Source organism: Vigna umbellata, chromosome 5 (genome assembly GCF_029865625.1).
Source record: "Vigna umbellata cultivar VRB3 chromosome 5, Vumbellata_1.0, whole genome shotgun sequence".
NCBI classification, from domain to species: domain Eukaryota; kingdom Viridiplantae; phylum Streptophyta; class Magnoliopsida; order Fabales; family Fabaceae; genus Vigna; species Vigna umbellata.
This window is the reverse complement of record NC_142169.1, coordinates 31,342,153-31,460,865: the sequence shown is the minus strand read 5'-3', so window position 1 is coordinate 31,460,865 and position 118,713 is coordinate 31,342,153. Positions and strand designations below refer to the sequence as shown.

Sequence of the window (118,713 nt, the reverse complement as noted above, 5' to 3'; positions counted from 1 at the left end):
TTCAGCATCTGCACAAGACAGAACCTAGCTAGGCCGTTTACAGGACAATCTTGTCTCTTAAAAATGAAATGAGAAGTGATAAAAAAAATCATTTTCGACTAACAAATTTACACTTAGTTCGACAGTTTTGGAATAGAAGTTACCATGAATAAGCCCTAACATGAATGAATAAAGAAGATTTGACCTAATGCTCAATGGTTTGTATATTGGACAAAGCAATCAGAAGTGTGTTTGCAAATATGTGGGGCACTATATCTCTACACAATTACTATTGAAGAGAGATACAATAAATTTTGAAATAAAAGAATAAAGAATGGTCTAACTGTGCCACCAACAATGTGCCCTCTCTAACACTGTCCCATCTGAAGAACAAAGAATGGTTATGTCTTCTTCATCTTAAGCTAATTAAGCTACATGCTCCCACCAGTAACAACCTTGCAGGAAACAGGAGCACCACAAACAATTGCATGTGTTGGGATGCAACCAGACTTCCGAACCTTTTCAATGATTCTCGCCCAGTCTCAATCATGCCAAAGAGAGAAGGTTGGTCGTTAATCATATTCACCGATATCATGGACCCCCCAACTGCCGCACTCTCACTCCCACGTGGGACCATCAGAGGCCACCACACCTTACGCCGCCTTTGCTCTCTCCTTGCCTTCCGAATCTGGTGAAGTTCTTGGCGAACCACGGTTCTCACACATCTCAAGTACGAATTCATGTCGTGATCTCTCTGAATGGTTCCTCCAGATCCATACGCAGATCGGTCACTTAATATCTCAAGTGGGTGCGGTGAGTTCAAGAACACCATCTTTGCTGCCCGGATCTGTTTTAACGCGTCACTGGATTCTGACAAGTGACCACTCAAAAGATATAGGCCACTGCCTGAGGGCAAAAGATCATGACTTGGCGAAAATTTCTCGTCTGGCTGTAGGATCAAGAGCTCACCCATTGGTGCATACAATAGCTTCTGCAGTAAAAGATTCACCAGCAGTTTAATGAGGCTAAAAATGCGAGAGAAATTGTAAAGAAGTGCTTGATTATGTTGATCAGTGATTACCCAAATGGTGAAAAAAGTGGAAGTTTACCTGGTTATTAAGGCACGGATGATTGCGGAAGTTACCATTGAGAGCCTTTAGCAGTTCTGCAATATGGTTAGGGTACTTGCAAGAAAATGCTCGTGGAACTATGTCTCTGTGCATTGTGATTGCTTGAACATGACTCCGTGGCAATCCTAGCTTGTCAAGAAGATTATCACCTCCACACATGATGGATGGGGCGCCAAACGTTATGACAGGAAGCAGAGAGGACAATGGTGCTTCCTTTCTTATTAGCAGCATAAGGTTTACGAGTAATGCCAAGCTCCCCCCAAGAGAATGTCCAGTGAAACGGAAAGTTGCACGGGAATCATGAGATTTTAGGTGAGCACGAATTTCTGGTAACATCTGTTGATATGTCCCTTTTGCAGCCTCATATATACCTCTATGCACATAGACATCCAAACCCTGACAAAAGTAAATCCTCATTTCAGTAAGGTGGAACATTCAAAACAAAAACCAAACTAACTTAGCATGCAATAATAATACTTACTTCGAATTTAACTGGCTCAAATAGTAGGTTCGCTTTCCAGGAAGCAAATGACTCGGAACCCTGCATATTACAACAATGATTAATTGGACAGATCAGAGTAAATATAAATCCAAATTTGACATAAAAATGTTCCCTGCTAAATCCGTTATAATAGTGATGTTTTTGTCATGTTCAAGTGTTCGTGCATATTACCATTTTTATAAGAATACTGCAATTGAATGTGCTCTATGACAAAATAAAATGACGTCCATGATTAATATACAAACCTGGATCACAAAATATCTTGTAGCAGTCTCGTCATCGTCGCATACGAACCATTCACAGGGTGAAGAGCTTGTCGAGCTCAAATCATCTGCAAAAGCCTGTTTTACATCCTCATTTGCAGCAACAACGGCTGTTACCGAATCAGTAGTTGCCTTCAGAGCTGCTTCCTCCGTGTTTGTCATCTTGTTTCCTTTAAAGCTTTCTTTGCTTGCTTCATGTGAACCTTCACTTTCCTCGGCATTGGAAGATGGGAATGAAAGTATGCTCTTTGTTTGAGCATGGAGATAAGAGGCTGCAGAAACAGCAGTCTCGTATGCAGTGCATGCACCTATGACGTATCCACCGTTCTTTTTGTCTTTTGTTTCTCCCACATCATCCTCGTCGTTAGTTTCCTCTTTCTGAATTGCAGTCGATGTCTGGTTTTTTTCTGCAGCCACAGTCAATTTCTTTTTCTCTACGGATGAAGTTACAAAACGCAGACCATGGTTTTTGAAGAGGATCCCTGGCTAAATTAAAAAAGACATGATGTAAATTAGTATCATAAATTGATGATTCTTGAATAACCCAATTCCTAGTTTTGATTACTAAAATGCTCATTAGTGCCTCATCCACATTAAACCTGGAGGGGTTTTGGAAAAGCATATACGTAAATTATACATTTACAATACATTGAATAAATCTTCTGAGAATGATATTCAAAAGGCATCGTGAAAAATTTCAGTTAAACCAGTATCTGAAAATTTATTAATCTGATTCATTTAAGGTAAAATGCAAATGGTTGGCTAAAAAAGAATACCAAAGAAAGAAATAGAGGATTTAAAGTACTTTTATTTTTGGGATAGAGTATGCCAAATTGCCCAAGTGGGATATGCGTGCATATAATTTAGCTTCGGGCAATGACACCCTCCGAAGCATCCTCGAAAATGAGTCTCTATCGAACAAAACCTCTTCATTTTCCACTTCTTTGTCTTCGTTGTCGTCGTCGTCGTCATAATCAACCCTACAGCCATCACACTCTTCCTCCTCCTTTTCTTGATCCGTTAGAACATTTACAACAACCTTGTCTTCATCGTTCCTCTGTTCCCCGCTCCGAACAGACCTTGCATGAAACAACTTGATAACCCAATTCCCGTTTTGTCCCTCTCCTTCTTCAGTTTCATTATCCGCCAAAACGGCGTCGTCGACGGCGAGACCATTGTAGCCGGAAGCATTCCCCGTGTGTTGTTGTGGCCATAAAGACGTCAAAGGGTATCTAAAAGAGAATCTGGAAAACAAGGAGGAGCGTCCCACCGCGCTCACCTGAGACTGCGACGCGTAATCATCATTTGGGCGTGCAGTTGCAGTAATCGAAGCTATCTTACAGATGCTACTGTGTAAACACAGAGCATCCATTATATGTTATGTTACGTTACGATCACACAATATTATGATGTGTCTGCGTTGGTTTGATTTGCTGATAAAGAAGAAAAGGGAAGGAGAAGGTGGAACCCAAAGTTTCTTCAGGTTCCTTCGGTCCGTGTTGAACAAAATGAGATGAAAGAAGAGAAAGTGAACGTTGGAACCAACCGGATAGCCAAAAATAGGAAATCGTATTTGCTAATCTGAGGGGTCTTTCCAATTTCGAACTTTGCAAGGCAAGAAGAACCTTATGATTGGCTTTTATTCCCACGAGGCTGGCTGTCATTGCAGCTGTATCGTTTATTCTGAAAAGTGCGTGTCAAAGCGCGTGGCTTTAGGAAAGTACCACGTCGTATAAAGTGTAGATCAACAACAAGGCTACAATCACTGACGTGTCCTTGTTTGGCTGTTTTCCTTCAATTTGCTTCTGAAACCTGTTCCTATCTTTTTGGAAAGATTGTCACCCTCACGCACCTCGGTTAGCGTATCTTCTCTACTCGCTCGCTGCAACACACGTCACACCACATTCCTCATTAGTTGCATTTACCAAATCTCGTCTCTTCTCAATCTATACTATTTCTAGATGGAGAAACGATAAGTTAACATAATTTATTTTTGACAAATATATTATCATTTTTTTATTGTAAGGTTCATTAATATAGTAATAAATAAATAATAAGCTAATTGAAAAATGATACGTATATTATATTAAAATATTATAAAAATTATGTGTTAAAATATATTTTTTATTTTCGTTGTGTCGTTTATTACATGCAAATCCTTTTCTAAAAATTAATTTTTAAGTTAGAACACTTCTTCTTTTAATTTTATCCTTTTCTTATTTAATTTCTATATAAACGTTTAGATATATGATTTATGTTATAATTGGAAGTCATAATAAATATAAATATATATATATATATATATATATATAAATTTTATTTTGAATTTTATATATAATTTCTTAGCTATTGATATTTTATGAAATATAATTTCAAGATAGGGATAATAAAAAATAAAATATTGAAAATATTAAATATACGAATAGATAAAGATGAAATATATAGTTTCAAATAGTCGAGAGAAGATATTCCACCCATTGAAGATATAGTACGCGAAATAGAAGGAAAGAAGTTAAAAATATTAATATTGTATAAATAAAAATTAATAACGAGGGAGTATCACTCGTCTTTAATTTTGACTATGTTAGATATTGAAAATAAAAAGATACCTTACGTAAAAAAAAATAATGTTTCGACAAACATTGAACATTGTTAGTATGGTCAAACTTTTCAACTAAAATGGCGTGATAAATATGTTCTTTGTATTCTAATTTTTATTATACGAACAATTTTTTAAGAACTATTTTAAAAACAATTGAAACTTCATTTTCTTAAACTCGTTTGATTTAATCCGGAAAATTTAGTAATAAAAGACAATATCGTAAGGAAATAAGACTAATTATCTATCTTATCTTAAAGATAAAACAAAATCTAAAATGATTGAGATATCTGATTATAATCGTTACAGTACATAATTATACAATCTCGCTTATTAAAAAAATATATAATTAAAAAATGGTATCGTGGTTTAATTACAATAGTTTTAATATAATTTAAATATTTTTAGAAAATACATTAATAATTAAAAATAACTATATGCTTACAACTTTTGTTTGTTATAGACTTTATTAAAATATGTTTAGAAATACATTTACTGTAAGTCCTATTTGTATAAATGTGTTTATTTAAAATCCTGGCACAATAAATAAAGAGATTCAGATTTAGCCATCTGATAGTAATTAAATTTCTTAATTCACGCTAATGAGTTATATATATGGTGTGCGATAGTCACGGCGGTGAAATTAAAAAAAAATTAGAGGGTTTCTTAATTTTGTAATACATGACAGAGGTAGTTTTCCATATAACACATTAATTTGTATTTCATTTTTAGTATTATTCTGATAAAAGTAAGGTTTGAAGATTTAAAGACAATAAACGTAAATTGTAAACAAATAATAAATGTCACAAGTGAAAATTCCAATAAATTAAAACAAATCAATACATATATTTAAACAATTTAAAAATCATATTTTTCTAAATATTATATCTAAATTTGAACAGTTAATTCATTCAATTAATAAGTAAATTGATTTATATGAATTAAATCTAAACATTAATCAATTCAATTCTTAATCAATCATTAAATTAAGATTCAATAAATTCTAAATTTTAGTTTTCATTTCAAAAATGTAAATTATTATCACAAAAACAAAATTCAAGTTAAAGAAGAAAAGGACAGACTCAAATAGACAAACGAATCACTTAAAACTTAGGTCATATTATTTGACATTAAATCGATCCTTAAATATTTAATTCTCCGTTAAATAATGAAAATGCAACAAAAGAATAATAAACTAATATAAAAAGACAAAAAAAAATTGAAATGAAAAAAAAAACCCTACAGAAATTAATTAATCTAGACTTTAATTTATTATGCAAAAATTACTCTTACCAATCCTATTTCTAAATGATGTTTTTTTTTTGTTTTTATATAAAACTTAATCGATAACATTCTTTGCATTAACTATTTTTAGATTAAAATATACTTGATTAAAAGGTAAAGGACTTGTACTTAAAAATAATCAGAAAAAATATAAATCAAAATAATAATTTTGAAGATAATATAAATTTAAGGCAAATGTTTTGTTATTAAATAAGTTGACAAGTTTCAAAATTAGATAATTGAGTTTTATAAATGGAATATATATATATATATATATATATATATATATATATATATATATATATATATATATATATATAGAGAGAGAGAGAGAGAGAGAGAGAGAGAGAGAGAGGTATGTATGTATATAATTTGTTCATATATTTTTTTAACAGTTTTTTTGTTCATTATTAAGAAAATTTGCTAACAAATAAATAAATACAAGTATTTTATTAAGGAAATGTTGATAACATGAATATCATAAATTAGAAAAAAAAAAGTATTTTTAAATTATCGCAAATAATTAATGTAATCGTAATTTTGAAACACGAAGAAAATACATAAAATAAATACTTCTTTCAATTCTGTAAGCAAGACTCAGATGAAAAAAATAGGTTTGATTCCATATATAATAATCAATTCAAAGAATTTTTGTACTAATATATTTCTGACAAAAATATTTTAAACCTTAAATTTTTTTACTAAAATATTATTTATTAAAAAAATTAGTTTAATGAATAATAAGTGAAAGTATATTAATGTATAAGATTTTTTTTTTTACACTCTCTTATGTGAAAAACATTTTGAGAGCATTACTTTTGACTTACATGCATATAGAATAAATGTTAAAATTAAAAACATTAATGATTAAACAAATCAAAACAATTTTATATAAAAAATAAGTGTGCCATAGGGTAATATTAAAGTTATAAAATGTTAATTATAAAGAAGCATTTTGTAGAATATATTAAGTTTTTACACTTTAAGATAAACAAATTTCGTGTAATATATATATATATATATATATATATATATATATATATATATATATATATATATATATATATATATATATATATATATATATATGGGTTTGTTAAGTTATCCCAACTCAAAAAATCAGAAACTATTCGTCTAACTTTAATCAATTTTCCTCACTTATCCAATTTGTTTTTTTACTCATCTCCATACTCTCTCCCACTCATACACAGTAACCCGCGACACCGCAATTTATTGCTTTTGTTTTGTTTATTCATTTGTTTTCCACTATAATAACAAAATAATTGATGATGTTGATTTTTGATTTAAGGGTTGTGTTATGTTTTTTCCCATTGTTATTAACTTTCGTTTTTAAATTTTAAAATTCTTCAGAGGGATTTGATATTTTGACTATTAAGTTGTCCGGAAATATTTTCCAGAAGAGAAAAACCATTACGTGAAAAGAGGATTCCCCAAGGGATAAGTTATTGTCCAGAAAATGAATTTCTAAAGTCAACTCTGAAAAATAATTCTAAAAACATATTTTCTATTGAAAATAATATTTCGAAATATACTTTTCGTCTTCCTGCATGCAGGCAACTTCAAAACACAACATAAAAAATGAAGCTCATGTACATTGTACTAAATGATTTAACATGAACAAATTATCGAAGAGAGTTATGAACAGAGAAAATTGTTGTTGTTAACTTTGTCTCCCCTTATTCAGAACAGAGACCACTGCTTGTTCCCATGTTGATAAGCATATTTTCATTTAGTATTCTAACAAATTACACATCTTCTAGATTTGAGCAGATGACAAAATATTGAGTAAACTAGTCATAATGAATATGTTAGCTCTAAGTTGGACCAGTCTAAAGTAAATCACATCATGTAAGTTTATTTTAAACAATTCACATCTCCAACTTGTTTAGTCAATATAAACATGATGTTGTGATTTATCATTTGTCGCATAAGTGAAATTAAGAAAAACAAAAGGCACTAAATTTCAAATTGGAATTTAAACTTAATAAATTTGTTACCATCACGCTCATAGTTTAGCTTCTACTCTTTCATTCTATGATTTTATCAAAATTTGGTATTAAGAAACTAAATGCTTTACAACTATTATGGGTTGATGCTAACGTCTTTTCGCGGGGAGTTTCTTTATTTTGTAGTTTTGAAATTATTATAAGCATCAACATCATCAATTATTTTGCTATTAAAGTGAAAAACAAATGAAGAAACAGAGCAAGAACAACAAATTGCGGTGTCGCGGGTTACTATGTGTGGATGAGAAAGAGGATGAAGAGAAGAGAGAAACAAATTGGATAAGTTAGGAAGATAGATTAGGGTTAGGTGGGTGTTTCGATTTTTTGAGTTGGAGCTACTTACGCAAGTTAGCAAACTATATATATTAAAACATTCGTTCAATAAATTTTAAAAGGAAAAAATAGATTTTTATATAGCAAAGTGTTTTTTTTATAAAGAGCTTAGTTTTAAGAAAATTGTGGGAGGGTAATATCTAAATATACAAGCATTTCTCATAGATTCTTCTGGAAAGAATTTATAATCAGTTAAATTTCTAAAATTTTCTTTTATTGTGAGTTACTCATATAATCTTATTAAGTTGTGTATCGTTTACTTTATATAATTATGCTCCCTATTTTTTCTTTTTATGCCTGATATATCCAGTTATCTAAATTTAAAACATAAAATTAATGTAGTTATCGTTTTCGTTTTTGGAAAATATGTAGATTCTTTCAAAAAACATCAGGCAAGTCTTCATAGTTTGATGTATTTATTTTTATACTTTCTAACTTCATTAATAAATCTACATTGACAAAATTTTATCTAATATTAAAGGATGCAACTGAAAAAATTATTATAAATTAATGACAAGCTTAAAGAAAAAGCACATTGTTGTTTAATGCTTGTGGAGTCAGAGTTCTTCTAGGATACAACTAGGAAAGATATGTGTACTAGACCTAACTATAAAGAAAAGAAAGAAAATGCGGAGTCAGAGTTTAAATATTCTACAGATGGTTATGAAAACTTTGGAGAACAGATTTAACATTTGTCAACTGTTAAGATTGAAATGATTGAATTTGAACCTAGAGATGTTGGAAACAAGAGCTCAATCAACGTGGTTCATGTCATTAATCCAATGAGAAACACAAAAAGTTAGTTAACTGTATGAGTTGAACTACTCTTGCACATGTTCCACAATACTTGGCGTTAATTATTCATTCATGGAATTAACAGTATGAGTAGTTACAGGTTTCACACAAACAAATATTTTAGAATTAAAATATTTGTTTGTGTGAAATGTTGATGAGAAAACAAAACAATCAGAATGAGTAATGCACTAAGACATACACACGAGTCACGTGACCATCTCCAGTAAAAGGTTGCATCAACAAATAAATGAGATTACCAACCTTGTTGAAATGAAAGTTTAATAACCGTTGAGAATTAAGCACAAGTACAAACGTATCACACAATGGTTATTGTTCATCATCTGCATTCTAATCTAGTTCCGCAGCTACAGATGTATCAATTTCAGTAAGCCGACAGTTCTATAGCAATCTAATCTAGTTCACAATATGAACGATTTCAGCAGGGTACAAAACAATGGAAGCATATTTTTTTCACCTAGTGTAACGCCTTGTATCAAAATAGCACCGCCAAGAAAGCAATTGAATTTACCGGGCGGCAAGGGTTACAGAATGCGCATCATTACGAAGGGGAAAAGGTTCTATTTGACAACTAACAAAAAAAGGCCATGGAAGGAAAGCCCTAGTATGCGTTTACTATAACCACCTAACCATGTCACATTCAGGACATGATGGACGAAGTTATACGTATCTTGTTTGTACTCTAACCAAGAATTGTTTTTATCTTTGTTTTCTGATCCTCCGTTAGTGACGTGGGGAATAGAACCTCAAAAGTGACGTAAAGATCTCCCTTTTTGTTGTTCATATGCAATGGCATACCCTCCCCTTTGAACTTCCTCACCTGCTTTGGTTTTGTGATTTCCTGAGGAGTCAAAATAATTCTGTCAATTGTTTTCCTCACACGCACACACACACACCAAAACCAATTAGGAGCTGACGCAAGCATATTTCTTCCTCACCTTTGTGCCTATGTTCACCAGATGCTCATCTAGGTGTGTAATGGTCTTCTCAAAACCAACAAGGGCTTGAACCTGAAGAAGATTCATTTACAATGTAAATATTTAAGGATGCCAATATCCGAGAGAGCAGTTACCGGTTCGCAAAATCAACAAATGTCTTTATTTCAAATAAGCCGTGCTAACCAGTAGTAACCACTTTCAACTCAAGGAATTGATATGCATATCACCAAGGGCAATACTTACCAGAGTTATAGTGACAGTAGTGTGCAAGTCATTGCCTTCTCTTCTAAAGAGATCATGTGGTGCAGTACGGATACGAAACTGTTCAATCATATGAATTGTTAACACCCTGCATACCCAATAAAATGGATACCGAAAGTGACAAGTTACTAACCCTTAAATCTCCAGATTCTCCATCAATTATTGGCTCACCATCCTCATAAAACAGCACCTCCTGTGAAAGGACAATAACTTGTAAATCTACTGTCTTCATTTGTCAAAGTATTAAATTTGAAAAAAAAAACAAAAAAAAAAAACGGGAAGCTTCCCCTGATCACAATCCAAATACATCATTTAATTGCAACATAACACTCGTAGAGCACAGAGGAAAATAGAGAAATGGGAAGTTTATTGTTAGCATTCCTTTTTATTGTACAGTCAGCATAAGTGGAAAATAGAGAAGGGGTACAGACAGCGAACATATTTTGACTCCTTGGTGATTGGTAAGCAGAAAATCCTTAAAATTGAAACTCGACCTTCTCACATTTCAAATTTCACCGTTTTTTATTTTCACGTTATTACTACAGTTTCCCTCATGCATAACAATGTCAGTTGGTTCAAGTAGCTAAATCCACGTAGTGGACAAAGGTTGTGGCTGTTGAAGTTGTATATCTTAACATTCACTTAGACTTTAATTGTAGAAGAGTTCCCGAAATATAACCAAAAAATTAGAAAAAAAGAATGTATCCACGATAATTTAGAAGCATTGATGATATTGTCCATGAGGATTATATGTACTAGGTGACCGAAAAAGCTGATTTTATGGATTTAGAATTTTAAGCTTATGATTATTTTTCAACAGATTCTTTTTCTCTAAAACATGTTAACTCCAAATTACCCTCATTTCCTGACATCTTTTTCTCGTGCAACTTCATACATACCCCCTTTGGTAGTTTACTATAAAAACTGACTTTTTTTTTGTATCCGAACAAAATTAATTATCTCAAACTAATTTTTCAGCAAGCTTACACGAGCAAAAATTAATTCTGATTATAATCAATTATAGAAATAACTATTCATTAAAATAATTTAATTTTCAAAATGATCTCAAACACTACAAATGTACAAATAGGTATAGTGATTATCTTCAGTTCAAGTGAAACAAAAACAGAGAATTTAAATACTACTGTGTGTAATTCACGCTAAAATGTTCCATTCTAAGTAGGTTCTAATTTAAAACGAAAATTGGAATTATAATGCCCTTAGTCTTCACAATTTAGATATAGTACTCATGACTGGATACTCTATAGTTCATGGTAGACAGATTTTACGAAAATGTAATATGACATTGTATGCATACTTAAGTTTGTGTATACACTTTAAAATATTACCTGTCCATCTTGCATGCCTTTCTCAATATCAACTGTGACGAAATACCCCTCCCTTACGTATTTGACATTAGGACATTGCTCACAAACCTGGACAGGCAAATGCAGAAATATGAGTTAAAATTTTCCACATATGGCAACAGGATTAAGAGAAACCTGCACAATCCCTCCCCAAACACATGAACAACAGGTAGACATTTCACAATCACACCAGTAAATCTCATGAAACACAAAATCAGTGTGTTAGCAATATATAGGCATCTCTAAAAAATGACAGGGGTAAAGAAAAATGTCTTCCTGTAAACATTCTCAGATGCGCTCTTTACCTGCTCTGTCATTTGTTGAAACATCCCAGGCCCAATTTGCTTGTGATAAACCTCATTTCTACAGTTACATCGTCTTTTCCCAGGTGCTGACTTTAGTACATTCTTTTCCCTCCAAACCTGAATTGAAATGCAATGGCCATATCAAGAGAAATAACAACCAAATAACTTTAAAATTCAATATGTCACTGATGCATGATTAAGTCATTAAGTAACTGATCAAATTTCTCCAATGAATAATATCTATTGTGACAGTTTAAACTATGCCTGATAAGAGATAAAAGTGCTTCTTCGATGAATATATTTAACTGCATAAGACAGAATATAAGTATCTAAGATGAATTGGAGAAGCAAATTAAGAAAAATCTACAAGAATGTCAGTAGCCATGTGTATGTGGAATATGTCGCATGGCATGACCATTAGATGCACGAGGCTGAGCTTGATGTAAGTTTCAGCTCTCAACTATTAGTTGCAGCTCACTTTATTCCTAATTTTCTAATGGCAGGTGTAGCAAAATAAAAGTGTACTTTGGCGATACCATGTTTCACATGAAAATTAACTACAAAATCTTGGACCTCTTCCATGTCCATTTATATTCTTAGAATAAAAAATGTAGCTGAAATTCAACAAGGGCAAGTGGCACACAAACACATCAGATATATAGAATTAATGTGTATTCAGAGTCAGAACAGTAACTAGACGTGGCCTCACCTTCAAGGTACCCCCCATGTACAAATCTTCAAGTGTTGCATCCAATTCAACAACCACGTCATCTCCTTTTACAATTTTCTCTTCTTCCTCCATCGATCCTCCACCAAAGAAACTAAAACCAACAATTAAGTTTCAGTGTCACTCACAAAACAAAGCTCAGGGCCCATGCTATAACACTAAACACACAATTATGGCAGAATAAATACACATCCATGGTTCAGAATTGTTGTCAGCAACGGTGCTTTGCCCAATCACAACAGCCAGTAGGTGCAGTTTAATTTTTGTTGACATAAATGGCCGCAACATAGACACAATTGAAGTCTAGAAAATCCTTAGCATTGTTCAATTTCACTTGTTTATCAAAATAGTAACAAAGATTTAGATTTTAATCTCCTACTTTAATTCCTAAGAGTCAATAATAAATGCATGGGTGAGAGGTCATGTGGAATGTTGACGGAATTTAGAAGGCACCTCATGGTAGTACACGGAAAAGACGTGTGATATATTATTGCATAATTGTAAAATAATACACCAGTAATTAGAGTAATTGTGAAATTCTTATTTTTACTTTTTGATGCAAATATATAATAATCTCACACCGCAACTGCCACAGAACCTACAACCAGGCACGCAATTTAGACCATGCACGCATCCATAACACAGCAATCTGCCTATTTACCACAATGTAATCCCAGGCCAAAAATCAACGGCTAGATTGAGATTTATAACATAGATCAATATAACCATATAAATGCTCTGATTAGATTATTACATCGAGTTAGAAAGAATATTATAGAAATCCTGCATATCCTTCCTTAGTTACCTCTGTTGGCCCATTCATGTACTCTTTGTATTTTTTATGTATATATACTAATTCGAGTACAATGATGTCAAACGAAGAAATAGTGACTAATAGCAAAAGAAAACCATGTCGACAGGGATAGATTAAGTACTAATCCAACAAAAGCTATAGATAATGACTTACGTGCTAAAAATATCCTGGAAATTCATTCCACCACCTCCACCTCCACCAGCAGCATGCTGCTTCAAACCCTCCTCACCGTACCTGTCATAAATACCCCTCTTCTCCCTATCCGACAACACTTCATACGCTGCCATTAATAACAAACAAAGGAAGCAACAGAAAACCATTAAAAAACCAACACAGATAGCAATAGCACACCAGATCATGAAAACCAAATCAATATACCATTGTTAATCTCAGCAAATTTCCTGTTCGCTTCTTCATTGCCCGGGTTCTTATCAGGATGATACTTCAAGGCTAGCTTCCGATACGCCCTCTTTATCTGATCGTCCGATGCACCCTTCGACACTTGAAGTATATCGTAATAGCTCTTCCTGCAACAGGTTGAAACAAAAATACACATATATATAAGCAAAGTGCAATGCAGAACAAATTAAGTGTACGTTGGAGTTTAAAGGAGAGAAAGAGAGTACCCAGCAATGGCACTAAGACAATAGCAGAGAGCGCACAGAAGGAACAAGAGATTGACTCTTCGATGCGCCATGAAGAGATTTGGATCTCTCCGAAAGGGAATTTTAATTTTAGGGCTCTGCAATGGTCCCTCGGATCTCGTTGGAATCGGAATAAAAATTGAGGGTTAGGGTCTGGGAATTCGTGTTTAAGGATTATTGCGCTTGTAATGCGTTGCGTATGTATCGTGTATGTGGGTGGTGTTTCTATCTTGCAGTGGCGGACCTGAAAGTGATTCCGCCAAGACTTGACTACGGAGTATGGAGTCGACAATACGCTTTGCTTTGCAACGTGTTCGTTTCAAAACTGGCCAATCACCGTGAGCCTTTAGTTGTTCCTACCAATCATAGCTCTCCACGTAGATTTCCCCATTCACGCGTTTCATTCCCTTCCTAACGTCCAGGAAACTCCCGTAAATTGGAAATTCACAAAATTGCCATTCAGCTTTTTGGGCTATTTTATTGTTGTGCTATTAGCCCAATTAAAGGCTACTGAACGGGCTCAAATATTCACACTACAGTTTCCTCTTTACACCACCCTTATTTTATCTAATGGAAGGTAGACCTTTACAGACATATTTGAATGAGTTTATTTAAACCCACAAACTGAATCAAAATTGTAAAAGTGGATTTGAATTACATTTTTAGTGACTTGAATTTATTTAATATTTTCTTAAACTAAAATTGAAATAAGGTAAAAATAGACAATGGATATTACCTTGAAGTTGATAATTTTTATATTAATATCATATTCACATATTTTTATAAAATCGTACTTAAAAATTAGAGTAACAAATCCATCATGCACCACTCTCAGATTCAAATTAAATTAAATTATCTCAAATGTTTCATTTTTACAAAATCAGAAGGAAGGTCCATTAGTTGTTCGCAGATATTTAATTTTTTATAACTTTAAATACATATAGGGAGAAAGATACTTGGACACTTTATTTTTAAAATTAAAATAACCATTTTTGAAATAGTAAGTAATCACTTTTTTGAAAAGTGATGGTAAAAAAATGATTATTTTGAAAATAAACGTATTAGGCAAACACATAAGAAAACAAAAATCCACGTAGTTTATTAGGCAAGCAAATATCTAAAAAAAAATAAACACAGCAGAAAATGGTTAAAAGTCATGTCTTTTAAAAAAAACAACTTAAGATTATCAATACAGTTACACATACAAAAATAATTACTTTACAAACATCGTTATAGTCATTATATGAGTTTAGTATGTGAAATGTTTGTGAAAAATACCGTGTTAGTATGTGAAAATAATTCTCGTTATAATAGTTGTGAATAGATAAGTTTAGTATCACTTATAATCAAGCCATAAAATTCACTTAATCACCACAACGAAAGGCATCCATACGGAACTAAAAGATATAAAATAGTTATAAATAAGTATAGTAAAGATTAACTGTTCTAAAATATTGAAAAATAAATTAATGATCAAGAAGTATAAAAGTTAGTCTAATATATCATACAATACGTTCCTTAAGTCGAGCTACTATAGTTAAATGCTTTATACAAACATGTATTTGTAAAATATTATAAAACATAACAAATTTATATTAGTTCATACATTATATATAGTAATCATGTTCACGAATATATTGCCTTTCTTTTGTCTTTATCTTATTTTCAACCTTATCTTCATATACTTAAAAGATTTTGTTTCAACATCACAAATCAAGTTCTACTAGTAATCATTCATAGTTGAATTGGAGAATCATATTAGGTTTATTGAGGAGAAAATTCATCGAAGATACGTAACATTAATGAGATATAAATTCAAGCACGTAAGAAATTAACGTTACTTTATCCCCAAAATTCAAGACAGTGAGTTAATGGGTTTTCACTGTTATATAGTACTCCACTCTCTCAGTTTTACTCAATGTGGAACTTAGACTCACACTTGAACACCCTGTGAGTCTAAGTCCCACCGTGGATGACATAAACACCTTAGATGTGTGCATGTTGTTTGATCAGGAGATGAGATTCGCAAATATTTTGGAGGCTCCTTTCATTAGTTTTTATGCACTCACAATGTTAAAGTAAGAATAAAGACTAATAGAGCAAATAACTAAAAAGGTTAGAGTGCAACTCTATGATGAAGTCATTGAGCAAGTGATTGAAAGGGTTATGCGTCAACTTCAGTAGCAGTTCGAAAGTTATAGTATTCGTCCGTAAATATCTCTGGTGGATAAAACTCACAATCATTTTATGTTAAGTTATGAATTGAAAAATTGTTCTTTAATAAAAAAACATTTACATTTGCTCTGATAGGTTGAAACATAGATAAGACTTGTTCAACCATTCCTACTAAGGGATGACACGAACGACCCTCATCCATGTCAGCTATATGTTTTTGATGATACAATAAGGACAGTGTCAGCTATAATAAAATATTCAAAGAGAGTATTCAGAACAAAGTATGAAAGCACAATGTCAACTAAATTTAAAAAATTAAGATTAAATAATATAATTTGTCTCATTTTCTAAAAAAAATCTCAAATCGGTATCGTTTTTTGATATATCTATGTTTAGTCTTTATTTTAAAAATTGTGATACAATGAGATCTTTCTTTTGCCAATTTATTAACGTAACATATCATTCATGTTTTATTTTTTACTTTTTAAAATTGTTTTTACTTTTATTTTTTATTTTTAAAAAGAAAAGTAAATATCTGTTGCGTGTCAAGTTGACAGCGTGTCACGTGATAGTAGATGTGCAGTGGCAGTGTCACATATCGTTATTACTTTAATCTTAATTTAGTCTATGTATTATTATTTGTTTCAATTTAGTCTAATTTTTTTAAATGAAGTAATTTTGTCATTTTTCAAATCAAAATGAAATTTATATTTTTTATAAATGTTATACAGATATTTTTATTAAAATTAATTCTTTTATTAAATATCTTTAACAAGATTAAATTTATTTATAGTTATATTTTATATCAAATTTTATTTTAATTTATTTTCAAATTTTGAATTTTTGTATAAATGTTAAACAAATTGAGACATATAAAAAAAGTGTATCAATTTAAGATTCTTACAAAAAAAAAATGAAGTAGAAAGCATAAATAGTATATTTTTACTCAGACGGAGACAATAAGTTGGAGAAAAAAAAGAATGAATAAATGATTTAAGGAAAGAAAGTGAAATATGATGCAAAGAAAGTAGTCACACGTGACCACCGTAACAACGTTGGAAAATAGGATAGGATCATTTGTGGCTCAACATGTAGATAAGAGAAAAAAAAACAAAGAGAATCACTTTGCAACTTGTTTTATGATACATTTTCTTGGCTGGATTTACTCGTTGAGAGACACAAATTTACGGTGTTGATTGATGTTCTTTTTCAGCAATTTAAGGGTCAGGAGAAAAGGAATTTGTGAGATGCACTATTTTTCCAATCTCACTTGAAATGAGGTTTTATCATATTGCTCTCGTTAAAATCACGTTGATTATGGGTGCATTGTTAAGCTTTTCAGTGGTGGGAATCAGTTCTGGTTAAAATGAGACTGATTTTGTGATTATTTGATTTAACAAAGGGAAAGAAAAATCGATTCTGAGTGGAGTGAAATTGATTCCTATGATTTGAGTGGTGAGAAGGAATCGGTTTTTATTATAGAATAATTGATTCCCGTTAATATATATATATATATATATATATATATATATATATATATATATATATAGGAGTGAAAAAATAAATTAAAAATTTTCAATGATTGAGATATATACTTTTTGCTAAACTAGAAACATGATACCCATCTTAGTTTCCACGACCTTGATACAAACATTATCAACACTAATAAAAATATGTGTTGTATATGTTCATGAAACCAAAACAAAGACAAAAACAATTTTCATATTAAAAAAGTTAATAAAATCCCGTGAATGTAAAAAATTTTGCAAAGAAAAAGTATATAATATTTATATAATGAGTAATAATAATAATAATAATATCATATTATTATTAAATAATACTGTTAAGAATAAACAATAACAATAATATATTAATTTTAACATAAAGCTAAAATCATAATTTTACATTTTAATTTATTAAAATTTTAATTTTTTATATATCAGATAAGACCTTTAACAAAATTTATCTTAAAATTATTTATTTTCACTTTCAAATCTTTTAAAAAAATTACAAAAATATAATTTTTAAATCCATTTAAATTTATTTATTTATTCTCGTATTCTTATTCGTAAGTGAACATATTTAGGATAGCATAACTATAATAAAATACTATTATTTTTAACACTTAATAAAAAAAAATCATTTTTTATAAATATTAAAACATATTTAAATGTAGATTGTGAACTAATATATGTAATATGAAAGAACATTTTTCTAAACATAATACGAGGACATATGTTTTTTCGCATTCATCACGTGAATTCAAAGGATTCAATCATTTAACTTTTGACAATTATTTTGTTTTGGAATAAATCATTTAACTTTTGACAATTATTTTGTTTTGGAATAAAATAATGATACATTGATTACATATTTTTGTTACAACATTGTATGTGTCATTTTATGATTGATTCATGTTAGTATTTATAAATTATTATTATTGATTGTGAAATAATTTTGGACGAATCACAAATAACACGTAAATAATATTAAAATATCGTAAAAAAAATGTTTTCAGAAGTGTCCTTATTTTTTTTTAATAACACTGTCAAACAATGATTTGAAGTAATGAATAGCAGTGAAATATTGCGTAAAAGGACACCTAAAGTAATATAAAAAAGAAGTGAATAGAAAAAACGTAATGAAAAACCAATAATAGCATAAGATTAGAAATTGATGGAGACAATTCTTACCGCATTAAATTTGAAATAGTGGCGTTGTAAATGAAGGGCTATACATTAATGAGGAAGATGGAATGCTCCGTCAGTCGAGGCTCATGTCCCTCGACGGTGGGGAAGCCACGACTGTCGAGGCTGATGTCCCTCAAACTTTAAAATATATATTGGGACAGTCAACGTGGTTCCTCTTCCACCGCTAATATAAATCTCTTTCTAAAGCCCCACTTCCGCCCAACAAATATATACTACATATAATAAATATTAAATATATTTTAATATTTTAAATTTAACGCTAAATTAAATTTTTAATTTTAATAATACGAACATAAATTTTATTACTTTTAAATTTTTTTATATATTTTAACCTCAAACTTTAAAATATATATAATTATTTTAATTTTATAATATTAAACTATTTTAACATATCAAAAATATTTTTTAATGAATATTATAACATGAATGTGTCAAAAATATACATAACTTAAAATTAATATAAAAAGTGTTTGATATGTCAATACAATTTATTATAAATATAATTACATTAAAATAATTATATTTATTTATTTTTAAAATTTGATAACAATGTTTTAAGAAAAATTCAAATTCACATTAAAATTCAAAAAATATATTTAACGTTAAATAAATTATTAAACTATGAAAGAAAATAAAAATAAAAATACTGAAAATGTTTAACAGATTTTACAATGTTATTATTTTACGATTAAATTTATAAATTAAAAACTTAAAATATATATGTTTAGAAGTCTCAGATAAATTATAAATACAGTAAATTTAGAGTATATATATATAATTATAAAGTTTATCTCATAAATCAATTTTATAAAATTTAGTTAGATTTAAAAATTATTTATTAATATAATATTAAAATTATAAATTAAAATTTATTTTAACGATTTTTGTATTTGTTAAACATATAATTTTATCTATTATCAAATTATTATTGAATCATTTATTAACATCTAATTTTATCTTTAAAAATTAATTTAAAAAGAAAAGTAATTTATATTCTAACATTAAAAAATATATTAAAAATGTTATATAACTAAAACTAAAATTAATTTAAAAAATATATAAATATTAAATTAATTTAAAATTCTTTAATTCGTAACATAAGCAGACAAAGACTTTATATGAGCTAATATATTTTTAATCTTTCTATTTTTGTCTGGGGTCACCTTTCTCCTGCCTAGAGTCTGCTGCCCCTACCCTACCCTTTTTAAATAAGTTGTGCTGCTGACTGCAGCATTTGCTATTATCACACAGCAGCATTTGCTATTATCACAGAACCGCCACAAAAAGGTGATACATTAAAACTGAAACATGCATACAAGCACACCCACTAGTGCCAGCACAATTAAAATCAAGTGAAAGAGGTAGCTTCTGCAGAACTCAGATATGGGAAGGGCTCCTTGTTGTGAGAAGGTGGGAATGAAGAAGGGGAGGTGGACGGCGGAGGAAGATGAGATTTTGACCAAGTACATTCAGGCCAATGGAGAAGGTTCTTGGAGGACGTTGCCAAAAAATGCAGGTAAAAAGCTAATTAATGCCACAACTATTATACATATATACTTTGCTTTTCTGGGTACCTTTTTGTTGACTGTGACCTTCAGCTATATAATTATTCTACAAGCCTCTAATTTTCAGCCATGGATCGAATCACTTTTTCTCTGACTGCCATTTACACTTTTGGGTTGTGCAGGATTGTTAAGATGTGGGAAGAGTTGCAGGTTAAGGTGGATTAACTATTTGAGAGCTGATCTAAAGAGAGGAGACATTTCTCTCGAGGAAGAAAACACCATTGTCAAGTTGCATGCTTCGTTAGGCAACAGGTTAGTTTCCAGATCATTCTCATGCTCGTTTCTCAGATTAAAGCCACTTATTTTCCGTCAAATTTAAACTTCATAAAACTCCTACTTTTAAACGTTATAAATGTTTCAAAATTAACATAACCATTTCTTCTCCATACTTCTCACTCATTCAATAGACAAAATGTATTTCTAAGCACAAAAGCACCTCAAACTAATGCAGCATGTCAGTCTTACTAATCAAAATTTTATGAATATTGCTCTTTGTTTTCTTTTTCTTTTCATTTGCGTGATTACACAAACTTTATTTTAAACAAATTTACTAAATCAACCAAATAGCGGCTTGGTTGAAAAGAGAACTGTGAGAAAGAGACTTCGACAACAATTCCTGCAGAGATTTTTTCATTAAGCCTAAGTTAGACAAACTTTATTAAAAAACAAATTGACTATATCAACCTATTACTGTCTTTTTTAGTTTTTTTTTTTTTTTATGAAAATTAATGTCTTGTTTATATGAAATGGAAAAAGAGAGAAAGAGACCGTGATAGCAATTATTGTAAAAGTTGTTTTCATTTATTTAATTTAGGCAAACTTTATTTAAAACAATTTACATAATCGGCCCATTAATTCTTCGTTTAACTGCAAAGAGACGGGAGGAAGAAAAAAAAAGACATGGATAACAATATTTGTAAAATTATGTTAAAAGAAAAAAAAACTATGGTATGTTTGGATAATATAAGAGAAAATAGAGACATGAAAATATAGATAATAGTATTATTGTTTGATTAATAAATAAAGGAAAATATTTTACTTTTGTGTACTAAAGAACTATACAATTTTTTTCAGCTTTTCTTATTAGAAGTTCTCTTCTTTTTTCTTTTTCCTTTCCAACCCTAAAGTAAAAGTAATTTTTGTTCCTAAATAAACTTATTTTTAAAAAAATACACAAATAAACTCTTCATAATTATGTTGATATAATTGTAGAATTGTTTATTATTCATAAATTAGACATTGAATGTTATGAAATCGAATTCTGACGTCTGAGCAACATTTATACGTAAAAAATCTGAATATAAGAAAATTATCTATTTAATAAAATTTAGAAAAGTTTATTTGTGTAATTTAAAAAAAATGTTTGGAAAAAATAATCTTGCATCTCTTGCACTAAATATTATATATAGATAAATAACATAGTCCATGTACTTTATACTTCAAAATTTTTCACTTTCCAATAACAATTTATTAACTATTGTCTCAGCCTTGACTACAGTTTTAGTTATTTTTAATCAAAATTAATTGATGTTCTCATTTTTTAAAAATAGTATTATTTATTTTATTTCTAATTTATCCCCAGATAACTTTTATTTGTAATACATTAATTGTTTTTATTGTGTATTTAAAAAATTTAAATCGTTCTTATTATGGACAGAGGTATTATTATAAAAATAATAGTAAAGAAATAAAAAGTTTTTTTTTCTTAAAAATACCAATTCTATAATATCAATGTATCACCATATTTTTTAATCAATGAGATTCACTCTTTTTTTTGGTACTAATTGACAACACCAAATATTTTGACAAATTTAAACCAACATATTAATTTTAATATTTTTTCTTTAATTACTAAAATTACTTAATTCAACTAACATTTTAAGTTATATATTTTAATTTAAGTTTAATTAGGTGTTAAATTACTCATAAATTTATGTATTTTTACTTTATTTTCTTTTAATTTTTTTACTCTGTTGAGTAATTAAAATATTCATTTATTTTTCATTTAAGTTTTTAGTGTTTTTTGTTAACCGTGGAAGATGATTGTTCTCTCTCTTGTCTTCTTATCTATCTTAATGGTCTCCTTAAGAAATATGAAATTATGATTAAATATATGAAAAAAAATATATATGAGAAACATGGTTACCCAAAAAAATTTCATATTCAAATTATTTTAATTGTCTCCTTAAGAAATATGAAATTGTGATTAAATATAAAAAACAAATATCAGAAACATGTTATCCAAAAAAAAATCATTTTTCTTATGTAAATAAATGAGATAATATAACAACCATATCATGAATTTTTAGATACTTAATACAGTAACAAAATTTAACAGAAACTTAATTAAAAAATATCTAAAAATTTATATTTTTTCATAAATTTGAAACTTAATCCATCCTTTATTTTGTCTGAGAGAAATATTAGAAGATGTTTCTTGATAATTTATGACATTCTCTAGTATTAGCCACTTAAAGTTCATTGAAACATACAAATTTAGAAACAATTAATAGAGATATATAAATCTTATCAGTTTAATTATTTATTTAGTCCACTTCGTTGCACAAAATTACGAAGAGATGTGTTAACATTTCACATTCTGGAAACTTCATCTATCAACGTGTATATATATATATTCTTATTAATTTTATCATATTTTCCATGTGAATTTCACTTCACATAATTCAAAGAGATCATTAGTAATAGCTGTATGAGTTGGTGAACTTCAGGTGGTCCTTGATAGCAAGCCACTTGCCAGGAAGAACCGACAACGAGATTAAAAATTACTGGAACTCTAACTTAAGCAGAAAAATTTACACTTTCCGAGGCACAACTAATACCAAACCAGACATCATCACTCTCACTCTACCTCCCAAGAGGAAACGTGGTAGGACAAGTCGCTGGGCCATGAAGAAGAACAAGACATATTGCGCCCCGAAAACAAAAGCAACAGCTCTTACCAGCAGTTCCTCTTCCACCAACACCTCCACTTGAGACCGAGAAACATTCAGTTCACCCATGAGAATACTACTACTCAAGAAGAAGAAAACCTAGTCACTAATGCCACATGGGTTGAGGGTGAGAAAGAAATAATGAACATCTGGGGACCCTATGACGAGGAATTTATTAATGGGGGAGACGGGGGATCAAGTGTTGAGTTTTGAATCTTTCAACGACATCATGAACAGCTACTGTTCCCAAGCAAGTGGGTGTTGGACCATTTCTGATGAAGGTTACAGTGAGAGCAGTGAAGTGGTTGGGAATAAAACTTGTGACCACACCGTTTTGTCGAGTGGTCGGGAGAAGCAGTGCTTTTGTTCAACCAAGTTTTCTTCTGATTCTGACTTATGCCAAAGCGCGGCACAGCTGGATCATAAGGATGAGTCTCTGCTGGATCATAAGGATGAGCCTCTGCTGGATCATAAGGATGAGTCTGTGTCGTGGGAGCAGCATCAGAGCCTCCTCTCTTGGCTTTGCGAAGATGAAGATTGGGAGAAGGATTTGCAGAGCGTTGGTGAGATTGATCCTCAGAAACAAAAGGACATGGTTGATTGGTTTCTCTCTTGAGAACACCCTCTTCTGCTTCTCATCATCACTTTAGTTTTGGACCTTAAGGACCAATTTCCCTTTCCTTTTGGAATGTAAAAACTGTAAACATTGAAGGGAATAATATTTTATTTTAGCTTAAATGCGAATACATAGTACTCCTAGTGCATAAAAATTATCTAAGAATGTAGATTCTTGCACGATTACTTGTGGTTATTAATCAAATATAAAACACGTTACAGATAAATAACTAAGAAATAAGAGCACGCCTTAGTATTTATAGTTTTTTTTTAATTAAAAGAAAGACAATTTTTTGTATTAAAATAGTGCTTGCTATATTTCAAGCATTCATGTAATATCTATTTTTATTAATAAAGTTTTTGTTTTATATATTTATCCTCCTCTTTCAAGGTTAGCACATAGTACAAAGTGAGTAATTGTTTTTTCTTAAGAAACATTACCAATCTCTAATATTTTCACCAATTAATGAATAGATATTTCATTTACCCACATTCTTTCCATCCATAAAGTAATTTCAAATTGTATATTTCTTACTTATCAACCTTAAACTTAAACTCCGAATTAATGATATGTAAATTTTACTTAAATCTGAGTCCAATTTTACTCTAGCAATAATTAGTTTAATAATATATCATCAAATAATTACTTTTTTTTGTCAACAAATTATTTGCAAATAATTATTTTCTTAGCAGACCTAGTCATTAGTATTCTATCTCTTAAACCAATTCTATTGAGATTTGAAGCTCAATGAAATCAGTTCAGAGGACTATATTATAGAAGTTCACCTAAACTTGAATCCTTAAATACATAATATGTATTGATTTTATTGTGACGAGGGTAAAAAGTTTTAAAACATTACTGGTTAGAATGAAATTGAAATTCCTGGCTGGTCAAGAGAACGAAAATCTACATGGAAAAGACTCTTTAACATTCAAATAAAAAAAAAATTTAAAATATTTATGAATACAATGAATCACTACAAAAAAAAAAGGACATTACCGACGGCCAAAATCCCTCAGAAACAGCCAAAAGCCGTCGAAAAAAGACAATTACAGACGGCAGGGTAAGAAGTTATAATATTTCTTAAGTTATAAGCCTTCGGTAATTACCTCTATACCGACGGCCTCAAGGCCTTCGGTAAAATACCGTCTGTAAATCCCAATTTTCCAGTAGTGAATATAAATTTTTATAACTTAAGAAATATTAATTATATTCATAAGATCAACACATAAATATATTTTTTTCATTGGACTAATATTTACATCAAAAATATAATAAAAATATAATTAATAATAACACAATGACATCTTATCATAAACAATAATCATTATACAAATTAACGAAATTAATTATGCTATGAAGATTGTCTCAATAAACATAAATTTAGACTCATAAAAAAATAAGGATTACGCTCTATTACATAAAAACAAATATAAATTCACTTTATGTTATAAAAGAAAATATTATAATATTTTAAATTTTTTTTATTTACCAATAATATTAATTACTTATAGACTGATTTCCTCTGATCAATCATATGCTTAGATTGATTACTTACCAACAATATAGTAAGTATAATCACAATAGATTTTCAGCATATAAACAAAAAGTGTAAACTAAAATAAAGAAATAATATAATCAATTTCACTAATTAGAAACATTCAAACAATAATTTGTAAATTCAGTTACACACGTGTATATTTTCACCATAATAAAAATATATATATTTATTGACAAATAAAATTCTTTGTTAATAAAAAAATTGCATCAGTAAAGAAACTTCTAAAAAAAATATGACGATAAAAAATTCACCAATGAAATGTTTGTTTGTAAATTTATTTTACAAATGACAAGAAGAATTTGGTCGATAATTATCGATAACTATATATTTTTTCGTAATTATTTGTTGATAATTATAAAAAAGAATTATTTATACGTATATATGATCCATACACATTCTCATAATTTTTTTAATTAAATCCATATAAAAACCCAAATATACTATATACTCTATAAAAAAGTTACTACATAAAGATATTAAGCCCAAAATTATAAATAGATAGTTCATCATATAATGTAAAGTCTTCTAAAGTAAAAGATTTTTAAAACGTATTTCAAAATTTAAGTGATTGATCATACTAATAAAAGACATTTTTATCTACATTTATGCTATAATTGTGTAACTACTACTAGATATTTATGCTATAATTATGTAACTATTATATATCTTGTGATAATTTGAGTAGTGCTCTTTTTTAACTCATGCGTTATTTTGTGCTCATGTAAAATATATGACCATAGCAACCGGATACCAACTTCATAATAAAGCACGTGAGAATAAGTTAGAGTAATTTAAAATCATACTAATACTTTTAAGCATTAAGTAAAACTAAAACTAAAAGATCATATATATATATATATATATATATATATATATATATATATATATATATATATATATATATATATATATATATATATATATATATATATATAGTTACAAATCATTCATTACCTTTTATACAACATCATATATCTAACACGACCTCTAGAGGATTTGTTATATTAAGTATAATATGAGACCATGCACTTGTCATACTTATTTTGTCTTTTAAGAATTATAATTATATTATGATTAGGTTACATCTTCTACAAAGGACTATGACCGGGTAAATCTCATATTTGTAAGATTTGATCCTATTACCACGAGGATCCTTTTCGATTCTCAAACTAAATACTTTTCTCTATATGAATCCAATACTTACATAGTCTCACTTTAATTACGACATCAATACATTCCACACTTAACAAAACATAGTAGTATTCAAATCTTAAGAATCACTACTCTCTCCTTCCATATCATTCATACCAAGCTAATGTAAAAGAACATTATTTCAAATTATACAACATTAACATGGTCCACACCTCTTCCTTTTCACATATAATTCATCCATTTATAGTTAAGAATGACAAAAAAACTATAAAATTAAGTTTTATCAATTAAACAGGACAATGCTCAACGAACACTTCTTGGTGTCTAACACCATAAGTCCTTTGAATCCTTAAAAGTAAAAACTCTTGCGACATTTATGGTTAGGTTCCCACACCTAATGTCAAGTTCCTCTAATTTGAGTGTCAAGTGAGTGTCCAATTTATATTATGAACTCAATTGAAAGTTTTTAAATTTATCTATGACTCAAAATTTAATCAAGCCATTAAAAATTATAAAACTATATTTAACAAAAACTAAATGAAACAAAAATAATCTTCACATCACCTAATTAACCTTCACATCACCAAGTTACCAGAAAAATCTAACAATAGAATTCAATTTAAAAATTTTAAACTTTTGAACCATTGACAATAAAATTTATTAAAAATTCAATTGAAATTCAAATTTATCACGAACCCCAAACTTAATTAAATTAAGATATATATGTATTTTTTCACCTTAAGAGTTACTCGATACCTACTTCACCTAGGTGAACAAGCATAACATAATTATAAAATTTATTTATAATATTCAAGTATTATTTTCAAAAGCCGTTTTTTTAAAGTAAGACCATTAATTATCTTTAAATTAATCTTAGTGATATGATAAGCATTTCTCAAAAAAAAAATTGTAAATGATAAGAATCAAAATGAATTTATCTGCTCACATGTGTAACTATCAAGTTAATCTATATATATATTTAATAAATATATGTGAGTGCACAAACAGTAAAATAAATTACAATATAATAAAATGATAAATTAAATACTGAACCGGTAAAACAAAGTAGATTTAACTAATGGTAACAATAATAACAATAAAAAAAGTTTATTTTGATCAACTAACTTTCAAAATCATGCACACCATACAATTTACAAACCCTTGACATATAAACAAAATTGCTCTAAAAATATTACTCGACAACGGAGAGCTTACACCAATATACCACACTATTCCGCTGGTCGTCCTTTTCCGTTTTTATCTTTCTCGCACATAAACTTCATCGTCACAACATTTTTCCTCAGTGCTTTTGTTACTGTTCAAATATCTCCTCAAATGTGAGAATATCGTCGACAACTCCTTCCTCAACCTCCTCGATCATCCTCGTTACATCAATTTATGGAAAAACAAAGTCATGAATGTACCATCATCGACATCCCCGACATAGAAATAGACCGTCTTCAGAGTGACGAACCAAAACCCCTCAAGGACGAGAAGATGAGCGGTGGCATGCGGTTTCTCAGGGTGGCGCTCCTCGTCATGCGAGGACGTTCCCAAAAGCCAAAGGCGATTCAACAGGTTGGTCAAATCGACGATGGGTCCAAGAGCAGGTGGAAGAGGGTTGTGGGGTCCACGAGGCCCTTGCACCTTCAAAGCAACCAATCCCCATGCTCTGTTTCTGACTCCGCCAGTTTTTTTCATTCGCCTAAGTGGCCAGCGATGGAATGCAGAGGCAACGCTTCTAATTTTGTGGCGGAGGAGGGGCCTCACTCGCCTTCACTACCCAGTAGCCGTTACGCTTCGGCTGTGGGGTTGAACGAACTGGTTCAATGTGATGAGGAGAATGTGAAGCAAGAGGTGATCGTGAAGGAGTGCGAGGAACGCATTCATGGAGATGGGGATGAGATGATTGATTCCAAGGCTGAGGATTTCATTACTCACTTCTACCAAGAAATGAGGCTGCAGCGTATGAATACCGTGGATCGTCTTTACGCCGAGCGAAGTCAAAGGTCACTGGGTTGGTAATGATGTGTGTTTCTTCTATACTCAAATCACCCCCTATATATGTATGAAAATAGTGTGCTTCATTTTTTTGTTGGATACTATGTTCATTTGGGATGAATATAATATATGAAGATGGCATGGGAGATGAAGAAATTGATTTCTTATTAGATGGAATTTAATGATACTAAGGAAACTGATTGAAGTGAAGCTTGCTATTGTTTCTTTCTGTCATGTTTTATTAAATGAACGAAAAAATATATGCAGACAACCTGAGAGTTGTATACCGATGTGATTAGAATTTATATATATTAAAGGATAAATTTGTAATGAAATGAAATAAAAATTTATTAAATTAATAGCTACGAGAGTGTTAAGTGGGTATAGAAAATAAAAGTGAAAAAAAAAATAAAACATTGGAAGTTACGAGAATGTTTCAACTTGGTATCTACATCTCTTATAGCTAAAACATTCTATATTTTTATGTTATATAAAATTTGTTTTACATTCAAAATCATTAATACTAAAAAAATCCTTTATTACTTAATGAAAAGTTTTCAATTTAATTTATATCCTCTCTCAGTATAATTTTTTATAAACTAATTAAACTCGATTCTAATAATAATATCATATAATTTCGTTATAACTCAAGTATTTTACGGATAACATTTAGGATGTGTTTGTTTATAAAGATTGCAGTTGACTTGAGAGGAAAGATAAATGAAAGTTTAAATATGATTTTGTTTTTTAAGTTATAACTTTTTTTTTGTTTTTGTTTTTTATTAAATTTTGTTCTATCCAGTTTTTTTTAGAAAGTCATGAATTTAATTTTTAGTTTTATTTTGAGATGTCAAAGAGTGTGTCATTCTTTAAAATATGTGTATTGTGTCATCACGTCAGCAAGATAGCTCACTAACAAAGAGTGTTTCATGTTTCCAGCCTAATAAGGTTGGCAAGACACCTCTATCGTGTTTAGCAAGACATCCAAGTAATTTGGTGATAGAAAGACAAGTAAGGTAATGGAGAACTTGGATACATTGATGTGAAGTTCAAATATGTCACTAAGGTACATAGAGAAGTTAGATCGCTTGGTGGTAAATCCAAATAGTTCGGTGAAGTCTATGTAGAACTCCAATAGCTCAGATAACATCTTACTGAGTTCTCTAAACTTCCGAATGAACTATATGAGTTCTCTATGCATTTCACCGGGCTATCTTAATGTCTTACAGGCTATTCGACTATCTTGTGGACATGGTGAAACAGTACACATGCCATGTCGACTTTACCAGACTGGGGACATGGCACAGCGTTTGTCATCGGATTATCTTGCCAACTTGGGACACAATACATATGTCTTAAACGAATTAGGGATATGACATGTCATTTGCTACGTGAAAAAAAAATAACGAAGTTGATCATGAAAAACTAAATATGAAACTTTCTAAAATGAGAGGAACGAAAATATAACAAAGTTTGGAAGATTGAGGAAAACGAAATGAAAATATGGTTGTTTGGATTAAGAGAAAGATAATAAAAAATCAAGCTTTTAGAGAAAAATGTATGAAAGTTTTTGTGATAGATTAAAAAAAGTTTTAATTATTCATACTAGAAGATGACCATTTATCTTTGATCATAAATTTAAGTTAAAATAAAATATAATAAGTATAAATTATGTTAAAATGAAATGTTATTAAAAATAAAAAAAATTCAAAATAATAAAATTGCATTAAAATAAAATGTGAATGACACAAATTAAGTTCAAAAATTGACTGAGTGATTAATTTAAACAAAATTATTGTTATTATTATTATTATTAATAAACAGTAAGTTATGATTTAAAATGAGAAAATTAAAATTGAAAAAATATTAAATTAAAATTATATATATATATATATATATATATATATATATATATATATATATATATATATATATATATGAAGTCAAAATAAATGTTGCTGATTGCTTTAAATAAATTAAGTAATAATTTAAATTAATGAAATTATTTCAGATTGATACGTGATTGCTTAAAGCTAATACAAATTAAAATGAACTGCAAATACATGGTTTTGACAGTTGGAAAACAAGATGACATAGTGCAAAAGCAGAAGGTTATTATGTAATTTAACATTGACGTGACCTTTTACTATGTTCTTTTCATACATGCACGGATCTGGATGAACTCAATCCTGCAAATTTATCTGCGTGGATTATTGCATAAATAGCTCGTCTAAACTGCTTCCACGTCCATTTTCTTTCTTCCGTTTCGGTTGAATAGGTTGAAGGATACTTGGTTGTTTCGTATTTATTGAATTGTCCACTTTTCTTTCTTTCGTTTCGATTAAATAGGTTTGAGGATACTTGGTTGTTTCGTATTCATTGAATTGTCCACTTTTCTTTCTTCCGTTTCGGTTGAATAGGTTTGAGGATACTTGATTGTTTCGTATTCATTGAATTGTTCGATCCTCTTTGAAAATACAATCTATTTCGATGGATTACTAACTTTCAGTGATGTTTAGGTTATATATTTTTTTAAAAAGTCTTTATTTTATTAGGATAGATCAAGGTTATCAAAATAGTATATTTGTAAGGTTTGTGTAAACATATTGATTAACCAACGCAGTATATTTTTAAACAATCAAACCTAATAATTATATCGGTTAACTGTTCATAAATGATCATTAACTCAAATCGATATATTTCATATAGTACAATTACACTACATCACTCGAAATGAGCACAATATTTATCATTTGTAAGGTAATAAATGAGAATGACATGTTTGTTCCCTTAAAGGGATTTGTGAGTATTTTAGAGGGATAGATGAGAAATTCTATTTCTCTATGAGGTGAGTGGAGGGGATGAAAAATGTAACTACAAAATTATTCTTAGTTTTTAGTTCTTAAGAAAATTAGAATTAATTTACTTTTGAAATTTTAGATCAATTTAGTCATTCAATTTTGAAAATATATAGATTGAATTGTTTTAACAAAATTTTATTAAGTTTAGTTGGGTTTCAAATGCATTTTTGTTAGCTAGCATTAAAGTATAAATATGTCAAATAGTGTAAATAACTCGAATGTTACGATAAAATGTGTTTAAAATGACAAATAAAGTTAATATATTTTGATTAAAAAGACTAAAGTTAAAAGACTAAATTGGACTAAAGTTTTGAAGGGAAATAATTTCAATTTTCATGAATGCTTTGAAAATGTTAAATAAACTTAATATTTAGAATTAGATTAATTTCCATTTTCGCTAAATGTTAAAGATAAAAAACACATTTAATTCTAAATACAACAACAATAATAATGATAAAATATAAAATATTTAAAATTAATATTAATAGAGAAAATAATACAACATCTAAATAAAATACTAATAAAAATTATAATTACAAAATAATTAATAATAGTATTAATTCTTTTTATAATTAAATATTTAATTGAGAATATTTTTAACTAATCACAAACACCTATTTTTTATAATAAAATTATTCAGATTTTATTTTAAATTAATTATATTTCATTTCCTATTAATTTTAATTATAAAATAAATAGGTCATGTATCACATTATTTATTAAAATATTTTTTTTATCTACTTCATCCATCAAATAATTCATAAATTTTATAAACTTTACCATTAAATTTCTTTTTTTCTTTTTAACTTAAATCACTTAAAATAACAACTCAACTTTATTCCTATCTTTTTCTTAGATTCTTTGAGGCATTCTCCCTCGTGTATCATCTCATAACAAAATAAAAGACCAAAAAAGTGTACAATAAGAATATTCTAGGTAAGTAAGAACTTATCATCGCCTCCTCAAAAAGTCGTCAAAAGTTTTTTTTTCATCAGTTTCTGTCTCCCTCTTTCTCTAGTTCATTTCCAATGAAATAATAAAAATATCTGTGTTTCTCTCTCCACCGCAAACAAATAAAATGGCAGTACGATTCAGTTTCATATATATCTTTGGTATCTATGCAGAACAACGTACATTACAAGATTTTTGAATATTTTTCATTAGTAAATGAAAGAACAAACAACTTTTACCTCAAAATTTAGTTTAGGAAAATCTTTGCTAACGGCTCTAATTCCAGGACACCCACACAAACAACTAGATATCCTCTATCAGTTAATAAAAGATTTCTACTTTGGAGTGGTTTCAGAATAACGAAAAATTGAAAGTAAGAACCTTTGCATGTGATGGTGAGAAGCACGAAATGCAATCTCAATGTTCAGACTCTGCAACGTCAGCGCTTGACGTGGGAACAAGCTTCTGCATCAGAAGCCATGGGCGATCTGAGAGCACTTGTTCTTGATCCATCGAAGTCCTTTTTTGACCGTAGCCTTAACCTTCCCTTCCACGCCGTAAACCTTGTACTTTGCTACCCTTTTCTTCCTCTTTGCTTCTGGGTCGCTGAATCTCCAAGGTTTTTCACTCCCCTGAGCAGAATCTTGTGATCGACTTCCACTCCAACCGTGACTTTTACCGCTCACCACCTCCATTCTCCGGTGACCCGACCCGTAACTCTCCATGTCCAGCGGCGGGAAGAGGGAAGCGCAGGGCTTTTGATAGGGTTTGGAAGTTTCGTGAAAGGGTATATTGGGAAGAGAGACAATGAAGCACAGAAACGTGTGCCGTGGCGAGGAATGAGCAATGTTCTGATCTTTGAAAAGTGACCTTTGTGTTAGCTCTCGGAATCTGGGACGTACTTTCCGTGATTAAAGAAACAATGAAGTCTCTCTCTAAAACTCTCTTTTGGTTTATTCAAATATAGAGAGAGAAAAAAGATGACCACTTCGGAGTGGTATAGTGTGAGATACCTGGGTTGCAGTAAAACCAATGACTTTGTCCATTTTGGTGGTGTTACCATGTGTGATGATTCGTTTTGCATACGATACGACGTCATTTTAGGTCTCCACCAGATTTGACGTGGTCCTCAAATCCCAATGACATGATTATTTTGAGGAAAGATGTGATCAGTCATCATCACTCAGGGTGTGTTCTTTTGAAGGTATTTGAGGGAGATGATTTGGGAGAGATGATTTGAGTGGATTTGAGTGGATTTGAGGGTAATTTTTTTGTTGTTTTTTTGAGTGGATTTGAGGTTAATTGAGAGTGGATTTGGAAGGAAAGTTTGTGAGAATTAGTGTAGGATTTGATTGATGTGATAGATTTTAAAAATTAGTTTAATTGGTAGAAAATATAGATTACGAAATTGCCCTTACTTATAAAAGTATTATAAAATGTTATTTTGTAATGTTATATTTAATTGTAAAAATGTTTATAAAGAAAAAAATTATGAATAATTTATAAAATAAATATTTAAAAATTATAAAAACTAAATAATCAAACTTATTTTTAATAAATTAGATAATATAATATACCTAATTTTATTAAGATGTAGATCTTTTTAAATTATAATATTAAAATAATTATAAAAAAACTGAAAAATAAAATAAAGAGGTATTAGTTTGGAAAAGGAAATGACTTTGCTTTGGAAAAATGTATAAGGTTGTAACCGGTTACGCAAACGCGTAACCGGTTACGCATTAAAGAAAATATAACTAAAAATGTCTTTATTAATAATAATTATACTAATTATAATAATAATAATAATAACATTACTAATAATAAAAATAATAATTATGAGATTAATAATTTATAGTGAAACGATATTGTTATAATTAAAATTCACAATTAAACTTTTGAGTTGTATATTATATTAAAATGGAATATATATATATAAATATTAGAGTAAAATGTAAATATATGATCTCATAAAAAATAAATACAATACAAAATTGTTGTTACAATTGGTAAATAAAAGCATACATATATATATATATATAATAATAATAATAATAATAGTACAGTAACAAATTATAGTAATAATAATATTTATAATGATAATAAAGTAATAATAATAATAATAAATTATAGTAATAATAATAACAAAAAATAATAATAATAACAATCAAAATACTAGGAAAAGTAATATGTTAGGATATTGATGTAAATTGGGACATGGATTGAAAATATTAAGGAAGTTACGTGTTTTTTATAATATATAAGAAAGTTATGTTTAGGAAGAGAGTGTAACCGGTTACGTGTTTGCGTAACCGGTTACGCGTTTTGTGTAATCGCGTTTTACGTAACCGGTTACGCATTTGCGTAACCGGTTACGTCTGTCAGTCAAAACTTGTCATTTTTCTCTAACCAGTTACTCTGCTGTAACCGATTACACCACCTCGTCGTTGCTTAAATTAGAGGGCACAGACGACATTTCACTCACAATCCGCGCAAATCTCAGCACAACCGCGGGTGACTGAACAGTGCAACCATCTCGCATTTCACCGCAAATCCATCCGCGCATTTCACTTCAACCGAACACAGAAGGAGCTTAATTCCTCGCTCGCAAAACTGTGTGAACAGTTAAATCGCTTCAAACGAACACAGCCTCAAAGAGACTCTTCACAGCAATGATTCGGATGAAAACTGCTACTGTAGATTATATTCTACCGTAGCTACACTTGATATAACTTAGAACAGCAAGGGGATTATACTTACAGGATAAACCTAGTGTCTAGCTAGCCACTTCCCTTATTTTAATGTTTGGTATGTGTTATTTTCTATGACTTCAACAGCGTGAAAGACCTAACCAATAGTGAATAATACCAAATTTTTCTGTAAAACACTTCCGGATCCTTTCTATATAATACAACACATCTGTGGCAATGAACAGATATGTGCAGAAATATTTGTCTTTTTTATTAAGGTTTGGAAGTACTTGGACCTCCCTTTAAACTATTTGATATGGCCCATACAATGATATTTTGCTGTTAGGCCCAAATAAACACCGGGCCACAATCCGTAAACTGCTTTTATAATATGGTACCGTAAATAATTGCATGTAAATATGGAATATGACATTTAGTCAGATCTTTGTCTGAGGAGAGATAATAAAAGATGAGAAATATGTAATTAACATAATTAATGGAGTTTTATCAGAGAAAGAAAGATATATTAAAGATGAGAAGTACTTAATAGGTGTTTGGAATTAACCCAGTATACTATTTCAATTCTAGAGAAAAAAAAACTACACCAATTCTTGTTCTAAAACTAGTCTAATTCACAAAAATAACAAATAATATGCAGGCTACAACATTCATTAATACTATATATATATATATATATATATATTTTGTCACAATTTGCCTTCAACACCACTTTGATTTCAGCTGAGATTTATTTAGTCACAGTTTTACCATGATGTTTCCTATTGCTTTGGAGAGATTAAAGACAAATGCAACACCAAGTTACATTTGCAATGACATTGTGAACTAAAACAAATTGTAACTTCCATTATAAGCATTAGCTTCCATTAGCAAAGCAAGTTAATAATGTTAATGCGAGAGGTCAAAAAAAGATAAGATTTGGAGCAAAAAGGAGAAGCAGGAAACTAAAAGTAACAGTAATTTATATATAGTATATATGTAACCTGCAATCTGATATGACAGAGCTACAATTTGAGATGGACATCAACTTCTCTGTCTGCTGCAAAATCAAGGACAGTAGAAGCAGATTGCAGCACAGAAGGTGAAGCATAAAGCTGAAGAGGAAAACATGGAGTAGCAGTAGCAGTAGCAGTGAGATGGGTGGAGGAAGGAACGAAAACGGGGCGTGAGGAGAAGTGCTTTGCAGAGGTGAAAGTAGAAGGAGAAGGAGATGAAAGGTAAATGGGTGGCAGTGTAACTGAAAGTGGCAGCGATCTTATTATTGCATGGGGGGTGAGAAAGGTAAGAGGCGTAACCGAAAGAGATGATGATGGTGGTGGCATGGAGGAGCGTCTGTGGTTGTGGATTTGGAATCGCCTGGCTCTCTGACGCTCCTTCTTGTGAGCGTTTTGGTGGCCCCCTAAGGCCTGGGAGTTTGCGAAAACTCTGTTGCAGTAGTGGCACCTGAATTTTCTGTCCTCTCCAACATCGTATTTCCTTTCTGCAAATTCCTCTTGCTCTGTTAGTGGGAAACCAAACAGTTTCGGTGCCGAACTCTGAGTCTTGTGATTATCAGACATGTTTCTTTTCTATCTCAATGCATTCAAACTCTTCTTATCTGTGCTGCCCTATATATACACACACATACACATTAATTCTGTGATTATCTTCTTGGGTGGCCTGTTCCTTCCCACGCTACAACCTTACAAAAATACTTTACCATACCCACTGGTTGTCACCATCCACCAATTACATTAACTGACTGTTACTTTTAACCTCTAGCAATAAACGGTTGTTTTTTTTTAATAAAAGCTAATATAGAAATTTTAAATCTTTTTGAAAAAAAACAAAAGTAATATATTTTTTAAAAGTAATGTGCTCTTGTTTTGCGCTTTACCGTTAGATGGTATATATTTAACTGATTATTATAACAGTGAAAATAATATATAAGATACACAGGAAGCAACAAAAAAGTATACGTACCGACGTAGTACACGAATGTCTGTCAAAACGACATGTGACAAAAGGCTTGAATTAATGGTTTTTAGCTTCTGATAAGATTCATGTATCAATAAAAAGGGACCTGGAGAGAGATCGTGCCACAGAGTACAACAGGACACAGGCCTTTGAACGTGTGAAAGTTAAAAAAAAAAAGTTACTAGCACGATATACACACTTATCTTGAATCTGTTTTGTCCTTGTCCCATTTTCCCTTGAACACATTATTTTGATCCACTTGTCCGGACTCTGGAGTTGCCGTTGTTAAATCTACTTGAACTCCTTTTGATAAATGCTACTGCACAGACGTAGCTGTGAGATGCAAAATACGATAGGCATATATTTGTTGAAATCATAAGGAAGTGGTCGAAAAAGGGTGACGTTACATGTTAATGGAAAAACCTATGTGGTTTTAGTCACTTGCTTTTTGTCTGTCGAATTTGCTTTAATGATGCATTGCTTCAATTCAAAGGTCGAGCCAGTGTACTCCCATTACATCAGTGAATGGACTAGGCGTGGCTGTGTAGTGCCTGAATATTGCTACCATCTGCTGCGTGGTAAACCCACGTTTCTCTCAACAGTTTTGGTTAATTGATAAAGCACTCAAGAGAACATACATACATGAATGGGTGATGGTTGAATTCAATGTATGCAATGACATATCTTCCTTGAAGTCGAGCCAGACAGATGGCTGACGTCTATATGGTAACAAACATCCTTCTCGGTCGTATTGTATAGGTATTAGACAAACCCGGTTCTGATGTGATGGATCTTTTGGCTTATTCATAGCGCGTGGAGATGGGAACCCAGGATAAGGATTTAGCTTAGATACACCTATACCTTTGCCTCCCCTCTAAACTCCACCACCTTCTTCTTACTTCCAATTTTCATTTTTTAACTATAAACTATGCATTAAATTGTTGGATTTAACGTTGCTTAAACAATATGTTTTTTTAAGAATTAAACGTTCCAAATTGAAATTTGTCTCTATTTCAAATTCCAACTTTAATAAACTTTTTAGTTTGAATAAATATAGTCAACTAGACTTAAATGCATTAAATTTGTTTATGAGTTCAATGAATTTTCAGCATTTGAAGTGTAACCTGTTAAATTGTATAAAAAATTTAAATTTTAGTATAAAATATTTCATACATCAACAAATTTCAGATAATTGATTTTTAAAAAATTATATTTATTTATTTTTAATGTTTAAAGATCTAATTATATTAAAATTTAGAAATATCAAATTTTAAATTTTTAAAAACTAAAAATATATTTAATTATTATTTTTAATAAGTAAAATATACAAAGAGTGTCGTGAGAATGTTAACTTTTCGTAATAAATTATAAATAGAGTTCATATTTGAATGATTAAAGTTAAAAAAACAAAATATTATTAAGGCCTTGTTCTTTTGAGTGAATTTGAGAGAGTGGATTTGAGGGGATTTGAGAGGATTTGAAGATAAATTTTTTTGTCGTTTATTTGAGTGAATTTGGAGGTAAATGAGACTGAATTTAGAAATAAATTTTTTTAATTTGTCACGTCAATACAATTCTATACTAATTCTCACAAATTTTATTTTTAGATTCATTCTCATTTACCTTCAAATTCACTCAAATAAACGACAAAAAATTTTATCTTCAAATCCTCTCAAATCCACTCAAAAGAACAGGAAATTCGTGATTGCGACTAAGGATGAGTGAGTGTTTGCTCCGTTTAAGGTCTGATTTAAGAAGTCGACATTTTATGCGGATAATTTTAGCTCGTGAAATATTTTTTTTTTTACACTTGTAAATTTATGGACGAATTTGCAGGTTTGGAGGTTTTTACCGAATATCTACTCTACAATTAAATTGAAAATAATCCAATAAAAATAGATTTGGTTAAATTTTCGTATTATTGAATTAAGTTCTTTTTTGCAGTTAGTCCAAATACAACCAACTCACTTTCTTATGGGTTGACTAACAGATTTTATAGGTTCATCTTTCGACCTAACTTAACCCGAATAAAAAATTATTTAATAATATTAATATTTATATTAAAATTGTTATTCAATTTAATTTATTGTTCTATCAATTAAAATAATTTTAGTTATTTAAATATTAAATAATATGGTTTATTTTTTGAAAAACAAATTCTAAAAAGTATATAGAAATGTTACATATTACAGATTTTAATTAAAAAAACTTAAATTTTTTTCACTCAATTTATCAAACTCAATCAAGTTCAATAAAAAAAATTCAACTGTTTAGATAGAGTCCAATAAAAGATGAAAAATTCATTTGATTGAGTGATATGTTTTCCAAACCCCACCACTGTACACACCTAAGCAAGCCTAAACAATAATCCAAAAGAATACAAAAATTATCAATTTGTAGATATGTTAGATTTTGTAATTTAACATATTCTGCAAATTATTTATAATTATACAATTTTTTAAAACAAATACGTATATGTGAAATGAACGAAATGATATATAATTTTTTTATTTTAAAATTTATTTATATCGATTATTACATTCAAAATATAATATTCATTTGCCTTGTTTTTTAAAAAATAAAGTATTATATATGTCACTTTGTCTTTTACGTTAAAAATGCACAATGATATTTTTAAAACTATTTTGTCTAAATTGACGGACTTATTCACAATAGATTTTAGATTTGTAATTTAACATCGAAGGACTAATAGATGTTAATTTATAATTTAACATCAATCATAAGACCAATAAACATTAAATTGACATATGTAATAAGATGTCCAAACGTTATGCTTATTAAAATTTCAAAAACAAAATCAGTGTTCTCATAGTTCTCTTTCACGTTGGAAGTGGAGTGATGAACCATTGTTTAAGTTTACACTTTAATTTAAATATCTATACAAAAAAATTATTAAACAATATTCAATTTTAGAAATAAAAAATAATTAGTTGATAATAATAAATAACTAAATTTAAAGATTAATTTAAACTTTAATTTACAAATTATCTATAAATATTTTAATAATAAATACTATTTTAAATATTAAAAAATTGTAAAATAGTCTATAATTTAATCACTATGAATAATTATTTAGCCCTATAAATTTAGTTATTATTTAATAATTTTCTTAGATGCCTTAAGATAACAATATAGAATTAACAAATAGTAACATTGTTCAGGAAAAATTTAGAATTTGTTTCTAAAATTCAAGTCAAGGAGATTAACTTCTTAAATAAGTTTTACTGTTTTAAAATATTAATTTTAAGTTTCAGCTGTAATCATTAATATTTACTTACAGTAGTAAATAGGAAATAAAGTAGGATTTATCGTACTTGGTTCATTGGTAGTGTGTGGAGAGCTCGACACGTGTTTGAGTCTTACTGTTGTATATCCAAAAGAAGACGAGATTGATGTAGGCCACTAGAACGCGCGTGTTCTTTGATCGCATTCTTGAGTCCTCAATTGGGTTTGATCGCTTGATCACAGTGTCTCCCATAACCCTGCTTCGATTGACCTTGCTTTGTGAAGAATCTTAACAAGTTGTGTGAGAAACGATTCAACCATCTACTTCTTCACTTAGTTTTGCACTTTTGCAGCACCTTTTCAAACAACCAAATACCCAAAATTATTTATGAAAGAAAAGGGCCCCATTCTCATCACCCCTTAACTTGAATCATTTCACAAGACAGCGTTCGTATAAGTCCATGTGCAGTTTCTGTTTCTTATGTGTACTTGCCTACTTTAGCAAGAGAATTTCAGAATTCAGATGCATTTCAAGAACCCAGCCAGCTACTTCCTTCAGTCCCCCACCACTCTGTAATGCTGTCAAATCTTATGTTTTGGATTCTCTTAGATTAGATACACCAAACCATGGTGAATTACTCATCCATACCTAGCTTTCTAATCTATACTTTTTTTTTCTCTTTTTCTTTGAATTACAAACGAAATGCATGCACTACAGTTATGGTTATTTTTCTGATATAAACAAAAAATATTAACTTAATTGTATTTTCTTTATATCTATGTATCTTATATTATAATTCAACTCTCTCGTATATTCGTCATAAAACACTGTATTCAGACTTCCATACTCTAGTATATAAACCTTGTATTCTCTTGTGTCTTCACAAAAGAGTTTTCCTTGGATTGTGGTATCACTGTGCTATGAAAATACATAGTGCAGCACCAAGTACAGCAAATGGCCCACTACATTTGTTTTTTCACTTCAGTCTTTCTCTTTTGCGTTTTAATTTTCGACAATTTTCACAAAATCTTCGTTGTGAATTACTCACGGCTTGTGTTCTCCATGAAAGACTCAACCCAAACCCAATAATGTATGCATTTAAGTCTGACGAGATCTTTTTCTGCCTTCATTTGTTCACAATTAATAATCTATACTCAATCTTTTTCAACGTCAATTTATAATTATAACCGTGGCCAATATTATCTTTAAGTCATTATTTAATAATAATTCACCTCAACCTAATGTTGTTTGAAAACGACACAAAAAAAAACGAATAACAACAATATACATCCGTAATTAAACTCAACAAAATGTATACAGATTTACGTTAATATAAACTATAAACCTGTAACATATATATAAAATAACTTAGCTAGCTTAAACCCAGACATCCCCACAAATTCAAATTTCTTTTCATTATCATTATTTTTTACTTTTGTACCGTCTCTAACTCTTCGAGGGCATTATGGTGTTTTGGTATCTTGTAATGATTATGCGAACGTAGTAACATGCTATTTCATAATGTTACGCGAAAGAATCTGTCGGGGTTAATTTCTTCAACCATTTATATCTAATATACCATAATCAATTAAACTAATTTGAAGGCAAGCAACTGTTCTCCCTGAAAATCTGATTTACATTTGCATATGTAAACATGTGGCAGCTAATGAACTTAATTAGGCAGATGACATCAACGGAAAAGAATGAACAATAAAGTAAAGTCAGTGTAAACAATTTTTGGCAGGGTTCGTTATTCCTGGAAGAGTCCAAAACAGTACTGTTGCGTGATGTTGGGATGAAACACAAAATGGAATTATTTTATGGAGCACATGGATGATGAAGATTGCAAAATCCCGGCACATGGCCCACAGGCCTATTCTCCTTTTCAGTTGGAAGGAGGGAAGAAAAGGGCTCCATGGACACAAATGATGAAGCAGGAAGACCTTTTAATACATAGATAAGATTTGAAATCTAAGGTCAACTATGCATGCCATTGGCTGCTTTTATACTTCCATCTAGTTGCATTGTTGGACACAGAGGTGGCCACATTTTTGTCCCGAGATGATAGCAGATCATTCATATATTCCAAGGTCAGGATTTAATTAGTTAAATAATTCCACGTGACCAAACAATATATTTGTTCTCCAGGTAGGGTTTAAGACTGTTTATTATATCGAAAGATGTTACATAGTGATACGCAGTGATTAGTGATTAATAAACAAGAAGGTTGCATCTGATCTCGAACTCCAAGAATCACGATACTGAACTAGTGGCATGGTCCAGCGTCTTTGAACCATAGTATAATAATTACTATGGATGGGTTTTAGAAATGTTTATTTGGTCTTTGCACCTCGTCTTTCTCAGAGGTTCACAAGTTCAAGACAAGAGATTAGATTGGCAGCGGTTTATCCTTTACAGTTGGAACTGTGTTCCTGGCTGTTGTTCCTGTTGGAGCCAAACCCAACACCCGCAATTCATGTGATTTGTATCGTGTAACGTAAGAAACATATGCCCCTTCTCTCTCTGGATTCAACTTTAGCCTCTGGGTTTAATAGTTAAATATTGTTTAAGAGCGGAAAACAATGACGATTTAAATATATTTCCTTCGCTTAATTTTTGTACGTCTTTTGAAAGTAAAATGATAATGACGCTTTTAACTCTAAAGCAAACACAAATACAAGTTATACCCATGAATTTGATAATTTTATTTTAAATGAAACATTTAACAATTCTATTTACGAAAATTCATAAATCTTTATTCAAAATTTAGTTTTTGTAAATATATTTTATGTTCTTAGCCACATTTGGCTGGTATCATTGACGATGACGATGGGTATTTCTCAAATTGTCATGAACAACAGTTGGGTAGTTCTTGGAAAGAAATTTGGATGCTTGAGTTAAGCGATAAAATGTTCTGTTAAGAGAAGAATGATTAGAACTCAGAATAGGTGTTAGAGTGAAGTTGATACCTTTTAGAAGATATTAAATAAATAATAAACTTGTTTAAATTGGATGCTTAACAGAAGGGAAACTCTTTTTGTTTTTGTTCAACGGGTTCACATTTTAGCGGGAATGGAGCAAACCATGACATTTCTAGCAATGGAGCAAAAGCCTCCTACAACATTAATGGAGCAATGGAGCAAACCAACAAGAGAGATCTTTCGTGGATCATTTGTCATCTTTCTCCATTAGCAAAGAGAGCAAAAGCCTCCTACAATCACATATATTCGCTCGGATTCATATCCATCACTCTATCTTTGCTTTGAATAGCAATAACACAGTATCAATGTCAATCTTTTTTCGATTTTACTAATACAAGTTATCTTTCTGTGCATAGAGCACTGTTATATTTGACTTTGACTATGAGTACACTCATTATATAGTGAATAAATCTGTATTGCTATTTCTTTATCTGCTTGCTTTAAATATAAAAATATATGACATCAAAAAAATTATTAAAACGTTATAAAAATAGCAATGAACAACAAGTAGTTTTAATTAAAAATTTATAAAATGTAATAAGAATACAAATAATAAGAAAATATACCCATTAAAAATAGTTATGTATCTCGTTCATATAACAAATAAATAAACAGTATAAATAATAGTAAGATTATGAAAAAAATTGGTTAAAACACTAAGAAATTATGTAATAAGAATTAAGGTTTTGTTTTCTCAAAAATGATCAGTTCGTTAAAACCGTGATATCATCAAATAAGAAAAAAAAAAAGTAACAGTTAAATCTTCTTGGTGACACTGGCATTTTTTTTCTCCTCATAATATAGCTCTATAAGAACTGTAGAGCAACACAGAACTAAGCAAATTTTGAACTTTTTTTATTTGGTATGTGTGTTGTTTATTTCTAATGGGCTGATTTAAACACAAAATCCATTTCCAATAAACAGGTTTGGGCTCGCACAAAATTGTTACATAGCCCAATAAACAACTACATCGTACAGAAATTAGTCCCTTCAACATCAGTTTTCAACCTTTTTGTACAATCAACATAGGATACCGTTTTCTTAGTAGTGATAATTTACTGATTATATGCTTATTTACCGACAAAAAATGGAGCATTCCAGAAAAGTATGCTTCCTTCTAGAGTAGCTCCTAATTTTCTTTCCAATACACACATTACACGTGGCAACAGATAACATTGACACGTCAAACTAAAACACGTGTCGTAGAATTTCCAGAACGTCCCTCACATTCTTTTTCTCTTTCTCGCTCACCCTATGATGTATGCCAATCCCATTAAATCTGAAGTTGATCTCGTGGTGTTCCAAACATCATAAGTCCAAAAACAAAGACAAGGCATAAAAACAAAGCAACAACGTTAAGATGCAGTCAAGATTGTCAGAAGCAACAAGAAGAGCTTCTTGTGCATTATCTTCGACCACTCGTTTTAGTCTAAAACGTGGATTTTGCTCCGGCACTCGAAGTCGGACTGCAGACCCTGAAATTCATTCAGGGGAACAAGAAGCTGGTCCCAGAGTTCACAGGGGACAACCCCAAGTAAGTGTTGACGTTCATCATCACTCTATAGGCTTTCGAATCTTCGAGTGGACGATGTTTGAAACGGATATATTAACTTTTGGTCTGTGAGTGTTGCAGGGTATAAGTACAAATGATAATGCTAAGAATGCCGAGATTGCTGAAACAGAACGCAGAGCAGGCAAAACACACGAGATGTTGAAGTCTCCAAAATCTCCGTGTGAACCTTCCCCGAAACTGAAGAGCGCGGGGGTGAACCAGCGATTGGACCCAATCATTCAGCAAAAACGGGAGCATACGTGGAAAGGTTTAGAAGAGGTGAGTTGTGCTGGCCTTGATGGAAGTCCGTGGCCGGAGGATGAAAACAAAGGGAAAGAGGACGATAAAGATTACTATAAACACCATAAAGCATCGCCCTTATCGGAGATAGAGTTCGTGGATTCACGGAAGCCGATATCTCGAGCCTCTGATAAGACCGTAGATTCTGGAAGAGGAAGGGATGTGATTGGGTGGCTGCCGGAGCAGATGGAGTCCGCGGAGGAGACGCTGCTGAGGGCCGCGGAGATGTGGCGGCAACGGGCCATGCGTGGTGACCCTGATGCACCTCATTCGAGGGTTCTGAGGGCCCTTCGTGGCGAGGACTTCTGAAAATCATTTGCTATGAAAGTATCTTTTCAAACTTAAGACAATCATACAAATAGACCTTGGGATCAACCATGGCATGCCATCTCCCAATATAGTGTTTAAATGACAAATAATATAATCACCACTTAAATAATTTATTATGTGTTTATGAAACAAAATTTAGATTTATAATATCATTAATTTTGCTTGGATGTTTATTACGAATTAATTAGAAAAATAACTTTACACTTAAGTGACTATAATTATATATAAATTTAAAAGAAAATGAAGCAGACAATGAACAAGAAATTTGACATCATTAAATAAATTAGAAAAATAATATTTTGGCAATATTATCATCCGTATAAAATATATAAACAATCTTATTATAGTAAAATATATATATATATATATATATATATATATATATATATATATATATATATATATATATATATATTTGAGTTATTATAGATCGTAGAATTAGAGTATAACTTAATATCTATTAATTATAGAAATTATAAATGAACAATTTTTGTTGACTAGTGAATATTCCCCATATTATAAAATAAAATCAATCATTGTTTTTTATGTCCATAGGTTGTGGGTAGGTAAAGAAAATGTATGAAATGTGAGAAGTATCAAAGGGAGACAGAGAGAAGATATATTATTATTATTATTATTATTATTATTATTATTATTAAAGAAGATATTTGATGAGCTTTTTCTCAGACTTGGGAGTTGTTAAAAAAACTTTTGGCATTATTTATCTCACAATAATAAGAAAATAATGTTTGGCTGAAGGTGTTGCTGAGATTCTAGTTGAAAAATCAAGAGAGTGTTTCATGAAATTTATTTTAAGTGTTGTTGTATATGTTATTGGTATAGTGAAATTTCTTTCAAATGTGAAACAGAAACAGATTTTAAAGTATTTTCATGGTATTAGGGAAATAAACCTACTTTAATGGGTTATTCAGACTCTGATATATAGTTTGGGTCTACTTTGTGCTATTTGGATAAGTTTGTAAGGGGGCTTAGGCTTGAAATTCAAAATTGTAGGGGTGTCTTCATTGTCATCATATATTCTAGGAGTTGTTATGGTGGAAAATATTCATATAAAAATTCGGTTTTGTTCAGAACATGTTTGTGGATAGTCAAAATATTATTCATCTCAATAAGAATCTAAGTGTTGATATGATGATTAAGAGATTACTAATGAAGAAGTTTAAAGCTCAAGTTAGTTTGACGGTCACTTCCATATAGATTGGACTTAGAACTGTGTTTAAAAAGTCCAACGTAGTCAAATATTTTTTACTCAAACTATGTGTTTAAAAGGTCCAATTTAGTAAAACAAAAAATTATCTTTAGTATAAGTAAAGAGGTCTTTTAGATTAAGAAGGTGCATACAAGTTTGTCCATAGTGCAAAATGCAACCTTGAGAGAGAAAATGAGGGAGAAAATTTATGCATAGAATTATACTATATACAGTTACTTTAAAATGATGATTCTCACTTCGTTTAATTTTGACAACTATATAGTTTACTATACAGGCTTTTTCATTTTCGTTGGGATCATTAATTTAAGAGTGATGCTTCCTCCACCACTCCATCTTCTTTTTACACTTCCTCAATTCTTTTTAAATTTCAAATTTATTCTTTTTATTTTTTTACTTTTACTTTTTATTTTTTAAAATCATAATCTCAATTCTCTCTCACTTTCACTTTTCTTTTCACTCTCAGCAGCAAGCCCCCACTCCCTCCCAATGCGACTCTTTCTCTTAATTTTCACTTTCATTAACACAACATTTTCTATTTCCTTTCAAATTTCGTGAGATTCACCGAACACCCAGTGATCATCGTAGAGAAATTCAGCTTCTGCGGCCTAAACAGTTTGGTTTACAACTTTAAGGGTTATCTCCTGGTGGTTCAGAGTTTCAAGTTTAAGCATAGATTTTCAAGTTTGGTTATTTAAAGACAAGGAAGTGCGGAAAAAAATTTTAGCAGATTATATTATGGAATCATGATACTTCAAAACACATCAGAAGTTATAAATGTTTTAAATTTATATCATGCAGAATTTGTTTCTTCTGTCAAATTTTATGTTAGTGAAAGTGAAAATTAAGAGAAAGAAAGAAAGTAACAGTGGGGAGGGGGGTGGGGGCTTGCTGCTGAGAATGAAAGGGAAAGTGAAAGTGAGAGGAGATTGAGATTAGGATTTAAAAAAATAAAAAGTAAAAAGTAAAATTGGTAAAAGTAAAAAGTAAAAATTTAAAATTTTAAAAAAATTGGGGAGGATATACGCCTCGGTTCTACTGAAACCGAAGCGTATAAAAGCGCGGTGGCATTTCTGTAAATATTGAATAGTTATATGCCTCGGTTATATGTGAACCGATGCCTATATACGTTACTGTCTCGAGTAAAAGTCCAACCGAGGCATATAATATACATTTTAAAAGATTTAGACACCGGTTAAATGTTTAACCGGTGCAGTTAAATGGTTTAGGCACCGGTTATAAGAGAAACCGGGGTAGTAAACTTGAGTTAAAATTAAAAAACAAAACCCTTTCTCTCGCACGCTCGCGAACTCTGCCTCCCTCCACTCTGCCTCCCTCCACTCTGCCTCCCTCCGCTCACGAGTTTTCCTCTCCACCAAACCCCACATCAGGCCGTCACCATCACCGACCATTGGGGTTGCCGTCGTTCAACCACACCGTCAGCCACAACGTGCAAACCCGCAAGCCGCCACCCAAAGCCGCTACCACAGCGCCTTCGTTCTCCATGGACGCCATTCATCTTCTCCACCATTCATCTTCTCCAACACGCAGCCACCACCGCGTTTCAACCTTCTTCCATCACCATCACCGAAATCGCGCCACCGTCACCAAAATCCCTAAAGCATGTCGCCGCCGTCGCGAGAGTTGCCATGGCTGTGCGATTAGGGTTGATTGATTTCGCTGCTTCTGGAGTTGCGATTTCTCAATTGCGATTAGGGTTGATTGATTATGGTGTTAAATCTGGTTTCTGCAGGTCTGATTGTGGTTGCAGGTGGAGGCACGATTCTGATTTAGGGCTTCCGGTTTCCAATCTCTTTTACGCCGTTGTCATGGTCCTCTGATTTCCAATCGGAGGTGCGATTCTTATTTAGGGCTTCCGGCTCCTCATCCTCTTCCTTATCTCCGTCTGGGTGGCCTTCAAGCGCTCCAAAGCCAACCCCGTTTCCATCCCCGACGTCTCCAAGGAGATCCAAGAAATTAGGGTCGACCACGCCCCCACCCCCCAACCCGACCCTTTTCCCGAACCTGACCCAGTTTCGCCCACCGAGGAAGAAACCAACCCTCTCAACTACCAGAGAATCCAGTTCGAGATTGGGAAGAACCACCGAATCTCCTACCCCGAACGTGCCTTGCTTCGCTCATCTTCCAACGATCCCGCCGGTGTTGAGCCTCGCCTCCTCGATCAGGTTCCCACCGTCATTCCCAAAGTTTCACACTTGGGCTGGGGCCACTGTACACTCTCCGAGAGCTTGAGGATTCCACCAACACCTTCGCCCCTGAGAATGTTATCGGCGAAGGAGGATATGGAATTGTTCACCACCGCAAGATCGTTCCATGTGAATCTGGATGGTTGAAAAAAAATTACGTTACTGCCTCGGTTACCTTAAAAACCGAGGCATAATCCCATTTTTCTTGAATCGGTTTAAAACCGAGGCATAAAACGTACCCCTTTTTACCTCGTCGTTATATGCCTCGGTTATAGAACCGGTGCCTATAAGCCAAAGCAACCGGTGCCATTTCCTGTTTGTGTACTAGTGAGAAGATGGGGTGGTGGAGAGAGCATCAACCTTAATTTAATATCTAAGATTACGCTATGTTCAAGGGAACAATTATCATTTTATAAACTTTTTTACAATCAAATATAACATGAACAATTATCATCTTCAATTTATATCAATTAAAGAATTTTTTTTATCTGTCAAATCAATCAAATATTACACTAATTCTCATCAATTTTACTTTCAAATTTATTCTCATTTACCTCCAAATTCACTCTAATAAACAACAATTAATTCACCTTCAGATTCCCTCAAATTCATTAATTCACTCTCCTCCAATTCGTATATGAACAAAGGCAAAAGGTATGAGTCTCGGACAAATTCTACTTTTGAATTCTTCTTTTATTCTTCTTCATATTTGAAAACATTATATTACGTTGTTGTTATACACACTTATTTGTGTTTGGATTTTTATTTCTCATATCAAAAAGATTTCCAAACGTTAAAAATATTAATTTTTTTATTATTATTATTTGTTGTTGTTATTCATATATTCTTGCAAATTTTGAAAAAAAAAATTGTTGCATACTTTAGTATTTTTAATTATTATTATTGTTCTTCATTAAAATTTGTATTAAACTAATTTCATTACATTATTATCTGCTGCTTGATGTATGACATATTACAAAATTAATAAATATGATATAAGAATAAAAATAGAATTATAAGAAAATATATTTTATAACATTATATAATAAATAAAAATGATATCATTCTCTCAAGTTATCAACGCAAAAATTGTGTGCATGAACTTGCGGGTAGAATCTGTTGCTTTGTTTTTTCTTTGTTTATTATTTATCATGTATCTCCAAATATAAATAAGCAAGAAGTGAGAATTGATTATGATCCAATTCTGATTACTTTGATTTAAACAGTGTCAAAATTACATCTAAACAAATTCACGAAAAAAGAGCACACCAAAATTTTGAATTTCACACATATCGGTACTTTATGAATGCCTAGTGAATCATGTAGCTTAAATGTTTGCCACGCAACTTGGTAAAGTCTGCCATTCGTAAGATATACACGAAACAGAGATTTTGTTTTATATGCTTTTGTTGCAAGATTTGATGATGAGACGATGGCGTAGAAGATAAGCACCGACAACAAGTGCTGTCAGGATACAATATAAACATTCTTATCATATTCGACAAATCAAACCCATTCTTTTCACTCTTTAGAGCTCTTCAACCTTGTATCTTCTCAAAGTATCAAACCTTTCCTAACTCAAAATCATGTCTGTTTCATTGCCTTTACTCTTATACATTCTCTTTGCATCCACTGTTAACGTTCTAGCTATCACCCAACAAGCAAAAGACTTAGTCCCATGCACAATGTGCGCCGAGTGCGAGAACCCATGTCAACCCCTGCCACCTTCCCCTCCACCTCCATCGCCACCGCCACCAGTGGTGGAGTGCCCTCCACCACCGTCACCGTCACCACCTCCACCGTCACCTCCGCTTCCACCGGCGATAGTTGAATGTCCACCACCACCAGAGATGCCATGTCCAGATAATTGTGAAATACCAGAAGGACCACCCCATGCACAATATCCACCCGCAGGTTACTTTCCATCAGGAACACCTTATCAATACTATGTTCCAGGTAATGTGAAGAATAGCGGTGGAATGATGAAGCCATATCAGGGGATACTCTTCTCCAATTATCTGATTTCTTACTCTCTCTATTTCACCAAGTTCTTCATTTATGTGGCTTCTAGTTGCCTTCCTTATTACTTGTTTAATGTTTAGCTTAATCATCGTGGTAGGTAGCAGAAGAAAAGAATGAAAAATAAAACTCAGTGCTAGCTCGGTTCCGCTATTCATATGTTCAGTCTCCATAGCTGCCAGACTCTAATTTCTTTCAAATTATTTGATAGAGTTTAATTCATAAATCAATTGTAATTATAAATTTGTTTAAATTAGCTATTATGATGATTGATTGTTTTTATTTTCAAAATTGATTGTTATTTAAGAATTTTTTTTAATGACTATTATCTAAAAATACTATATAAATATATTTATTTGAATTTCAGCATCATGTATGGTTAAAATTGTGGAGTTAAAAGAGTATTCATCTTAAAAGTGTACTTATAATAAAGTTAAAAGAAAATCATTTGTTGAAATTTACAGACGGTAATGCACAATATAGTTATGCTACAAATGAATTACAAAAATAAAAACGAGTATAACGATATAAGAGGTTAGAATAATTCAAGTTTATTATTAAAAAAGGAGTTAGTCCACTATGTTTTTTAATTTAAAATTAGCTTATTTAAAACTAGCTTTATATTTGTACCATCATATTAAAATTCGATTTGTCGTAGATTTTTAACTTTTATTTTCATCAGTAAATATTAATTGTTAATTATTTTAATAAAAAGAGTTTTTCCTTTTTAAATTTGCATTATTATGCTAACTTTATAACGGTTCCTTTAACTTCTAAATTCTTTGTGGCAAACTACTTAGAGTGTGGAGTTATGTTTATTTTATCATAATCGTTACCCTGACTTCAAGGCTTTTCAAAGCAAGTTACTTGAAAATGTGAGATAATTTCTTTATCAACAAAAGAAAATGATTATATAGAACACTTTTGGTATTCCAACCTTATAAAAAAATAATATTGTATAACCGATACATATCATAGGACTAAAGATGTGATTTTTCTCAAGCTACACACACTTATATTTAAAAAAAACAAAATTGCAAACAACTTACATTACATCCACCCACATTCCAATAGTTATTGTTTTGTCTTATATATTAGATCTACATGTTGATTACAGAAACATCAATAACATTGGAGTCAACTATATAAGAGATCAATATCATTTTTTACCCAAGACCTTAAGGCAATAGATTAATGGGTCTTTCATCTTTATATATTGCTCTACTTTCTCATTTCTATCCAATGTGGGACTTGGACTCACACTTGGATTCCCAACATCTCCCCCTCAAGGATGAGTCCCTTCCACATAGATACACTCCCCTTCTAGCGGAATCATTTCCAATTAACCACAACCACGAGTAGCCCTTTCCAACCGCTGTATCTTAACGGAACTCATTTATCTGAATACCCTTTGCCAGGAAGACTTTCGGTATATGGATCATTATACTCGTCTGAGTCAGTCACCAAGACAAATCATCGACTCTGATACCGTTATTGAGAAAAACGTGACCCACACAAATAATAATACTCTTCAATTTACTAGGATTACTTTTCATTGAACTTTGACAACCTTTAAATAAGTGTAAATAGGGTCTTGGACCAAATACAAATAATAAAAACTAACAATAGAATATCAACTAACTTAAAATAAAATATACTTAATCTATCTCTATCTTATATCAATAAAATAAAATAATACTCTCCTAAATAAATGGAAAATCAAAACTATCTATATCTATTTTATCTCTATCAAAATCAAATCAAATATTACTAAACCCAAAACTAATAAAATAAGATTTAAACAAAATTATTAATAAAACCTTAAAATTTAAGTTTATCCCAACAAACTCCCTCATAAACTTAAATTCTTCCTTCCTTTAATTGGCTTTCCATGTGCATCACCCACTCCAGGTTTGCTTCTTTCAATCAGATTTGAGTTGGAGTTATCGAAGCTCTTGCTAGTCATATCTTGTTTCAAACATCTTCTCTCCAAGATTTTCAGCTCTAGTTCATACAACTGGTTCTTCCTTACTTTTACCTAGGTTGTTAGACGACCATGTTTATCCTTTAAATGCAATACATGGTCCTTCATAAAAACTGAATTACCTCTTTCAATTATCTGACTCACGCTTAAAATATTGCTCTTCAGCTCCGGAACATAATAAACATCCTTAATCTCTCCAACTCGTCCATTCTTCTGCATATGTCGGATTGTTCCACGCCCTTTCACGACCACCTTGGAGTCATCTGCAAAAGACATAAATTTGTCCTCACCTTGGCGAGTTTATAAAAAAAGTTCTTGTTTCCACACATATGATCGCTTGCCTCAGTATCTAGATACCATACCGAGTTGGTAGAAATCTCATCAGCCTTCATCTCTTCTTCATCTTCTTCTTCCCTATTTTATCTGGTTCATGAACACTATATGCTTTCTTTTCCTTTTCAAGAGCCGCCTTCTTCAGCTCCTCAAGCTCAACCCTATGTTTATCTAGAAGCCTCCCTATCCGCTAATCTCTTCATCTTTTTGTTTGAGTTCTTTCACCGGGTTTTCCTTCTCCACAATTATTGCATCCTTTACTGAGATCACTTCATCCATTGTTGGGATTGGGCTCTCCGTGTCCACTGCATCCGAGCTCTTTAGCAGCAATAGTTCTTCTGCATCTTCAGTAAGGAGATTCGTCTCCCCCTTTGTCTCGGTCTTGCAATACTTTGCAATATGGCAAGTCTTGCCAATATTGTAGCACTTGCTTGATCTACACTCGTTTGTATAGTAACCGTACTTGCCACACTTAAAACACTCCACTCTTGACCAATCTCCTCGGCCTTTCCCTTGTCCTCGGTCACGCCAATTCTGTTGACCGGTTTGCTCTTCATCATTCTCAAAATTACCTCGACCACGTCCACCTCGTCCTTGGCCTCCTTGCCCTCTACCTCCAGGACCTCGGCTCTGAGTAATCCAAGTTTTATTCGAGTCAAACTATACATGTAGTGCTTGGTCGTCGGGTTCAACCTGATCATCCCAACTCCTTCTCCTTTGTTTGTGGGCTTCTAATAACCCAACAAGTTCATCCACTGTGAGAATCGACAAGTCCTTCAATTCTTCGATGGCGCACACGATACTTTTGAAATCTTTTGTAAGAGATCTCAAAAATTTTCCCGCAACCCGGCTAGACAGCATTTGTTCTCCATTCCTACCGAGTTGGTTGGCCACCTTCTCCGCCCAAGTTATGTACTCGGTTATATGCTCTTTGGGCTCCATCTTCAACTGTTCAAACTCTCCTCTGAAAACTTGTATTCGGACTTGTCTAACGCGGTTGTCACCCTTATATGCAACTTCCAATACCTCACACTTGGATTCCCAACAATATATTTTTGTTACGAAACTTTCAATTCGTATTTTGAATCCGTAAACAAAATAAATATGACACTATGATTAGAATTTGTTGATAAAAAATTACAGTTGGAATTTTTTTATTAAAATTAACATTTATGAGGCATGGTTGCTTATATAAAATTCAATATAACATTTTAAGTTTTGATGTTTGTAAATTTTGTTTTTCTTATATATTATTTAATTTTATCTTTGTGAAACTTTAAAATCATATTTAAATTTTTCATAGTCATATATATAACTAAAACTGTAGGTACTAAATTCCGACAAAAATAAAACTAAAGACTATGTAATCGAGATATTAATATATTTATAAATTGAAGTCTAACTTGTAATAATTATCTACTCGTTTTTGTGCAATTTAACTCCAAATCTTGAAAAAAAAAATCCGATGGGATTGTATATATCTTTATAGTTTTGTGCAAAAGTCATTTAAATCAATGTAGTTTCTTAAGTATAAACTGAGATTTAAAATGTTCATTTTAATTTTAGTGTTTCAATTTATTGCTGAAAATAACTTGTTTTTCAAATAGAAAAACTTCCATTAAGTTATAAGTTTTAAGGTGTGTTTACTTGATAAATGTTGGAAGTCCCACATCGACTAGAGATAAGGCCAATTTATAATATATAAATGAGGTGCAAACCTCACCTTACAAGCCGGTTTTGAGTTAGGCTTAAAACCCACTACTAACATGGTATCAGAGCCATGGTTAGAGCCTATCCTAGCGAGTTCTGAGTGGGCATTCTATTCTTCTATTCCACCCGCAATCGGGCCGCTATTGGACCACCCAATTTCTACTATCACGCACGAGATGTCTATACCTCGGCATGAAGGGGGTGTGTTGGAAGTCCCACATCGACTAGAGATAAGGCCAAATTATAATATATAAGTGAGGTGCAAACCTCACCTTACAAGCCGGTTTGTGGGGTTGAGTAAAAGAGATTGGATTGATGAATTTGAAGAACTTTAATAGTAACTTGTATGTTATTTTTTTTAAGAAATTTAGAAATGATTAAAGATAAGCTTGAAAATAAAGTTTGTGAAAATTTATATAGGATTGATGGATGCGATAAATAAAAAAATGTTTAATAGATAAAAGATAAATATTATCAAATTGTCATTAATGATAATAGTAATATAAGATAATATTTCTAAAAAAATATTGGTAAAAAATACTTTAAGTAGTAGAAAAAAATAAAAAATAAAATAATATTTTATTTAAGTAACTGATTCCAGCTACAAGTAAAATCAATTATCTTCACTTTGGAATCGGTTCAATGTTTACAACACAACAAGACAGACACATTGAGTCGATTAAATAAATTTCAAAATTGGTTACAACACTTTACATTTCGGGTGAAATTTGGTAATTATGAAATTAGACAAAGACAAAGATGACAATTCTTATTAATTTCCTTCAAATGTGAGCACTTCAACAATTAATAAAAAAATAATGATCCTACAATTAAGCGCATGTTATTCACTTCAAATCGTTGCAAGTGAAAATAATTTGAATAAGTAATATGTGTATGTCATTCCTTTTGAATAGTGAATTATGGTCAAACAAACATAGCCTTAGTTTATTACTTTATGATTAATAAAGTTATTTTTGATATGTCCTTCACTTCTTCCAAAAATTTGTTTATATATATTTGAAGACTACTAAATATTTTAAAATTGATATTTTAAAAATATGTCTAGATTGCTATTAAATATAAAATTAAAACATGAGACTTAAACTCAATTAAAATATTTTTTTACTATTTTTTTATTATTTTAACTTCTTCTTTTCTTCTTTTACTTTCTCCAGAATGTATGTTTACGGAGTAATGTTAAACAAAATATCCATAAGTTAAAATTGGCTTTTATATTTATTAGAAAGTGGACACAAAACCGGCTCTAACCAAGACTCTGATACTATATTAGAAAGTGAATTTAAGCTTAATTCAACTCCACAAAACCGGTTTGTAAGGTGAGGTTTGCACCCAATTATAAACTATGAATTGACTTTATCTGTATAGTCGATGTGAAACTTTCAACAAAGTTATAAATGATTTGTATTTTGGTGATAAATAAAAAGTCAAAGAAAAAAATCGGTCTTATAAATGTACAACATTTACAAAATATTAGGAGCATTAAGCAAATCAAGCAAATAAATTTCATCTTGACCTTAATTGACCAAATCATCTTGAAAGTATATCGTTGTCCTAAATCCTATCCAAATTAAGGATATCTTTGAACCAATGTTTCACTATTTAAAAAGAAACCACTTTTTGTATAAGCTAATAAAGTCACCTTACACGCATAATAAAAAAATAAAATTCTAGAAGGATTATAAGAAAGAGTTTCTACAAATTAATTAGCAGTAATTTCTGAAAAAAGAATTAGCCTTAATTTCTTTTCAATTTTTTATTTTTAAAAATGTTTATGAAAATACTTGTTCCTCTAACTAGAAAATAAATTTATACAAGGAGGATTTTGACTTCATCTAACTGTCAGTATCATTTGGCTACATTTGTTATAATAAAACTATAATTCTAAGAATTTATTTTTTATGGGAAAAGAGTACACATTGACAAGAATATCTAACCATAATACTAATATATAAGACATTTAGTTAATTTGTGTAGTATAGTGGTGTTTTGGTATTAATTAGCACGACCACTTCAACACAAGTCAACGTCAACTTCAACTCATTTAATCACCGCAGCTGCTGGAACCGCAACTGCTGGAAGTAAATGTAATAAATAAAACAGAAAACTCAATACTTACTTTAATCTTTAAGGCATTATTCTTTTTGTAGGGATTTGTAGAGATTTGGGGGAGATGATTTCAGGAAGATGATTTGAATGAATTTGAGTGGATTTGAGGGTAATTTTTTTGTTGTTTTTTTGAATGGATTTGTGGGTAATTGAGAGTGAATTTAGAAGTAAAGTTTGTGAGAATTAGTGTAGGATTTGATTGATGTAATAGATTTACAAAATTAGTTTAATTGATAAGAATTGAAGATTACCAAAATGTCTCTAGTTATTAAAGTAATATAAAATGTTATTTATTAATGTTATATTTAATTATAAAAATGTTTATAAGAGAAAAAATAAAAATCAATTTTTAAAATATAAAAAAGTGATAATTTAGTAAATTGAAATAATAATAATAATAACTATTATTATTAATAACATTATTATTTTTATTATAAAGAGAGAGAGAAAATCATTATTATGAATATTATTATTAATATTATTAATTATTATCATTACTATTATTAATTATTATTATTATTAGTTATTATTTTTGTTTCTTGGTTGAAGATGTAATACATTCACACACTGATAATAAAATACATTCACATAATGGTAAGTGGAAGGGACTAAAAAGACATTTGATTATAAATCATCTTAAATCTTCGCAATTATTTTAAAACGAACATGAAAATTTTCTAAATCCGCGATTTCCTTTACTAGTAAATAGTGAATTCATCTCAAGCGAACATACCATAATAGAAAAATATAATTTTTAAAAATAATATAATCTTTACGGATAGTTTATGATTTTATGAAACGTTATTTTTTTTTATCTCTAGTAAATGTTGTAATGTATGTATTTTGTTAATAAATAGCGACAGTATCGTTTTGAAAATCATTTTAACAAATTTATGCATTTATAATATTTTAAAATATTAGGGAATCAAAATGAATTAATTATTTTATTAGTCTATATAATTATGCTAAAACTTTCTTTTAATAAAGATAAAGTAAACTATAATTGAAATTTTGTCCGTAAAAAATAATAATAATAATTGCAAATTAATGCTTAGTACTTTAGGAAGTACAACTAAATTATACAAATCTTCTCATATATGCATACAAAGACTTTTACATGTTTTAATTTCTAAAACTAGTAAGCCTTTTGACAACTAATACACTAAACAAAAATTTGAAATTATTAATGAAATTTTATCAACGAAAATAAATTTATTAATAAATTTAAATTATCAACATAAATTGTACGACAGACCACTGCAAGCGTTGGATTACAATAAGGACATTACTACTAGAAAATTTTCATTGTCATGCGCAAGTCATTTGGGCAGAAGAAGTTTTTACTGTCGCTTCCGATGATTGGATTGACATGAATCTTAATATGCTTTTTCTCAAAAACAAATTATGAGAGACCCTAATCATGAAATTTAGCGTTTTCCTTTTAATTATTTTTAGTGCATTTCCTTTCTATCGTGTAAAAATTCATTCGATGTATTCTAATTAAAAACCTCCAATCCAAAATATAATTCTGATAATGGAAGATTAAGTTAGATTGAAGATGGACTGATTCTTAATTTTTCTAAATTGGGAAAGCTAAAAAAAAAGAAAAAATAACGAAAGAAGAGGAAGAATATAACTAAATTGTAATAATTATAGACAAAATTTACTAACAGATTTTTCTTTCAGTAAATATGACTGAATGTACTTTTATTGACGAAATTCGATCAATTTAAAATCTATTAAAAATATTATTATCAATAGATTTTTTACATTGTTGACGATTTTTTATCATTAATAATACTTGTTTTTCTTGTAATGATAGTTATAACTATTTAAATAAATAATAAATGAAAATAATTTTTTTGAAATGTGTCCATTAACAAACTAATGTGAAAGGTATATCTTTTACATTGTATTCAGAAACGAGACAATCGTTTTAAGGCCAAAACTAATATTTTTGGTAAAAAATGTTTAGACAAAAGCCATATTACAAAGATGATTCACAAATTACTACACAATGTAAGGTTAAAACATCATTAGGTGACATTAGGCCTCCTAAGAGGTAAAAACTCATTAAGGATACTACAAATAGAACATGTAGATGAAATATTTAATACTTTTAAATCATTTGCATTTATTACAATAATCGAGACCAACAACTATTTGAACGTTTGAGTGTTTTTTAGGCATTCAACTTAATGATATTATACATAAGAGATTATTAATGATGATACTAAGACTAAAGGAGTTGTAGGGTGAAGAATATGTGACAAAACAGGCTAGCCTAAGCCATCCTACCATTGGCCCCACAAAAATGGATCGGATTAGGCTGGCCTGCAACTTGAAAACGGGATGGAAGATAGAACTCATCCTACCATAGGACAAGTTGGCAAGCTAACTAGCTGGCCTGATAATTCATAACGGGAAGGAATGATAATGGGTGGTGTGTTAATGTTTTGTTAGAAGCTTTGTATTTTTGCTAAGATCATAACCCAATACAATAAGGACAATCACAAAATAAAACTAGAGAAATCAGGACAAAACAAGGGATAAATGTGAGAAGTACTATAGTTGTTATACGAATTGGCATTGTTATAGAAATTGTCGGTGATGGGTGGCGTCAGACGCTCCTCCTCTCATGATCTCTCTCCCTCGCACCACGTCATGTGGGGTTGGTTGTTGCTTGCAACATGTTTCTTAGGTAGTGGTGGCTTGCGTCGCGTCTAGTTGTTTTGTTTGGAGACAGAAAGAGACATGAGTTGGTTTGAAATATCTGTTTTGGTATTTTTTGTATGGATTGACAAGGATACCAAGATCGTTTCACCCTACATCTCCGATCCAATCATTTCATCATGCATCTCTAATTTTCAAAAAATAGCCTAAAATGTTACAATTTTTTTTCATCAAATTTCAATTGATGAAGAATTTTTTCTTCATCAAATTTCAAAATTCAATTAATAAAAAAAGTGAAAGTGTAGGATTTTTTGAATTGGAGAAAGATAGTTTTAAAATTTAAAAATAAAATAAAATAATTGGAGGTGAAAAATGAAACAACCACATATCAATCAGATCTGATCCATTTTATCATTGTTAGTCAATATTGTATTCCGCTTTACAACAACAATCTTTTTTTCTAAAACTTAAAGCATTATGCAAAGGAATAGTGGTGCGATAAGAGAGGAGGATTGATAACGTTGCTGGAAAAGCCTTCATAAGGTGGTGGTGGGATAACACAATGGGATAGCTTTCATTAAGTGTGCTGTGACAAAACCAGTTTCCAGGAAAGAACCATTAAGAAAATAAAGTTTCACAGAGAACGAAACAGAAACTCAACTTGTAATTCTAATCAATGATATTTTATATTAACATAGAAAGCATCAAGGTAGTAAAATTTTATTTGAAATTTATTTAATTTTATAAAATCTATTCATAAAGTTAATTTGTATTTTTAATACACTCTTCTACACTGAAATATATAATAACAATTTGATAACGATTGAATAACAACGAATGATATAATAAATTTAACAAATATTATAAATTCTAAATATTTCAAATATTATAGAATATTAAATTCTAAGTTTAAATCAACTTAGCTAATAAAATAAAATTTGATTTATTTATTTTATATTTTATTTATACCTTTAAAAAATGAGATTAAAAATATATTGTATAAGATGAAGAACAAAGAAATGTATATGTGGTAAATCGTGTTTTTGCAATGATGTTTACTCACAAACAGTACTGCAGAAAAATTTGGAGAAAGGCATTTATTGGAAACTGGTTAATCTGGTTTGCAGATACGATGTAATTAATAAAGGAAAAGTAACTAGTTACCCCATATGAAACGCAACTCGCTGCAAATTAATTGATACTTCCACATGCATGCCGACCGCATTTATACACTTATACCTACATTATACGCCAAACATTAATTCATTTAGAGGTGCCTTCTCACTTTTCGTCTCAACCTCTACTTAACCACAATAATCAACGTATTTTAATAAACAGAGAAGGATTTTTAAAACAATGTTGCAATATATTTTAAATTGTTTATTCCAAATGCAAATTGACACTAAAAAAGCTTATAAAGAAAACGACAAGGACTTCCCCATAACAGAAAAAATGGAGAAAATATGAAAATGTCGTCTCTCAACCACCAGCCGAAAGACGTAGAAGCATATTAAGGAAGATCACTCTTCAAAAGTCAACTTTAAGCTACCCCACACTCTATCTCATTTTTACTCTTTCTCAAAAATCGATGCATCGATGTCTTCATCCAAGAATCTGCAAACCAACGCGTTTAAGAACATTAAATAAAAAATACCTATCATGTCATAAATATGCAATATTATTTATAAGTGCATTCGCTAATTAAATGCTGATTATTTACTGTCAATCGTCACATTAAGAATTATACATTCTTGATATAACATAAAGAAATAAAGAAAAAGATAAGTTACACTAAAACTTCTAGGTATAATTATACTTATTTCAAAACTTATGCATAATTCGATATAAAAGTTTGTAGGGGCTTTAAATTAATTATGATAAAAAATTATAATTTAAAAATTATTTACAATGTCTTGATTATATTATTTTTCTCTTTAATATGAGCTAATCACTTTATTCAATTAATTGCCTTCTTCAACTTTCCAAAAGAAAGAAAGAAAAGAACATGGGATGCATACTGAAATTATATCTCTCCTAGGCAGACAACTGCAAGTAGGTATACTTGATTTAATATTCACTACGCAGACAACCACTCTTTCTCTATACTTATTATTTATAACCCTCCTTATTCATGGAATGTGTTGTGACATTGATACACAATCTTTTTAGAACACTAAGAAATTCTTCTAAGTTGGAACCATCATAAGTTTGCATTAACTTCAAGTATATGGCTATGGTAACTATAATCATAATGATATTAGCACAATCATCATTATTATTAAATGTTACGTGACGTAAACATTATACTAAGTAGCTTTTCTCACGAAAGTGCTGATATTAGTGGAATGAAGGCATGCATTGTGTGCAAGATCATATGATCCTAGTATTGAAAAAAGAAAACATAGCAATCTAATACGAATACGTAAATAAAATGGAACATCTTATGCACCTTTTTCTTTCTGATAGTACTGTTTTAAGGCGAACAGCCACAAAAAATAAAAAGCAGAATCATTTTTAGATTTTAAAAAGTGCTAAATAATGAAAGGGTAAATGTTGGTTAACTTATCCATGTTACATGATTTATTTCTTATTCAAGTACAGTGTATTATTTATCATTTTTCTTCGCTCCTTTTATTCTATATTTGTAGCGAATATATAAAGAGCATCAACGTGTGGCGAACTTCATTGCTTCCCCTTCTTACTTAACTGGTAGCTCTTTCTCTTCTGGTTTTGGTTGGGTTGGTTTGGTATAACAATGGAAGGTATCTCAGGGGGGTTGAAGAAGTATTGGAGGAGAAGCATATGGGGATACCAAAGACTGCATGGGTTGGAAGGGCGTAAGAGAGAAACGGTTCAGCTTGGAGAGAACCGAAGAAGAAGGAGATGGCGCATAAAGATCAATCCCAAGATGAAAATCCGCAAAATCTCTTCCCCGAAGAAGTTGGTGCTGTGGGTCAGAGACGCCTACATGAGGATGATGCTGGGTCTCGCTAGCTCCACCGCTGCCTCTGCCGTCGGCTACGGCGCCGACTCCACCTCCACCAGAGGTGGCTTCGAGAGGGGCCCACCGCCGAAGGAGTACGACCAGAAGATGATCGTTCATATGTACAAGTCCTTGATTATGGCACAGGGACAGTTGCTACCCCGAGATCCAACACCCAACCATGTCACCACAATGGTTACCACGATCTTATGATTTCTTTTTAATTACAAGAACATGTTTTTACCTTTATTTGATTCTTGAGGATTTGTATGCAAATAGTATAATTGAAAAAAAAAAAAAAACTACTTTTACAGTTTTTTTTTACACAATATGTTAAAGAAAAAAAAAAACACACCTATATTTTTATAATTTAGATAAATGTATCAAAATTTAAAAAGAAAAGTCTCTTAAACGCTAAACTGGCCTTAACTTGTTTTCAGCTTCCAATCCTTGTTTTGTTTTTCTTCGGTTTTAGGTTGTAATATTTTAATAAAGTTGCACGAATTACATGAATTACCTAGGTTGTTCCATTAGATCTGGCTTGGTTGAAAACAAAGTCTCACGTCGAAACATAGGTTTATACTTATATATAAGATATCTTTATTTATAAGAGATTTTTTTGAAGTGATACCAAAAGTTTTTTGAAAATTCCAGAATTTTTTTTTTCAGAAATCAATGATTCCCTTCTTTTACGGAAAACATTTTCCGGGATGGTTTGCTGGGATGGGAGTTGAAATTTGATGAGGGTGCATGAAGCTTTAGCCATTAACATTTGGTGTCTTGACCCAAACGAGGATCTACGGGGGAATGTGCGGCCCAGGCCCAGGCCCAATAAACAGTAATGGTTTGAAAAGAAAAAAAATGGCGACTTAGAAATCATCCGATGCAGGTTGATACCCATGTCAGTCCATGAAACATGACAATATAATTTTAAATATGTTATTTATTATTTTATGTAAATTTTCTTATTTTAGTGTCTTATTACATTTTTTTTATCATAACTAAAGTTTCTTTCACTGTATTATTTACACTAAAAGTATGCTTCAAAATAAGTTATTTTATTTTGAAATATAAAAAAAAAGTAAACAAAGAAGAAAAAAGTTATTCAAAAACTCACCATTATAAAAGAGAGGAAGTAATATATTATAACTTGTTGATATGTCTTAAAAATATAGTGAAGAGTTTGACATAAGAAAATTGTTTCAGTATAATCCTTGGGGCCGAGATACGAACCTTGTTGATGATTTGTAATCTCTCCTCTACTTCTCGTATACTTACTCGCACTTCTCGCACTGTGGAAGGTACCTGCGAAGATACTCCGATGCTAAAGTCATATATGAGTGACAAAATTTTTGTTCTTTTATTAATGAATCTCTCGTAATGTAATCTCCTTTTCTTAGAGTGAAAAACGTACCTTTTCTCCTAAGGTTCTTCTGTATTTAACCTAAAAATAAAATAAACTGATTACCTTAAAATTCGGTCAGTTGGTAATTCCAGTTACTTGCCTGTGATCCACGTAGTCTTGATATTTGGTTAGTTGGCCCCGTAACTTGCGTTATTACAGTTAGATATTTTTGACTATTTCTTCTTTAACTGGACTACCTGGACTATTGATCCACATGTGTTGGGTTAATTGGCCCAACTTCACTAAATGCATTTGGGCGCGCGCTGATTCTGGCATGATTGGATTGACTTGGCATTGTAATATCGCTTGACCTTTGTCGAACGCCTTGTTTTGCTTACGAAGGTTTGACGAGCGCTGTCAATTGCAAGATAATTGATGAACATTTGGTATAGCCGATTGTTTGCTAGTTGTTGCTATAATTGGCGTAGCGAGCGTTTAATCACTGTGGTTGATAATCGCTCGGTTTGACGTAGCGATCGTTCAATCACTGTGGTTGATAACCGCTTAGTTTGGCGTAGCGATCGTTTGGTAAATGTGATTGATAATCGCTCGGTTCATACTATACAAAAACGTATACTTAGAGCTCGTTCTCAATGCTGTTAGACATCAATATCTTTTTTATATAAATATATATATATATATATATATATATATATATATATATATATATTGATTCATCAAAAAACAAAAACTAAACTACATTTCATGAGAAAAAGTCCAGTTTGGTTTTGTGTTAATTACACATTTTACCATTCAGTTATCATTATTTTAAAAAACAACTACTACTTCATTATTCGTTTCTTGTAGATTTTACATCAATGTTTTTCATATTTTCAAGTGTTATTATGACCATTTTTTATATAATAAAATGTTTAGTATTCTTAAAGTATAACGTTATTATATATATTTTTATATAAAACAATGTCATTTTGTTATTATTATGTACAGTGGCTAAAACACAATGAAAAATGTTTGAAAAACAAGGTAAAAATGTGTAAACATTAAAGTTTAATGTCAAAATGTGCGTAAAAAAGGCAGATTGAAAGAAAAAATGTAAATGGAAATAAAAGTGTTGGGTGGCAAAATCTAGAACTAAGCAAATAAGTTAAGAAAGAAACTATTCTGTGTCAAAAGTGTGATGTCAAAAGTAAATAAATAAAATAGGAGATTCATAGAAATCCAATATGAATTTATTTACAACAATAAAAAAATTATATTATTATTGACATGCATGATTAGTTTATATTGTACTTATGTAATAAATCTTTTACCCCTAAGTCAAAGTAAAAACCTTAAGGCTACTTTCTCTTTTCCATCTTTCCCTCTCTCCTTTTTCCTTCCCCTCCGTCGCATATCTCCCTCCCTCCATTCTTCCTTCTATGAACCACCATCTTCACCTTTTCGTATATCTTCTCTGTTTCCTCCTTCACCCCAAATTCCACCTTTTATATCTCTTGGGAACTACCAAACTCCACCACCTCCTCCACCTTCACGTATTCTACCATCTTCTAAAAAGAGTTATAGAAGAACAAAATAAGAAGATAAAAAGTCTAAGTCACGTATTTATAAAATCTTTTGGTAAGAGATACGTTATGGAACCCTTAATTCGGAAGATATTTTTAAATTCAAAAATACATTTCGAAATACCTATTTTTCAATTTTATTTTATATTTCATAAGTTCTGAAAGGTATTTTTGGATTTAAAAATATATTTCAAACTCTTAAATACATTCAAAATGTAAAATAACTTTCAAAATAAATGTTTTGAAAATTATTTTGAATTCGAAAATACATTTCAAAATATGTTTTGAAAATATTTTTTATTATTCCTACTTGAGTGTTTCGAAATGTATTTTCGGACCAGGAATACCTTCTAGAATTTGAATAAGCAAAGAATTTTGGACCGGTTGTTTCAAAATATATTTCCAAATTTTAGGTCCACATTAAAAGGGAGTTGCTCCCTCCACCCCCACACATCTCTTCCTCCACCTCCCCAATTTTCTAAAATGCCAATTATATCCTTCTAAAATGACAATTATATCCTCAAAAGTTAAAATTTTTTATTTTTATTATTTTAATATTTTAATTTATTTAAAACTTCTGATTTACTTCTCTGCACCTCTTCCTCTCTTGCATTTCCGTTTACCTTTCTCTCTTCCGTAAAGCTTCTTTTCCATTTCTCCATTTTCGTTTATCATTTTCTCTTCCGTAAAGCTTCTTCTCCATTTCTCCATTTCCGTTTATCATATATAACATTTAAAATTATAAATTTAAATATAAATTACTGTAAATAAAATAAACAAATAAAATAAAAACGAAACGAAAAAGCAACGCCTCTGGACGGATGACATCCTTCAACGGATGTCAACATCCGTTTAAGGCAAAACGGATGTCGACATCCGTTTCGCCTTAAACGGATGTTGACATCCGTTGAAGGATGTCATATGTGGCTTATTGCAGGTGGCAGAAGAACCAGAACAATTGTTGCAGTAGCTAGCCTTGTCTATGATTCAGTGAGTTTTGGGTTCTACAGCATTTTCAATTATTATATGTTTAAAGTATATTTTTCTGTCTCTTTTATTCTATAGAGTTATTATTGTATTTAAATGTGGTTTTTTAGTAAGGTATGTGTATTCTGGTTCCTTTCTTGCATTTTGTCCCTGCACCGTTAGATTGTCTGTGTTTAGGCACCGCATTAAAATTTCTTGTAACGTGAAAATTTCAGCTTATATGCACAGTAACTCCAGCGTCCAGCAATATGGAGGAAACTCATAATACCTTGAAGTTTGCCAGCAGGGCAAAACGAGTAGAAATATGTGCTTCCCGTAACAAGGTTGGCTCAAGTTTGTGATATCTATCGAATTGCATACCTATAAGCATGAAAGTTTGCTTATTCATTGTGGAATTCTTTAACAGATTATTGATGAGAAATCTCTAATTAAGAAGTACCAGAGAGAAATTTCTGTCCTGAAACTAGAACTTGATCAACTAAAGAAAGGGATGCTAGTTGGTGTCAATCATGAGGAAATTTTGACCTTAAAGCAAAAGGTTTTTAGCTATCCTGATATTCATTTCTACTGTTAGTTGTTACTTTTTACACACGCTATCTATGATTTGTAACAATCTTTGCTTTTCTAATTGTTCTGTTCTGTTATATGCGTAGTTGGAGGAAGGTCAAGTGAAAATGCAATCAAGATTGGAAGAAGAGGAGGAAGCCAAAGCTGCTCTTATGAGTAGGATCCAGAGGCTAACCAAACTCATTCTTGTTTCGTCAAAGAATGCAATTCCTGGATATCTAACTAATGTATCCAACCATCAACGAAGTCATTCTGTAGGCGAGGATGATGTGAGCATCCTTCAGTTAATTACAGCAAATTTTTTTTTAATATCGTTTTCAATTTTCATTTCCAGTGTTTGTTTCCTCGCACTAATTTAGTAACTCATTTCTTATTGGACATGCACAGGGGCTTTCATGTAAACCATTCCTGAATGCCCTTATGTTCAAATTAGACTTTCATTATGGACCAAGTGGCAAAGACGTTAGAACGTGTTTTTTTTTTTCAGAAACCGGATGCCTTGCCTGATGGTGTGTTGATTGAAAATGAGAGTCAGAAAGATACTTCTGCGGTGTCATCTGATCATAAAAGATCTTCTAGTAGATGGAATGAAGAGTTCTCCCCAGCTAGCAGTACTATAACTGAATCAACACATGCTGGTGAATTGATCAGTAGAACAAAATTGACAATGGTAAACTCAATTTCTCTGTTACAATGTGTTTTTTTTTTAATTTTCTTTTTTATCACACCTCAATTCATGCTTTTAAATAAGTTTCTCAGATAGATAGATGATGTGGAATTAAGATGAAACCAGTAACTAACAAAAAGTATATATCTAGGCCAAGTTGTTGTTTTTTTTTTCCCTTTTTTCTGATGTCAATGCCCTGGGTGATTGAGACGTGTACAAGCTAGAGCATCCTTGGGAGGACATTTATCTAACTGGGACTGCAATCACATATTTCAATTTAGCCAAACCGTGGTGCAAAATACATTCGCCAATAGAGTTACTTAAGATGAATTGAACATTGGCATTGCCTAGAGAGTGTTATATTTCATTTTGGTTCCTTAATGATGGAACTTAATAAAGAGTATGGAAGGATGATCTTCCACAGAAGTCGCATTCGCTTACAATACATTAAATCTAATTGGCAATGGAAGTGAATAAACTGGTTTAATTAACATTCTTTTATTTGTCTGACTTTTTTCTTACTTTTTGGCCTTTTTTCCACTTTTGAGGTAAGCAAGTCTACCTGGATCGTTATGCCAACCATTCCTTTTGTTTTCCCTATCTGAAATTAAGGAAGATGTAACTTCATCAAAAATACAAGTTTTTGTGCTGGTAGTCTCCCTCATCAATTTTTCTTTTATTAACAGTGTTCTGAAAACCGAGAGTTGCAAGAAAAGGTGAAGCAGCTAGAGCAGCAACTTGCAACAGCTACTAGTGGTACATTGTTAACGTCATCTGAACAGTGTTCATCAGGAGAACACGCTGATGAGTTGAAAAAGAAAATACAATCCCAGGTAGATTTTCTTTTGTAGTAGTATAGTTGAATATTTTTGTTGGTTTTTCCCTTTATATAATTTTGTATTCCCATCTCATCCTGTACTAAATGGCCATTTCTCTTCCCTATTTTCAGGAAATTGAACATGAAAAGCTAAAACTAGAGCAAGTTCACTTGTCAGAAGAGAATAGTGGGTTGCGTGTTCAGAATCAGAAACTCTCTGAAGAAGCTTCTTATGCCAAAGAACTGGCCTCTGCTGCTGCTGTGGAACTGAAAAATCTGGCTGGGGAAGTGACAAAACTTTCATTGCAGAATGCAAAGTTGGAAAAAGAATTGATGGCTACGCGAGATCCGTTTTTTATTACAACATGTTTTTTATTAGCAAAACGGATGTCGACATCCGTTTCGCCTTAAACGGATGTTGACATCCGTTGAAGGATGTCATCCGGCAGCGTTGCTTTTTCGTTTCGTTTTTATAAACGCACTGCACTATAAACGCACTGCATCACCTACTGTACCGAGAACAAGAGGAAGATTGCTTGATAATTCTTTTCACGATCACCAAGCAGAAAAATATTTTATTCATACAAGGAACTACGTAGGTTATCAGTTAAATATGTTATAAATGAATAAAATTAAAAAGCAATAATTTTAAAAATAAAATTTTACTGAGGGGCAAAATAGTAAAGGAAAGGTGAAGGAAGGGGCAAAAAAGTAAAGAGGAGGTGGAGGAAGAGATGTGTGGGGGTGGAGAGAGCAACTCCCACATTAAAATTCTACAGCCCATGACGATTACAAAGTAAACCCAGATCCAATGTTGAGAAATTGAACAAAGAAAGAGATGGGTTTGATTTATTAGCTCCGCCATTGGATGGTATACTTTAGTAAATAAAAGGAGACATAGGCTATTTAAATGAATACAAATGAAAACAGTATATTCCAAAAAAAGAAGAAGTATGTTTTTGGATCTATTCTTTTACCCAATAAACTTGACCTTAAAATGCTTCTTCTAATGGTGGTCTAAGGTTGAAGAGTTGAAAGGGTGATAGTGTCGTGTAATTTCTGTAAATGTATTATTTTAAAAATTTAGAAAAGGGTTGAGATTAAATTATATGTATTTTACTTATTTACTTAAGTGAAGATGATTTTTGAGCAAAATGATTTGTATTTAGTAGTATGTTTGAATTTTGGAAAAGAGAGAAAAAGAGGGATTTGAAAATAGTATAGGCGGGGAGGAATGGGGAGAATATAAAAAGAGAATGATAAGAGTGTTGTTTGTGGAAAGGGTGGAGCAGTGAAGTGCAGTGCATTTGAGTGGTGGAAAGTGGAAAGTGGAAACCGCAATCGCCAAGCTGGAAAAAAAAAGACACCTTTTTCCCTGTCGCTCCCTTATCGCCTCCTTTCCCTTCAACACCAACCCACATTACCATTACCACTCACACATGGCCTCAACAACAACACAACCAGACTGATAATAGAAAGCGCCACCGTGCGCACGTTACCACTGCTTCACATGGATTATTCATCCACACTCTAAACGCAACCTGAACCCTAGCGGAGGAGGGGGCAAAACCCACAAAACCAAAAAAAAAAAAAAAAACATGTTTGGGATTACGAGATTTTCGGGGTTTTTCTCCGCCGCAATGTTCGTCATTGTTCTTATCATTCTCTCCCCGTCTTTCCAATCCGAAGCAATTAGATCCTCCCACCGATTTTCCTTCCGGAAAGCCCTCCCCTTCCGTAATGCACACGAATGCGCCTGGGTTTCCGCCCAAACAAAAGTCTGCGACCCTTCTTTAGTCCACGTCGCCATAACTCTCGACGTCGAATATCTCCGCGGTTCGATCGCCGCCGTGCACTCCATCCTCCGCCACGCCCTCTGTCCGGAGAACGTCTTCTTCCATTTCCTCGTCTCCGACACCAATCTTCAAGCCCTGGTGGACTCCACCTTCCCGCACTTGAAGTTCAACGTCTATTACTTCGATCCCAACACTGTCTCCCACCTGATCTCCTCCTCCGTGCGCCAAGCGCTGGAGCAGCCGCTCAATTACGCCAGGAACTACCTCGCGGACCTTCTCGAGAGTTGCGTGGAGCGAGTTATCTACCTGGACTCCGATCTGGTGGTGGTGGACGACGTGGCCAAGCTTTGGAGCGCGAGTCTGGGCTCACGCGCCATCGGCGCGCCGGAGTACTGCCATGCGAACTTCACGAAGTACTTCACGGCGGGGTTCTGGTCGGAGCCGAGTTTGGCGGGGACGTTCGCGCAGCGGAGGGCATGTTACTTCAACACGGGGGTGATGGTGATGGATCTGGTGAAGTGGAGGAAGGAGGGGTACACGAGAAAAATCGAGAGGTGGATGGAGATTCAGAAGAGTGATCGGATCTACGAGCTGGGTTCGTTGCCGCCGTTTTTGCTGGTGTTCGCGGGACATGTGGCGCCCATCGAGCACCGATGGAACCAGCATGGTTTGGGCGGGGATAACGTGAAGGGTAGTTGTCGTGGGTTGCACCCTGGTCCGGTTAGCTTGTTGCATTGGTCCGGTAGTGGAAAACCCTGGCTCCGTTTACATTCCAAACGTCCTTGCCCTCTCGACTCTCTGTGGGCTCCCTTTGACTTGTACGCACAATCTCCATTTTAACTAAATTTTTATTGCCTGGTACATACATATTACACTCAATTTCTTGCTCCTCTGCCATCATTTGCCTAGTTAGATGTTATTATTATTCCTGTATTTCTTCTGTAGATGCCTTTTCTGTCATTTGTATTCTATTATTTTTCTGCCATTCCTCACTTGAAAATAAACGTAAATGAAAGAAAGAAAAGGTAGATCTTTCGATTTCTTCTTGTATATAAAGTGGTGTACTATTAATTTATTAGTAATTGGTGACAATTAGGTCCCAAGTGTGAACTGAAAATTGTTGTGTGGATTATTTATTCTTGAATCTATACCAATGGAGTTGAGTTCATAGAGCTGGTATGGTATCCATAAGAATTTTTATTCTGTATTGTATTCAGTATTTGGCTGTCAGAATTCGAACAAGGTGGTCTCGCAAAGAAAATGCATTCAAGAGTAAAAACAAGAAAAACTTCGAATCCATTAATAGTTATGATATATGAGCTTGAGTTAGTCTTAGTAGTAAAAACAAGAAAATAATATGAAGTTATGTAAAATAATATCTATTATGTAAAAAAATGGATTCTAAAGAGCACTATGTTTATAAGTGTAAGTTTATAAAAGCTGAAGTCGAATTTGTAAATGTTGTTAGTACTACTGTTCTGGCTGGGGGTCGCCCAGGATGTTGAATGAGTAGTTGGTTGTGGACATTCAATTTATTGTGGGTCTGAATGACCTTTCCTGGATTCGCGAATCTAAGGATAGAGTGGTTTGCATTTTATTCTGTTACCTTTTTTATCTGTGATGGGGGAGAGGGAGAGTTTGCTGCTGGTGGTGCTTACCGGCTAAAATAGAAGTTGATGGCTAAATGTGGCATCCAATATGGCCGGCAGCGGTGCTAAATTAGGCAGTAGAACAATCCAAGGAGAGGTTCTGCCTTTGGATTGTGTTGGCAGCTAGTCTAAGGGAACCATGCTTCGGTGGCAGTGGCGGAACATTTTTACCTATCTTTCAACCTTTGTGTTCTTTTCTCATAGCGTGTCACTCTCGCTTTGTCCTTTGCACCGTATGCATAGCTGGCAATTCTCTGTCTTCTGTGTTCTTTTCCATCATTGGATTTATGCTTCCACATTTTTCTATCCTACAACTAATGAAACAAAAACTGGGTCCTACTCCTATTCCTCAATCCAGACATTGTTCGATGCTTTCATTTATTAATAAAAAATTATATAAAAGATTGTATTATGATAGCTAGGAATGGAACAAATTAAGTTATATTGTTACATCTGCTACTATTGGATGAGGGGTCCAGGTATCATTGTTGCTCTTAAGTGTTTCTTCACTGTCACTGAGATGTTTGGGGTCCATTTGCCAGAGTAACACTTTTTTGACAGTTTTTGTTGTGAAAACTGGAAAGTAAGGGGCCATTTGCCAGAGTAACTGCAGTCGCTAAGAATTGATTGCCTTTTTTTACCCTTGGACGAGAATAAAGTTTTTAAGAATTTAGCATTTAGAAGTTCTCTGTTGCAAATTTTTATTGCTGTAAGAATTAAGTTTTAGAAGTTAAACTTTTGAAGGTTTTTATTGGTCCGTTTTATGATAAATTTAAAAAAAAAAATGTGAGCTAGGTAGGTTGGCTTTCAGCACTGCTAGCTGTTGCTATATAATAATTGGGTATTAAACTAAAGTGGGGAATAAAGTCTTTAGTTCTGCGTTGAGGTTGGGATAATGTACATTCTAATAAAGGGTTAGGACATGTCTAGTGATGGAGCTAAAGCTACAGGCGAAAGGTGAAAGATCAGTTTTCTTTTTAGTTGACATTATTATATTCACAAATTGCAAACACTACTTTTTGGTTTCATATATACGTGTTTTGGCGGATATGAGATGTGGAGATAAAGGGCATTAGATGAGACCAAACACAGGTTACTTAATAGCACTGACCAGTCTGGTTGTAATAGTTTATTCTCTCGACAGACCATCTACCGAATATGGATTTCTTATGACTTTTTTGAGGTCTGATTTTTGATTTCATTCACGCTTCTTGACTCTTGGCACTTTGGAATGGTTTTACATTTTCTTAATAAATTTTCAGAGGGTAAAGCTACCTCCATTCAGATTAATTTTATCAATGCAGATATTTTTATTGATATTTATTGGAAAAGGGTTGAATGTAAAGGAAAGTAGCTTGGTGCTGGGGAAACTGGAAGAGGTAGGTGTAAATTTTATCTTATAAATTTTGTAGGGTTGAATGGTTTTGTTTTCTAGTCTTGTTTTCTGGTCATATCTTAGTGCGATATTCTTGTGGCAAAATGACAACGTAGTTTGTCACTGAAGATGAACATTGTGGTTTAAGCCAATGACAAATAGGTCTTTCGTCCTAATTAGGTGTCTAAAAGACTACATCAATTATTGCACACTAAGCACGAAATGAAATTTTTTACTTATACAAATTCTCATTTGGTAAGCTGTCGGTGTAACATCTTTCTTGTGCGAGCTAGCTTTCTTGGGTAAATTTCCTAACTCGTTCAATTTGTTTTAAAATTTATCAAAATGAATAATTTTAAAAAATAATAATAATGTGACACGACCTTGCAACTACAAAGTGAAGTGTTAAAATAACAAAAAGTTTCAGTATGATTGAAAAAGTCGTGTAACTTACACATAATTTAATTTATTTTTATTTTTTATTTACAATGAAATCGTGATACGATTTTAGTTCTTCCACACGGTTTTCTTCCAAGTGAAATCATGCAAACACATCATCACTTCATAAAACATTGATGCATGGAAGATTATTATATGTATAAACAAACTTTAATTATTAATTATGGTTTTTATTGCAGTAACCTTTTTAAACTTAAAAGTTTGGTAATTTTGGAAAAAACATAGTTAAAACACATTCTTGAAAATGCCTTGTTAAAAATGTGTTATTTCAAAATTAATATTAATAAAAAATGTTGCTGAAATCAATAATTAAAATTTAAGCAGTATATAATACATATAAAAATTTAAAATTTTGCAAAAATAATTATATAAACAAAATATATGTTAGATTGATTTTGAGGAATTTAATTTCTTTTTATATTTTACTTTTTTTTTATTTCTTTCTTTTATATTTGTTTTTTTATAATTATTTTCTCTTTATTTTGCTTTAAACTGTAACAGAGTAAAAATAAAAATCGCATCCTTATTGTATGTATCAATTTTTTTTATCTCTGATTATTATATTTTTTTTCTATTTATGTTTATGTTGTTTTTATTTTATTTGTTGAATTTTATTAGGATTAGAAATGTGTTTTTTTTTGTCTAATATTTTTTTGGCAACTTTATGATTTATGAGTTTAAAATATTTTATTGCATATATTTTGATGAGAAAATGGAATTTTTGCTTTATTTGAATTGTAGAATTATTAACTAGGTTAAGATTTAGTTTTTATAGTGAATAATGAAAAAGAAATTTCAAACGAAATAAGTAATGAAAATTAAAGTATCAGTTACTCCAACATAAAAGAGTTAAAAGAGTTATTGAAAGTTAAAGATGATAAAACTTATTTAAAATCAGTTATATCTTAATAAAAATTAAATCATTCAGTCTTATTATATATTAAAGAAATGTTAAATAAAATTAATTACAGTAATTTAATAGATAAGTTTAGATAAAAAAAAATTTAAATAAAGAAAAAAAAGTCTCATTCTTCTATTTTAAAACCTTCTAGACCACCCTTGAGTCGTCCTTAAATGTCTTCATCAATCAAATAGTGTAATAAAAGTATATTTTTTCACATTTATAATTTTTTAATAATTATTTATTTTGATAAATTTAAAATAAATTACACTAGTTTAGCAAATTTACAGAAGAAATTTTGATAAAAAATTTTAAAACCATATCTTCTCCCTCAAATTTCTTGATTAAAATTTTCACTTTAAGGGAATTTTATCTTCTTTAAAGACAGATTGCACCTTAAACGATAAATGTGGTTAAATTTTTAAAATTTAGTATATTTATTTATATTTTGTCACAATCTAAGTACTAATAATATTCAGTGGTATTAAAATGTATGTAATCATAACACTGATCATATAACGAAAGCATGTCGCTTTCTTAGAGCTATTTAAAATAACTTATCTTTAAAAAATATAATTAATTACAAATAAAATTATACATATAAAAAAATCCCAAAAATTTAAAAAAAGATCATGACATGTTTAATTATGTGATTTTACAACTTAGATTAACAAGTTTCGATAATTAACTAAATTTTAAACTGCCGTCTCTTTTTTGCAAGTTAAAAGATATTTTATCTTTGACACTGATTAACTCTTAAAAACATGATGTAAAAGAAGTGATTGCATTAATTATATATGCAGTAGGAAATTGCAGTTATCTCGATTAGTTGACACGCACGCAACAACAAAATCAAATTTATAAGTACAGTTATTGAAATAATGACAACATACATTTAGATGAAGAGAGACCATCTCAATCATTTGAGATGTTTAACAGTAAAATGTAAGGCTACAACATATGAAGTTAGTAACTTCGTTTCTCATCTGACCTACAGAATATTGAGACACACATAATCAGAAACTAAAACTCAAATGAATTTAATCTACTACATACATCATCTACCTCTCAAGTAAACTTTGTCGTCTGCTAAAAACTCAAGGAAATTTGAAGTTCATATAATCTTCTGTTATCCCCGAAGGAGGGTTTATGTATACCCAGAGCAAAGAAATAATAATGGAGAGTAATCCAGACCAAACATAAATGATGGTAGGAATCTTTCCTCTTCTTCCCATGAGACCCTTCGCAAAAGGATAAAGATGGCACAAGACCCATAAACTGAAAAACACCCCTCCTACTAGCCTGCTCCATTGTGGAAAGGGACTGTACATGGTCCTAGCCACCCCTACTGCAATAGCAATAGCATTCACCATCATAATAGTAATGGGAGGGATCATTAGAAAGCTCCACTTCACCTCATAGAGGTCAGCAAACTCATCATCTTCATTTTCTGAAGTGGCTGATTTTGAAGTTAAAGTGAATGATATTTCCACTCCGGCTATTACCTTCAATAACCCTTGTAAAACAGCAGCAGCGTGTGCACTTGTTCCACCAATTAGCCAGAATTGCTCATTTCTCCACCAATCATGTAGAGTGATTCCTGACCATTTGATTTCCAGCAGTGCAAGCAAACACAGTGTAATTGTGATACCCAGCAAAAATACTAGAAAAGTTACACTGAGAGATTGGACTATAAATTGACCCGAAAATAGAGACATTGCGGGTAGAAAGCAATACACTATCAAAAACATTGAGGTGAAAGGGTACATTCCTACATTTAAATATGCCACCCTCTGCAGGAACTTCATTCTTGGACTTGCTAATAATGCATTGTTAGCTGAAAAGAAGATTTCAACGGAACCTGTAGCCCATCGAAGCACTTGATGGAGCCTGTCTGTTAAATTGATTGGAGCTGATCCTCTAAAAGCATCCCTTTTGGTTACACAGTACACAGATCTCCACCCTCTATTGTGCATTCTGTAACCAGTTACCACATCTTCTGTAACTGAACCATATATCCACCCTACTCGTTTGCCCCATTCAGTTTTATCTTCATAGAAACAAGATATCACAGTTATTGCCTCGGCAACAGTGGCCGCATCCAATGGCTCACGAGGCACAGCAAGAGAACCTACTGGCCTTCCATGTGTTCCCTTCCCTTGCAAATCTTGAAGCAGCCTTCCCTGGTATTCCGCCACAGGAATGGATGCAGCAAGAGAAGTAGAATTACCAAATCTTTTGGGGAGAAGCAAGGACTCTATGTCTGCATCATCATCATTGTGATCACTATTTATTGGCACAGAAACTTCATCCTCTTCCTTTTTTGAGACCTTTGGCCTTCTCAGAAATAGCTTAATTTTCCTCTTGCCAAACCACCCACGATGTTCTGTGGCTCTAGGAGGACTAAATCCATACAGAGCTGTTCTTCTGAATATGCAGCCTGTTCCCACGTACATGGGGCCTTGTAAGCCATCAAGAGCTCTCATGCTCACGTCAAAGAACACAGTGTTGTGATTTGCATATCTGTCACTGGGGTCAATGCCCTCAAACCTTTGAGGAAACTGAACGTAGCATATCCTATCACCTCCCCTGTCAAGCATAAAGCACATACCTTCTCTTAGAGCCAAGGAGTTGTATATGTAATGATCACAATCAAGATTCAGGATGAATGGTCCATTGGACATGATGGCACTGGTGCGAACAAGGGCATTCATTGCCCCTGCTTTCTTGTTGTGGTCATATGCTGGCCTCTTTTCACGAGACACGTAAACAAGCATGGGCAACCTAATATCAACATCTGTTGTATCAATCAAGTTATCTCCATCAGTTCCTGCACCAAATTCCGGTTCTGCATTTGGTGGAGCTAACATTGCCTACACAAATACCACGAAAGATTCGGTGTTAGGATACAAGGTTAATTATGTTTTTGTACACAAAAATGTCAAAATTACAAGTTCTCGATTAAAAACTTTAAAAGGATCTAAAATCCTGATACAGGGTAAATTAAGTTCTGGTGCATAAGAATGTTAAAAGGTTTTACTATAAATATCTAAGAATTTTATTCGTTTGATTGTGTGTAACTAAAAACTTGAATAATGATTTTAATAAACACATGAGCTAAAAAATGTGTATTTTAGATGTCTAAAAACCTGAATTATGCCAGCATGGTCCCCCCTTGAATGGTCTTGTTCCGCTGATGCCCAAGTTCCTGGCCAATGAGAACCATCGGACATCCACGTAGCTTTGGGAACCTTGACGGGTTCGGAGACACTGGCATCTGTTTCCATCTGTTTCTTCTTGACTCGTAGCTCTTCATGAGCATTGTAAGCATTGGATCTTCTCCTAATGGACTCTGGCAAGGAGTTTATCCTCACTTTGAACTCATCATATTCCCTCTTCACCCTTTTCCTCTCTCTCACAAAGTCCAACCGGACCTTATTCTTGAGAAAATCACGTTTCTGCCCAAAATAAGCTTCAGGATTTCGGGGTTCTATATTGTGCTTCCGACAGAAAGGAACCCAAATTCTTGCAAAACTAGCAGTCTCAGCAAGAGCTTCAAATGTCAACAAAGCTCCACCATCATCAGACAAGTAACAGGCAACCTTCTCCACCGGATAATCAACTGCAAGGATGGAGAGAATGGTGTTGGCAGTAACAAGAGGAGGCTCCTTTTCAGGGTCTGCCGTGGAAACAAACACATCAATTCCTGGTAGATCAGATCTTCCTTTTGGATTCCGCAGGTTTGGAGACTCAAACTGTTCTTTCAGAACAGATAGATCAGTGACTCTATTCACAGGACAGAGTTTAGGAAGCTGATCAAGAATCCAAGAAAATGCAAACCATAGCTCACAAGTTATAGACATTGCCCACAGCCACATCGCTTCATGGTTTGGGTGTTTTATCCTCCATGTAAGAAATAAACCCAAAGCAACAAGACGCAGAAGAATAAGCATCCTGAAGTCATTAGAAACTAATTTACTCATCAACCAGAATAGGCAAGTACAGAAATCGTTACAAGTTGGCATAATTTAAAAACTGATGCAATCACAAGTGTCCTATGCGAGTTAATGCTTTAATATAAGATAGTAGATATACAAAACAATGACTTTTCCCTTTTATTGTTAATACAGAAAAGAACAACCAAAACATGGAAACATGGTATGCTATGGTTAGCATATAAATAAACTAGGTCTCTTGAACATGTTTTCAGAGTCTGATTCTTGAGCCCACGTGTACGTGAAAAATCAAGATTTAAAAGAAAAAAGGTACAACAACTAAGTAGCATGTTGAGAAGAAAGAATGCAGAAAAGAAAGTGTGAAAAAAGGTTTAGAAATTAAAGTGACTGACCTATAAGGACTGAGAATAGCAGCTGAAACTCCAACCTTGCGGGTCAAGGGTCTTTTCGCTTTCTTTCCAAAATCCGGAGGGGGTTCAAACCCGTTAGCACCGTAACCATCTTTAGGCCACACAGCGTTTCCATAGCCATATGTCCCCTTCGTCTCAAACAGCCATCGCGTGTGGTCAAATTCCGGAGGATGATTCTGCGCTTTGAAAGACTTCACAAGAGAAAACCTCTTGTCCAACTTAACCTCCGCCATGGAAGGCAGAGGCAGAGGCTGATCCTCACCTTCAGACCCTTCTCCCTCTTCATCGTCTTCATCATCACTCGCATACTTATAAGGCAATTTGCACCCAGGACACTTTCCTCCAACATTGTTCCCTCCACACTCTAAGTAACACTCCCTGCAGAGCTTGAACCCGCACTCGCATGGATCACACAAGCTTCCTTTCATTGGTTCCTCGTTGCAGCCCTTCATTCCGCAAACCGACGCGGATTTCGGCAGCGCTTCGATTTCCACGGAGGAATGGCCGCGCGTCACGGAGTTGTAGCCTCCGGTGAAGATCGTTCCGGAGATGAAACTCGTGCTTCCTTTTCCGTCCTCCGAGATTGTCAGGGGCTTGCGGTCGGGCGTCGGGGGAATGTGAACGGTGTATGTCACGTACTCGGAGTTCATTTCTTCGATGCCACCGCTTTGGGAAGTGCCGGTGCCGGAGAGTCTCCTACCTCCGCCGGAAGCTCGAAGAGGAGAAGTGGGGTTGTTGGTGGAGACTGAGGCGCGAGGAACGGGACTGGTTAGTCCCATGCTTCTGCGCCTACCTCCGGACGACACCGTTATGGTGACCGGAGAGGAAGAAGGGGACGACGCCGTTTTGACCATGTTGCTAAAATTAGAAGGCGTGAGGGATTAAAGAAAGAATAGTGAGAGAACGGAAATCCTCAATGGCCTCAACATAAGCGTGTTAAGAGTGTGGATTTTGAAGTTGGAGGCAAAAGCGGGAGTAGAAGTAGCGAACAAAGGTGCAACGGTCGATTTGAGACACTTAAATGCAACGGTCGATAGATCGTGACCGCTGAATTACTTCATGCTGGAGTTGATAGATCTGGACCACTAAAGTTTGAAGTTGCTTTCGTTTTATAGTTTCTTACAGAGATCTGGTCCGTTTGAGGTGTTACACGGAGCCAAAAAAATTTAAATTTTTAATACAATGTTTTTATCAAATAAATAAAGGAATATCATTGTAATTAAAATACTAGAAACGCGTTACATGTTTCATTTCTTTTGTACTTTAGTGATTAAATATTACAACGATTAAAATAAAATATTATTCCCGATTCAATTTTTTCTTTTGTGTTTTTTAATTCTACAGATGGCTTTTTAAACAATCTCAAATTCTATTTAACTTAAAATATATTTCTAGTTTCCACGTATTCTCATGTCTATTGCATCTTTTCTTTCATTTTCTTACATTTATGTTTCATTACTGTTAAACAACCAATTTGTAATTCGTAATATGAATATTTAACACAATACAACACACACAAAAACTATTGAAAATATAATAAATAGAATTGTTTGTTTTAAGAAATTTGAAGATAAAAATAAACATTTAAAAATAAAATTTATAAAAGTTTGAAAATGATTATATTTACGTGGAAAAAAAAAATTTTAAAAGATTAATAATAATAAGACTACATATTTATCCTTATGGTTAAAATTAATAGAAAATGAAATACAATTAAAAATAATTTGAAATAAAACATAGATGATTTGTTTTGTAAAAGTTAATAGGTGTAATTAATTTTAAATAAAATGTGAATGATTAAAAATAATTTTAATTAAATATTGAATTATAAAAAAATTAATACTTGATTAATTAATTATTTTATTATTATAACTTTTATTAATATTTTATTTAGATGTTGTATTATTTTTTCTATTAATATTATTTTTAAATATATTATATTTCATTATTATTATTACAATTATTATTATTATTATTATTATTATTATTATTATTATTATTATTATTATTATTATTATCATTACTAGTTTATTATAGATAAAGGACTGTAAATTTCAGAAAAAAATCAAAAAGTTATCTTGAAAATTATATTTTTCATCTTAAAGAAAGAGAATTTCACCTCCCTCAAATGTTCTCCCTCATTTATCCAAAGATCCCTCGAAGGAGAGAGACATGTCATTCTCACTCATTCTTTCACAAACAAAATAACTATTAAAAGGAATACAACCGAAGTGTCGTTTGAATGTTATGTTAGTATTTGAGGTGTTGTGGATCTATACTTTTTTTTTAGTTATTTTTAGAGAACGAATTAACACAATATAGTAGAAATATTTACGTTCTAATAATACAGTAATAATAATATGCTAAAGTTAAACACACTTGAATGAATTACATTTACGTTCTAAGTATTTTTAATAAGGATAATTTTGCTAAAGAAAACTATTTTCCACAGTAATAAATGTAAAGCATAAAAGAAAATTAATATTAGCATAAACCCAAGTTACTATCTCCCCGTTGCATTTGATTTCTAGTTGAAATATTTGAATTTCACTGACATTTAGTGCAAAAATGATTTGAATTTAGCTAACATTTCATAAAATCTGAGTTTCGACTTTTAACCCATAAAATATTCAACTCCTGTGAATAAAAATAATAATATTTACTCATAATGCTGAGTCACTATACAATTTTGAATTTATCTCCCTCGCAGAGTATAAACAGTGGCAGAAAGCTTTTAAAGAGATGAACAGAAAAAGAAAAAGAAAAGTTGACTAACATATATGATGACTTTTGGATTTATACAAGTTTTCGTCTTAAATACCTTCCAGCACGATTGTGTCTATCTAGCACTACTTTCTTTTTATTTCTAAAGGAAAATTGGCCACTGGGAGATGAACTACTATCTTGTTTACACGATGCAGTGCGATGCGATGCTATGCTCTACAATGTCATACCAGCTTGCCTCTAAATAAGTAGCCAAAATTGTTAGCTCAAGCACTTTAAGAACAAATACCTGAAGCGCATTTCCGTAGTTATCTTTAAACAGAATGCAATTTGATTCACATCGAACGGAAGAATTAACATGCTGCTGGCCGCTAAAGTGGTCTGTTATATGACTAGAAGAGGATCTCTTTGAGTATCAAGAGAACTAGCATGATAAAGCACATTATAACAAGTGATGTTGCACACATAATCATCCCTCCTTTTTTCTGTGTTCTCTCTGCCTGCAATACACAAGTATATGTTTGAAATGACGATAACAGGCTAAACAGCAGCAGAAGATTCCGAAAGAAAGGCACTCCAATTTGCAATCAAAAATACTGAGTAAAGTCTACTCAAGTAACCAATAGCATGAGAGAAAACAGAACCTTTTGCAACTGCTTGAGGCCCTCTTCAACGGACGTAGAAACACTCTGAATGTTATAGTCAATTCTATCCACAATTGTTCCCTGCACGAATACCAGCTTCATGAGTCACATTTTATTCTATAAATCCATTTTATACAATGGTGGAGCATTCACCTGGTCTATCACTAGGACAGAGAGATCCTTCATGATTTGAGCAAGTTCATGGACTGATTTAACAACCTACAGCAAATTTTACTTAGTAAGACAAGGTAAGCATAGTGATTAATCTTCAAGCAACACACCGAATGCATTCAAATTACCTGTTCAATCTCTCTCTCCCTTTCCACTGAGAACTGCTCACTTTTCTTTAGCTTTGTCATCTGCTCTTCACTAAAACCCTGAAGTTAATCAAATAACAAATATCATTCATTATCTTAATTTGGATATAACTTCATCCAGGATGAAGAAGAATGTAAGTAAACATTTCATAACTTCATTGCAAGGACAGAAAGTTGTCCAGAGAGACAAATTTCATCATGAGTAAAATGAGCCTAATGGATCACGCAATTCCTTTCAAGTGAAACATCATTTCACATTCAAATAAATGGTAAATATATCGTCAGATGTTCATAGATTCAAGAAATGATGAAGTTCTTCTCCACAAACCTACACCCCTTTTCAAAACTGACATTTAAAAGCTAAAAGGCATAGAACAAAATACTAGCCAGTAAATCATGTGTTGTACACATCCATAGACACTGCATAAACACATTGAATATTATTGTTTTCATCTTTACAGGTTTTAATTCTATTTTTAAAATCCTTTTTTTTTGCCAATACAAATTAGACAATTCAATAATTGGATAAATTTAGCTTATTATTATGCATACAGTGAATGATGCTCATTTTTAAAACATGAGTTCTATCGCGATCAAGGAAATTCAATATGTGTTAATTTTAGATTAAACTTTATACCTTATATTATAGCCATGTCGTGTCTTACGAATTTTAAAATTTGAGGTATATCCATGTCAATTGCATATAGTATTCATGTTACATGTCTTATTCATAATTCATGCTTTCTAAATTGAAAGAGGAGAAGAGGTCACTGCACATGGGCAGAAATCTTGCAGTTTTCATCATTATAATTTTGCATCAATAATTTCTAGAAAAGAAAATAAATCACCAACAATCACTTGGTAAGTAAAAATAAATGCATCCTACAGTGTTAGAATATATGAAATATATCAATAATACCTTTCTTTAATATTAAGAGTAAGTATCTGAAAGTTAATTTGATATTTGCTTATCACCTTAATGATTGGTTTTATATCTCTTTTACTATCTCATATTTTCTTTTTTTATTAACTAGGGTGTAGGATTTGGTACAAATACAAGTGGTTCATCCTTCGTAACATAACCATTACATTAATACACACTGCAAATAGTTTTTATTTTCTCCTCCTCCATCAGTACCTACATCTCCTATAATTGTTTACTCACAGCATAAGGTATCTTAAAAAATATGGCCCTGTCAGAGAAATTAGTTGCCAAAAGGAACACACATACCACATCACTGAATTCATCATCACGTGATCCAAATTTACTCCCGTTAAAGTTCATCTCCAAGTCAACCCCGTCAAAACCCTGCATGATTACACACAAATATAGACATCAGTGAAGCAACATAAACACTAATACAAAAAATAACACCGCAGTCCCACTGCTGCAGACACAGCAGAATCAAGCATTTGAATGTCGATAGAACTAACAATAGATGGAAAATAAAATAAAAAAACGATAAGTCGAGAAAAGTAGATTGATGAGTTATCAAACAGAGAATTAGACCAACCAAATTTGTGGCATATAAAGATTTTGGGAGAAAATAAGCCACACGTAAAAAGTTGCAACCTCTTTTTGCTGTTGCAGACGTTTCAAGTATGCTGACTGCTTTCGCCGAAGATCCATTGATAGGTTCTGAAGGTCTATAGCAAGGGAACGCTGCCAAAAGTAGATACAAAAATGCCAGTCATACAAATCTCAAGATCAAAACAAAACTGGCATATTATAAATTCCTAAAATTTTTGTAGCAACCAAGATCGAAGTAAATTTTCGCCCATTTACAAACCACTTCTCACCAAAGAACCATTTTCAAAATAAACAGTAAAATTATTGTGATGAAAGTAATAGTATATTTGGATGAGGGATTATAAGAGGAAAAGAGAAGGAAGGGAAACGCTTGATTAGCCATTCTCTTGCGTGGATAATCTACAAGGAGGGAGGGAAATGAAGATTTTTCACAAACCCTTCCTAACTTTTCTGAGGTGAAAAAATATATTAAGTCAAAGGAAAATTTTACATGGACACTCTTAAGTTTTCCTACACCTATGAAACACCTATTAAGAAAAAATATTTTTAATTTTGTAGTTGATGCTTCACAAATTCTTTTATATTTTAAAATAAAAGCATTATATCATTGGTGTTGGATGGATGTTCACTAAAAGATGGGGTGTTTGTTTATCATCACCCCAATACTTGTATTTTAAGTATCCCCTGTTTCCTTTACCTGGTGAATTGATAACATTAAAACATGAATAGGGTTTCACCCTACATTTTCCCTTCTTTTAACTCTCTTACACACCCAACAACAAAATTCAAATGAGGATAGGCCATAACTTCACATACAATACTCATCAAAAGCAAGGAGAAACAAGAAAAATATCCGAGTAGGCTTTCAAACGATGGGAGGAGACTAAGGCAAAATAAGGCCTCATAATCATAGTCAAATAGAAGACAAACTCTACGCAATAGCTTATATATCTTTGGGAAAGTCACCAGAGTCCTGAACTGACTGAGACCAAGCAGAGCTTAGGTTATCTACTTATCCACTAACTAACTTTATTTATTGCAACCACAACAAATAATTGCTAAAGAACCTATATCGACCTTAAGAACAGTAAGTCAATAACGGGCAACCTCCAGTGAAGAAAAAGCCAAAGTCTGAACAAATTAGTTTGCAAGGCATAATACACCAAAATTACCCTACCTGTACGTTTTTTCTAACATTAGAATCCTCAGAAGATCCGCTAGCAGCAGAAAGTCTTTTCAGCCTCACTTCAGATTTTCTAAGAAGAGATGTAATTTCCTGGGTGAGAGTCTCAATAAGACGCTGGTCCTCTTTGTCATCCCCAAAGGAAGGCAACAAAGCCTTCGAATGAGCTTTAGTTAAATCAGAAATTTTAACCCGAGCACGTTGTATAGCCGCAGCTATTTCTTCAGAATCATCCACCCAAGACGGCGGCAACCCCACAGTAACCGCATCCCTAACATTTTAAAGGTGTTATTAACTATAAAGTCCAACATCATTCAACACCTAGTTTAAGGCACTTACCCATAGGGTATCGCTATTATGCATGTGAATATATGAAATTAAAGAGCGGAAAGACTCTTGCAGAAACAAAATGGAGTGTGAATTGGTGAAAAAGTCAAACCTAGAGGTGGATGGGTCATCGGTGCTTAATGGAGCATAGGATGATCGATTGGAAGGAAGAAGCGAAACCATTTCAATGACGGGACCGGTGGAAGAAGCAGATGCGGCGGAGGAAGAGAGAGGAGCACGCACGCTCTTCACGGCGTCTCTGTGCTTCCTAAACTCCACTGTTCGATTTCTCGTCGCCATTGAATCAAAATTCAAGTAACCTCTCTCTCTCTCTCTGCTTTCCCCGGAAAACAACCAGCAACAAAAATCGTACCAGTTTTTTTTTTGGATTAGGAATCAAAAACAAGGGTCATATTTGTAAATTACTCAAGTCCGACATACCTTACTCCAGAAGAAATGAGCTTCCAAGCTCGTTTGATGTCGGAAGAATGCTGGTTAGGATTTTTAATAATTTTTTTATATATAGTTTCTCTTTATTTTAAATTATAGTTTTTTCTAATAAAACTCTAAATTTTAATTGGTCTAACTACGTTTGAATTCTTAAAATATACGCTTTAAATCTTTATAAAACATTTATGTCTCAATCTTTGTAAATTGTATGCTTTATTATGGTGTCTCTTGTATTACAAGCTATTTATTTCAGTCTTATTATTTAAGATATGTGTGATTTTGAGAAAACGAAGAATAGAGTGAAATCATTTATATGACGACTGATTGAGTGAAAAATATAAGAAAAAGGTATGCTTATGTACAAAACAACATAAATACTTCACAAAAGCAAAAGGCAAATCTGATATAAAAAGAAACATTTTTGTCTGTACTTTCTTAAACCTTCCCTTTCCATTTTCTTTCCTAGTATTGGAAGATTAACTCTTTTTCTATCCTTTTAAATGTTTTGTTTTTCCTTTGTATATTCAAACATTTCAAATAATTAATTTTGAGATGTGGTTTTACCTTTCTTCTTCTTTACCAAAAAATCTTAAGAAGCATTGATAATCGTTACGTTGTCTATGAATAAAACCTGTAAAATATTTTTTCTTATAGAGATCAGAATGATAAGAAAAATTTGTCAGTACTGAATAAAATAGTCCTATTCAAACTATTTTAATCTTCAGCTAGATTTTTGTGATGATTTATTACCACCCAAAAAAATTCTAACAATTTTATATCTTCAATTATTTTTCTTCTAATGTTGACAATAGAAATCAAAGCTTAACTTTTCTTAAGAGAATACAAATTAAATTGAGAAAAGCAATGGAAGCTAGAGGGTATAATTTAACCAACATCCAAAAGATAGAGAGGCTACAAATTTACATTTATGTTGCAAGTATAAATTACTACGAGTAAGGATTGGAATTTAGTATACTTTTAAGCCTAAAAAACTTATTTTAGCGATGAAGCGTCGTATTTATTATTAATTATATTAAGTGTGTAAAATTATAATGGTGTGTGTGTATTTATTTAAAATACTTTTTATTGAATTCAATGTTTAAGAAATCTTTTACTTTTTAATATATTTATTCATTATTTAAATTTAAGAAAGTAAGATTGAAATATGGTTAATGTTTGATATTTTATTAGTAAATTACAAAATTATCTGTATGACACATTTTTTATATCTTTAAACCTTCAAAATCCGAACTGGTTTTCAGTGGATGAGTATTTATAAGAATTTTTATTAAAATATTTATATATTTTAAGAAATTATTTATAAGTTTACATTATGTAATTCACACGAAAAAATATTTTTTTTTCACAAATATTCTTGTAAAAAAAATCGTACAAATATATCAAAGTAATATTTTGGTTAAACCCCTTTAGTTGTTCCTATTTATATAGAGTTTTTCCTGTTTGATCTCCGTTCTTTTAAAATTCTCAATTGAGTCCTAAATAGTGCTAATTTGAGTTAATTAGATCTCTACCGTTAAATTGACTTAACGGAGTTATATTTTTGATGAGTTGGAATATTAACATGACTAGTTTTTGAAAAGTGGCATTCTCACGAGGAATTTGATAAAAGAAACATTTTATTTTTTTTACTCTCTCTACAGTATTCCTAGCCCTACCTTATACCTTGTCAACGGTGCGGTGGGCCTTCTCTGCCAGCAAACGCAAGCGGTTGGAGGTTTGTCAAATCGTATTGCTCAGGGAGCGTTCCTGAGAAGCGATTCGCGGACGTAATTAGACGCTCAAAATGATCTTGTATGTCTGAGTTTTGTCCCAGATCTTGTGGAAGTTTCCCGATGAAGCTGTTGTTGAAGAGTTTCAGCTGATGCAGGTTGGGATTTGAAGCTAAAATTTCAGGAATTTCCCCCGAGAAGGTTGTCATTTAGGTTGAGAGAATAGAGACGCAAAAAAGCTATTGCATGTGGTAGTTCTCCTGTGAGATTGTTCTGAGAGAGGTCCAACAAATGCTTGATTTTGCTGTAACAGAAACTTGTGTTGAAGGTGGATGTACATGAAGACAAAATCAAGCAAAAAGCAATGAAGGTTGTCTCTAGAATTTCAGGTATTCAATTAGATTTCAAATTCTCGAGTTCCTCATCTCTTTGGCTTCTCTGCTTTCAATGCTCAAACAAATTGAGGGGACAAAAGTGAGGGTATAAAAAATGAAAAGATAATATTGTAGTACAGGCAAAGCTGGTTTTCTTTCACTCAATTCGGTTGAATTAGCTTGAATGAAACTGGTTTTTGTTTCAGGAGATGAAGTCCAGAGAATATAGCATCAATGGCTCAATTACTAAAATTGTATTTGAAATACTGTTGAGGTGTGGAGTCAGTTTCTGTGGATATGAAAGACAAGAAATTAACCTTAATTGGGGACATTGATCTAGTACAAGTAGTTGCAAAGCTAAGGAAGTTCTGTCACACTGAAATAGTTTCTGTTGGAGCAGCGAAAGAGGAAAAGAAAGAAGAACCTAAAAAGGATGATAAAAAGAAGGAAGATGAAAAGAAAGATTCCACGAAAGAAATTGTTCCAGATCCACTCAAGTTCTATCAAACTTATGGCTATTATTATCAGATGAAACCACATTACAATCCATATTACAGTGCCATAAGTGTGGAAGAGGATCCCAATGGTTGTGTCATTGTCTAATTTTGATGTTACAGTGCCATGAAGCTTTAGGCGGCGCCGAATCTCGATCTCCGACTAGTTCACCCTAACGTTGTCAGTGGTTTTGGTTTCTACCTTCTCTAGGGGTTTCAATTGTAGGCTTTGAATTCTAATTGGTTTTATGGAGATTTGAAAGTCTCGGGTTTTGTGTCTAGCTTGATTTAGGGTTCGTGACTAATTTGGAGTTTTCAGATTTGTGATTTTGTTTTCCCTTTACTGGTTTCAAATGGTTTAATGGAGAAGAAAATAGATGATGATGAGTTCAGTTGTGTGCGAAGAGCTTGAGCACTGGTTACGTTGGCCATGGTGGCGATTTGCTTTCGTGGTGCTGGATGGAAGGAGATGAATTAAAATGAACATGACACATGGTGCTTGACTGTAATGGAAGATGACTTTTTTTTTAATTTTTTAATCAAAATGTTAAAATATTTTTAAATTTCACGTAGAGCTATGTGAATGTCAGGTTTAAAAAACTTGCCACATCAACTTCCAACCTCAACAATATTTTTTGTCAGTTTCAAAAGTTGAAAACTCTTTTTTTTTTTGTCATGTGAATTTGAGAATAACATTAATATCTATGCCTATATAAATTTTGTTTCTTCATATCCACGTTTATTTTTCAATTTTTTTCTTTAAATTATTTCTTTTAAAATTAAAATAATTATTACATTAATTTTATCATTTTCTAAAGTTTAATCGTTTTTTCAATCTAACCATTTTTTTAAAATTTAATAATCTTTCTATTATAAAATATATATATATATATATATATATATATATATATATAATACATAAAAATCATTTACAATAAAATTATAAAAAATTATATTTAATTTTATAATTATAATATTAACAATAGTAATAATAATAGTTTTATTATCATAAAAAAATACAGGTGTTTTCACTAATATTTATTATAATTTAAAAATATATATATATATATATATATATATATATATATATATATATATATTGACTTATATATTTCATCTGGTAATATGATTTATTTTACTTCAATTTTTCTGGTTTAGATGTTGACAGCAATTTTTTTTACTTCGGATCCATGAACCTAATCTAAATAACATTAATCATAAAGTAATTAATTATGTGTTTATTATTATAACATGTATTGTTATCTTATGTCACACTGGTGTCTTGATGTTGAAGTATCTTTTGCAAACTTCCATTCTCAACTTAGATGATATCTGAATTTGATAACATTTTGAATTGGGAAGAGAAAACTTTTTGTGAAATTTTTACAATATAATCATGGTCTTGTAAGAACAACTTTAATTATGACTCATATTTGAACTCGGATTAAAAATTCTTACTTTAATGATTATGAGAATATGGTTTAAATACTCTTTTGTTCCATATTTTAGTTAATTATGTTCAATTTGATATTTTTCCAATATCGTCAAAATTGCTTGCTAACTAAAGATAATCAAGATAATCATGTGTTTTGTGTGTCAATTTGTATGTGTTTTTTTAATTGTTGTTTTAATTTAAAAAAGAAAAGGTTTTTATGTATCAAATTAACATTGTATTACATGGCAATATCAGTGTCATGTATCAAATATGTCGATTTCATATGTCAAGTCAGTATTAATGTCACATGTCATTGTCTTATATTCAATTTAGTCTCAATTTTCATTAATTTTGTTGAACCTAATTTTGATTTTTGTTAATTTTATTTAATTTAATCATAATCTTGTCATTTTCTAAATTAAGATCAAATTTATTTTTTATTAAAATTCACATTTTTATTAAATAATTTTCTTTTTATTACAGTTAAACCAACTCTAAGTATATTATTGGAATATAATTATTATATTTATGTTAGATTTTTCTTCATATAAAAATAAATTTAGAGATGGTTTAAAAGTAATGAAATTTTTTCTTTAATTTTAAAAATAAAAAAAATTATCTTCTAATTTTAAAAATGAATTAGATTTTTCCTTTTAATTTTAAAAATAAATTTGAATTTTTCTTCTAATTTTAAAAATAATAATGAGTTTTTCTTCTAATTTTAAAAATAATGAAGAATTTTCCTTTTAATTTTAAAATAATGATTTTTTTATTTTAAAAGTAATGAAGAATTTTTCATATAAATTCTTAAAAAAAATTATTTTGGAATTTAAAATATGGACTGAATCGAACAAAATCAACGTAATTTAATATTAAATTGAACAAAATTAACGAAAATTAAGAATATATATAATACATGACAATCTAATTTTACACCTAGTGACACCAACTTGACACATGGTATTAATATTGTCATGTGACATAGACTTAAAATGTGAATAATTTTATTTATTAATTAAGAAAATTTTGAAAGTTTTTAAAAAATCACTAACTTCATCTTCCATTAACATTTTAGATGACGTCATTAAAAATAATCAAATTAAACATAATTTACCGAAATAACAATCACATTAAACAAAGAAAATAGTCTTATATTAAATAAAGCGAATGAAAATAAAGACAAAAAAATATTAAAGTTAAAAGTATTTATAAAAGTATTGAAAAATAATATAAGGGATTAGGGTCATCTATATTATAAATAGTATTTGTGTATTTGTATATATTGTTTGGGCTATGTGTATATTTTATATAATATGTGTATTTTAAAAGGAATATTTGTGTATACTTATATTTGTGATAGATTTGTAGTAATAGATATAAATATATTTTTGTTATTATTATTTTTCCATCCCAAATATTCCAACAAATGTGATGTGATATGTGAAAATGCAATCTATGATTCCATAAAAACATTCTTCCTCATCCCGTTGATGCCTATTATCGGGTAATCATAATAGATTTGAATGGGTTTAGGCCTATAAGGGAGGCTTCATTAAGATGTGGAGGTGGTGCAGAGGGCCATGGAGGGCGTTTGGGTAAATTTGAAATAACAAGAATTCGTGTGGGCTAAGGATCCCAACGCAACAACCACGCACAATCCTAAACCGAAAGCCCCTAGTATTTTCCTCGTCCTATTTCCCTTGACAGTAACATTATATATAAATATAAATATACTACACACCACTCCCATCCTACACCGGCACCCACAAGAAAACACAACAACGATTCCTCAGACAACTTTACCGTGTAGCCGAAATACCCTTTTATTTTTTCCTCTGTGCCTGTACTTTCTACTTAGCGCCAGTCAATGGAAGACGAGAATTTCAGTTTTGGCCGCTCTACTGCCTCCAGAAGCTACCAATCCAGGCTCAAGTCACACTTCGGTGATTTCTTATTTCAAACCTCGTTTTGTTCAATCCAGTCTTGTGGATACTGTTTTTGTTGGTTTTGGTTTTGTGGGGCGTCTGTTCTGGCTAAATGTTTAACCTTTTTTTTTGGTCGTTGAAACAGAGCTTTTCATCGATTTTGATGAGGTCAATGGGGATGAGGATTTTAGGACGGCTTATCCATGCCCTTTTTGCGCAGATGATTTTGATCTTCTTGAGCTATGTTGCCATATTGACTTGGACCATCCGGCAGAAGCCAAGTCTGCGGTATTTGATTTATCTTTCACCTTAATTTATTCCCCTTTAGTATTTTTTTTTTCAGCTTTGCATAGGAACTTTTTCCATTCCCTTTACGTTGTTGATGCTTCTTTATTGCTGCCTGGCCATGGTTAATTTATCGTAGTTGGTATGTTTTAATAGAGATATATCGCAGTTCATTGTTAGCCTTATAGTTTTGAAACAATCTCATTCAGATTGGGTGCTTTGGTGCTTTGCAAGAAAGTTCCTTCGTAGTTATTAACTTTATAATTGATTTATTGAACAGAAAATTCACAAAGTACTTAGGAAGCCAGTGCTGGTAGTTTCATTTGAAATATGTTAATTGTATCGAACAAATTGCATGTATTTTTATTACAAAAATTACCTCGTGATTATCATCGGCCATGTTTATGATGCTTGTAATTTAAGTCAATAGCTTCCTTGTCATCATTGCGGACAACGGACCTGAAATTTTCCTTTGATAAATTGAGACAGCTTTTCAAATTGACCTTTGCATTTCTGCATTCTATTGCCTCTGAAAATATCCATTATTACTTCTAGTTCACGATTAATAGCATGTTTTGGAGCTATCCATTGATGTGATTTTGCAAAGTGAAACCTTTTTATGACGTTCTTATTGGCTTTTTATATATCTTGCATCTATGCAGAAGCCCTTAAAGATGTGGTTCCTGACAAGATCTTAGCTTGTAGAACCTGAAGTGGTTACTGCACATGATTTCGATTTAGATCTTTGCCACATCTAGAATGAGCTCCCATGTAAAGTTGATGATGTTACTTTATTGTCGGTTGATTTAAGTATGACTAAGCAAACACACACACGCCCTAGTTGGACTTTAGAGAGATTGCAAGTAACCACTGTGAACTTTTAAATCCTTCAATTGTGCAACTCCTCTTCCCCCTCAAACTATGATAAACAAACCAGATCTGTCAAACAATTCCTAGTGCTTTTAGATCACTAATGTGCTTTTCATTGAATGATAGTTTCTATAATATAAAAACGTTTAATTTATTTATCATGTTTTTATTTCAAAGTGGCTATGAGGGATGTTACAAGTGTGTTAGACGGACCATGCATGATTGTCACATAATTTACAAATCTTGTAAGAAAGGGATATAAAATTATCTGTTGTAGTATTTATCCCAATTTTAGGTTCAGTTGGCGGATTTAGAAGTTTATACTGGCTACTTGCAATAGGCTTAAAATTCAGTTGTGTGTATATACTATTTTCTTAGACAATTGATTTATTTCTCAATTTGCTTGCAATTTTCATTACTATCTATGTTTGTGCTTGTTGAATTGCACTCAGCTATCTCTATCTCTGTTTGCTCATGCAGATTTGTCCTGTTTGTACCGTGTGGATTGGGTCAAATGTCGTTGATCATATAGCAGCACAACATGGAAACTTGTTTAAGATATCCTTTCTGATCTGATTGATAGGAATGGTTATATTTATTGATAAATCGTATTAGTTTGTTGCCCTTTTGTCTCCTTGTTACCAAAGCCTTTGTCCTTTATTCAACTATGTACTTCCTTTACTGGAGATTACAGTCAGCTGAAATCAAAATGGTACAAAGATGAATCCTACCCAGATCTTTCCTTTTCAAGAAAGGGTAAACCAGATTTTTCTTCTGGGTTATCTCCCGGGATGTCTACCTCCAACACATCAAGTGATCCATGGCTGTCATTTTTGTATGGTGCATCTGCTGTTGATGAATGTGAAAATGTGCTGCCAGATTCTTCAAGTGAAATAAGCGTTGAAGAAGTGCACTCAAATGATAAAGTGTTAGAAAGGTATGAAGTATCACTCTATTTACTATTTGTCATTTCGCATTTTTCATGCACTGTCAAACATCAACCATGAAATCACAAATTTATTTTTGATCCATCATTATAGAGTTTGTGAATGAAAAAAGTCAAGTTTTGAGACCAAAAAAAGGCAAAATCCTATTTTTAAATGGTTAACAGTACCAAAAAACTTGATTTTTCAAGACCATGTTTCATCCGTTGAAGCAATAATCTTTCGCAGACCACCTTTCACTTTGTGAAGCAATAATCTATAAATATTCAAAACAGGCGGACCACCTGAAATCATTGGAAGCATCCTCTACAACAGTTGGATATGATTGTTCTTTTCAAGTAACTTTTAGATTAATGCAATTAAAGCTGTAGCTCCGCGGTAGTGATGATAATAAACCAATCAGGGGGCCATTTATGTGTTCTTTGTCAGGATCACATCCTTCTACATCTAGTATAGGTAGGTACATTGAGGCAAATGATGGTTCAAACCGAAAACTTAGCTGCATATGCAAGTTCCCAAAAACACGCTGGTCTTTTTTTGTTTCTTTCTACACTTTGTTGAGGTTAGGGCCTCAGCGAAAATGGTTACTTTTGTTACTTGTACCTTTTAATAAGACATTAATTATATTCTTGTTGACTTGCTCTTGTTTGACGTTGTACCTATTTATGAGATGTTTAATTTTGCGTAACTACTTTCATCTTTCGCTTAAATATGTACCTAATATTTTAATTATTGCAGGGATGTTCAGCCATATTTATCTGACAAAGACCAAATAGAGAAAGCACAGCGCAGTAAATTTGTACAGGGACTTTTGGTGTCTACTATCCTTGATTCTGACTTCTGATTGAGACAGTTAAGGACATCAGTTGCTAGTTTCAATTCAATGGGTAAAAAAAGGAAATATATAGTATTTTCAATCTTGGAAATTATTCTTAGTCATAGGACCAATGTTTTTTTCTGCTGTATGGCACTGAGATAGACCTAGTATAGAGAAGTAAGCTATATGTAGGAATTAAATGTCATGTATATTCAAGACAATGCCATTATTGGTTTATAACAATTGCGTACGAACTCGTAGTTTCTCAGAATTTTGTGTTTCGTTGTAATAACATATGTAGTAGCTTAATGCCTTCCTCTTACTATTTGCTATAACTAAATAATGTGATAAAAGTGTGCCAATAATGATGAGTTGTTCTGGTACCTATCTGACCAACTGATTTTTTCAAATATGCAATTTGCTTAATCTGTTGACAAGGCCTTGCGAGTTATATAGCAATAGCGGCTATCATACTCCAATAATGCTTAACGCTAGTTGGATTTTTTTAGTGGAAAATGAGAAAGATAAAAAGTAATATTATACCGTCTTCCCGTATTTTTCTAGTTTGTAAAACGGGAAAATTTATTAGAGTACTCTTTTCCAATTCCACCACACAAAACGGAATTATATACAACAAATATGTAAAAACAACATTTCCAAAAATATAAAATGACGGGTGTATGTCTGTAGAATGAAGTAGCGAGTAACGTTACAAGGACCAGTGTTCAAAAGGGCATCAAACTAAAATATGAGACCTTAGTCAAAACTAGAACTGTCATTATGATACCCCTGATAAACTGGAATAACAGTTGTGACGATAAACTTTCACGGAAGGGATTATGTTAAGGATCATATGCCAGAACATGTGGGAAATGTCAGTAAAGGGCATAGGAGAGATTTGAGTTGATAAACCTTGTTTATGTAGCAAGGAGGGTAGAAACTAGGAAGGAAAAGAAAAGAGTAAGCAAGGCAAAGAAAATCAGAAGAGAAAGGTAGTGATGAGGGGAATAACCATTGAATGAGTTAAACAGCAGTAGGTGCAGACCCTCAAAGCTCTGCATTTGTCTACCCTTCGTATCCTACTTTCCTTGTTTTGTGAGTTGTCGCCGTCGGGTTTTATCCTATCTCAGTACACTAAATATCTTGTTCCTATCAGGTTATCAATCAATTGAATGCAAGTTTTTGAAACACTTTCCTTTCACATAACCTGAGTATGGCTACATATAAATGCATTTTTTGCAGTCATTAACTATATATGATGAATATACAAATTAATTTGCGTTCCAAAATACTATTCTATCATCAAAATTATTAGTAGCACTAATTTGCTTAGCATCCTCCCAAAAAAAACATAATCAGCTATAACTTAAAGAATATGGACCAAAATCAATAACAAACGAAATATGAATGGGGGCGTAGGATACACCTATGTGCGAAGTTTCCTAATCAACCATTTCTTTCTAAGCTTGGCATCCAATGCAAGAAATGTTTTAGCTTTTCTTTCATCCTCCAAGAAATCACAAGCATCCAAAACCAGGTCATCATCCATATCAGGCAATGCTTGAACTGCTTCTATGACGTTCTCTATTGATATTGAGGTATCATTCTTTTTTGCAGACACCGTTGAAACTACAGCTGCCATCTCATGGAGTGCAGCAGCCATGCCTTGTTCATCATTCCTTAATCTTTTAGGACTTGTAGAATTAGAAAATTTCTCCAATTGGCGCTTCTGTTTCTGACCTATATAATGTAACTCAATGACACCACTAAATTGTTCTTCATTGGAATTGGTTGTAATTGGAGGCTGAGCAGTGTTAGATGTTGAAGGGCACTCGATCTTAAAATCAATTGCATTTTGATGCCTATCTGGAGGCAAAGGATATTCTTTTTCATCAAAACTTGGATCATATATGACACGCAAATCTTTATAGTATGGCAAAGGTCGAGTCATATATTGTCGTGCATCCGGGTGAACCTGCACAGACACGTCAAAAGTTTTAAAACCTTGTAAAATTAGATGATTAATATATCATAAGTATTGGAATTTCCTAAGGCATGCTAGGTAAGAATGAGAATGGGAAGGCTGATATATATGAAATACAACCATTGCATGGCTTTAAGTACATGGAATAAAGGAAAATGAAGTGAGTACCATTTGTTTTTACTTTGAATCTAGAAAAATAAAATGAACCTAGGAGTCCTCAGTTCAGCAAAGAGATTCTACCCTTCTTGATATCTCATCTCAAGACAGTCCACATTCTAGAGTGAACAAATTTATTTAGCTTGTATTAGCTCACAAGTTTTGCCAATGAGGACAGTATATTATTGTAAAACCTTTTATGATTTAAAACATCTCTTGTAAGTTTGCAAGAAAGAAATAAACACCTATTAAAAAATGTGGGACTAACTACAGAGTTTGATCCCCTACACGATATATTCTGTCTATTCCTCTTATAAAATAGATTTTAAATCTAATTTAACTTTACAAAACCTCCAAGTAAAGTGTCAGGTTTGCACTAATTTATATAATTTAGTCATATCTTTAAAGTAGGATCTTTAATATCTACTTTCACATAATTTAAGGGTTGAAAATGCACCTTAATTGCAATCATCTTAGCCTGCTTTAACTCTAACCTGTCAAGTTTGTGACCCATAGCTCAAAAAGGACTACCTACAAAGGGGCAGACCAAAATGGCTGAGTAAAGCATCACAAAGTGCAGTCACTAAGGCGTTGGTCTCAATGAATTGAAATCCCATATTAATTAGTGATATGACAAATTTAGTCATTGTAAAACTTAGACAACTCTTTCCTTGCATGTTGGTTTTATGGGATTGAATTAAGTACCTAAATCAAATGTTAGGAGTAATCAAGAGATGATCATATTCTCATTTTCTTATTCCAGTGTATTTTATCTTATACGAAGCAGTGAAGAAGGACAAATTTTGGCAGGAGGAAAAATAAATATTTTTATTGATCCTATTGCTCCCATATCATAACAAATTATCACAAAATGAAAATTAAAACCTTCCTACAAATATCTGCTTTACACCTTTACCACCAGAAACACTCTTGAGTCTTACAGAATTTATGAAATATGCAGATTTTGCCCTTTTAACTTGCAGAGAAGAGTGAGAATCTATTACTAAATTCATTATAATAGACAACGGAAAACAAATGGGTAGATACAATTATTTTCAGGAAAATAAATTACTTCCAACAATAAAAAATAAGACTTCACTCAAAACCATAACTCCTTAAATCATCGTAAAAGGGAACTCGGGTGAAGACAGGCAACTCTCGTTGGCAATATAACAAATTATACTTCTAAGTGTATGTCCAAAGAGGTTCGATTTCCCAGCAGATTCAATTAATACGCACCTTAATATAATCTTGCCAGACACAATCATCGGCAATAACCATCTGGCGTGTTTCATCCCAGGCAAAGCCATCCAACTGAAGGAGGCTTTTAATTAAATTATATTGCCTTCTAAGAGTTTTGTGCCTGTTCTTAAGAATCTCCAAACTATACTCAAAACCAAATTTTTCATTGAATGATGAAATTATCTCCATCCATGCTTGTTTGCTGAAAACCCCATCAAATTGATTCCCTTTTTGCATTTGAGCAAGCATCAAGTTAATGAAGTAACGATCCATGGGTGGCTGCCAATAAGTCCGGGTCCGGGTACCAGAAGAGGTTGTTGTTTCCTTCGACACTCTTTGTTCACAATCATCGGTTGCTTTATCCGAGGTAGAGATTCCACAGTCTTCATCAGCCTTGATATCCTTTGATACATAAGGAACAAATGCTTCCTTTTTGCCTGAATTAGATAACTCTTCAGGTGCTGCATCACCTGGAAATTCACATTCATTAGATGTCGAAACATAAACTGGACCTCCTAAGCATCAAGCATATATATACAAATAAGTGTTTAACAAGCGCTACCTTTCGTTTCCACCACATGTCCATAAATAGTGCACAAGTCTTTGAAATTGGGTATACTTTTTTTTACTCCACATGTTAGCGCATTCACATCTACCTGCATTATTATTATGCAGAAAATAAACCAATGAACTCCTTTAGTAGAGTTGAAAAGATTTAAAATAATTTCAAATTTTGATACTCTGAGAAATTCATCCCAAACCTGATCATCAACAATGACCATATTTCGCTGTTCGTCCCAGCTAAACCCTGGTTGGCCAAGAAGGTTCTTAATACTCTTGTACAGATTCCTTAACGTTTTGTGGCGGTTCTTAAGAACATCTTTTTCGAACTGAAAATTGAACTTAGCATTGAACCTTGAAGACATATACTTCCACGCCTTTTTGCTAAACAAATGATCCTCAACTTCATGGCCTTGACTAACCTGCTCTAACATAAGATCGATGAAATAACGATCCATCTCGGGTGACCAAATTGTTCTTAGGCGTTCAGTGTCGTTTGCCAGAGCCATTTCTACAATGTAACACAAGATGAATTGTATCACTAACAAGGTTGATGAGTATTTCAGACAGAGCCATAACCAGTGCACATACATTGTTCAAGGCGTGCATAATTGTAATCTTCCGGATATATAAGTACGGTTGATAATCAAGTAATAATAATAATTTATTATTTGTCGTTTTGAAAACAAAAGACTGATGAAAGTTAAAAAGTAGAAACCAAAATCTCTTATTGACAAGAGACCTCAGAATCTGGTAAAAAAAATGCTATGATGAATGTGAAGAAGAACAAGAGAACAGCATCTATCACAATTCTTCCAAAACAACAAGAACACAGATCGTGCCAAATTTTGTATCTATTAAGAGTGTTGAGATTAACAATTAACTATGGGATGATAAATGGAACACCTTGTGAGGAGTTTGAAGTTTGCTTTGGTAGGGATAGTGATTTCCGGGGCAAGGTTGAACCTGCTCTGTTGGGGGATACGATTGTACCCTCGCCTTATTAGGGTTATCGTCATATAATCTAACATATAATATTCCTAAAAATATAGAATATTTTTTATTTATGCTCGTATATCGTATGATAAGGAAAGCTGATTGAAATAATAAAAAATTATTAAATTATAAAGAATGTTTATATTGTTAAATTGTTTATATGAGTGAGAGATAAAACAGTGAGAAATTATGTACACCAAAAAAGAATAATATTTGTTAAGGTTATAAATATTACAATGGGCAGTAAATTTATATACCTGTTTTAAAAAAAACGATACTTCAATCATGTTTTAGAAAATGTTTCATAATAAATACTCTTAATTACAAATTTTACTCTATCATTATCAGTTTTCTACAACAATTTTTAAAATATTTTTTTTAATTTATCAATTTATGATTTTATAAAATATTAACCCCATATATTGGATTTTTAAATTATAGTGAGTATTTTTATAAAATTCATTTGTGTATTAATTTTTAGACTTTAATTTGATTGTTTACGAAATCACACCATTTTCATCCTCCGTGTGAATTTACTACTATTTTATAAAAATATATATTTTAAATTTTTATTATAAAGATGATTATGATGAATACTATATACTTTTAAAGTAATGTTTAATCATTTCATATTTACTATTATTAAAAATTGCATTGCACTGTATAACTAGAAAATTAATGTTAAAATAATGTCTTTAATGTATTTTAAATGGTTAAAGTTGTAGGTGAAAATAATATTAAAAAAGAATTTTAAAATAACATTAAATCTTTAAATATATTTTAAAACACTCCATGTGTTATGCCGAAGACAGGGCATACCTTGATGATCGGACGGACGTTGAAGACTGGACGGGCCACATAAATACTTCAGGCGCTCCAACTGGACGGTTACCTATTTGTTGAGGACTGGACATGTTGGCGAAGACTGAGCGGGCTCTCTCCTCTTCTTCGTATCCCTGTTGTAGTATTTGTTCTCCTTCCTTGTTCTCCAAGCCGGATGGGCGGACACCTGTCAAAGGCACTCCGACGCTCAAGTCAGTAAAGTGACCGAGTGGTTATTATAGCAAGTAGAGCATGTATTATGCAACCTCCCCTGAAATCATACTTGGGACCTTTATTTATACTAGTTATAATGGACTTTTACCTTTTGTGGGCCTGATGATGGCCAAATCACGTCTTAATCTTCATTAGGGGCTTTAATGAGCTATTACTGTTTATAATCTAACCTTGCGGTCGGCCTAGTGGTTGGTCGGCCGAGACAGTCGATCAGTATGGGTGGTCGGCCAGGGTTGTTGGCCTAGTGGCGGCTTAAGAGGAATCGTTCGGCCTAGGAATAGTCGTTCTATTTGGACCATGTGGTCGGCCAGGGTTGTAGGCCTGGTGGCGGCCTAAGAGGAACCGTTCGGCCTAGGAATAGTCGTTCAGTCTGGACCATGTGGTCGGTCAGGGTTGTAGGCCTGGTGGTCGGCCTAAGGACCGTTCGACATATGGGGTAGGGAGAACCGTACAGTACAGGAAGTATACCAATGTGGAAGAGACTCACCCTCGGGAGATTGTTAGGACTCCAAGTGTGAGTGTAAGTCCCATTTTGGGTAGAAAGTTATATAAATCCCTTATGTGGTTAGGGCTTATGTCTATTAATATTGTATCTCCTTAGTGAACATCCTCTTCGATAGAACCAACAAGTTTTAGTTAGTTTCCTATTTATCCCATTCAATTTACAAAAATCGTTTAATTAATGGCTAATCCAATTTCTTTTTCAACAAGCATTTTAAAACACTTAAAATTATGGAATGTTGGTGACTTTTCCAATAAGAAATATACCCAAACCTTTCTAAAATAGTCATCTATAAAGCATAAGAAATACTTTTTTTTGGCTATTAAATGTTGGTAATGGGACCGCAAATGTCTATATGAATTAATTGTAATTTTTGGCTTGCTCTCTAGTGACGTTGTTTAAGAATTGGCGGTTGAGAATCCAAGTATGAGTCTATGTTCCACATTGAGTAGAAATGAGCACCATATAAAGGTGAAGACCCATTAACCCATTGCCTTAAAGTTGTAGGTTAAGAGTGATGTCAATTTCTTATGTGATTGGACTCAGGTTTCATTGGTATTTTATCTCTCTAGTGAAACTCCTCCTCGATAAACATAACATTGAATCACGATGTTGCTTGTCTTGAACACAATTAATACACATAACAACATAAGACCTTTATGAAGCAATTGTAAGACCTTTATGAAGCAATTGTAAACCTTGTGACTAAGATGAACATATCTGCAATGCCATAAATGACGAAGCTCTTGTTTGTGGTGTTGAAACATTTTTTATTGTTTAAATCATTACAAGCAATATAAACATTCTGTTTGAAGTTATCTTGATTTCTAAGATTAATCCTTTGTGGGGATGTTATATATTGATTAATCCTTTGTGGGGATGATATATATTGCACCTTTCTGATTTAAACATGACGGTTGGCGTTTTTTTTAATAGTTGGTCAATGCTTAATAGATTATTCTTAAGCTCAGGCACATATCTTTTGTATCACGTGGATGACATCATTGATATTCAACTTCACATTTTCCTTAACAAAAATGTTCATCTTTGTGTTGTTTCCAAGTTTTACTACACATTTAAATGATTCATCCATCTAACTAAAATTTGATTTGTCCCCATACATGTGATTTGAGCATCCCAAATCAAGAAGCCACACATCTTCCTTCCTTATATGGCATTAAGGAAGCTCAACATGAGACATGATCAATATTTCTTTTTCTTCATCAAATTCTACATAATTAATTTCTTGTCCAATGAAGGACATTCATACTTTTATTGACCTAGCTTGTGGCATTTGAAACATTTAATCATGGATCGATTAAAATCTTGTCTTCTTCTTCCTTTCTCACCTCTTTTTCCTCTTCTCCTTTCCTTTGTGCCAAAATTATTTGACCTCATTTTTTTTTCTCCACTTCATCTAATAAACTTTTGTTCATGGAAAATTAGATACCTTTGTAAGTTTATCAATGTCCTTATATTCTTCAATTGAGATAACACCGTAATTGAATTTCATAGTTAAAGTTTTAAGAATTTTTTCGACAACAGTAACTTCCTTCATATATTCACCATTACTCCACATTTTGGTTGTTATATTCATAACTCGAGCAAAATATTCGATTATGGGTTCACCTACTTTCATTTCCAAAATTTCAAAATCTATTCTTAGTTTTTGGAGAACATAACGCTTTACTCAAGCATTTTCGACAAATGTGGTATGCCAGGTTGTACAAAACTCTTACTCACTCATTTTATGATTTACTCAACCTTTTTATATCAGGCTCGAAAATGGAGCTTTGATACCAATTTGTAGAAATATTGAAGTATGTTTAAAGATGTTGATGAATGAATATTTTATTTAATATGAACCAAACTTTTAAATACCAACAAAAACAAAAGATAATTACACAAACAAACTAAACAACGAAACCTAAATATTTGTGTAACATACTCAAGAAAATATAAAGTAACAAACTCAACACAATATAACAAACTTCAACAAGTTGCACCATCAATATTTTACTTTATGCAAATTAGCAAATGGAATTTGCCATATTATTTTCATAAATGGAACCACTTCACCTTTTCTAGTTTGAATATTGAAAAATTTCAATACCAAAAAACCAGAGATAATATTACTCATATGTTTCTTAAATTTATTTTCAGTCATATGCACTAATTTCTTAATTTGAAAAATAACATAAGAAATAACAATTGATACTAAAGTTTATTATGATTCCTCATCTTCCAAATCATCCAAATAACTACATAATCTCAGTCACTTTAATCACTTTAAACAAATGATTACAATGAAACCTTATAATTGAACAACCAAATCCAAAAAAAAAACTACAAATCCTAAAAACTTTCATTCAACCATACCTACACTAATATAACAATAGAACAATAAAATAATAAATGAGAGAAAAATTCAACATTATTACCACACAAGTAATACATGGATAAAACATTTATTTTTTTAACTTCCAAATCAATAGATAAACGACCATGCAACAACTTTCAAAAAACTAAAATTTTAGCGGGTAATACTTCATCCAACAAAATCAAGTTTCTCCAATCCACACATTCCATGCGAGAAAAGTAAAACCTTTATGTCACTTTTTTAGAAAATATACTAATATCATCCATATCAACAATAAAGTATAACCTTATTATATTCAAATAAATTTTTTTAATTATTTAAATATTCAAATATTAAAACAATAATTATTCCAAAAATTAATACAATTACCTTTATTTAATATTAAAAAATATATTTTCAAAAACAATATCATATATGTTTAATACTATATATGACTATAATAAGTTAATTGATTATTTTAAGTAGAGATACTCTTAGTCTATGTTATTACATTTAATTTTCTAATATAATCAACTAAGCATGCATCGGATATTCATTATATTGTTTAATATAAGGAGGGACTACATACCCAAATCACGTGTTTATATTATGAATAAAGCGACTAACTACCACTCTATCTCCAAGCTCGTTATCTTCAAGCAAAATCTCCCAATTTTCCCATCAAAACATTCTTTATTTTTTATATCTAACTAAAGAAAGATAAGTGGACTTAGTGATATGTGCCTGATATAACACGTTAGTTTTACCCTAAAAATCAAGTTTTTTCAATAGCAGACCTCAAATATTAAATAAAGCTATATACTGTGAAAAAAAGTCCACGAAGATGCTTTTCAAAATCTTCACATTAATCATTTTAAGAGATTCTCGACTTTAATTTATTTTTTTACCAGTCATGATAATGACACCACCAATGAATATGATTAATCTATTGATCAATGGATTTGAAAAAAATATGACAAGACTAATTTTTTTAACAAAAACTATTAACAAGTTATACTCTAAATGCATTTAAAAAAATTGTAATTATAATATGGTAATGTTTTTAATATATATATATATATATTAACAAATGTTAATTAAAATATATTTGAAAAAAAACTCATTATGAACATATATTTAGTTTTTTACTATACTTTAAAAAAAGATCACTGTGTACACACACGTAGATATCATGTATTTGATGCTATATTGTTTTAGGACAGGTAACAAAATGGTTTTTTGTATTAGTGTAATTTCAATAAAAATGAACAAATTTTAATATTGTTAAATTGCGATTATATGATATAATTTCACTGTGAAAGAAATTGTGTATATAATACAATTTTAAACGTTTTAAAGCGAAATTGTGTTCATCTTGTCTGAGTTATGAATAATTTCATTCTGTTAATTTTTATTTTATATTTTAATTTAAAATGAAATCATATAAAATGCCTACGTAAAATATAAAACTATTGAATTACACGACTTTAATTTAAATCATATCACACTGAAATCGTGTTAACCATATACAAATGAAATAGAATACAAATGAAATAGAATGATATGTCGCTCTTATAAGATTTATTATCATTTTTTCTCTTGTATAACAATTCTTTTAATTTCCCAAATAGCATATTGTAATCAATATTTACAGCACAATTTTGTAAGAGATTAGAATTCAGGGAAAACTGAATTTTGACTTCTTATTTCAATAATTTTTGTTACAAAATATATTAGAATTTGATTTTTAGAAAATCAAATTCTGTTTTTTTTAATAATTTTTACATAAAAATATGTGATGAAAATCTTCAATAATTTTTGAAAACAGTTAAAGATTTAAACGGTTTTTGAAAACATTTGAAGGCCAAAACTATTTTCAAAAATAGTTGAAGGTTAAAATAGTTTTCAAAAATCATTTAACATATTTTTTTAATTTTTTTTAAAATTTAAATATTAATAAATAATTCATTTATTTTAATAATATAACATATTTAAATATAACAACTTTTTTAAATTATTTTTATTATAAAATTTTAAAAATATGTTAAAGGTTCTCGAAAACCCTTAACATAATTTTCAACAGGTTTGATTTTTAACTTTGAAAATCATTTTAATCTTCACCCATTTTTTAAAAACTGCTAAGATCTTCAACAATTTTTTAAAATTCTTGAAGATTTTCAACATATACTTTTCTAAAAATCACTAAGAAACAAAATTAAAATTCGATTTTCTAAAAACCAAAGTTCTAATATATCTTTTATTAAAATAAGAAGTTAAAATTTGGTTTCCTTAAAACCAAATTCTAATCTTTTATAAAAATTGTGTTATCGATGTAAGTATTGACTACAGGGGATAAATAAAAAAATTAGCTATACGAGTGTCAATACCGAATTTCGTCCGGATTGATTTTTGACTTTACTATTAATGTGTTCTCCTATGTTTATTATTTATTTAGTTTTATTTCTTTATCAATTTCATTTTTATTTTTATTTTTATTTTCGTTTTTATCCCTTTTTACTATTTATTTATTTTTTGTTATCTATTATTATTTTGTATTTATTCTATCTTTATTTATATAAATCATCTTATTTTATTTTGTTCTCCCTTTTATTTATTATTTCCTTTTTGTTTTGTTTTACCTCTTTATATTTTATTTTATTTTAATATAATTAATATAACTAAAAAAAAAAAAACAACAAGAAGAAAAAGGCATTTTTGTTTTTTAGTAAAAAGAAAAAAAAAAAAAAAAGAAGAGAAAGGAATGTTTGGGGTTAGGAGACAGGGTACGGGGTGCGCGTGTTGGAAGGAAGGGGAGCAGAAAACCGTTTCTGCAGAGTCCGCGGGTGGTGGCAGAGACGTTTTGGAGCCTACAGATTTGGCACATACACGATTCGGGCATACGGATTTGCGGAGTGGCACAAAAAGCACAGAGAAGCATTGAGAAAGGAGGGGATTTTGGGAGGAGCTACGGGGGGTTTCAGAAAAACAGAAAAAACACACAAAGAAAAGGGAGGGGATTGGGAGAGCGGAGGCTTAAGACACTGCTTCTGAGGTCCACCATTTTTGGCACCTGCAAAGGCAAAGGTTAGCTTAAACGAAGGAGGAGGAGGCATCGGATAAGCTGAGCTAACGACAACCAGTGGAGCTCTAAGAGGTAAGTAGACTTGCTTACTCGTATAGTCATAAGTCTTGGATGTATTATGCTTCATACTGGATGTTGTTCCATTGATAATGCATTGTTGTGTGAATGTCCGCGTTTCTCCATCATCATCCAATGTGTAATCACATGTTGTCTTCAATCTGAAACCTCCAATATCGTCCGCCACTCACCAACCTCTCCATCCATTCATTCACCTCTACCTCACGGCCAATGACCATCATCAATCTTCATCCCTTTCTTATTCATTTTTATCTCCAAACACCTCATGACCACGGCCATCATCTTCATCCATTTTCCTTTTCGTTTTCATCTCCAACACCCGTGACCAGGAACCCACCATTCCCCCAACTTTCATCATCATCCATTTATCAGATACCCACTTCACCGTCCAAATTCACTGCCATGTCATGACACTCACGGTTACTGTCAGCTACCCTCTAACCACCGTCTGCTTCCACTCTTTCTGTCAAAAGAGGCCATCCAAAATCTCAATCCAGAGCAACAAACCCAAGTCCATAACCCAAACCGGAAAGAGGATCAAAAGCGGTTTCGTATAACACATCATGGCCGGGAGAGGGGAAGGAGAAAATCATCTTCCTCGCGCGTAAAGGGGAGAAGCTCGTCGCGGCAACCTGTGGGGTCTCTTGCGGCGTTCAACCAAGACGAGAGAGGAAGGGTTGGAACGAGAGGTGGTGGCGTGGTGACTGGGTCGCGGTGGTGAGCGGCGGCCAGTTAGGCAGGCGCGGCGCGGAGACGCCGGAGAGGAACCCCTCCCTGGGTGGTCGGATCGAGGCGCGGCGTGACGTGGTGGCTGGTCCAGAGGGGGCAGTGACGCGGTGCCCATCTTCGTCGCGGTGGCGGGTTTGGTTCGGAGGTGGCGGCGGCGTGCCTCCCAGCCCTAGGTTTTCCTGGTCAGAGAGAAAGAGACCTGGGTCTCGATGGAGGGAGGCAGCATTTGAGTGTAGAGTGAGAGAACCCCTAAGGGAATTCTAGGTTAGAAATCACCCGCATGGGCCAAGCCCAGGATAAACGCACGTTTTTGGCCTTTTTCGAACGTTCGGCATCTAATTGCCTAACGAACGCCCATCTTCCCAACGAACGCTCGTCCATAACGAGCGTTCGTCATCCACCCACTGCCCCCACGAACGCTCGTCCATAACGAGCGTTCGTCATCCGCCCATATTCCCAACGAACGCTCGTCCGTAACGAGCGTTCGTCATCCACCCATTGCCCCAACGAACGCTCGTCCATAACGAGCGTTCGTCATCCGCCCATCTTCCCAACGAACGCTCGTCCGTAACGAGCGTTCGTCATCCACCCATTGCCCCAACGAACGCTCGTCCATAACGAGCGTTCGTCATCCGCCCATCTTCCCAACGAACGCTTGTCCATAACGAGCGTTCGTCATCCGCCCATCTTCCCAACGAACGCTTGTCCATGACGAGCGTTCGTCATCCGCCCATGTTCCCAACGAACGCTCGTCCGTAACCAGCGTTCGTCATCCAGCCGCAGCTTCCCAACCGAACGCTCGCCAAACCGAACGCTCGTCATTCAACGCAAACAACGAACGCTCGTCCCAACGAGCGCTCGTCATTCGACTCCAAACCGAACGCTCGTCAGCAACGGGCGCTCGCCATTCAGCCTCGTCCGCAGCGAGCGCTCGTCCCGAACGAGCGCTCGTCATTCACCCCTTTCCCAAATGAACGTGCGTCCATAACGAACGCTCGTCACCCACTCTCGACGAGCGTCCGTTAATTTCCACCAAGCGAACGCTCAATCTTTCTCCTCATTCTCGACGAGCGTCCGTTAACGCTCGTTCGTCCTCCTCATTCTCGACGAGCGTTCGTTAATCCCCGCAACGAACGCTCGTTATTTCACTTAATTCCCAACATCCGTGCATATTCCCCCAACGCTCGTTATATTTATTTGTTTGTTTTCTTATTTTATTCTATTTGTTTTATTTATTTCTTTTATTTTATTTATTATTTTATTTTGTTCTATCTACTTATTTTACATATTTACTTATCCTAAAATATATATTTAATAATGCAATGTTTACAATTTAAACAAAGGAATTTATCAAAATATGTTTTAAAGGTTTATGCACATGTGTGATCGCACGCATCGTCCTTGTGCTGAGAACCCTTTTCTTTTTCTAAATCAAAATTACAAAAAATATGTTTTAAAGGTTTAGGCACATGTGTGATCGCACGCATCGTCCTTGTGCTAAAAACCTTTTCTCTTTCTTAATTAAATTTATAAAAAATATGTTTTAAAGGTTTAGGCACATGTGTGATCGCACGCATCGTCCTTGTGCTAAAAACCCTTTCTTTTCCTTAAGTAAAATTAACAAAAAATATGTTTTGAAGGTTTAGGCACATGTGTGATCGCACGCATCGTCCTTGTGCTAAAAACCTTCTCCTCTTTTAAATAAAATTGCAAAAAATATGTTTTAAAGGTTTAGGCACATGTGTGATCGCACGCATCGTCCTTGTGCTAAAAACCTTTTCTTTTCCTTAAGTAAAATTAACAAAAAAATATGTTTTAAAGGTTTATGCACATGTGTGATCGCACGCATCGTCCTTGTGCTAACAACCTTTTCTCTTTCTCAAACAAAATACAAAAAAAGGTATAAAATCTTCAAAAAAAAAACCCGAAAACATCAACAATTTTAAACAACAAATAGTCTTGCTACCAGAACTACGTGATCCTTGATTCTCCATCAAAAGCGGAGATACGTAGGAGCAAGGCCAGTCCTTGTCAGGTTCACTTTCCCAAAAATCCAAATTTATCCATAATCAGTTTCCAAACAAAATTTTCTAAACAATTTTCAAACAAAATTTTCAACCAGTTTTCTAAAAGAACTACGTAACCCTGATTTCTCATTTTGAATGAGAATACGTAGGAGCAAGGTCAATCCTTGTCGGGCTCAAAAAATTAAAAAATATGTTTTGTTTATTTAGAATTTTATTTTAGGGGATAATTAAACATTTTGAAAACCACATCATATTCGTGCATTTAGTTAAAGGTACTGCCTTAAGGCAGGCGTTGTAGGGTGTTAATACCTTCCCTACACGTAACCGACTCCCGAACCCAGAATCTGGTTTTCGCGGACTGTGCTTTATCGTTTTATGGTTTTTCCGTAGTTTTCCAAAATAAACTATGGTGGCGACTCCAAATCTCTTTTCCAAAAACTGTTTTTCTTTTTTGGATCGTCGTCCCGTCGCGATTCCGGTTGCGACAGATGGCGACTCCACTGGGGAATTTTTAGAGAGTCAGGCCATTTAATTAGATGCGCGAATTTGACATGATTTTTCTTTGTGTTTTTCTTCCCCTGTTGTTCTTTCTTTATCTGTGTCTGATAGTTGGAATAACTGCATGTGAATTGTTGAATATGGAACCCTAGGGTAGAAAACATGTTTATATCTGCCTGGGAATATTTTCTGGTTGTTTTGCAGGTGAGGGTTTGGGTATGCATTGCATTCTCCCTTCACACACACACTTTCAGCATATCATGAGTGGGGCCCTATACCCGGGTCTGAGCGTAGCTTAGAATTAGAGGAGTTGTGTAGCGGTGTCATTCTGGGATGTACTTCCTGTCTGGCTATCGTGAGAACTCCAGCTAGAGTTTGTTCTCTTCACTTGTGTCTCCTCATCTAGTTGATTACTCGACTGTTGTGGAGATGCTATGAAGGGGGCCATAGCTCTAGTGACCATTGACCTCTAGGTTCAGGAGACCATCCTTGTGAGATTGCATATACTTGACATCGAATCCAAGCCATTGAACCTTTATTAGGGCACAAAGGGAGAAACGTGTATTCTTGTAATCCTCACGCTGTTCGTTCTCTTTCGAAAATTATGTTATTACCATGCATGCATTTGATCCATCGTGTTGTTTTATAATCATGCATCATATTCATGCATCATTTAGTAACATGTTGGTTTTAGGGGAAATCACAGGTATACACTTGACTTCACACGAGATGGATGTTGACACCAGATCTGATGCTACACTACATACCAACTCCGCCATTTTAAGAAAGAAGTCTAGCCTAAGGACACATGTTGGAAATTTGACCGGGTTGATAAATTTAGGCCGAAGACTCAAGACCATACAGAGAGAAGCCTTCGGGAGGAAATATGGGAATTTATTGAGTTTAATGGAGGTGAAAGTACAGTTGCCCGCTATTACAGCTCTAGCTCAGTATTATGATTCTCCCCTGAGATGTTTTACCTTCCAAGACTTCCAGCTGGCGCCAACCGTAGAAGAATTTGAGCATATTCTGGGCTTGCCATTGGAGGGTACCAAACCATATCAGCACTTGGAGCATCATGCCTCTGTTTCTACCCTTGCTGTTATAATGAAATTACAGCCCAATGAATTGGAGAACCGGTTGATAACGAGACATCAAATTCGGGGGCTGACACAAGGTTACCTTGAACAATATTTGCATGACCTGGGCGATAGGGAAGAATGGGAGACCTTCATGGATGTACTAGCCCTCACTGTGTTTGGCATTGTCCTGTTTCCCAAGCTGGAAGACTTTGTAGATTACACTGCTATTGATGTCTTCGTGGCAAAAAAGACGAGATCAGAAAACCCCGTAACAGCAGTCCTCGCAGATGTGTATGGGACTATGAGTTTTTGCCAGGAGAGAAAAGGGAAGAGGATTCTTTGTTGTTTGCCGGCGTTATATGCGTGGATGACGGCACGAGTATTTAAGGGGGTAGTCGATGTTAGAAGTTCACCTGAGAATCTGTCGCATCAAGGAGGTAATGGGTGGGCTCTTTTCTTTGCCGGTTTGAGAGAGGGAAACGTAAAATGGCGCCTTCCTTGGCTTGAGACTAAACCATCTATCCAACATTGTGGCAACTTCCCTAACATACCTCTCATAGGCGCTAGGTATTGTATTAACTACAACCCTATTTTGGTCCAAAGACAGTTCGGATATCCTATGAAGGGAGCGCCTTCACCAGATTATCTCACAGCCTTCTTCATCTACTATGAGGACGGACATTGTACTGAAATGTTGAGGAGAGTCAGAAGTGCCTGGGAAAATGTGGTGCGAGCAGAGAAGGACCTGAGGAGTGGAGTGATGGATAGCAGGGTTAGTTATCATACCTGGATTCTGGAGAGGGTAAGAGAAGTCAAGTTGCCTTTTAAGCCTATCAATGATCAATCGGCAAGTGAAGAAACATCCCAAGCCCCAGAAAGTGAAGAGGTGAAACAGCTGAAGGCTGAGGTGGAGAAATTGAGGGTGAGGAATGCTAGGTTGGAAAATGAATTACAGAAAGCTCGCAATGATTTTGTGGATATGAGGAATGATAACGAAGAAAAGTCACGGGCTTATGAAAACATTGTCAAAAGCCAGAAAGCAGAGAGAGATTATACATTCCGAGTAAAACAGGATCTTGCGGCCGCAAGTAAGGAGTTGTCCATGAGGGTGAATGAGAAGAATGTGGCTTTAGAAGAGGGCAGACAGTGGAAACAACTCTATGAGGAAGCCAAGAGGGATAAGAGGGAAGCCCTAAAAAGACTAAGGGAAGCGCAAGTCCAAGTACAAGAATCGGGGCATCAAATGAAGGAAATGGCTACTTCATTTGAAGCGGATTTGAATCAGGAGCGCTGGAAGCTGGCAGAGGCTGAAGGGGAATATCGAGCCATGTTAAAGCAGATGGAGGATTACATTGAGGAGCAAGAGGAGCGATGGAGGTCGATGGAATTTGAAGAAAGGCATCAGGCCTTGATAAAGCAAATGAAAGAGCACATCGCAGAGCAAGAAGCGACTGTAAAGCATTGGAAAGAAAGCTTCTCTCAGCTGGCTGCTTTGGCAAATGGGGCAATTGAAGACATTCCCAGAATGGTGTCGGAAGCTGAAGCGAGTACCCACTTTTATAGCCCACCGGTAGAAATAGAGCTTTTTATTAATCACTGTAAACAGTTGATAGACGAGATGAAATCCCTCATCACTCGGGCTAGGAATTGATGTATTTTGAGATCTTTATGATTTGTTTCCTGTAAGAAATGTAATGAACTTGTTTCCTGTAAGAAATGTAATGAACTTGTTTCCTTTTAAATGAAAGGTGTGGGATGTTGTTTAGCATCTGCTTGTGTTAATTTCCATCAGTGATGTCATTACAATCTTGTGATTTCCCCCCCTATTACTAGCATGCATCATCCTTTCTTTTGTTCAGCATGTTTCATTTCCATCTAATTAATTAAAATAATAAAACAGTACGCGTGAGAAAAAACGACGACCAGATTTCCACGACATCCCTACCGGACCCGGGCAAATTCAAAAGCCATGGCAAGCTGGGAGGAGTCACAAGAGTCTCTCAAAGCGGATGTTGGCCAGTTGAAGGACCAGATCGGCCAGATCTTGGCGGCGCTTGAATCCATGAAGACTACTGGAGAGTCTTCATCTGCGCATGTTGAGGGGAATGCTCACCCTTATCCCCCAGTGTTCAACGCTGCGAGCCAATCTGTTCCTTTCCCGCTGTATGGTTTACCTACGGGTTACACTCCTCCTGTAGGAGAGTACTCAGAAGCTGAGCACGCTTCATTCTCATTCCCCGCGACTGTCAATATACCACCAATCGGCACTCAGGGACCTGTCTTAGTGTCGGCTCCCTTGGTGGGCACGGGAATGAATGAGACCAACACAACTGATGGAATTCGGGTGACCCCAGTACCGCCTGTGGTTGCTAGGGAGGATTTTTCAGCCGAAGCTGCACCACACGCCACGGTGGTTGGGGGATTCGGTAGCCTCGTTGGGGCTACGGGTAGGTTGGAAAGTCTGGAGGCGAGGTTGAGAGCTGTTGAGGGGGTTGAGAGCTACGGATTTGGAGATGCGGCCCGATTGAGTTTGGTTCCGGGCTTGAAAATCCCGCCTAAGTTCAAGGCGCCGGAATTTGAAAAATATAGGGGTAACACTTGCCCTAAAAGCCATGTGACCATGTACTGCAGAAAGATGGCTGCGTATGCTCATGATGAGCAGCTACTCATCCACGTTTTCCAGGAAAGTTTGGCTGGGGTGGCATTGAACTGGTACACCCACTTGGAGCCACACCGAATTCGTTGTTGGGCGGATCTGGCTGACGCCTTCGTGAAACAATATGTATACAATACTCATGTTGCTCCGGACCGTCTGCAGCTGCAGAATATGACAAAAAAGGACAATGAAACTTTCAAAGAGTACGCCCAGCGATGGAGAGAGTTGGCTGCGCAAGTTGAGCCGCCGTTGTTTGATAAGGAGATGGTGTCGATGTTCGTAAACACACTCCAGCCGCCATTTTATGAGCATATGGTGGGGAATGTATCCGTCAATTTTGCTGACACCATCATCATTGGTGAGAGGATAGAAATTGGATTGAAAAACGGGAAGATAGCCTATGGCCCACCTGCAGCTACAAACTACAAAAAGCCCAGTTTCAATCAGGGGAAGAAAAAAGAGGGGGAGGTACATGCTGCGTCGGTAATGCCTGTGTGGAGAGGACGAGCTCCCAATCCTAATTATCGACCATACTTAAACCCACCTCCTTATGCTGCTAACACCACGTTTGCTCACCAAGCTAGGCCTCAACAACAACAAGTGTATTATCCACCGCAGCGTATCCCAACCGAAGCTCCAAGACCGGCCGCAAACATGGGCCCAAATCTGAATGTGGGTCACAACAACAACCCAAGGGGAAATCAATTTGTTAGGTTCACCCCGATCCCTATGACCTACACTGAATTGTTACCGAACCTAGTCAAAAAGGGTCTGGTCGCCATTTGTCCGATGAAGCCTGTACAGCCGCCGTATCCTAGGGGTTATGACGCGAATGCCAGGTGTAGTTATCATGCAGGAGGCGTTGGCCACTCGACCGAAGGATGTATGGCCCTCAAATACAAAGTTCAGGCTCTGATAGATTCGGGTTGGTTAAAGTTTCAAGAGGACCAGCCCAACGTCAATACTAATCCATTGTCCGGGCACGGGAGTTCCTCGACGAACGCCGTCGAGGTTGGAAACCAGGATCTGATAAGAGATGTGGGTGAAATCCGAAGTTCTAGGAGGTTTATCTTTGAAGCTTTGTTGAAGAAGGGCCTAGTGAAGGGCGATTATGATCTGGGTATAGCGTGCGCACTCCATCCGGAGGCCGGGCACTCTATTGAGGAATGTATGGAATTCGAGATTTTTCTACAAGACTTACTTGATAGAAATCTGGTGCAAGTGTGCCGCAAGGTCAGAGAGGAGGAAGTATTTGCACAAATTGGTGGAGAATCTGATGTGACTCTACCCGAACCTTTGGTGATCCATTTTACTAGGACCACCCCTGCACTGGTAACTGAAGGAAATCCGTCTATGGTCATCCGAGTGCCAACTCCTTTCCCTTATAAGAACGAGAAAGCCGTCCCATGGAGATATGGGGCAACTGCATTAGATGAGGGAGAATATGCAAATCCGACTGTGGAAAACATATCAGGCATTGGTGGAATGACCAGAAGTGGTCGAATCTTTACACCACCAGAATTGGCGAGAGAAAGGACCAATGATAGGGAAGCAACAATGGCTGCAAAAGCAAAGGAGTTCTTGAGGGGGAAGAACGTGGAGGCCGAGGAGACCCCCGACACAGAGGAGAAGAGGGAAATATCTGAAGAAGAAGTTGGTGAATTCCTAAAGTTCATACAACAGAGTGAGTACAAAGTGGTGGAACAGTTGAACCGCATGCCTGCCCGTATCTCCTTGCTAGAATTACTCATGCACTCTGCCTCCCACCGAAAGTTGTTGATGAAGATACTCAGTGAGGCTCATGTGGAGCAAGATATTTCTCTGAACAAGTTCGAGGGCATTGTTGGCAACATCGTTGCTAATAATTACCTCACCTTCACTGATGAAGAGATGCCTGTTGAGGGGAGAGGTCATAACAAAGCCCTTCATGTCTCTGTGAAATGCCTGGATCATGTGATAGCACGTGTCTTAGTGGATAATGGCTCCTCTCTGAACGTCATGCCAAAATCGACATTGGAGAAGCTCCCCTGTGATGGAATGCATATGAAGCCGAGCTCTATGATTGTGAGGGCATTTGACGGCAGTAAAAGGGTAGTGATGGGAGAAATTGAATTGCCCGTTCAAGTCGGTCCTTGTGTCTTTCAAGTGACCTTTCAAGTTATGGATATCCTCCCGGCTTATAGCTGTTTGTTGGGTCGCCCATGGATCCATTCTGCAGGAGTTGTGCCTTCCACACTACACCAAAAGCTGAAATATGTTATGGGAGATAAGCTGGTAATAGTATCAGGAGAGGAGGACCTCCTTGTGAGCGGACCATCATCCTCCCGTTATATTGAAGTAGCCGAGGAAGCTCTCGAGGCAACTTTCCAATCTCTGGAGATCGTGGGAAACACCTACGTGGAGCCATTCGCGATCAGTCCACATCTGTCGCGTGCTTCTATTATGATGGCCAAAGTCATGTTAAAAGAAGGTTACATGCATGGGAGAGGTTTGGGTAGGTATGGACAGGGGCGAGCATTCCCTCTGGAGGTCGTCGAGAACAAGAATAGGTATGGCCTGGGATACAAGCCCACCAAGGAGGATAGGAGAAGGCTGATAGAAGAAAGGAGGGAGCGCAGTCTGGCTCGGATGGAAAGACGGGAGCCCAAAGTGGGAAGGATTCGTATCTGTGACCTCAAGGAGAGCTTTCGCAGTGCTGGTTGGGTTAACACTGGCCACATAGCAGCTGTGGGAGATGAAGATGGATCGGAAGGTTCCAGTTTCGTGTGGGCCTGCTCCCCGGATGCACGACTCGACAACTGGGAGATGCTGGATTTGCCCGTGATGCTTAATTTGAATAAGATGTAATAACTTTAATTAATCCTATAGCTTTACCCGGGGCTTTAGGATTCATGACTTACGGGTTGACGCTTTTAGTTTATTATGCTCAGCGCGATAATCAAAGTGTGTTTGTTTGTGTTTTATCATCATTTTGCATTCCTCGTCGTTTTTCGTTTATTTATTTTCTTTTCATAAACTCAAATAATGCAGATATGACAATGAATGTTTTGAAAGTAATTATGTTGATATTCCTGATTTTGGGCGCCCCGTCGATAATACGGAAGATGATTGTGATGATGACCCGGAACCCCTTCCTGAACTGTGGAGATTAGTGGAACAAGAGTGTAAGGAGATGAAACCTCACCAGGAAGATGTTGAAGTACTCAATTTAGGGAATGGGGATGAGGTAAAGGAGGTGAAGATCGGTACAGCCATGAAAGCAAAAGTGAAAGAAAAATTGCGTGACTTATTGAGGGAGTTCAGGGATGTGTTTGCTTGGTCTTACAATGACATGCCAGGCCTCGATACAGATATTGTACAACACAAGCTCCCACTCAAGCCGGAATGCCCACCGGTAAAGCAAAAGCTAAGAAGGATGAAACCGGAAATGTCCTTGAAGATCAAGGAGGAGGTACAGAAGCAATTCGATGCAGGGTTTCTAGCTGTGGCGAGATACCCAGAATGGGTAGCAAACATTGTACCGGTGCCTAAGAAGGATGGTAAAGTTCGGATGTGTGTCGATTATCGAGATTTGAACCGCGCAAGCCCAAAGGACAATTTCCCATTACCACACATCGACACCCTGGTTGATAATACAGCCAAGTATTCACTGTTTTCGTTCATGGATGGTTTTTCGGGGTATAACCAGATCAAGATGGCGCCAGAAGATATGGAAAAGACTACTTTCATTACATTGTGGGGCACATTTTGTTATAAAGTGATGTCTTTTGGACTCAAGAATGCTGGGGCAACATATCAAAGGGCGATGGTGGCACTTTTCCATGATATGATGCACAAGGAGATTGAAGTTTATGTGGACGACATGATCGCGAAGTCCGAATCAGAAGAAGAACACGTCCTCAACTTGAGAAAGTTATTCGAGAGACTGAGGAAGTATAAGCTTAGGCTGAATCCCGCCAAATGTACATTTGGAGTGAAATCCGGGAAATTGTTGGGCTTTATTGTCAGCCAGAGGGGGATAGAGGTGGATCCAGACAAAGTGCGAGCGATAATGGAAATGCCTGCGCCTAAAACGGAAAAAGAAGTTCGAGGGTTTTTGGGTAGATTGAATTACATTGCTAGATTCATCTCCCACTTAACTGCTACTTGTGAACCACTGTTCAAGTTGTTACGAAAGAATCAGGCTGTGGTGTGGAATGAGGATTGTCAGGCCGCTTTTGAGAGAGTCAAACAATACTTACAAAACCCTCCTGTATTACGTCCACCAGAACCAGG

General features: G+C 33.0%; 12 protein-coding genes and 2 pseudogenes across 13 annotated transcripts; 7 read left to right on the top strand and 7 right to left on the bottom strand.

Annotated features, from left to right (window-relative positions):
- Positions 1–214: 214 nt before the first annotated feature.
- On the bottom strand, positions 215–3,454 carry LOC124842122 (phospholipase A1 PLIP2, chloroplastic-like). Its single transcript, XM_088091800.1, has 5 exons — positions 2,680–3,454; positions 1,857–2,360; positions 1,591–1,650; positions 1,089–1,505; positions 215–970 (listed from the first exon to the last, which is right to left on the bottom strand). The coding sequence occupies exons 1-5, from the start codon at positions 3,244–3,246 to the stop codon at positions 392–394; spliced, it is 2,127 nt and encodes a 708-aa protein (XP_087947926.1). The 5' UTR covers positions 3,247–3,454; the 3' UTR covers positions 215–391.
- Positions 3,455–9,131: 5,677 nt separating this feature from the next.
- On the bottom strand, positions 9,132–14,278 carry ATERDJ3B (DNAJ heat shock family protein). Its single transcript, XM_047318556.2, has 10 exons — positions 13,969–14,278; positions 13,721–13,869; positions 13,496–13,622; positions 12,511–12,622; positions 11,802–11,918; positions 11,479–11,565; positions 10,263–10,322; positions 10,112–10,189; positions 9,869–9,940; positions 9,132–9,771 (listed from the first exon to the last, which is right to left on the bottom strand). Exons 1-10 carry the CDS (start codon positions 14,037–14,039, stop codon positions 9,613–9,615), a joined length of 1,032 nt encoding a protein of 343 aa, XP_047174512.1. The 5' UTR covers positions 14,040–14,278; the 3' UTR covers positions 9,132–9,612.
- Positions 14,279–20,128: 5,850 nt separating this feature from the next.
- Positions 20,129–24,203, top strand: LOC124842073 (uncharacterized; annotated as a pseudogene). The gene is made up of 3 exons (XR_015779745.1): positions 20,129–20,388; positions 20,560–20,689; positions 23,167–24,203. The product of XR_015779745.1 is annotated as an uncharacterized LOC124842073 (transcript).
- Positions 24,204–28,115: 3,912 nt separating this feature from the next.
- On the top strand, positions 28,116–28,859 carry LOC124842061 (uncharacterized). The gene has a single exon (XM_047318475.2). It carries the CDS (start codon positions 28,116–28,118, stop codon positions 28,740–28,742), a length of 627 nt encoding a protein of 208 aa, XP_047174431.1. The 3' UTR covers positions 28,743–28,859.
- A 3,791-nt stretch (positions 28,860–32,650) lies between these two features.
- Positions 32,651–33,906, bottom strand: LOC148198130 (uncharacterized). The gene has a single exon (XM_088091979.1). It carries the CDS (start codon positions 33,253–33,255, stop codon positions 33,001–33,003), a length of 255 nt encoding a protein of 84 aa, XP_087948105.1. The 5' UTR covers positions 33,256–33,906; the 3' UTR covers positions 32,651–33,000.
- Positions 33,907–36,177: 2,271 nt separating this feature from the next.
- LOC124842082 (uncharacterized) lies at positions 36,178–36,845 on the bottom strand. The gene has a single exon (XM_047318493.2). The coding sequence runs from the start codon at positions 36,795–36,797 to the stop codon at positions 36,243–36,245; it is 555 nt and encodes a 184-aa protein (XP_047174449.1). The 5' UTR covers positions 36,798–36,845; the 3' UTR covers positions 36,178–36,242.
- Positions 36,846–44,569: 7,724 nt separating this feature from the next.
- On the top strand, positions 44,570–45,771 carry LOC124842139 (GATA transcription factor-like protein). Its single transcript, XM_047318568.2, has 2 exons — positions 44,570–44,956; positions 45,056–45,771. The coding sequence occupies exons 1-2, from the start codon at positions 44,783–44,785 to the stop codon at positions 45,581–45,583; spliced, it is 702 nt and encodes a 233-aa protein (XP_047174524.1). The 5' UTR covers positions 44,570–44,782; the 3' UTR covers positions 45,584–45,771.
- A 4,770-nt stretch (positions 45,772–50,541) lies between these two features.
- LOC124842093 (uncharacterized) lies at positions 50,542–51,217 on the top strand. Its single transcript, XM_047318505.2, has one exon. The coding sequence runs from the start codon at positions 50,626–50,628 to the stop codon at positions 51,139–51,141; it is 516 nt and encodes a 171-aa protein (XP_047174461.1). The 5' UTR covers positions 50,542–50,625; the 3' UTR covers positions 51,142–51,217.
- Positions 51,218–62,539: 11,322 nt separating this feature from the next.
- LOC124842100 (uncharacterized) lies at positions 62,540–63,836 on the top strand. The gene is made up of 2 exons (XM_047318515.2): positions 62,540–63,063; positions 63,538–63,836. Exons 1-2 carry the CDS (start codon positions 62,641–62,643, stop codon positions 63,607–63,609), a joined length of 495 nt encoding a protein of 164 aa, XP_047174471.1. The 5' UTR covers positions 62,540–62,640; the 3' UTR covers positions 63,610–63,836.
- A 6,228-nt stretch (positions 63,837–70,064) lies between these two features.
- LOC124842161 (putative galacturonosyltransferase-like 7 pseudogene) lies at positions 70,065–71,798 on the top strand (annotated as a pseudogene).
- Positions 71,799–75,862: 4,064 nt separating this feature from the next.
- CSLD5 (cellulose synthase-like D5) lies at positions 75,863–80,358 on the bottom strand. The gene is made up of 3 exons (XM_047318577.2): positions 79,363–80,358; positions 78,164–78,968; positions 75,863–77,887 (listed from the first exon to the last, which is right to left on the bottom strand). Exons 1-3 carry the CDS (start codon positions 80,232–80,234, stop codon positions 76,112–76,114), a joined length of 3,453 nt encoding a protein of 1,150 aa, XP_047174533.1. The 5' UTR covers positions 80,235–80,358; the 3' UTR covers positions 75,863–76,111.
- Positions 80,359–82,020: 1,662 nt separating this feature from the next.
- On the bottom strand, positions 82,021–86,608 carry LOC124842167 (syntaxin-43-like). The gene is made up of 9 exons (XM_047318600.2): positions 86,548–86,608; positions 86,219–86,440; positions 85,774–86,050; positions 84,639–84,728; positions 84,297–84,374; positions 83,048–83,125; positions 82,902–82,967; positions 82,749–82,829; positions 82,021–82,604 (listed from the first exon to the last, which is right to left on the bottom strand). Exons 2-9 carry the CDS (start codon positions 86,404–86,406, stop codon positions 82,497–82,499), a joined length of 966 nt encoding a protein of 321 aa, XP_047174556.1. The 5' UTR covers positions 86,407–86,440; positions 86,548–86,608; the 3' UTR covers positions 82,021–82,496.
- A 5,640-nt stretch (positions 86,609–92,248) lies between these two features.
- Positions 92,249–95,752, top strand: LOC124842177 (protein DEHYDRATION-INDUCED 19 homolog 3-like). Its single transcript, XM_088114951.1, has 5 exons — positions 92,249–92,532; positions 92,660–92,802; positions 94,150–94,228; positions 94,363–94,606; positions 95,352–95,752. The coding sequence occupies exons 1-5, from the start codon at positions 92,457–92,459 to the stop codon at positions 95,455–95,457; spliced, it is 648 nt and encodes a 215-aa protein (XP_087971077.1). The 5' UTR covers positions 92,249–92,456; the 3' UTR covers positions 95,458–95,752.
- An 896-nt stretch (positions 95,753–96,648) lies between these two features.
- Positions 96,649–100,391, bottom strand: LOC124842187 (Myb/SANT-like DNA-binding domain protein). Its single transcript, XM_047318623.2, has 5 exons — positions 100,280–100,391; positions 99,574–99,884; positions 99,375–99,468; positions 98,810–99,282; positions 96,649–97,405 (listed from the first exon to the last, which is right to left on the bottom strand). The coding sequence occupies exons 2-5, from the start codon at positions 99,880–99,882 to the stop codon at positions 96,857–96,859; spliced, it is 1,425 nt and encodes a 474-aa protein (XP_047174579.2). The 5' UTR covers positions 99,883–99,884; positions 100,280–100,391; the 3' UTR covers positions 96,649–96,856.
- Positions 100,392–118,713: the final 18,322 nt, after the last annotated feature.

Coding starts and splice junctions, on each gene's coding strand:
- LOC124842122 (XM_088091800.1), bottom strand. CDS start 3,246: ATGGATGCTCTGTGTTTACACAGTAGCATCTGTAAGATAGCTTCGATT. Junction 1,651..1,856: donor CAAGATATTTTGTGATCCAG/GTTTGTATATTA, acceptor TGTAATATGCAG/GGTTCCGAGTCATTTGCTTC. Junction 971..1,088: donor ATCCGTGCCTTAATAACCAG/GTAAACTTCCAC, acceptor CTTTTACTGCAG/AAGCTATTGTATGCACCAAT.
- ATERDJ3B (XM_047318556.2), bottom strand. CDS start 14,039: ATGGCGCATCGAAGAGTCAATCTCTTGTTCCTTCTGTGCGCTCTCTGC. Junction 13,870..13,968: donor TGTCTTAGTGCCATTGCTGG/GTACTCTCTTTC, acceptor AACCTGTTGCAG/GAAGAGCTATTACGATATAC. Junction 11,566..11,801: donor TTCAACAAATGACAGAGCAG/GTAAAGAGCGCA, acceptor TTGCCTGTCCAG/GTTTGTGAGCAATGTCCTAA.
- LOC124842061 (XM_047318475.2), top strand. CDS start 28,116: ATGGAAAAACAAAGTCATGAATGTACCATCATCGACATCCCCGACATA.
- LOC148198130 (XM_088091979.1), bottom strand. CDS start 33,255: ATGGAGAGTTACGGGTCGGGTCACCGGAGAATGGAGGTGGTGAGCGGT.
- LOC124842082 (XM_047318493.2), bottom strand. CDS start 36,797: ATGTCTGATAATCACAAGACTCAGAGTTCGGCACCGAAACTGTTTGGT.
- LOC124842139 (XM_047318568.2), top strand. CDS start 44,783: ATGCAGTCAAGATTGTCAGAAGCAACAAGAAGAGCTTCTTGTGCATTA. Junction 44,957..45,055: donor TTCACAGGGGACAACCCCAA/GTAAGTGTTGAC, acceptor TGAGTGTTGCAG/GGTATAAGTACAAATGATAA.
- LOC124842093 (XM_047318505.2), top strand. CDS start 50,626: ATGTCTGTTTCATTGCCTTTACTCTTATACATTCTCTTTGCATCCACT.
- LOC124842100 (XM_047318515.2), top strand. CDS start 62,641: ATGGAAGGTATCTCAGGGGGGTTGAAGAAGTATTGGAGGAGAAGCATA. Junction 63,064..63,537: donor CCAACCATGTCACCACAATG/GTTACCACGATC, acceptor TTTTTTTTTCAG/AAATCAATGATTCCCTTCTT.
- CSLD5 (XM_047318577.2), bottom strand. CDS start 80,234: ATGGTCAAAACGGCGTCGTCCCCTTCTTCCTCTCCGGTCACCATAACG. Junction 78,969..79,362: donor GCTATTCTCAGTCCTTATAG/GTCAGTCACTTT, acceptor TAATGACTTCAG/GATGCTTATTCTTCTGCGTC. Junction 77,888..78,163: donor ACCATGCTGGCATAATTCAG/GTTTTTAGACAT, acceptor GTATTTGTGTAG/GCAATGTTAGCTCCACCAAA.
- LOC124842167 (XM_047318600.2), bottom strand. CDS start 86,406: ATGGCGACGAGAAATCGAACAGTGGAGTTTAGGAAGCACAGAGACGCC. Junction 84,375..84,638: donor GTCTGCAACAGCAAAAAGAG/GTTGCAACTTTT, acceptor GTAATCATGCAG/GGTTTTGACGGGGTTGACTT. Junction 82,605..82,748: donor GCCTCAAGCAGTTGCAAAAG/GTTCTGTTTTCT, acceptor TGTGTATTGCAG/GCAGAGAGAACACAGAAAAA.
- LOC124842177 (XM_088114951.1), top strand. CDS start 92,457: ATGGAAGACGAGAATTTCAGTTTTGGCCGCTCTACTGCCTCCAGAAGC. Junction 92,803..94,149: donor CGGCAGAAGCCAAGTCTGCG/GTATTTGATTTA, acceptor TTGCTCATGCAG/ATTTGTCCTGTTTGTACCGT. Junction 94,607..95,351: donor AATGATAAAGTGTTAGAAAG/GTATGAAGTATC, acceptor TAATTATTGCAG/GGATGTTCAGCCATATTTAT.
- LOC124842187 (XM_047318623.2), bottom strand. CDS start 99,882: ATGGCTCTGGCAAACGACACTGAACGCCTAAGAACAATTTGGTCACCC. Junction 99,469..99,573: donor TGGTCATTGTTGATGATCAG/GTTTGGGATGAA, acceptor ATAATAATGCAG/GTAGATGTGAATGCGCTAAC. Junction 99,283..99,374: donor ACATGTGGTGGAAACGAAAG/GTAGCGCTTGTT, acceptor GTGAATTTCCAG/GTGATGCAGCACCTGAAGAG.